General features: G+C 40.5%; 4 protein-coding genes across 10 annotated transcripts; 2 read left to right on the forward strand and 2 right to left on the reverse strand.

Annotated features, from left to right (window-relative positions):
• Positions 1 to 3,907: 3,907 nt before the first annotated feature.
• Positions 3,908 to 55,924, forward strand: PXK (PX domain containing serine/threonine kinase like). 4 transcript variants are annotated; one of them, XM_075183294.1, is made up of 19 exons: positions 3,908 to 4,062; positions 20,566 to 20,616; positions 21,219 to 21,266; positions 26,336 to 26,522; positions 29,230 to 29,307; positions 29,403 to 29,476; positions 29,943 to 30,017; positions 30,941 to 31,045; positions 31,962 to 32,063; positions 35,969 to 36,130; positions 36,809 to 36,926; positions 39,183 to 39,261; positions 40,007 to 40,055; positions 40,841 to 40,918; positions 41,130 to 41,216; positions 41,364 to 41,433; positions 42,475 to 42,534; positions 48,937 to 48,971; positions 53,812 to 53,908. In XM_075183294.1, the coding sequence occupies exons 1-18, from the start codon at positions 3,961 to 3,963 to the stop codon at positions 48,951 to 48,953; spliced, it is 1,542 nt and encodes a 513-aa protein (XP_075039395.1). In that variant the 5' UTR covers positions 3,908 to 3,960; the 3' UTR covers positions 48,954 to 48,971; positions 53,812 to 53,908. The 4 variants fall into 4 exon arrangements, with proteins under 4 accessions (XP_075039395.1, XP_075039396.1, XP_075039393.1 ...); XM_075183295.1 differs by having other exon boundaries at positions 48,937 to 48,966; positions 53,812 to 53,901; XM_075183292.1 differs by lacking the exon at positions 48,937 to 48,971 and having other exon boundaries at positions 3,910 to 4,062; positions 53,812 to 55,924.
• A 7,862-nt stretch (positions 55,925 to 63,786) lies between these two features.
• PDHB (pyruvate dehydrogenase E1 subunit beta) lies at positions 63,787 to 72,943 on the reverse strand. Its single transcript, XM_075183297.1, has 10 exons — positions 72,833 to 72,943; positions 72,698 to 72,757; positions 70,019 to 70,126; positions 68,409 to 68,471; positions 67,790 to 67,825; positions 67,406 to 67,691; positions 67,208 to 67,318; positions 66,165 to 66,256; positions 65,682 to 65,823; positions 63,787 to 64,313 (listed from the first exon to the last, which is right to left on the reverse strand). Exons 1-10 carry the CDS (start codon positions 72,866 to 72,868, stop codon positions 64,165 to 64,167), a joined length of 1,083 nt encoding a protein of 360 aa, XP_075039398.1. The 5' UTR covers positions 72,869 to 72,943; the 3' UTR covers positions 63,787 to 64,164.
• Positions 72,944 to 73,022: 79 nt separating this feature from the next.
• KCTD6 (potassium channel tetramerization domain containing 6) lies at positions 73,023 to 88,386 on the forward strand. Of its 4 annotated transcripts, XM_075183299.1 has the most exons (5): positions 73,023 to 73,252; positions 78,442 to 78,683; positions 83,038 to 83,154; positions 84,310 to 84,416; positions 85,851 to 88,386. In XM_075183299.1, exons 4-5 carry the CDS (start codon positions 84,333 to 84,335, stop codon positions 86,535 to 86,537), a joined length of 771 nt encoding a protein of 256 aa, XP_075039400.1. In that variant the 5' UTR covers positions 73,023 to 73,252; positions 78,442 to 78,683; positions 83,038 to 83,154; positions 84,310 to 84,332; the 3' UTR covers positions 86,538 to 88,386. The 4 variants fall into 4 exon arrangements, with proteins under 4 accessions (XP_075039400.1, XP_075039399.1, XP_075039402.1 ...); XM_075183298.1 differs by lacking the exon at positions 78,442 to 78,683; XM_075183300.1 differs by lacking the exons at positions 73,023 to 73,252; positions 78,442 to 78,683 and adding an exon at positions 74,130 to 74,386.
• A 627-nt stretch (positions 88,387 to 89,013) lies between these two features.
• On the reverse strand, positions 89,014 to 115,807 carry ACOX2 (acyl-CoA oxidase 2). Its single transcript, XM_075183296.1, has 14 exons — positions 115,575 to 115,807; positions 111,656 to 111,818; positions 107,800 to 107,951; positions 104,998 to 105,105; positions 103,403 to 103,522; positions 101,039 to 101,154; positions 97,772 to 97,944; positions 95,942 to 96,104; positions 95,124 to 95,314; positions 94,835 to 94,996; positions 94,369 to 94,474; positions 92,004 to 92,221; positions 91,726 to 91,858; positions 89,014 to 89,782 (listed from the first exon to the last, which is right to left on the reverse strand). Exons 1-14 carry the CDS (start codon positions 115,717 to 115,719, stop codon positions 89,720 to 89,722), a joined length of 2,013 nt encoding a protein of 670 aa, XP_075039397.1. The 5' UTR covers positions 115,720 to 115,807; the 3' UTR covers positions 89,014 to 89,719.
• Between the last annotated feature and the right edge of the window lie 2,003 nt (positions 115,808 to 117,810).

Below are 117,810 nucleotides of genomic sequence, written 5' to 3' on the forward strand. Positions count from 1 at the left end.
TTGCATTATGATGTCCAATGAATGTTACGGTTTACATCCCTTGATCTTTTCTCTTAATTTGCCATGTTTTTTTTTTATAATGGGTGACAAAAATTGCATCTAATTGTATACATTATTCATATACTGCAGTAGTGTTTGCAGAGATAGACAAGATAAGTGCAGGATTTAAACAGATTTGTAGACAGAAAAAGTGAGGGGTAAATACACTACATGGCCAAAAGTATGCAGACACCCCTTTCTAATTAGTGTGTTTGGCCATTTCAGCCCACCCATTGCTAACAGGTGCATAGAATCAGGCATACATTGATTCAGTCTCCATAATCAAATACCAGTAGAATGGGTCGCACTGAAGAACCTGGTGACTTTCAATGTGGCACTATCATAGGATGCCACCTTTCCAACAAGTCGGTTCATTAAATTTCTGCCCTGCTAGACCTGCCCCAGTCAACTGAAAGTGCTGTTATTGTGAAGTGGAAACATGTAGAAGCAACAACTGCTGAGCCTCGAAGTGGTGAGCCACACTAGGACACGGAACGGGATTGCTGTGTGCTACCTTAATATTGTCTGTCTTCTGTTGCAACACTCACTACTGAGTCCCAAGCTGCCTCTAGGAGCAACGTCAGCACAAGAACTATTGGGAGCCAGGGCCGTCTTTCCTACTGGGCACGATGGGCAGGTGTCCGGGGGCCCAGCAGGCAAGGGGGCCTGAGGCAGGACTCCTGTAACGAAACAAAAAAAAAAGCTTACCTTTTGAACGGTCAGGTGGCGATCCGGCTCCCTCCCTGGTCCCCTCTTCCGTGCTGCGCTCACAGTGAATGTCGGGCGTGATGACGTCATCACGCCCGACATTCACTGCGAGCACAGCATGGAGGAGCGCAGAACAGTGACTGCGACGAAGAAGAGAAGAGGATCGGACTCAAGGCGATTGAAAGGTAAGTTAAGGGGGATTTGATTCTCTAGCTGAAGGGACGCTGAGTGAGCACATGTAAAAAAAAAAGTGATTATATATATATATATATATATATATATATATATATAAAATCACTTGTTTTATTTTTACCTATATAGGGGCCCCGGTGCACTGCTTTGCCCGGGGGCCATATTAATGTTGTTAATATGGCCCTGTTGGGAGCTTCATGAATTAGGTTTCCATGGCTGAGCAGGTGCACACATGTCGTAGAGGGACATATCATACTTTACCATCTGGCAGTCTGATGGACAATCTGGGTTTGGTGGATGCATGGAGAACACTTCCTAACCGAAGGCATACTGCCAACTATAAAGATTGATAGGGGAGGAACGATGTTCAGGGGTTGTTTTTTATGCTTTGTCCTGGGCCCCTGAGTTCCAGTGAAGGGAAATCTTAGTACTACGCATACAATAAAATTCTACAGAATTCTATGCTTCCAACTTTGTGGCACCAGTTTGGGAAGGCCCATCCCTGTTTCAGCATGATAGTGTCCCCGTGCACAAAGCAAGGTTCTTCAAAAATGGTTTCTAGGGTTTGGTGTGGAAGAACTTGACTGGCCTACACAGAGCTCTGGCTTTAACCCCATAGGGAACACCTTTGGGATGATTATTATTAATTTGGATTTATAGGGCGCCACAAGATGTCCGTAGTGCCGTACAGGGACAAACAGTATCACAGTACAAGGTGAGACAGTACGGTACAATTAACAATAAGCACAGTAATCCAGGAAGCTCAAAGCACAGCTAGAGAGAGAGAGAGAGAGGCAGGGAGGGTGGGGGAGAGGGATAATCGGCATACGCTGGTAGCCTGAGCCCAAGAGGGAGGGCGCGGATGACAGGTTATGAGCCACAGAGTGGTGCAGAGAAAAGCGAGAGGTCGAAGTGCAGAAGGTCCACAAGGAGGAGGGCTGAGTAACTGGAGAGCAGAGTCAGAAGTGGTGGAAACAGGAGGAGAGATGGCCCTGCTCAAAGGAGCATCCAATCTAAGGGATGAGTTGGAACGCTGATGGCAGGCAAGACTTATTTCCAAACAACAGTGCCTGACTTCGCTATTGCTCTTGTGCAAAGCCTTCCCAGAAGAGTGTTAGCTGTTATAGCAGCTAAGAGGGGAAAAACTCCATATTAATGACCATGAATTTGGTGTGAGATGTTCAACAAGCACTTATAAATGTGGTGTTTGGGTGTCCACCACATTGCTGCCAACAGCTAGACTAGAATATTGTCACTTTTACCGGGCCTACTCCAGATACTTCGATCTGATACAACCGGTTTGGTAGTAACCAACTGTCTCTTACTGTGCAGCTTTCCACAAATAAGAAAATTAAACCCCATCCTTGGCTACTTAAGATTCCCCTGAGCTCCCCTGGACATGGTATTTTATCTTCCAAAATATACCCACGCTCCTGGGGTAAGTCAACTCGGCTGTAGACTGTGGCTGTTGGCCTGCCATTGTTTTTTACACTTGGGGGTAAATGTATCAATCTGAGAGTTTTCCAGCGGGTTTGAAAAGTGGAGATGTTGCCTATAGCAACCAATTAGATTCTAGCTATCATTTTGTAGAATGTACTAAATAAATGATAGCGATTTGATTGGTTTTTCAAACCCGTCGGAAAACTCTCCGCTTGATACATTTACCCCTTGGAGATGGGCTGTACCAAACAGAAGTATGGTAAAGGGACTCCCACTGAGATGTTCAAATGTGGCTGGGATGGAGGACAATAAACCAGCTAATGCTTTCTCAGGTGTGTTTAACCCATTGGTGGGATTGGTGCTTTAGTCCCACTGACCTGTTGAAAGCCTATGGAGGGGAATAAAAACTGTGATGGGGATGTATAGGCAAACCGAGGGGGGGGGGTCCCTAGTGCCCGGACACCCCACTCCAAGCCTGGAGCACTGTATAATTGAGGTGCCTGGACCCTGCACCTGCTTCACACGGCTCTGCTTGAAAAGGGACAGCTGCGTGCACCTAACAGTAGTCCACGCAGCATTGCCCGTGTATATTATAGGGATAGGAAGAGGTGGAGAGCAGCCAAGCACTGTAATATTATAGCTATGCCCACATGCATGCTGGTCATGCCCACTGGTGGCGTGGTGTGGAAACCCCCCTCTACAAATCCTGCGTTTGCCCCCTGGGATGGGTGAACGGTGCACTGTAAAACTGGGAGGAACAAACTTTAAATGAGTCGGAGTAAAAACATCATGGGGAACCAATGTCTGCCTTTAAGTAAAAATTGGAAGGGCTTGACATGTAACCACATGGCTGGGACACCTCGTTCGTAACACATTATTAGTGTATATACACAGAGCCGTAACTTAGAATTCTGGCGCCTGGGGCGAGAAAGACAAATGCCGCCCCCCCTAGCCCTCAAATTTAACCCAATGAACCTAAAACATTCCTAAATTGCTCCCCCCCTTCAGCATTGCGCCCTGGGCGGTCACCGCTATCACACAGCCCTAGTTACGGCCCTGTATATACATACATACATACATACATATATATATATATATATATATATATATATATATATATATATATATATATATACACTTGTATGACTTTTTTCTTTTTGACTCATGTTTTTTATTGCTTCAACAAAGTTAAAAACAATAGAATGTCTGGTTTAGTAACTCTTTTAACACCAATATAAGAATTTGCTTTGCTGTCTTTGTTAAATGCTAATAAACAATTGTGTTCCTATAATATATCCACAGAAGTAGGTGTAGGCTACAGAGGATACCTGCTATGTACACCAGGTGTACTCTACAAGACATCCTATACTGCACTGATCAGGACTTGTTACAGCCGGGGATCCCGTGCCCTCAGCCCTCCCTCCTGGCTACGCCCCCTCGCTGGCAGCCACACCCCTTCCCGCAAGCCGACTGAGTCCTACGCCCACCCTTCATGTCACGCTAGCTCCTCCCACAAAGACATGGCCCCGCCTCCAAAGCTGCCGGGCCTGCGCTCAGTAGCGTCTGCTCGGGGCTGCCGGGATGGCGTTCATGGAGAAGCCGGCGTCCAACAAGCTGTTCCTGGATGACACGGTCCCGCTGACGGCTGTCATAGAGGCCAGCCAGAGCCTGCAATCCCACACGGTGGGTGTATGATCCTGTGCTGGATGTGGTCAGGACATATATCATGTATATGTGTAGTTCTAGACTAGCCCCTGATTGTGTGTGTAATATATATATATATATATATATATATATATATATATATATATATATATGGATCTGTATGCAATATGCCATTCTTGTGCATGCAATGTATGATTTAACAACAACTCGTGTTTGTATGTATGTATAGGCGTGATGTAACATGTAGATGATGCACAGATCATATGACGTGCTATATCCACTGCATGTGTACACTGTATGGAAGACCTGCTGTATATGGAACAAGTCATCTGTCAGCTTCTGTATGGAAGATGTAAATGAAATATTGTAATCTATGTCATTGGGGTGTTGACAGATGAATAATGCTAAAGACATAGATTCTCATTATGTTTTGTTTGGCTATGTTGCAGCCCAGTGTTTGTATTTTGGACTAACTGGATGTTTTATGTTCTAGAGATGTGCACATGTATTAATATACAGTGTGTAATTCAGGAATACCCTCTGCTTGCATATGCAATATCAATAAAAACAGCCTGTGGATGTTGCGCATATATATATAATATATATATACACACACAGAGCCGTAACTTAGGGACGAGAAAGACAAATGCCGCCCCCCTAGCCCTCAATTTTAACCAAATTAACCTAAAATATTCCTAAATTGCGTCCACCCTTCAGCGTTGCGCCTGGGGCGGTCGCTCCTGTCGCACAGCCCTAGTTACGGATATATATATATATATATATATATATATATATATATATATATATATATATATATTCTTAAGCTAGTTATACCAACACAGGGGTCTGGTTGTCCAGATCCAATTTGGTTTATGTAATTGGTTTGTGTATGGGTAACAAAAGAAGAACAGCAATCTAATTTGATCCTTAAAATCTCTTGTGAAACCACTTACATGGAACTCCAAATTTCTGTCAGTCATGGTCGTTCTGTGTATGGGGTCAAAGATGGATTTAGCCGATATTGCTTGGAATTCTTTTATATACCACTTGTTTGTTTAATGCAAACCGTTCCATGCTTGTCATTGAAGCTGGAGATTACCACCAGGTGTAGTGATAGTATTTATTTAAGGCATACTATATCTGCCTCATAGTGTTCAAATTATGTCCTTCCTGTGATAAAATCCTCAAACATGCAAGTTTAACTGAGATGCCACTATTGGGGGGGGGGGGGGGGAATTCAATTGACCGTGCATTTTTTTTAACACATGCGGATTTCACTGATTTTAGAGCTGGTAAACTTTACCTGATATTCAATTACATTTTTATAGTACCTTTTTTATAATTCATAAAAATACACACTAATCACTAATATATTTATGTATGTTATATGTACTGATATGTATGTACTAATGTGTTTTGTCATGGTATAGATGATTGTATAGTAAAAAAAAGTATTGTATGTAGATATTATAAAATACAATTGTTGTGTAATGCAATACAAATGTATGCCAGTGCATTTTTTTTTTTTTTTTTTATTATAGATGACAGTGTTAAACCCTCCCCTTCACTCCCCCAAAAATTTGCAAGCTCCAATGATTAACCCGCAGGGGCTGGCTTATCTGTTTTAGAATTGAATTGCACGATTTTTTGTGCGGCGGTAGCTAAATACGGTCGCACCAGCGGGTCAAACCCCGCATGGGTATTTTTTTTATTTTTTTTTTCTTAACCTGGCGGGGGGAAAAAAAACCCCTCAATTGATTCCCCCCCCCCCTCTAAATGTTTTCCTCAGTGGTGCCTTTCAGTATAATGATACTTAGCACTTCTCTGTCCTGTATCAATTTGTGGAACTTTTATTGTTTTGTAATTTCTACTACCCATTGTTTCCGCTGTACAATAATAAGATCTGCTATATGCTGTCTTGTGCTGCTATTATGTGGTGCCTCTGCAGGCAATATCCTAGTTACACCTTAGCACGAAGTAGGTTTCATGAGAGCTCTTTGTGAACTGAATTGTTTTATGTTTATGTAACTTTTTCTGCAGGGGGCTGTTCAGCAGTTAGACAGGACAGGCCACTTTCTGGCCTACATTCTTTTCATATGTTTCACTAGCTCGCACGTGTGTGTATATATATATATATATGTATATATATGTGTGTGTACACAAGTAAACAGTGAGGAAATTGTATGTATTTTATTTGTGTTCAGTATATAAAAGTGACATGATGAAATATTTAAGTGGTGTGTCTTTAAATCTAATTTGTATTTGTAATGTCTTCACAGTAATAAGTATCTCTGCAAGCTGCTCACACTTTGGTTCTAATTTACCTTTTGAACTGGATCTGGAATTATGTTTAGACTGTTGTCAGTAATTGGTCATCACATCAGGTTATTTTGCTGTTGTACCTAATTAAATTGAGGAAAATGTTTTTTTTTTTTAATGTGACAGTATTTTACGATCACCTTTCATCCAACATTTTGTCCTTAAGCTTTAACATTGGATCAACACTAATTTTCTATTTACAGAGTTTACATTGTACACTTTACTGAGTGTCCCAATTAATGACATAGGGGAGAAAGCATCACTGTCCTAGGCGCACACTAGTGAATGCCATCCAGAGGTCCGTGGAGTCTCGCTGTAGACTAACGCTGGGGGGTCTTCCCCCTGACTTCCTGTGTGTTATTGTCTTACGTTGGGCCTCAAGTGCTGGACATTGCAGCTGGTTCAGTGTAAGCATAATTCCTTCGCTCACTGCATAAATGTACATATATTACAAACTTTATTGACAAAGGAAAGCAAAACGTGTTCATTCATTACTCCTACTTATTGCAGTGAGAGAGTAAGGTTTAGTAAACGGCAGCAATAGAAATAAAACTTAACGGCAGCACAAATACAGAGGGCAGAGGAGGACAAAATACACAGCATTGAGGAGCCAATGACTAAAATCTAGCAGCCAGCAGAGGATCTCTTATGTAATTATGGAAGTTGTGCATTCATCATAATCATCAATTTATATAGCGCCACTGATTCCGCAGCGATGTACAGAGAACTCATTCACATCAGTCCCTGCCCCATTGGAGCTTACAGTCTAAATTCCCTAACACACACACACACACACACACACACACACACACTAGGGTTAATATTGATAGCAGCCAATTAACCTACCAGTATGTTTTTGGAGTGTGGGAGGAAACCGAAGCACCCGGAGAAAACCCACGCAAACACGGGGAGAACATACATACTCCACACAGATAAGGCCATGGTCGGGAATTGAACTCATGACCCCAGTGCTGTGAGGCAGAAGTGCTAACCACTTAGCCACCGTAATGCCCATCCATTGACATCAATAGAAATGACTCGCCCACAAGTTAAGTGCCTCCAATCCTTTAGGTGCATTTTGTACCTGGCTCCTGTGGATTGTCCAGCGCTGATGGTGATAATAGTTAGGTATGTCGCTGTAAACAAAAATTGTGACACTTTCAGATTACTTTAAATTAGAAAATGGTAACCTGTGGGTTTTCAGCTGTTGTGGAACTACAAGTCCCATTGTGCCTAGTCTCTGAATATCCACAGCAGCAGCGGATTACAAACTTCTGTTATCATTTTAGGACTTATTCCAAACTACCTGCTTTGTTGAGCTTTTCAAACATGTTCATAAATGCATGCAAATTGTGTTACAAATAGCTGAGATTAGAGTGAATGGTGCCATTCCTATCAATACATTCTAAAATTTTAACGGGGCATTTAATATTTTAGAATGCGCCACAACCTGTCATTTTGTAAAGGTGCTGAAACCAGTACAATAGATTTTAGTGACAAAGGTGCTTTCCATGACAACTAAAAACTGTAAAAAAAAATGCTCCCTTAAAACTTGCGTTAATTTTCATGCGTTTTTCTCCATTTTCTCGTTGTGTATTTGTGAATAAGCTTTTACCTGTATGTTGAAGTAAATCACTCTTGGTTTTAGAGATTACAATGTTTGCTGGGATTTAAAGGTTACCTAAGTACACTTTATAAGAGTGAGTGGGAGTGTAGGTCCGCCATTGTGGATAGGATAATAGGACTGGGTAGCGTTGGGATGTTCCAGCTGATTGGCACAAAATCTCAGTGTATGATATAGTGCAGGTCTCTTCAGTCAGATCAGTTGACAACAGGATTGTTTTGCGGCTGGCAGATAACTAATATGCACATATGTATATTTTCTGTTAATGATGTTCTAGGCTTAGTTCATAGTTATTCCCATGAGACAGATTTGAGGATGTGATTGACAGAAATCCTCACACAATACTTCAGAAATACAGTATGGCATGTCATTTGTAAATTCAGATTTTGCAAGTGATCTTGGGCTATTTTTTCAAATGCGTGATATGTAAATAGAGGAGGATAAAGTTTGCTGTAGCATACCTTACTGCTAACTTGGAAGTTTGAGTTTTCAGCCAAGTTAGTAACTGGATGAGAGAGAGACTGTTATGGAAAAAATGGCAGCATGTGGTGAGCAATTTCTGAATCCAAAAAAAGAAGGAAATGGCAAAATATTTGTTTTGGATTTAGTTTCACTTCTGGGAACCACATAAAAACTAAAGTTCAAGTTTTATTGGTTTGGGAAAAAAAAGGGAAGATTGCAATGTCATAATATAAACTGCATTTCTTTTTCACTCTCATAAACCTGAAGAAAACATACAATCCATACAGTTATTGCCCATTGTGATTTTAATTATTAGGAGGTGCTGTTTCAAAACGTCTATTGTTAGCCATTAATACTGATGTGAGAAGAGTCCGAGCAATTCATCTCTCTAGGTGCTGCGTTCATTTTTTTGCACACTGTAAAGAGTTAACGAAGCCCATGTAGGTAGACGGTAATACGGCATGTGAATTGAGCGGAGACGTTTGGACAGATATGGTACAGCACAAACAGTTATGAATCTGTGCAATAATCGCGTTGAAACATGTGACTGTAACAGACCTTAATAGCTGGATTAACTTTTGTGACACTTCTCGGTTGCAACACATCCGCTCAATAGCCTGAAAATATCATTTAAGGATGCCTATTTTTTTGTTTTGTTCAGACTGTTATTCCAGTTAACTCCAGTATTTTTCGAGAGGTCAGTTCTTCATATTTGCGCATAAGTCATTTTAGCCTTTAAGGATTTTGTTATACACAAGTTTTTTTGGTTTTTTTTGCTTTTATAGATTTTTAAAGCAGAAGTAGGCGATTGGTTGCTCTCCAGTTGTTGTAGAACTACAGGTCCCAGCAAGGAGACCCCCCCCCCCCCCTCTCCAGATTGCCCAGTGTGCTGCAGAAAAGTTTTCTTTGAGTCTTTTATACAGTCTTTTGAAAGTTTAAAGCAGGCCTGTCCAACCTGCGGCCCTCCAGATGTTGTGAGACTACAAGTCCCAGCATGCCCTTCCAGCTATCAACTGGTTGTCTACCAGCAAAGCATGCTGGAGCTTGTAGTTTCACAACACCTGGAGGGGCGCAGGTTGGACAGGCCTGGTTTAAAGGTTTTTAGCCTACAGGGGACTTGCATTTACTGGCTCTGCTAAAAACTTGCCATTCCTTTGAAGCGCCCTTCTTTGCTTTTCATCCCCGTATTTATAACATCGGGCTGATCTGTTTGTTTTTGCCTCCCAGGGATACAATACAACTGTGATCTCTATATTGACACAACCACACTGTTCATAATGTAACCATTGTGTCCGTGTTCACATTCTTTGGCAGTGAACTCTGACACAATTACAAGCTGCTCCCCAGGTAGCGTACAAGCTGCTCTAGGGGTGTTTATTTACAAGCACTGTTGCACTTTCCCCCAGGGTTCACGTAACACTTGTATAGCATATAGTACCTTGGTTTTTAAAAATGTTACTGTAAATTTGTTCCGCTGTCACAGAACACATACGATGTCATCGGCTACGACTATTGGTCTCATAAATGTTGCTCAAAGTGTTTTTTTACCTTCGTGGTTTATCAAAACTTCAATTTTAAGGTTAAGTGGATCTTTAAAGTCATCTGAAGATTGCATATAACCCCAAACTGAAAATGTCTTGTACCCCGTTATCCATATAGATTGCAAGCTCATGTGAACACTGACATCAACTTTTTTGTGTGTGTGCTTATTAATTGTGCAACACTGCAGAACGTATTAGTATTGTATACATTTCTTTGTAGCCTTGGGTGCTGGTAATGCATCTAGTGTTGCATGTGAAGCGTTGCAAGATGGGAAATGAAATGAACAGTGGAAGGTCAGCTCTGTTGTCTAGATATGTGCTATGGATGCCTATCACAGCCTTGTTTGAGGTTATGATGGTAATCTTGCTGCAATGTTGTTTGTTTTTCTGTAGCCCCGATGAGTTGACCTCCTGTAAACTCCTGTGGACGGCTATAATGCTGATTGCGATGATGAACACATGTTCCAGCACGTTCTGTCTCAGACTAGATTTGCGCTCATGTCACCTTCCAGTGACAGCAGCTCTTTGTTTACACTTCCACGTTGGTGTTTCTGTGATCTGGCTATTCAGCTATGCACACAGCTCTCTTTTCCCTGTCCTATTGTTTTTCCGTTAACACAGAACTTAACGGAGCGTGGAATGGTGTTATTCAGGCTTCGTGGGGGTAGGTAGCACAGGTGCTGTTATTAGTGTCCACAGTCAAATACTAACTTTGCAAAACAAGATCAAATTAACATAAGCACAAAAATGTGCAATGTGAAACGTATGCTGTATAATCAACTACTTGTTAAAATATTGAATAGCGTGTAAGCAATTGTCTAAAGCAATTATCAGTTGTTTATATAGCGCCACTAATTCCACAGCGCTGTAAAGAGAACTCGCCCACATCAGTCCCTGCCCCATTGGAGCTTGCAGTCTAAATTCCCTAACATACACACACACATTGTACCTTGTGTCCATTGCTGTATTGAATATAGGAAGAACAAGACTTCTGCACATATCCTCACAAATAGTATACTTATAAGATAATGAATGTACCACTCAGCATCTCTGCTATGTTATGGTTTGTCCTCACTACAACATTGTGTGGTTGGAGTTCTCCAGAATACTCCTCCACATTCGCAATGAACCCACACTAGGAAGAAATCGGGTTGGAATTCCAAAAGAGAAAATCATAACGAACCTTGTATACTATAGTCTACATCTCAGATTGTCATCAATTTATTCTTTGGCATTATATATTATACTCCTTGGGAGTTCATCCTGGTTTCTTCATATGTTTAGAATGATGGCATTCCTTTTTACTGGATTTGTGTATGGACTTAATAACAGCTGGCATAGAGGCAAGAATTCTTTTTCCACCCTTGTATGTAGATTCCCGTTCTCCCTGGTGCACTCTATAAATACTGATGCAGGAGGAAGAGCATTGTGATTGGTCAGTAAATGACTTGCCTCTTCCTGCTTCAGTCTGTGCAACATCGGTATACAGGCAGTGGGTGAAGGGCAAAGATGGGTTGGTTGAAGACCTAGATATCAAAATACAATAAATGTTGTATTTCAATAGAAACTAATTCTGGCGCCGGTAGAGTGGAGACAGCAATGAAATGGGTGTGTTGGAACAGACAAACAAGTTTTGGTAGATGTTCATAAGTCCATATGTATTGTAGGAAATAAAGATTCTCCGATGCGATTGCTGTGGTTCCAAAGCACAAAGGTTTTATTCGCAAAATTACAGGGAAAAGTGTTGCATGCATATGCCTGAGCGGTTGGCAAGGGAAACAAGCTTCTATCAGAACGCTCTGTTTTCCAAATACAGAGGTGACCAATTTATACACTGTACAGTCCTAAAGAGCAATTACATCACAGAAATAGTTACAGTATTAAGGTCCACATTCATAGGTCGATTGGTTATGACCTCCCAAGAATTCGTTGCCCCATTGGTTGATTCCTCTGGTCACTGTTCCTTGAGGTGACCTGGGGCTCCTGCCTCTAGACCTGTATAAGCTGATTCTTTTATGACATCTCTTAAGTTGTATGGAAAGTGATATTGGTTATAACTAGCAATGTTCATAACTGCTGACGGAAACGTTCTCATGCGGATACAGACCGAATGATACCAAACTCCATGTAATTAAGATGTTGGACACATTAATTCGCTTCTTTACCACATTATAGTTTATATTAACTAAAAAAAAATCCATGAAACTTATTTACACGTTGCTAAGATTATGATTCGGTTGTGTATTAATCGCAACCGATTGTAGTTTACAGAAATGATTGCCATCTTTGTCCAATTATTAAACTTCAACAACGTTTGTAGGTTGATAAGCTGTCTAAATGCAGCTCTGGCCACATCTTACTATTTAAATTGATTTTTGTAATTCTCATTATGTACATCTCTTTAAGTTCCATTAAAATGTTAAAGATTGCTTCTAGATATGGTTTAACGGTGACAGAATTCTACATACCGTCATTTTGTGTCGCTCTGATTGCCATTGAGATTGTTGAGGAAGCACCTTTTTTATTTCACTAGTTTCTACCAAACCACACTTTGCCTTCCTTTGCATCATCGTAACTCTGATGCTTGTGATGCAGGAAGTTGCTATGACATGTCTTGCTAATTGAATTTTGTGGTAGGACAGGCAGTTTAACAGAGGTACCCAATTCTGCCGATACAATCTTCAAGTTCCGTTTCTGCTTTGTCCTTCCAGGAAAAGCCTTTTTAACACTGTATTTGTAAATTTTCATGTATAGTTAATAGAGCTGGGGTGACAACGGTCAATATATTCTGCTCTGATTGGGAACTGGGAACACCAGGTAGAACCAAAATCATAAGGGCAAATTCCGCATGGAATAAATAAGGCCAAATTCCGCCAGAGAAACGTGCAAAATTGGACTGGGACGGAACAGTTTTGAAAACTGCGCTCATCACTACCTGGGATTGAGACATAGTGGCATGGTTTTATTTCCCCTAGACAAGACATTTTTATTAATCTTGTAGTCTAAATTCAATACCAGGACCACTAGTGTTCCTAGATGAGGGATTTCATTCATTCAGAGAATAGCAGGAGTTGTGGAAAGTTGAAGTCTTTGTGAACAGCTGTATCTCTGATCTGGAACCTTATATTCTGGGCTGTGCTGGACTCCGCTCCATGTGACCTGTGTTTCTAGGAAGCCAGCACGCGTTCTGAGCATCGTCTGTATACTAGGAATTCCTTTAATGTTGTTAAAAAACAGGACTATTGGGAACATCTGTTGTATGAATGCTGAGAGATCAATGCGGTGTCTTTTTCCCAGCTGTACACATACAAGGCATACCTGCGGTGCATGAACAATACACACACACTGCTGGGAAAATTATTGGGTCCACATTGGAATGACCATTATGTCACATACTTTTTTTTTTTTTCTTTTTTGACTATTTGTAATCTCTGTATATGGCGTTGAGTAAAATTGCCAATGTTGAAATTGAATTGTCAGAACTCAGCGATTTGCACCATGATACTTGTGCATGGGAGGTGAGTAGCAGGGAGTGACTAGTTTAGATGCTCCTAAGATCTGTATTTGATTGATGGCTACACCGTGTGCTCCGTAAGCAGCTCCTGTTCAGGGAGGTGATATCCCCACCTCCGAACAACTGTTTTATGTAGAGTGGTTTGTTGTGGGCAATGTTAAGGAGCCATGGAAAATTATTAGGTCAGATTGGATAGTTATGCAGAATAGTGTGTCCGGCTTTATGTATGGTGTGTGCACGCGCATGTTTAGTCTTTTCAAGGGATGAAACGTTTATGGAAGAGCATAATCTGGTGCATCATACTTAACTGACTGTGTTTTTCTGCACATCAAATAGTATTAATCACCAGACAGAAATTTTACAGACCCCCACCAACCCCCCTCACTGTTGGTCATCTAGGGACATAACGCTCATTGCTGCTACTTATTGCAGAGAAATACAATTATTACCAGCTGTAAATTGCACAGATAACCCTCCCTATAACTTACAGCCATCTATTACACAGGTACCCTAAAGCCATTGTACCTCACATCCAGCTGTTGCATGGATGTCTCTCCAATCCATGCCGTTACCTCCACAGGACCCAGACTGCACCCAGTAGCATTTGACTATATGAGCGTGCCAAGAATTTTCATCATTTTTCCTTTATTAGTACATAATGTCTTCGTCATGATAAAAAAGTAATCAGCAGTAAGTCTAAAGATCAGTCCTTTACTTGAGATAAGTTATCTCTGTCAGTGGGATGTTGGACACACACAATTGCTGAGACTAGCCCTGGTCATATGATGATGACTTGTGATTTTGAAGACATATGTTTCTGAAAGTCATTTTATTTGCTAGTTAAATATAAAATACATCCTATTTACTTATGATATGATCATTTGTTACAGAGCAAAGATTACTTTGCTATGTATTTATGTTCACTAGCATAGTGCTCTGCAGTGCGCATTGGTCCTGCCCACAAAATGGCTACCTCTTCTATGTGGACAGCTTAACACGCCATCGGCACGATGGACAAATTAATGTTGGAAAATGGGATTTTGTTTTGCTTTTCAAAACAATACCTCATGAACATGACCGTGTCCTTGCTCTTCTTAAGAACATTCATACACAGTGAGCTTAGCAACCAATCAGAAGTTTGCTATCGTTTGTGGGTTGCAGAACATTTATTTTTATTATTTTTTTGCTGTTACCTGTGCACCAATGTTGATAAATCCCCCTTTGCTCCCTGAGAGGGGTGTAAAATATCTTTTGTATGAAATACGTGATCTATGTTAAGCTGGTAAACAACATTTCCCAGTTTGATGGTACCTTTTATATGTTATATATTGTGTCATCTGCACAGTGCAAACACCTGAACTGTAACCCAATAGGATATTCTTGGCAAACAGGTTAACACAGTCAGGACACTCGTAGTCACCTGTAGTTATGATATAAGAAGTATCACATTTCAGTGGGATCATTTAATTAAGTGTACTTTGACCTTATAACCCTATTTGTTTGAAAGGTTCAACTGCATAATTGATAACAAGAGACTTGGAGCATTTGTTTAAGCTTATCTTGGATTAAATACATTTATTTTTTGTGTGCATTTGCCATAGAGTGTGATGGATCAGCTTGCTGAGGGCTAACGAATAATAAACACCACTGTTCTTGTTCCCTAGCACAGGTTAACAGCGAAATCCTATTAATCGCTAACATATCAAGTTGATTTCATTGATTGTGGCTGTAGGAGGCCTCTCGATATATATAAACTACTAATGATGTAAACTTGCCCTTTCTGACTGACTTTTATTTCACATTCTACCTTTTTGTATTTAGTTTATGGGTAATTCTAGTGTTCTTATGTGTGTAAACTAATTACTGAGTACATATGTATTTATATGTTGGATTTCTAACTAGCAAGGGAAAAATCAAAGTTATTTCCTCAGAATCTCTCCAGCCGTGTCTGCATTGGGACTCAGCCAGCATTTGGTTCTAGGTAATTCTTAGGCTGTAACCTTTTACCTGAGTAGCTGCTTGATGACACGATTATCTACAATTACATGTGAACAGTGTGTTAGGGGTTGGTCCAGCTGGCTGAAAATCGAGGACAGCGGTTGGAGTATAAACAATTTAAAACACTTAATATTATTTAATAAATCCAAATTGATGCAAAATAAATAAATATACTCTGCTCAGCATCCTGTTCGGAACGTTTTAAAGGAAAATAAATGCATGTAGCCCAGTGATCCAACCCAATGTAGCCCACTACAGTAGCGGCCTGGGGGGAATATGTCCCCCCAGCCCAGTCAGCCCCTGAATTTAACAATAATTGTATTTCTTTGTAAAATGATTGTAATTATTTCATACTTTGTCATCTTGCTACAAAATTGTCAATTTACTTTTCCAAAATTTAAAATACATTGCACAATATCATGTTTGTTTCCTTTCACGTTTTTCTCATGAACTGTTTGAGTTTCCTTTTGTCCTCACAGTGAATGTTTCCCAGTATCCAAGATGATGAAACTGCAGTATTTTCCCTGTTTGTATGGCCTGTTCTACTGTTTTTCTCCCCCGTACATGTCTGAATCAGCAGATATGACATCTTTGACTCATAAATCTAACGTTTCCTGCTTACTTCCGAAACCAAGGTTTACAATCCTACAGTACGTGTAAGCCCACAAGTTCTAGATAGAGGGAGTATGTTAACCTGCTAAATTTAGCTCACTATAAGCTTACAATATTTTTGCAAACTGTGTGTGTGTGTATATGTATCTATATGTGTGTGTATATCAGTTATTTATATAGCGCCACTAATTACGCAGCGCTGTACAGAGAACTCAGTGTATATGTGTGTGTATATGTATGTATGTGCGTATGTATGTGTATGTATATAATTACACAACATTAAGACCACCTGCCTAATATTGTGTAGGTCCCCTTGTTGTTGCCAAAACAGCTCTGACCCGTCAAGGCAAGGACTTAAAGGTGTCCTGTGGTATCTGGCACCAAGACGTTGGCAGCAGATCCTTTTGAGTCCTGTAAGATGTAATTTGGGGCCTCCAAGGCTCTGACTTGTTTTTCCAGCACATCTCACAGTTGCTCGAATTGATGGAGATCTGGGGAATTTGGATTCCAAGTCAACACCTTAAACTCTTTTTGTCGTGTTCCTCAAACCATTCTTGAACAATTTTTGCAGTGTGGCAGGGCACATTATCCTACTGAAAGAGGCCACTACCATCAGGGAATACCGTTTCCATCAAGGGCTGTACTTGGTCTATAGCAACGTTAGGTAGGTGTTAAGTGTCAAAATAACATCCAAATGCATGGCAGGACCCAAGGTCTCTAAGCAGAATGTTGCCCAGAGCATCACACTGCCTCCGCTGCTTTCCTTCTTCCCAAAGTGTATCTTGGTGCCACCTCTTCCCCAGGTAAACGAGGCACACGCACCCAGCTGTCCACGTGATGTAAGCGAAAACGTGATTCATCTGAGCAGGCCACCTTCCTCCATTGCTTCATGGTCCAGTTCTGGAGCTCACATGTCCATTGTAGGTGCTTTGAGTGGTGGACAGGGCTCAGCTTGGGCACTCTGTCTGCAGAAAGCTGACACCTCTCTATCAGAAGTGAGGGAACTGCTGCACATTTGTATTAGTATACACAGTTGATTAGATCATCTCTTGTATTTAGTAATCAAGGTTGTTCCAATTTTTTGGGGAAACTATCAGGAGGTGCTACCAACTAACACGCCATAAATTCACAAAAGGAGGAAGAGAGAGAAAAGTGTTTGGTGGTGCACTAATCTAATTAGTTAAAAAGATATATTTTTATTTTATTCTACATGTCATATGCACAAAAAAAACCCCAAATATCAAATTGTAATTCATTAATGAAAATCAATGGACAAGTGAAAATATTTAAGTGTTTAGTGTGTTGGGAATGTCTCTTAACCTTGTATAAATTTGTTTGCTAATATGTCCCCAGACTCTAAGCTAATCTTCCTCCCCAAAAGTGTAGTTTTTTGGTTAGATGCTCTATTATATTGAGATAGATACATGGAGATTGCATAATTAAGATATCACTAGTGAATGAAAGTATGTTATCTCCATGTCATTGTCTTTAAGTTGTAAAAATATATATTATCACAAAGATGGCTTAATATTGTTATTTATAATTTAATGTTCAAAGGATTATAAATATTTAGTCTGTGTGGTTTAGTTGTTTTACCAAGTGCTCTTTGTTTTGTATAACTATCCTGATACAGTGAGAATAGTTAAAAAAACAAAAACAAAAAACAAAACAAAAACTTTGTTACAACTTTCTCTCTCTCAGCAGCCTGTTAGGAAATTGATTCTTCACTGACTGTAAATGATAACAGCAAATCAAACCATTAGTACATTCGAACTTATGCTTTTCAAAACAGCCAGTTCCGTTTTTAAATATCAGAGCAGCTATCAATAGTTTCTTATAGAGCAGTTAATTAATAGTTTGTCTTTTCACTAAATGCTTTTAAATAGTTTCGCTGGTCCATTGATTTTAATTGATGAATTAAAATTTTGATAAAAAAAATTGTTTCTGTTTTTTTTGTTGTGTGTGTGTGATATGCACAGTAATACAATAAAATATATCTTTTGAACTAATTAGATTAGTGCACTGCCAAGCACTTTTTTCCTCTTGCATAAGAGGAACACCCCCTAAGACCTGTCATTTTGGAGATTCTCTGACCCAGTCGTCTAGCCATCACACTTTGGTCCTTGTCAAGCTGGCTCAGATCCTTACACTTTGCCCATTTTCCTGCTTCCAACACATCAACTTCAAGAACTGTCAGTTCACTTGCTGCCTAACATATCCCACCCCTTGACAAGTGTCATTTTACCAAGATCATCAATGTTATTCACTTTGCTTGTCAGTGGTTGCAATGTTGTGGCTGATCTGTGTATATATTTATTTATTTGACTTTTTTAGTTGGACATTCAGAATCAGAAAAAACACAATTTTGGGCATTTCGGTTAGATTGTCTTTGCTGTGTCAGAAGGCATAAGCAAATTAGTGGCATTTTCTGAAAATTCAAATGTGCGTATTGCATAAGCAAATGACGGATATTGTTGTTGGAATGTGACCAACCCAGAATTGGGCAAAATAGTCTCCGCACAGGGGTGAGAAAAGCCTCCGTGGTGAAGTTATATTGGGTTAGCCCACAAAATGACTGCCTTCATTATGTGCAGGTGATGATGATTTTATACCTTATAGTAGATTAGCCATTTTGAAGTGCATCCTTTTTTTTGCCACCTTTTAAAAAACTTAGAATGACCTCTTAGATGTGCTCTTTGGACACTGCTAATTTGTTAAAAACTGCAAAATACACTTTATTAAAATATGCAGCAAATATAAGGGAAAAAAGTATAAATCAAAACCTACATTACTGCTATATAGGTATATTTGGTCCTTATTTGACTAACACCGGTTTTTAAGCCTGGAAAAAGATGCATATTGAGCGAAAAGAACATTGTTTGTCTCAGAGCTATTCACTACAGTGCTAAATGCTATACATAGCTAAATATGTTTCCTGTAATCCTATCACAATAATACATGAACTCTGCAACACTTCTCGTATTCTTTGAATGAATAGTTCATTCTCTTGTTTGTTTTTTTGTTTTTTTCAAGTAGTAAAATTTCTATTGAGCTCGGATGTCCTTGGTGTGTTGTTAAAACCTCTGTGACTGTTCCCTGCATACTTGATTTGTATCGTTATTTCGGCTTAAGAACATTGTGTATTGTAAGCATTTGAGATTTCAAGTTGCAATTCTGTATTGAGCCGTTTTTACCCTCTGTGGCTCTGAGACCAGCCACAAAATAATCATCTGATCATTAGATGACCAGATCTCTGGCGATTTAGACAGATGGTTTTATGATCATAACGCATGGATCCTCTGATGTCCAAACTACCCACAGATAGGACGCTGATCGGAATCTAATCTATGACGCCAACACTGTAAGGCAGCACTGCTAACTCTTATGGTTTGTTGCAAATGGTCATTTAAAAGCAAATAATAATAAGTTGTGCATTAGGTATGATTTGAGTGTCCCAGCAGAGACCGTGATTCTCTTGGGGCAGATTCAATGGCAATTGATGAACGAGGTTCTTTTGCGGTATGTCAGGGGTTATAATGTGAGCTTATCTTTACTCTCACCTCTGCCGTGAGATTCCCATGGGACATCGCTTGTAATTGAAACTGTCCCTTGGTAAAAAACCTTCTCCACGTGTATTTGTCAGAGGTTTGCAGAGCAACATTATCACACGGTGATTGCAACTTCACCAGCGGGCGAGAGCCGCTTATAGTCCAAAGTCGTATGATCACGTTAGTGTGTGGAGGTCGCCAATTTATGAGAGTGCAGCTAATTAGTTTATGGAGTTAATCTACTAGTGACCTTGCTGAGGTGTGAACAACTTTTGATGTTCTTAGTTTTGCGCCGCGGTGGCTGGCAATAGGTGTTGGGATCTCTGTGCGCCAGCCACCGCGGTGCACAGGTGTGGGATCTCTGACCGTCACAGTGGCTGGCAATAGGTGTGGGATCTCTGGGCGCCGCGGTGGCTGGCATTAGGTGTTGGGATCTCTGTGCGCCAGCCACCGCGGTGCACAGGTATGGGATCTCTGACCGTCACAGTGGCTGGCAATAGGTGTGGGATCTCTGGGCGCCAGACACCGCGGTGCACAGGTGTGGGATCTCTGACCGTCACAGTGGCTGGCAATAGGTGTGGGATCTCTGGGCGCCAGACACCACGGCGCACAGAGATCCCAACACCTACTGCCAGCCACTGCAACGCATAGAGATCCCACACCTATTGCCACCCACTGTGATGGTCAGAGATCCCACACTTGTGCGCCACGGTGGCTGGCAGGCTGTACAACAAGTGGAACCCATGTCATTAAAGCCTGGGCACTGCTATGTTTAATACATTTATATTATATTATATTTCCTTTTACAATGTTAACCATGAATAGTTTGATACCGATGAAGGCGATGGTGGTTCCTGTATATAATGACAGTCCCTGACTCAATGCTGTGCTTTCCTTCTACAGGAATACATCATCCGGATCCAGCGAGGAGTATCCATGGAGAACAGCTGGCAGGTAATTCACGTGTTCATTTATTCTTCTCAACTGCATATTCCACATTACCAGCACACGCTGTGTCACAGGTTTATTGTACCCAGAGAATACATAAGCCACCAATGGCACCATTCATTATAATGTGAATCCAGGAGGTGGCAAAAAAATAAGTCTTCCTTTCTTAAGGTATACAATATCTGCCTATAACTATTTTCCACATGTTTACTTCTGTTACTGCAAAGAACTCTTCCTGCTGCTGAAGACTGTACTTTCTGTTCTCTAATCTAAGGTTTGATTTTCCGTGCAGTTAATGGAGCATTCATCAGTGTTTGTTTGCAGATGTACATGTTTATGTATCTGGTCTGACCATTTTCTGACCCTACACTACTTAGTCCACACTTATTTACACACTGCAGATGTCTCCAGGGTTAGAGGGCCCTGCACAGTAGTGATTGGCTCTTCAGGCCCATGTGATCCGGTATTTCAGTAAACAGGCAGTAAATCTCGCACACTATATGAGACAGAGCTAGGTGCATTGTGCTGGCAGTCACTATTACATTTCATATTTATGACAGGGCATTAAAGTTTATAGTTTTACATATGATGTATATTATGTCTTTCAGATTGTGAGAAGATATAGCGACTTTGACTTGCTCAATAATAGCCTGCAGGTAAGATATATATGGTTCAGTTTGTTGGAAGGTTTTATGATTTTGTAGGTGTGTATATCAGCGCATGAGAGCTATAAAATGTACTTCCTGCCTACGCACAGTGAAGGCAGCCATTTTGTGTACTGAACCAACCTTCACGAGAAAGCAGTTTACTAGTTCAGGTGACATCACTAATGTATGAGGCACATTGTCAGCAGGCTTCCTATATATTTACCTCTACTTACACCGTTCAGTATGTGGGAATGGACTGCATTGATGGCCAGAAGTTCAACAGACATAGCCAAGATACAGAAAAGAAAAATGGCTGCCAAAATGGCTTTCCACTAAAATACAGCACAATACCTATATTGTTTAAATTAATAGACTGTCCATCAACTATTCAACTGCTTATACACATGAATGACTTCCTCACTTGACTTGTGAAGCTTACCAAACTGCAAACCAATTTTGCAGTATTTTGTATTACAGTTAATCTGTACAAAATGGTGTATAACTAGTTAATGCAAATGAGGCCTATGTGGATGTAAGTTGGACTTTCTCTTCATATTTCTTATAGATATACTTCTTTATATAAAAAAAAGCCTATATTTCCATGTGTTTTAAATATGGACATAGCTTATTCTGTGCAATTAATGCTATATGTCTGTGCTAATGTTTTGACTGGGTAAGAAATTTTAAATTCCAGCTTAAATATGAAACCTGACTGAATGTTTGGTTTGCATTTACAAGCAGAGGTAGTACCATGTTAGCTGTAAAAATGGATCACAGATTGATAGAAGAAAAAAAAGTAATTTAAAGGTTATTTATAACCTTTTGGGCCTATGAATTTACTACTTTAAGAGTCATCAGGTCTTTGAATGCTTACAATGATTTAAAAATATACCCTTGTCCTCCATATACATCTGAATTTTTTTTATTTTTTTTTAATTTGCAAGCAGTGGTGGAAGTGGGGGTGTATATGGCGGTATAAACATACCGCCGCTTTTCCTACTATAACTTCATTGTAATACTATCACATTCCTTTCAGTTACAACATCATCATCATCACCATTTATTTATATAGCGCCACTGATTCTGTAGTGCTGTACAGAGAACTCACTCACACCAGTCCCTGCCCCATTGGAGCTTACAGTCTAAATTCCCTAACATACACACACACAGACAGAGAGACGAGGGTCAATTTTGATAGCAGCCAATTAACCTATTAGTATGTTTTTGGAGTGTGGGAGGAAACCGGAGGACCTGGAGGAAACCAACGCAAACATACAAACACCACACAGATAAGGGCATGGTCGGGAATTGAACTCATGACCCCAGCGCTGTGCGGCAGAAGTGCTAACCACTAGGCCACCGTGCATACTGGCACTTCATGTGGAATAAAACTTCACACAGTGGCTGAAGAACCATGTTTAATTATATATGATTATGTAACTGCACACAGTTGTGTATAGTAAGATGGCTATATTTGGTGTTAGACATAAATATATAGTATGTGTGATGGGCGTTACTTGTAAGTGTCTTTTATATTGAAATGAGGCAATTGTTTGACTTTCTCGAAGCGGCAACAATGCAGATTCTACGAGCATGTTCTGTGTTATAGAAACACATGAAAAGCATGTTGGATAGATGAACTACGTTTAATGTCAAAATTGACCTCTATATTAGTCTTCCTGCATCCGTTTGACAGGAGCCTTGCACCACTAATCTGCTTTAGGAGGACCCTCTTCCTTCCACTATGATAATTTGTGGCTTTCCCCAAACCCCCATTCCCCTCCTCCCATCATTTACCATCCTGCGGTCACTAATCACACAAGTGGACAAGTCTCTGCCTCCCACACATCACATGACACTCTATAGCCAATCTGAACGCTCTGCTGATCTGATTGGCTACAGGTTGGGGGTCACATGGTGAAGCCATAGATGATGATTAATAAAAATTATACTCTGACCCTAGTAAAACACAATATAAAAAACATAAATCTTCCTTTCTTCCATGGCTATTATTTAATATAACGGGCAACTTTCATAAATTCATTATCTTCATATAATGAAGATGATGGACAAAGGAACATAGAACAAGGCGATGCTAGGCATAGTTTGCTTGAGGTAGGTTTGCTTGTGCTAATGTACATGTAGACTTGTGTACTTGGTAGATTACACAAATGCCGTTTTCCAAAGAAATCTTCAGTATTATGTCGCTTAAGACTGAGGAGTGTTCTATGCAGCAAGCTGCGGAATAACCTGGATTTGTACTGCGCCTCCCTTGCATCGGAGACATTGCCGAGCCGTGTGGGGGTGAAACGGCTGAGAGCGCTCCTGTGTGTTCTGCTCTTCAGTTGGCCATTTCATTTATCAGTGTTTTCGCTCCCTAATGTGCCTCATTTCAGGTGTAATTGGATTTTCAGTCACTTGTCAGAACTGATCATCTCCCATCGCTCACATCTAACACAAAAATTGGCAGTAATTCTTCTTTTCACACCGCTCACGCTTCATATCCTATTCATTAAGCGTCCGTACACCCCTCTGCAACCTGGCTCTCTCCAAGGCTTATTGTGCACAAATTGGATTTCAGGACAGATGGTTAGCAGGAAGAGGACAAATACTTATAAAACAGCACCTTTTATAATGATAGGAGTTCAGGTTACAAAATTGATTTTGCAAAGTGCGTGATTCTTTTAGGTCAGATGGGAAAGTTTATTTTTTATTTTTTTTCCCTACAATATTCTTTTCAGCTAGCAGACACGAGTCTGTCTTAAGTTGTTTGGGAAGTGGAATTGCTTTCAGCTAATTATAAAAGTGTAAGAGTGCTTTTATATGAAGTGTCCAGTGCTTCCAAATGATTTGTGAAAATTAGGTCAGAAAATTGCCTCTAGACATCAGTCATAGACTTAATGCCTCGCCTGTATTTCAGGATGGAATTGGTCATAATTATGTGTGTCAAATAAATTTGCTATCTACAGTGTCGTTTTACTCCCTTATCAAAGACTCTTTCTTATTGATATTTTAGTGTGTCTGATTGATTTTTGTTTATTAAATCAGTTAGGTGTAAACATTTAGGGTTTGTTCATGCACCATATTTCAGAGCCTTCCTTGCTGGTTGAACAGGGTACTGCTATATCTTGGAGAACCTTGCTTTACAAGCTAACGCTAAAGCAAATTAACCATTTATAATGAAAAGTATCCACATGACCCTGCAATGAAATTGTTTTACCTCACACAATCTAAACACGAGGGATTTAATCCACAATTAAGGTAGTGTCAGTGGGAACATTAATATCCCTCCTATGGTCAACTGTGCATCCAGAAGATATATTGGGATATTTACAGACCGATATGTAGAGCCGTTTGCTTATATTCCATACAGCTGTTTCAATCTTGCTAGAAGGTATTCACATGCCCCTACTATAAAATAGCATTGCCTCCCAATACCTAAAACCTTTCTAGTTGTAGTTTGAACATTAGGGGTGCAGTTTCATTGGAGTTTATGTACTTTAATTCTGCATTGCGGTAGCTTTTGTGAAAAGAGAAGACAATGTCTTTGTTTCTAAATATCTGTGGGAAGTATATTGGTCTTCAAGCAATTGCTCAATTCATGGTGGGACCCAACGTGGACCCTGAATATTAGGGCTCTAACTCTTGTTGGGCCCAAATTCCACAGGTTAAGACGGCAGTTCCCAAAGTGTGCGCCGCGGCTCCCTGGGGTGCCGTGGCGCTGTCACAGGGGTGCCGCGATCGCCCTCCAAACAAAAGAAGAAAAAAACCCCCAAAAAAAACTTGCCCATCCAGCACCGGATCCTCCTCCTCCTCAATGTTCTCACTGACTGGACAGCGTCAGTGAGGAGCGGCAGCAGAGAGGACAGAAGACGGCGGAACACGAAGAAAGAAGGTAAGTAAAGGAAGGCAGAGTGAAGGTGGACAGAGATGCTGAAGGGGGGGGCGGACAGACACTGAAGGGGGGGGCGGACGGAGACAGACGCTGAAGGCGGGGGGCACAGGGTGTGAGATGGCGAAGGGGATACAGAGATATGATGAAGGGGCACAATGTGATGGTGAAGGGGTCTAAATACATCTTACGTAATTTTGACCCAGCTACTTAAAAAACGAGACTACCCGGTAATTATATTTGCTTTGGGGTACCTTGGAAAAATGATGGTGACCCGAAGTGTGCCTCGAACTGAGAAAGTTTGGGAACCACTGGGTTAAGGGGGAGATAATATACAAAAACCAAAGGATAGTGAATATCTGCGCTAGTTTAAAATTACAAAACATGCAAAGTATATACAAAAAAAATGCAAAGAATATACAAAAACAGAATAAAAGAGTCCAAAAGTATAGTCCTAAATTAGAATGTGAAGATGATTCTTCTTTGTGACTCCGTTGTTAACATATGACAAAAAGAAGAATCAAAAACAACATAGTGTAACCTGTATATCACTAAATGTATTATCTTCCACAATGTTATTTGATTTAAATGTGAATAAAACACTGTATGCTAATTGGCCTAGCCAAAAAACAGAGCTTCATACATACCCAATCGTAACTATAAGCATGTACCTAAGAGGCTATTATGGTAGGAGAGAAAATAGGATATATGTGGATATCCTACTAGTAATAAATACATTAGAAAAGAAAACCAAGTGAATGTTTTCTAGATCTCTCGGGATTCAAACTCAGTCCTTCACACATGCTAACCTCAGACCAACAATGTACGTGAAATGTAATCGGTAAGTTATGTAGCAAACTAGAAGACAGGAGAAGAGAGGACCCTGCTCATCAGAGCTTACAGTCTAATTGAAAGGTCATATCTGTAAAATAAAAATTTTACTTATTTCTCAATGAACGTTTGCTCAGTAATACATTGTATTTCTCCATTTAAAATAGTCTGAATGTGTTAAGACCACTGGACCAGGTTTGGCAAGCCACACTGTGGATCAACCATTCATTGCTTTCCAATTTGGAGTGAGCAAGCTATTTGACTTTACATGTTTGTTTTCGTAGGTTAGGATTTTGATTTGTACGTTACATACCAGCAATGTTTTGTTTACTCTGAATTTTACCTGTCTTTCTAGATCTCAGGTCTAAGTCTCCCTCTGCCTCCTAAGAAACTAATAGGGAACATGGATCGTGAATTTATTGCAGAGAGACAGAAAGGGCTCCAAAACTATCTAAACGTCATCACCTCTAACCATATCCTAAGCTGTTATGAACCGGTGAAAAAATTCCTTGATCCCAACAGCTATTCTGCAAATTACACTGGTAGGTGATCAATCTGACTTGTGTTATTTATGCAGCAAATTAAGACTAGTGATATTATTATTAAACCTTTATTTATATAAAGGCAGGCTATTACACCACGCTGTACTGTCACAAAATATTTGTTCATATCTGTCTCTCTTCTGTTCCCCACGGTGGCTCAATAAATGCATAGGCAAACAGAAAGGGGGGGGGTTCCTAGTGCCTGGAAACCCCCCATCCAAGCCTGGGGCACTGTATAATTGTGGTGGCTGGACCCTGCTCCCGCTTCACACAACTCTGCTTGAAAAGGGAGAGTTGCGTACACCTAACAGTAGTGCCCATGCATATTATGGAGAAAGGAAGAGTTGGAGAGCAGCCAAGCACTGTCTAATATTATAGCCACACCCCCATGCATGCTGGTCACACCCACTGGCGTCGTGGTGTGGAAACCCCCCTCTACAAATCCTGCCTTTGCCCATGAAATGGTCTATATTTCTCGCCTGTTTTGTCACCCTGCCTCTGTATCTATTAAACAGACCCTGCCCAGGTGGGTGACATTACTAAAAATAATGTTTTATGTTTCTAAAATAGGGGGCAGACCTGAAATATAGGTTGCTTCCCTACAGAAAAGTTTCTTGTAATTTTATTTTTAGCTAATTACATGTAGAAGTTTCCACATGTGACCAAATTGTGATTCATATTCTTGGTTTACTGAAACGTGTTGTGCCCTTAGCAGACATTTTCTGTTCCGAAAGGCTCCCTGGTGTTTGCAGACAGGAAGTCTGTTTTGCATATTGTAAATGTTGCCACGCATTGGAAATCCTGAAACTTTTACATATGTCATTTTCATTTAAACCATTTTTCACCCAAAGATATTTGCATTTAATGGTCTTATGAAGAACACAGTTCATTTCCTATAATTATGTGATAATGTTTGAGGACACCTGAGCTTCAGCTGCTCAATATATATAGGACGTGTCTGTACCGTCACTTACTGCTCGGTGCCTGGGGAATGCCCCAGGAACAATAACATGATGCAGCTGCCTCTGATCTGCAAATAGTCTCTGACAGGAGCTGAAATAGCTTGTTTTCATTATCAACGTTAGTTTCCATTTAGCCAGACCGTTCCGTAGAGCTGTACAATGGAAACAGGCGGTGCAGCCAGAACTAGATTGACACCCCATGGGGCCCTAGGGGAAATATTGGTTTGTTTCCCGCACCCCTGCCTCTCTCACGGCATCAACCTGCCTCTTCATCAGACCACTCTATTTACTTACCCTTGTTGATCTTGTGTTCTTATTGGAGTCTAGATGGCGCCAGCAGTCACCACGAGCATGCCGTTTTCCTTTGCCGCTTGGCCCTTCCTTGGAAGGTTTCTCTGCTGTGATTGGTAGTTTAGGAGCAGCAAGTTGCTTAACTACCAGATACAACACAGATGGCTGTGTGGTATAGGTTGGTCATGGCCCAACAATTTCGAGAGCCTAGGTTGTCTAGTGGGTGATCCAACTATGGGCACAGCTCTACGTTTTACCAAATACGGATGCCAAACCAGATGGAGAGGGGGAAACTTAAAGGCCAATTCCATACAGAACTGAAAATTCAGTTTTGAGTGGAATAACCTGTGTTAAGCTGATCCCAGAAGATTACTGACATAGGATCCGGTGTTCATGTGATCCAGTGGGTCCTGTGTTGGAAAGACTGGACAACAGAGAATCCTCTGATGTCTGCTGCCCCCTCCCTGCTCGGGCTGACACGTTCTCCAGTGGGATAATAATCTGTAGCCCTGTTTTCAAGAAAATCCTGTGTGATGTTCACTGGGTGCTGCATAGTCCTGGCAATGCCCATCTGACGTCCAGGTAAATTAGTCTGCCATGTTGGTAGCAGTCCATGCCAACGTACTGTAGCCCTGCTCAGGCTGGCATTTTATATAGGGAACATTTAATGTAGCTACTGTCTATCTACTATGCGCTTTGTTCCCCAGGGCTTGCACAGTGACTAAGCTAATGTTAGGCGTGATGTCCAGCAACCACTATGTAAAGCTCATTAATATTTTGATTGGCAGAAGCTCAGGATGCCCTCAACAGGCCCACACTCTGCAATAGGAGGAGGTGGGCGAGTTTCTCATGTACGGTAATTGCTGGAATGCATTTTAGACTAAGCATCTGAGGGGAACCTGCGTTCCCTTCCCTGTTTAAAGATGTTTCTTTCTGTACATTATAATGATGTTTGTCTTTATATGTTTTTCTTGTAACTTAATACCAAGTAGATGGAATATGCTTATGAAAAATGAAAGTTTCATTAATGGTTTTAATCTTAATAACTGTTAATCGTCCTAGCAAAATTAGTGTTAGTGGTTGTACTTGGTAGAATCAAAGGAAATGAGGGTAACAACCCCCCCCCCCCGCCACCCCCCTCCCAAAAAATAAAATAAAATATTTTTTTCTAAGTTGTGTGCAGACATTTGGGTACACATATAAAGTATCTTGCAGAGGTCGGACAGCTTTTCCATTATTTTTCCTCTTTAAAGGATAACAGACCATTGTTATCCAAGATTTTGCTAGAAGTGCCTGTATTGTATATCTGTCCTGTTAATAGAGAAACGGCTAATTGAAGCGAAAAAAACTACTAAAGGCCCCCATCTGCCATGTTGAAAAATCAACTGTTTCTGGATGGACAGCCCCCAATTATATAATGATCCTAATAGTCCACCTGTCCTATATTCCTGCAGAAATTGCCTTGCAACAAGTGTCTATGTTCTTCCGATCAGACCCAAAGTTTGAGGTGGTCGAGCCCCTGAAAGAAATAGGTAAGAGATTGCTGTTTATGGACTTATTGTTGCTGGAAGTACTTGTTTCATAAATCTCATATTGTACCTTTTTTTTTTCATTTTTTTATTTTTAGGTTGGAGGTTGCGGAAAAGATATTTTCTAATGAAATGTAAAAACCAACCAAAAGAGCCCCTGGTCTTAAGCTGGGTAAATTGAATATTCATTTATTTTATGTGATTTCTTTGTGTTGTATAAGTTAAAACACATGTTGGTTTACTGCATATGGAACAGCTACTAGTTATGTCCACGTGTTTAAGGAATGTATATGATAAGCTTTTTCCCCTATGCACACTAGACATTAAACTATAATAAGCTGCATTGTTATACTGGATTAACGTGTGTAAAAAATTAAATAAAAATATACATAATATGTGTTTTGTTTTGTTTTTTGCTTTTTTTTGTTTTTGTTTTCTTTGTTTGTTTTTCCTTTCTTAGGTATTAAGTTGCTATTAACACTGGTGGAGGGTTTATCACATATTATATAGTAAAATAAATGCAAAATGCTGCAAATTGTTCCAGTGCAAGTTTTTTCCAATACATGCTATGAAGCCATGCTATTGTCCCTTATCCTAAATGACAGATCTTGATGATTTGATTCCATTCTGTGTTCCAGGCTGATCTGGGTCCGGATAAATATTTGCAAGATAAAGATTTCCAATGTGCGATCAAACTCCTGCAGTCGTGGTCTGTAAGTATATATTGAGTCCCAATATTTCCACCATTCCCATGATCCTCCGGGCTACAGTAAATACAAGTCCACGTTTATCTTGCCAAGAGTAAGGTCTGGTGCAGTGTGCACCAATGTGACGTCACCCGTGGCACAGATTTGATTAGAACTGTCCTTGAATTTGAAAAATGAGAGCACACTTCCGTTTTTTTTCCTTCTGATAGGAGGATTTGTTTTCCCTGCCAATGGTTCTTAACTCATGTAGCCATCCAAAAATGGACCCCAGTATCTAAAATATCTTTTAATCCATAATCCTGTTGAATAAACTGAATTTATCTTCTAAACAGTGTAGCAGCATGTGGTATTATGATGATCTTTCTCTTGTACGGTTACCTGGAATGAATTGCAATATTGGTTCAAAGCTCAAACATCTGTCTCAAAACTGACAATCTGACCCAGTTAAACAAGGTTAAGAACATCAGCTTTGCACAAAGCTCAGGATGATTCTAGTTCACCTGTATTCTGGAACCTCTTTAGAGTATATCTAATTGACCTTTCTCTCTGGCTTGAATAAATGTTTGAAACATACCTAGCAGATATTTGAGTAAAAAAAATATTACATGGGATATGAACTTACCTTTCACCTAATGTACTGGTTTATTTACTGGGCATAAAAGCGGTTTGGAGCACGATATTGTCCATTTTTCTTTCCAATAGGTTTTATCGGCCAAGGCAATGCAATGTGATCGAACTGTATACTGTAAAATGGTACAATGCAGTAATAGTATTGGTTTGCTAAGCTTCTCGGACATTAGAGTGCTCTCAGCTTGTTTCGATTTAATGTCTCTTTTAAGTTAGACAGGATTGTTTCTGGGGTGTGTAGACTGCAATTACCATAGAATTCTTGGCTTTGGTTTCTAAATTTTGTTCCATTCTCTCCTCAGCATCCGTACATCAACCGCGTCACGTTTGCCACAGCTAGCGAGTTGTCTGCTCTTGTTATTAGGCCGTTCAATGAAAAGGGAACTCTGAAGGATCTGATCTACAAGGTAATAACTGTATAGGACTGTATTATCTTTACCTATTCTTACTCCACTAAGTGACATATCCACATAAAAAAAAGCATTTACATATTTACAACTGATCTTCATGATACTAAATATATGAAACATAAATTTTCTTGGTTGTATGTTAATTATGAGTTTAACTATTCCCCTTCCCCTGATTTTTCATGAGGAAAACTAAAAACACTTACTACATTCATTCCCACATTTTGAACCTTCCGTAGCCCAGGCTGAAACGCTTGCTGTTTTTGGAATTCAGTTGATCCCAAATGTGTATTTCAGAGTGCACTTTGCTGCAGCACAGACAAACACTGGTGCTAGGAATGCTGGGAAGCATTGGCATTTAAATGGACAGTGGTGTTACCATTTTACTGTGTACTGCCTATTAATTTTTTTTGGTGATTAAGAAAAAAAAAAAGTATGGAATCTAAAAGCACAATGATAACTTGAGTACTGATGTTTGCTTACATTGTATATCCTGTTTGCTTTTGGCGTGCAGAGAAAATACAGTTAAGAATTGTCCTTGTGCATGAACCATTGTAGAATTCAAGTCTTAAAATTAATGAAATTCACTGTAAAAACTCATAGCTCTTTGTTCATGCACAGCAAATGCAGTACAAACCTCAGTCTAAAGAGTTTCACTACTTCCTTTAGGAGAAAGCCATATACTGGTTGTTGAATGCTGTGCTGCCTATTCATTGTTCCTTCCAATTTATTTGTTTTTCTTCTTAAGGTTAGTGGAAAGATTGTAACCTGTACAGGAGGATTGTGACAGTAACATTCACTCTTCTCTCTCTGCCGTGCAAAGCTCACCCTGTTTTGCTTTGTTTTTTATTTTCATTTCCTGGTTTATTTTTAGTTTCTGTTTCTTCTTAACCAGGTGACTTTCCTTTTCTTCTAGGCCAAACCTAAAGATCCATTTCTAAAGAAATACTGTAACCCCCGAAAAATCCAAGGTCTGGAACTCCAGCAAATCAAAACGTTTGGGAGGCAGATTTTAGAGGTATTGTTATGTATTGCAGCTATCTTACTTAACTCAAGAACGGGGTTAAATAACCTGGATGGAAAACTACTGAACTGAACAGTTCTAATCCGAAAGTCTCTTAATCCGACGTGATTCTAGAAAGCTGTGAAATGCTTGTGCTTTGACCAAGGATTACTGGGGTTCAGACCGTGGTGAAGAATATATTAGATCCCAAATAACAAGCAAAGGATATACTCTACCTCTTTGTCAACCACTATAATGACCACTGTTTAGTAGGTCATTTCCTAGTACTTTCTATTCATTGAGATGAGACTGATATATATATAGATATATATATATATAGATATATATATATATATATATATATATATATATATATATATATATATATATATATATATATATATATATATAGTTACAAACTCAACAGCTAAAATGTAGTGTTGATTAAGGTGGATAGTATTTCACGTCTTGGAGCTTATCCATTAAAATCAATTATTCAAACCCAAAATGTAGCATCATTTGGAAGGAAAAAGGTCGGGGGGTTTGGTACAAATGAGACTGTAGCTTGGAAGGACAACTTGCTTATATCCTCACTCACATCTCTCAATATACACCCTGTAGATTATAAGGATATTTGAAATCTCTAAGGAGTTCTGTGACCATATAAAATTTGTTTTAATATATATTTTTTTTTAATGTTTTTTGGGCTTTTATCATCCTTATAATCTAATTAGGATAGGATATGTATCCCTTACGAATACTATCATTGTATTGTAAAATGTTCTCTAAAAATAAAATGATTGAACAATACAGTAAACTGATTTGAGCTGAAGGAGGAAATTTTATGTATTGATTCAGTAATAGGTGCATTTTGCAAATGAATAAAAACAAACATGTTTTTTTTTTGTTTGTTTTTTAAATGTAGTTGTAGTGCTGTGTCTGATAAGAAGGCGCTGTGTGGTGCATATAAATGGAGATTATTAATTAAATGGTCAGAGGTTTTGGTAAAACACTGGAAGTAGATTCCTGGATGGGACCTATCAGATGTGGTTGGTCCTCTTATATCCGCAGCGGGACTAGAATAGCTGCAGTCCCGATGTATAAATCCCTAAATCCGGCTAAGGCTTTAGTCCAGCATTCCCGAGGGTTCCTTGGGGTCCAATATGCAGAAGGGAAACTGGGTGGAGTGAAGGGATGATTGGTTAAAAAAAACAGTGGGAGGAGGAGTTGGGTTGGGGTGTAATACTTTAATGACCCAAACCTTTCATCCTTCAAATAATCCCTCAAATCTCCCTTCATGCTTGCCTATCCTACCCCCTAAACCCTCACGTCTAATCCCTCTGCCCCATCTGATCGTCACATTCACTCTTACCCCTTTGCACCTACTTGCCCCATTTGCACTGTGTCTCATTAAGCCCCCCGCATATAGAGTGTAAGCTCACACAGACAAGGTCCTCTCCTCCTTATGGCTCACGTCTGCCTCCCTCTCATACAACCTTGTTGTTAGGCCTTAAGGTGAATCCTCTGTAATCTCATTATTGCAGCTTCGTGACCATCCACGGAGGCGTTATACTTATTTATATTCATGTCACTAATAGCTCTGTCTGTCATCAAATTTACTGTACTCATATTTGTCATATGTAAGATGACTGTCCACGCTGTGGCGTCTTGTAAATAAACAGTGCTGCTGATGATAATGAGCACATGTGTTGTAGGATACAAATGGCCAGGAGTCTTGTTAGACCACTGGAAGCCTAGTGCAGTACAGCCCGGACTGACTGATTCTGGGCAGCCTCTATGTAGGAATATGATCTCTTGTAGCAATGCATGCTATTAGCAAGGGTGATCCAGTGAGTTAGGGAAGGGGACGTTGAATAAGCCATCATATAAGTAACCTTTGTAGTAATGAAGTGGTGTGATAGACGTTATTATCTTTGACAGCCTAAAAGGCATACTAGGGAGTCTATGGAAACCAAGGAGCCCATGAGCTCAGATAATAAGTTGACTTGTCAGTAGCTAGGATAGGGGGAAGATTGAACCAGGATGTTGAACAAAGAATTCAGTGACTGGAGAAACATCTTGGCACCCTGGAGGTGTGGGGCACGCACGGTGTGTGATGCATAACTGAGCGAGTCTTTTGTTAATATTGGGCAATACTTTGGCAAGATCCTCTAGACACCCCAACTAAAGTTTGTTAAAGTGCTTGTATGGAATCGCCTATTATGAAGTTTGGGCCAGTTAATTGCATTGTACCAGGGCCAGTTAGTTGCATTGTACCATGCCTTTTCAAAACCTTAGAATTGTGGGTGTATATTATGAATATCTATGTTTTTATTCTCCTTTTCAGGAATACTTACTGCCTCTTTCATACTCTGCTGGTCTGTGACCTCATTACTTGCTGTCAGTCATGCCCTTGTCACACACTACCTCGTGTGTGAGGATGTACATCAGGAGTCTCTCCACCAGTCACATGCATACTGTCCTTCCTGGTCCTCGTGTCGTTGGCTTAGGAAGGTGATTGGTGGAGGGAGTAGTACTGTCTAAGTGGTGCACGGTGTTTGCTCTGTGAACAGACAGTAATGAATCATAGTACAAACGGCGCCTGTGACATAGACCTAGCGCAATACCCGGTTCTAGAACGTGTTAGTGAGGTCGCTGACAGGCAGGGTCTGAAAGAGGAAGTGTGCAGTGATTCCTGAAGATACATTCTATACACACAACTGTTTCATGGTGCTAAAAATAAATGTGCATTTAAAATGCGCTCATTTAACCTACAAATTAAAATAGCTGATGATCATAGTTTCCTGATTCTCCCCATGTAAGCGGACCAGAGTCATACAGGCATGAGGTGAGTGTCATAGTATTGCCCTATTATTGAAGGGTATGGCTGGACATTTTGCATACAAGATGCCAGAGAGCCACTTGTTTCCATGCTGTGGCGTCACTAAAGCCGGGCAGCTCAGGGTGGGCAGAGTTATCCCATAGGGTGCAGAAACAAGCATGCTCTGTCCCATATCATCAGCGCTGGCTTTAGATAGGAAGGATTGGTAGGAAGAGTTTCACGATTGCATCAAAGTCCAGCAATCGCGTTTTATGGCCGTCCTTTAATTCAAACCAGTATGATGATTAACGTGGCAGAAATACGCATCGGTAGTAATTCAAGTTTGGGAGATTTAGACAGCCAAGTGGACAGGGGTTTTGCAAGACCAGGATGTAGAACTGTCTTCCAAGATAAGGAGGCCACATAAGGATGAAGGTTCCGAAAATATGTTTGTAGAATATAAACTGGGGATTGATGAACAGAATAAGTCACTTTAGTGACTGTTGTCATTTTGCCCAATTTGACCTTTTATAGGCGAGGTCACTTAGGGTTTTCAACCACAAACTCTTTATCTTACACAATCTGGAGCAGAGGGATGAGGTTGGAGGGGCGTCAAGATACTAGGTTTGTGGAATATATCTAGCCCTAGGTGGGTGATGGGGGTTACACGTTGCGCGTGGAGAATTGCTGGTGGGTGTTAAGGTGGATGGAGAAAATATTTTAATAAGACCAATTTTATATAAAAACTAGAAAGAGGTGTTTGGGCTGCACAGGGGTTAGGTTATAGCCGTTCATCTCAATGCAAAATATCTACTCCGAGAAAGGACTATTTAACAGTCATAGTCTTTGGTGACATCAGGAGATAACGAGACTCTCAGCACTTTTATCATGTATTCAGTGATTGTTCTCAAAGCAAATTTTTGCTGATATAAATTTCTATACAATTTACGAATTCTGGTGTTAAAAGGCAATGAAATGGGGAAAACAGGTTTATTAAAGCAAAATAATGATTTGAATTTGGTTACATTGGTCATTCCTGAATTGTGGTGCTCTATAAATGTTAGTGTCCTTCTTATCTCTCTCTCCTCATATCCTCCAGGTACTTAAGTTCTTACAGGACCGAGGCTTCCCGTACGGTCATCTCCATGCCTCCAATGTCATGCTGGAAGGAGAGACGTGTCGGCTGATGGACCTGGAGAACTCTCTGCTCGGACTACCGTCCTTCTACAGATCGTACTTCTCTCAGTTCAGAAAGATTAATGTGAGTCCACAGCTGGTCTGGCCTGGGCTCTGGGGTAACAAGGGAGTACGGCCTGGGGCGTCTGCACTGCTAGTGCTCAGCTGTTACTCTAAGTCTCTGTGCAAAGATAATTCCCCTCTTTAATCAACACAAAAAGCCCTGAGTTGTAAATCAGGATTTTGGCCACATACTTTGCACTAATTAAATTCAGTAAATTGACGACGGGTACTATTCATATAGACATAAAACTGGTGTAAACGAAACATACGTCCAATTTCTCAGCCCTACATAACCCCATGGTGCATCACAACACACAGTGGGATCTTGATACTGTCTAACACTAGAGCTGCATGTTCAATACATTTAAGCCTCAATCCCGACACGACCTCTGTAACCTCCCGTTGTTGCTCCCCTACTTGTAATCCCTGGCAAGAGGAAAATGCAAAGAATATAATTCACAAATGTGTCAATCTGCGCTATTTTGTTCTTTATTTATCTGCTGGATTCTGCTGTTTCTATTCTCCACGTCACACGTGTGCGAGTAGACGTGTGTTTGTGCTTGATAACCTGGCCCGTGTGCGTTGCTTCTTTACCAGCGTCGCTTGCGGTTTTTGGCACTGTTACCGCTCTGCGATTTAGGGAATTGACGGCAAATGAGAAAGTTACAGTCTTAGTAATGGATTACGCCTTATTTTTCAGACATTGGAAAGTATTGATGTGCACTGCTTTGGCCACTTGTTGTATGAGATGACTTACGGCCGACCTCCCGATTCCATACCTGTGGACAAATTCCCACCCGCTCCGTCCTTATCAGTGGGTGAGTTTTATCTTGGTGGAGTTTTTATTATTTGCAGGTCCGCCTCAATTATGTCTATGAGCCAGGGGCAGAAAATATGGGGAATACTCTTTAAAGCTGAAATGTGGTTTCTTTCACAAGTTTCCCATCATGTCAGGAAGTCTCTGCTAAAACTCTAAGGGGCATATTCAATTATGTCTGGTGCTCGCGATTACACATGTAAAGTGACAATACGGTAGCGCAAAATCGCGGATTTCCCTTCGCCGCCCTATGGGGTGCGCACAGAAATCCGCGGTGATGCGGTAACGGGACTTGTGCAGCCGCCCGTAATCGCGAGCGCCGGGCCTAATTAAATGTGCCCCTAAGTTATCTTCCTAGCTATGATTTTCTCGGCCCCTTATTCCATGAGGAACCCGCTCGGTATAATAGGATTATACCACAAACGTTTTATACAGAGCAGCTCTGAGGTAGCTTTTTCTCTGCTAATAAAATACACTATCAAGAAGGAAAAGTAAACAAAACAGAACTCCATAAAATAGAAGTAATTACTAAAATGTTTTCCGTCAAAAGTACTACACAAGTATTGCAAGGGCTAATGTGGTGACGTCTATCAAAAGGCAAATGGAGTTGGTGTCTCAGAACAGGTGTTAAGAAGATCTGTGCCCTGAGGAAATGCCATCCATTATATTAGTAGTAGTAGTAGTAGTAGTAGTAGTGTTAGTATTTGTATTATTCTTTGGGTGGACTGAAGTTTAACATCCTGTAATATACAGAAACCTGTTTCTCCTGTACTAGTTATTTGCCAGTTAATTACTAATATCTGTAAATTCCTTAGGAGCCATGATTATTGGTTCAGCTCACAAAATGGCTGCCTCAAGTATGCCCCTGTGACCAGCCTGGACGGCCAATATCCAGGTGCTGCCTAAAGCTGGGTACACACTACAGGGTTTTTGTCTAATAATCGGCTCAATCAGCCGACATACAACCGCTCGTTCAAAAGTCGGGTCATTGTGTGTAGTGACACGATGGTAGAAAATCTGCCCAAATGGATGATTGTCGCCTCATTTGGTTGGTTGTACCGTTAAATATTTTCGTTCCAATCTCGTTTCCGTTGTGTAGTGTGTATAAACTTCTGACCGATCATTGCAAAATTACAATCATTGCTCACGACAACATGGCTGTAAAAAGTCGCTAAAGGGACGTCCGCTCTTCCCTTTATCGTCTAAAACAAGGCTAGTGTGTATGTAGTCCATGGACCGAGCGGTCGGACCATCGATCGCATGTAAAATCGTTTGGCATAAAAAGTTGGTGGAAAATTCTGTAGTGTGTACCCAGCTTAAGCCAAACTTCTTTATGGGCATCTCTCCCCCACCCCTGCTCCTACCAGCAGTTATTTAGATGTATGAGAACATCTATTTTGGCCAGATCATGTCCTGTCTGTTACCAGCCACCCTCCTGCTCATTATCAGACCTTTCCCTGTTACCTATTACAGGTGAGCTCCTTGAGATACAGGAAGTGGCCAGTGACAGAATATATAGGGCCGTAACTAGGGCTGTGCTACAGGGGCGACCGCCCAGGGCGCAACGCTGTAGGGGGCGTAATTTTGGAATATTTTAGGTTCATTTGGTTAAAATTGAGGGCTAGGGGGGCGGCATTTGTCTTTCTCGCCCCAGGCGCTAGAATTCTAAGTTACGGCTCTGAGAATATATAATAAAAATCTAAGTTATTGCCCCAGTGCTGCCCCCTACAGGCTCAGACAAGGCATTCACTTCACTGCAAACACGCCAGTAAAATACTGTGGAAAGGAGACACTTACTGGAAGCATTATCTGGCTATACATATTTTTCTGCTTGTCCCGGCGATCCGGCATCTTGGGGTCTAGGAAGGAAATGGCAGTGAGAGATATATCGCTGTTACAATAAATGATTGTGAAACTTCCTGCTCTGTGAACCAGCCATGCATTATGTTATTGCTACAGGTTATTTCCTAGTAAATGTCTGCTGTATAATACATGTGTAGAAAGACAGATATTTTTTTGTTGATCTTGTAGGTTTTTAAGTTGAATGGTTTATTAACCGCTAATGCACTGTAACCAACGCCCACAGGGGTTAGGAAATGCATAGTCCTTTTGAAGTGTGAACTCCACCGGCTAAAGGTGTTTTCACAAAAATGCCCTCATAATTACTTTCATTTTTTTAATAAGTGGTGACGTACTGTCACTCGCTGCTATTGTGCGTTCTGCAGCAAGAGAATAACATGTCTGTCTTGTGTTCCAGTGTCCGTTTTGGAGTCCATTCTGTCATGCGAGGCATGTAAATCTGGAATGCCTTCCGTGTCTCAGCTCCTGCAGATGCCGTGAGTCACTTCATCATTACGTCCTCACTATATGTGTCTTGTGTGCGTGGTGAGAGGTTTGAAAGCTCCGTGTCATAGGTTTCAGTTGGATAAATTTGTCATGTGATACGGTCTAACTCTAGGTAGAGCAAATTTCCCTGGTGGTACAAGTGTCTGTGCTTGACCCATAGTACCACAGATTCTACCTGTTGTGAGTAACTGGCTTTTACAGAAAGGAATACGGAAGCAACTATCCTTAACAGTCTCTCCTTCTGCACCATAATCATAGCTACTATTGTTTCCTCTCAAAGTCTTGTAATGAAATCTACTGTGTAATGGTTCAATTGCCCAATAATATCCAGCAAATGGCCTCATAGGTGCAGTGGCTGTGCAGCCCTACCGAGGCGGCTGTGCAGCCCTACCGAGGCGGCTGTGCAGCCCTACCGAGGCGGCTGTGCAGCCCTACCGAGGCGGCTGTGCAGCCCTACCGAGGCGGCTGTGCAGCCCTACCGAGGCGGCTGTGCAGCCCTACCGAGGCGGCTGTGCAGCCCTACCGAGGCGGCTGTGCAGCCCCACCAGAAGCTCAGTCAATCTCTGCGTGTAGAAAACAATAAACTGAAGTAGTTTGAAAGTGAAATACAGTTGAAAATCTGTCCTGCTGAGTGGGTTTCTTTTCTCGTCCATGTTGGATTTGGAAATGTCTGGTCCTAATATTTTTTTATTTTACATAATCCAAGTGTGATTCTAAAAATCTGTTACCATTTAGGTTATTCAGTGACGTGACTCTGACGAATACTGAAAAACCTCAGTTTAAGGTAATACATGGAGACCGTTATTTGAATTTCTCTGACCACAGACCTGTCATTGTTTATGTAGTGTTGTGTAACCTTGCAGTGTCTGGATACTTGTGGCTGTTCTTTTGTGGGATGTTTAGATAAACACACACTGGAACATTATATAATGTCTGTGCTGTGTTTTGACATAAAATAAGAACTGGATCTTCCAGTTCAGCCTGTGGAAATATGTGGATTGACCTATTGATGTGAAATTAAGAAAGGTTTATAAACTGCCAGGTAGTGTAAAGCGTGCAGAATACTTGTGACGTTGTACATTCTGCATTGGGAAAACTGTGCCACAACCATCAAATGTATCCATAGAGTTTTCTAACAGCGCCACCACCAGGAAATGGTGTGTTCTATCGCAGCATTGGGCAACTACTTAAAACTTCCTTTAAGTGTTAACCTTTAAGTAACCCCTGTATTAAAGTATAGTACACCTACAACTATCTTCTCGTGATCTAAAATGGAGATGTTTATATACGTGGATGTTAATAGAAAACAAAATTCTCTCTCACACTCTGCACCACTACTGGTTCATGGTTCAGTTCTATTGGACTAATCACACCTATTTAGATCCAACCTGCAACATTACAACAATCAAATGTCTCTTTTTTTTAGTTCCACAATGAATAGGTATTAACCAGAGCAAAGTAGTAAAATTAGACGCCACCTGCAGGCAGAATAATGGAAGTGCAGCTTAGCAATCATGATCAATAGTATGAAAATCTTCCATTGTATTTACTGGTCTTCTTACATCTTAGATTCCTTCCAAGTTAAAAGAGGCCCTGAAAGCCGCCAAAGAATGTATGGAGAAGAGACTTGCAGAGGAGCAGAAATTGGTAATGTCCTATTCCCGAATACAGGTGTTATTGTAGAGGTGTATGTACAGTTCTGATCCAAGCTAATCCGCTTTTGATTAACACCAAAACGGCCAAATGTGGGTGGCTGAAGGAGACTGTGGCCTGGCCACGATACAACAAACCGATATAGTCATGAGGCAGACATAGCCCACACATACTAACTTGTCCGTATATTTGTATCATGACGTAGATCTACCAGCACAGAAGACTAACACGAGCACAGTCACATCACGGGTCAGAGGAAGAAAAGAAAAAGAGGAAAATTTTAGCACGAAAAGTAAGTAAAAACCCAATGTTCTAGATTGTTACCTTTAGAAATGAATAATACTTCTCTGAAAACAACTGTAAGCTGGAGCGGAATATAAGAATAGTTCTCATTTCTGATGAATAATTGTATAACTTCTTTTACTCTCCCTCTCTCTAGAAGTCAAAGCGCACAAACTGCGATTCTGGAGAGGAACAGTCAATAAAATGCAACAACTCGAATAATTCAGGTATTTAACACACTTCTATTGTTTAAGGTGTTCGGTATTGTTGTATTTTGTCAGTAATGTTTAATATTGGTCTTTTGTTAATTACACGTTATAGTCTCCTAGGGACAATACGTTTGGGGACAGTTATGAAAACTGGTGCACAGGAAAAGTGTATTGTAACCATAGCAACCATCCAATTGCTTTTATTTTGTTAAATACTTTTTTAAAGACAGATTCTGATTGGTCACTGTGGGATACAGCACTTATTGTCCCTAAATTGTGGGGAACAGTCCGTCAAAGCATAGTCTATTGACCTTCTGAATAACTCAGATTTTACTCTCCAAAATACACCACAACACTGTAGTGAATTCCTCGGGTACATTTGTATAAAAAATAAAAATAAAATCTTAAAGAAGTATTGTTATAAAAGTGTCAAACCTTATTGGTTCAAATTTTATATAATAAATTACATCTCCATATATTCACCAATAAATGTATATAAAAGTTCCCACATAACAAGTGGATTCTTATTTGCAGTCTGTTAGTAGCTATTATAGGCTCCATGTACCTGGGCATGGTATGTGGTACATAGGCAAAATGGTAATCATCCATTCTGAGTGTTGTACTTGGTAGACAAGAGGCTACGCTAGACAGCCGCCATAAACATTAAGTTTAGCTTTGCATGAATATATAAATCATATGATTTTCAGATTTGTCATTAAAGTGTACCTGTTGCCGATTCAGTTAGAGGATTAAACAGATATTTATCTTATTGGCAACATCACTGAGATTATAGGCACAAAGGATGCAGTCTCCATTATTGGTAGCCAACAAAATGGCCTCCTCCACTGGGTGTAGACACTTTAATTGCTTAAAACCCGTCTGAAAGACCCGTTTGCAGAAAAGTAAAGTTGCGTTTCATGCCACCTTTGGTAATGTCATACCTGCTTGTAAAGTGGAATTACTTTTGTCTGCCTTCTGTTCAATAATGAGTCTTGTCTTACCAATTTTTTTTTCAATCTGACTCCATATTAATAAGTCTCCACCTTTTCTGGTTGGCAGGCTCTGGAACTAGTTCTCCTCTGACATCGCCCTCGTCTCCGACGCCACCTTCTACGACAGGTCAGTATTATTCACTCCTTGTATCCACGTGGATCAAAGATTCTGCTTGTTATTTAAAGCCAAATTTTCACTTTTCAGTGTATTTTTAGATGGACGCAGTTTATTAGTAACCAAAATAGGGGGAGACCTGTTTCAATCTTTGAGGGAGATTCAGTTCAGCACAATGTGTCTCAGGAATAAGCCACGGAGACACATATCGCTGATGTTGGGGTTGAAATCTCCGCTCACTTTTCACCACACCCCATAGAAGTGAGAGGAAAAATGACCAGAAATTCCTTACCGTAATGACCGGATATTGCTACCAGTTAAGTCTCTGCCTCTGACCGTCTCCTCTGGTTAAAAAATATAAAAAAAAGGGAACAACAATGGTTAAAGGGAAACCGAACTAATCAAAATCATATCCCAGTTTCTACTCCCTAAAAGACGTACTTTGTATTCCTACATATGGTAGAACTTGCCGAATACATTTAGAAGTAATTTTTTGAGATTTTCTCATTATGTAGATGTAACTTTACGGAAAAATGAAGGTAAAAATGTGTGTATATATATATGTATATGTATGTGTGTATATATAATATATATATATATATATATATATATATATATATATATATATATATATATATATATATATATATATATATATATATATATATATATATATTTATATATATATAATTAATATATATATATATATATATATATATATATATATATATATATATATAATTATTTTTTTTTTCCTATTTAAGTAAATAGGAAATTAGTAAAAAAAAAAAAAAAAATCACTCTTAATGTTATATCTCCAAGGCAACCCCCCCCCCCCCCCCCAACAATTTACCCAAGCTAATGTTAATTTGCTAATTTAACTTTGGCTGCATCCAACCATAGAGGTGTAAACCGCTGAAGGTCTTAAAGGGGGTTAAACTAGTTGTTCATCTCCCTCTTTATACCTGGCACATGTTGTAGAGCTATTCCCACTGAATAAAATAAACAAACAAGTTACCCTTGCTGTAGTTATCTGAAGAATTGTAAACCTATTATCTTATAATCTACACATGTCACGGTGTTGATCGCGGTATAGAGCGGTGGAGCTGTTGGCGATTACAACAGTGACATCTGTAGTCTGGGACTAGGTACTGCAATGAGAAGTGAAACACAATTGTCATCAATTGTTTACATTTTACAATCTTTAAAGCAATCCTGTTTACGCGTAGTGGAGGTAGCCATTTTGTGAGCTGAATACATGACGATTGCAGCCTATAGAACCACAAGGAACAAGCGATCTTTCTGATGCAGGGATACAGTTTCTCAATTCACTAAGGTCTATTAACATAGGTTCCTCGTGTATTGATAAGCTGCATCCCCGTTGAGTATTTGTTCAGGGAACAAGATGGCCGCTTTCACTGCGTGTTGAATACAGGGCACTTAAATAGAAAAAAATGGGTTGATTTCGCTTTAATCCTATTATACATTTAATGGATATAACCTAACCCATGCATTTGCTTTCCAAGAACTCCTGTGAGGTAAGTGTGGTCGGCTCAGAGTATTGTTAGTTCCATCTGCTTCTCTCCAAACTAACTGCTCTATTCCATGCACAGCTCAACAACCACTGCCATCATGCACGCTCTGTGTTCTCACATTGCAATTCCCCATCACTCGCATCAGTCAACACTCCATGGCTTACCTAAAATATCCTGTGCATTGATATTTTGTGGATATCCATACCGTAACCCTTTCACCGCCAGCGGACTGCAGTAATCTTTTTATTTCAGGAATAAAAGGGATTTTGTGTTTGTGGCTCAAGCTTTTCTTAACGTTGATAAAGTATAATTATTCTGGACGTTTATTTGCAATTAAGAGTCTTATTAAAGAAGTATTGAGCGCAAGACTTTTAGTTTGGATTTGGGTGGAGTCACTACTAACCTATAATAAAAGCCATAGTTCTACTTACCTTTGTCGTGGCTCCATTGAACAGTATCTCTCTCCTACTGCTTGTTTGATTCAGCCGAGAGAAGTGTTGTCAATCTCTTCCATGCAGATGTGAAGTTCATGGGGGAGGTGCATTACTACATCTGTGCGATTTTGAATTGGATCCACCTTGGTAAGAGGGAGGGGGGGAGCAGTTCTGGGCTTTTGGGCTTTTTGACATGACCGTCCACACTAAAGAGAAGTAGAACTGTTTTTATCATATCTTGGTGAATTCAATCCAAAATTGTCTTCACTGTGTTCAGTGTTCACTGTATTTTAGGGATCTGTTCGGTGGAGCAATGTAATGTTCTGCAGATCTCAGAGGTAACATGTGAAAATGATTACTGCCAAATAAATGAAGCAGAAGATGGTACCACAGTCATATTCTACTAAGACGTCTGGACTTAGGCTGCCATTACAAACACTCTGCAATACTGCTTTGCATATGTTCTGTACTCTATTAGTCGTATCCGTTCCCTTATTATTTATGTCTTGTGATATCACCCCTGGCTGTGGGGTTTTTCTAGGTATTTAATTTTTCCCATGCCCCATTCAAGAATTTTCTCTGCAGATATTTGTCTCCATGTGCAAAGAATACAGGGTGATTCAAAAGTCTTGGGCCGATTTCAAGATGGCGCCCATGTTTGGTACATACCGTAAAAGATAGACCACGTCACCCATACCTTAATGGAGTATTCAGGTTTCCCAATTTGCTGTAGAGTTTTTGAAATAAAAGGGTGTACTGCGACTTTTGAATCACCCTGTAGAATAAGATCTGTTTGTAATGATTGATGTTAGTAGCTCTGAACATCTGTTGATTGGCTGATGTAAGTCATGTGGCATGAGTCAGGCTGAGTAGTTCTGGTATAGATTATTGAATAGATAAAAATGATTTACTGTTGGGGACCAGCTCTCGCCTCAAACTCTGAATACCTTGTAAAGGTTATTTAATGTATTTAAAGATTCTTGACTCATCCTCATACCCTTTAATGATTATGCAGGCAGTGATGCAGGATAGAAACTCTGTGCTGGTACTTCCTGCTACCAGCAGAGGGCACTGTTGTGCTCCCCCCCCCCCCCCCAGCACCTTATGGCTAGTCAGCAGGGGGGGTTTGTATTAAACATCCTTTAGAAGTAGACATCCCATTTAAGCCATTTAATAGTTGTCACCTTTCTCTGTGAAATAAAAAATAAGAGAATGAGCCACCGCGACTGGTTTGGGCAGGAGCGGGCTCCTGCTGATTCCTGAAGCTGCAGCTAAAACAGCGTCTTTTATTTAATCTAATAGTGTAACATCTGTGTTTCTAAATATAAGTATCAACAATGTACAAACCATTATTTTTCTTCTTTTACAGCAGGAACATTTAAATTATATATTTTAAATTGACTACATTTTGTTGCCACCCAGAATGTGCTACCCCATACCGCTACCTCAGATTTCCCTGTGGTAGCGCCCCACTAGGTTTTGATGAACTGAAGAGCAGATGATGAAAAATATACTGTAATCTGTTCTTGAAACAATCTGAAGCCAGTGAACACTATTGGCTCATATATGTCAGCTATGAGTAGTTAAGATGTTTGGAATAATTACAAATGCTGCCAAGTGGTAGACTGTATCTATCCACTGCATGTACCATTTGATGTACACTGGAAATCCAGGATTTAGATTTGATGATTGTTCCAATGGGGACAGAGCTGATTACAAGCTGCCCTCCACCTGTACTCATTGGGCTGAAGGGTCACTAACTATTCACCCGTATAAAAGCACATGGTCACATTTGTGCCAGCGTTGATAGTGCCCTATGGGAACAGTACAATAAAGACTCCATTATGGAGACACCCAGAGAAATGATGATCACATTCTCAGCTGATAAACAATGCAGAGATAGCTAAAGGTGAATGTAATCGTTCCACCCATTCGTGTTTGTAATCCTGTCAGAGACAGATGGTGCAGGTCGGGTTGAGGAGATGCTGGCGTGTTTCTTGGGGCTGTGGTAAACTGTGAGAGGAAACAATCATTGAGCTTCTGTTCTTTACAATATGAAACAGTCTTGACATAGGGTCGTCCTATCAAAACTGCCCTCACTTTGGATATAGTCTCAGAAATTGGCTGTAAATGTGCTCTATAGTCCACAAAAAATGTTCCACTTTTTTGTGGTAAACTGGAATTTTTTTAGAATTTTTTTTCCCCCCACTTTTGGGGAAAATATCCCCCTCACAGAAGTACAGGTAAGTTAGTCACTGGTTCTGCCAATTTTGAGGCCTCCGCCTGTGCTCCTGTGAGGAGAGGTTTGAAAGGCACTGAGCCGTTGATGCAGTGAGACACATGACTGTCATGGATTCCTGCTATATGTGGCTGCTAACAAGACGCTCTTGGTGCATCCCTATCGCTTCTCTCTTTTCACCTTCTATAAGGCATTGTCTTTGTTCCCTGCCTTCATCAATGTCCCTATAAGGCCAACATAGAGGATCTTATCGTGCCTGCATGTGCCAAATGTCATGTCGCCTAAACATACTCATTTTTCTATTGACATCATTTATTTCTAAAATGTTGTACAATATTCAAAATTAGGTCTGGTTTAAACATTTTTGCACATTTCCTCACCTTGTGTTACAGACGAACACATTTGCAAAGCAAGCAGAGCTGCAACAATTTTGCAGCCTTAGGTCACATAGGTAGTGACTGCAAGAAAACACTGCAAACACAATGTGTGTTACATTTTTTCAGTGTCTGTTTTCTATTCATTGCTTGTGTAAACACCATATATATTTTGGCTTGGGGATTGATGATCCATAAGCCTTCAACATTTCAGCAGCACCTTCGTTTTGTCTGCTCCATGCCAATGGTGGAAGCAGTTTGCGTTTGTACCTACAAAAAATTATTTTCAAGCTGTGGACAAGTGCCCATTAAATTTTACTTTTGTGCAGTTTACATATGTAACTGTGTACACGCACATATTGCTTAATTGCAACAAACTGCCTTTTATATTGGCACTTCGGTCTAACTTAAAATGGACCCGTGTCACGCAGTGGAGGCAGCCCTTCTGTACTGACTGATATCCGGGCTAGCTATCACTGAGGCAGCCATGTCAGTGATGCCTCTATGAATAGACTGCAGCCCACAAAATGGCTGCCACTCCTGTGTGCAGGTCGCAGGTAGCATTGGGACAATTGTGTAGTAGAGAATGACACATTATAAAAGGGAGATTTGTACGAGCATACTTAGTTAACACACTGCAAACAAAGGGCAATTCTTAAAGTAATCAGCCTGTTGAAATACCAAGGAAAGAATCCTGTCTGGTAGTATAAAGCACTTGTGGGGTAGAATTTCACAGAATCTTGCAGGTTACAAATTATCTACCCACTAAGGAACAGTTTTGGCAAAGGGTCCTCCACCTTAAAGTAACCCTTCCCCCTAATACTTTGGTAGCTAACCCAGTTCTGCAGGGTCCCAGTACGTAGAATTACTGTGTACCTATATTTGTAATCGTCTGTAACTCTATCTAAATGCCAGGAGAAAGAGGGATCCAATACAGGGCTAAAAATGGCAGCCATCTTGTGATTGGAAGGTCACAGAGCACTTCCAATCCGGGTGCTCGCTATTTCTAGTCCTGGAATATTTTAAGGTCACTGCTTTACTGTTTAAGGCGATGTTGTATCCCAAAAGCTTGCAATACCCATCTACTCGCCCATTAAATGTATATACATATTTTGTCGTTTCCCTGTATCTTTAAAGTCTGAGTGTTTTGCTGAATTCAGTTCACTGCTAGAACCTCACATATTGGGCCTTGCATGATAACGCAGGGTCCTATTTTCTGTGTACTCCTTGCTAGCCAGTCTCGTCATGTGTTTTCGGATAATAGGGTCGGGTCACTCATCCGCTTATGATTTAAAAAATACAAATAACTTTTTGAACATCTTCAAAAACTTTCCCATAAATCATATTTTGTCCCAAACATTAGTCAACGTAATAATGACTGTTGTAGCGAGGGGTAAACCTATGTATTTGAATTCATTGGCAACAAAAGACTGTTTATACAAACTAACAAAATGGGCGATGTGCTTTTGTAAGCGCAAATGCTGCTGCATAAAGTGGACCTGACTACACACAGTGGAGGCAGCCATTTTGTTTTCTGTATATGTGTAGTGCTTACATTGGCTAAGAACATGGACATTACTGAGGCAATTCCTCTCTCAGGTCACAAAATGTCTCTCTCTGTGTGCGCAATATAGAATATAATACAAACCACAGATTGTTGCTGCCCATCAAACTTTGTTGCTTCAAACAGCTGCCTCAGTTGGCTTCATGATAGGTCCACCCCTGGCTATCGTTTAACAATAACATTGATTCTACATGTTATGAGTTTGTCTGTAATATGTAAATAATGATTGGTGTCCTTTTTTCTCCCCCCTCTGCTGTCTTCAATGTAGAGCATGCATCATTTTGAACGTGAATTATCGGTAAAGTAAGCAATCGCTTCATTATGTCACTTCACAAAGTGCTGTTTGCGACCACATGGGGGCAGTGCAGAGTATCACCACAGCGCACAGTCTAACATCTTATTAAAATTAATCCTCTTGTTAAGGTGTTTATAATATCCGTAACACAAAAGAAAACTTACTGATAAGGGCTCATTCACACATGCATAACTAAATGTGGATTTAGCTTAAATCTGTGTTTAAGAAGTCTACATTGAGTATATGTAAATGGGTTGGTGTGAATACTTAAAGATTTTTTTTTTCTTCAAATCCTGAGAAAACCTTTGTTTTAAATTACATTGTGTTCACAGATGCACATTAAACCTAACTTTGGTATATTTACCTGTCATAACAAATACTAATGTTTTTTAATACCCACATTTATAAAATCTGCATTTCATCCATACATGAAAGTGCTATAATTTTTGCAGTTATTTAGAAAGAATTTGACAAGAGGCATAAACTTTTTTTTTTTTTTTTCATTTGCGAAATTCGTTTTAGGATGTGATCTATTATCCTTGTTCTTGGGCAACCATACAAGAGATACTGTAAATGCTGAGAGATGCAATACGGGAAAAAAACAGGAATATTAACCCCATTATGTTGTAATTAATATATCAATGTAGTAGGACCACTTCTTGCTGGAACACTTGATTTGCGGTTGGCATTGCCCTGAAACAGCCTCTAGAATTATTTGAGATTACCCAATTGTCTTTTGTAGCTCGTCACCAGTATTCATACTACATTGTGTGATGGATTAAAATAAGGTATAGAGTAAGATCTGTCCTGTTTGCAGTGTTACAGTATTATCATTTATTAACCATCATTACACCTGACATATAACTGGAATTACAGATTCTGGTGTAAAGCAGAATTACTAGTATCAAGCGCTGGATAAGTGTACCCAAACATTCAATTTGATCTAGCAGTTTGATGTACTGTTTCAGACTTGCTGTAAGAATTATATTGATATTCCAATTAAACTACGGTTGCAAAATGGACTTAACATAGAGATTTAATCAGATTCTTTTTTTGTAAGATCAGATTTAGAGATTCTTCATCCTGTCTACTTTTGCTGGATGTGTATTACTCAGCCATCTTCTGATTCAGAATTAAGTTGGCTTTGTGATCATGACACCATGATTAAAAGTCTGTAGACTTCAAGGAGTTTAAAGGACAAGTGCTGCCATTTTCAATATGTGGCAGTTAGATCATCATAAGACCTGAAGCAGAGCTAAACAAATGACCAATAAAACGACTTTGTACTTCATTTGCTAGACTGGATGGAGACACAAAAGGGGTTTATTTATCAGGTGGGGCCGATTCTCGTGGTTTGCTGTCTTTTTTTTTTTAAACGACAATTTTATTAAAGACCAAACCCGATGGGCTTTGTCTTTAATAAAATTGCTGTTTAAAAAAAAATAAAAAAAAATACCCCAAAGCTGTTTAACTTTCAATGAAGTGTCCTGCATCTTACGTGTGTGTAGGGGGTGACAAGGATCAAAATGTAATTTTCCTTTTTTAAAATTTTTATTTTGTTAATAAACTGCAGGTTGTGCTTATTATAACAATATTTATTGGATGCCTAGTCATGTTTTGAGCCAACCTGAAACAAACGTGGAGCTTTTGCGTAGACCCTGAAGCAAAATTTTTTTTTTTCCATCTCCGAGATAGATTTATCAAACCTTCCAGAAAGGAAAGGTGGAGGAGTTGCCCATAGCAACCAATCAGATTCTAGCTATCCTTTATCTAGTGCATTCTAGAAAATGTGCTGGAATCTAGTTGCTATAAGCAACACCACCAGTACTTCTTTTTGGAATGTTTGATAAATCTATCCCTCACTGTTGTTTTTATAGTTAGAAGTATGTAGCATTATTGCACTAAATCTATGATCTCCACCAACTGACATCTAGAATATCTTCCTTTTACACTATGCTCATTCAATGTTTAGGTAGCATATAGAGAACATTAAGTATTTTGTGTATTGTTCATATATGCAAATTGTTCCATGCCATCTACTTTAAAAATGCCATTTCACATCCGGTGGGTTGAGTTTGTGTCAATGAGAAAGGTCCTTTGTCTAGTTTAGGGCTTATGAAGGGTATTTTGCAAAGCTGCAAAAAAAAATGCAGGTCACCAGTGTACATGTTTGTGAAAGCACACGTATATGACCTGTGTGCATATATACCTAGATCAGTGGCGGATCCAGGGGGGGGGGGCGATCGGGGCATTCGCCCCCCCCCCTAGCAGCAAAAAGCTAGGTCCCAGCTGCCGATTAAAACGGGAGGGGCGGGGCTAAGCACAGGCGGGGCTAAATGTGGGCCAGCCAATCAGAGTGGTCCCAGCCGGCGACCACAACGGGAGGGGTGCGGGGCCAATCGCGGGCGGAAGGTGGGGTTAACGCAGGCCAGCCAATCAGAGCAAAGGAGGGGCGTGATTATGCAAAATCGCCCCCCCTAAACATAAAGTCTAGATCCGCCCCTGACCTAGATACACCCTTATATTCCAATTTTGGGAAGAGCCCCCGTGCAGACATTTTCTGTTTATAATTTGTGGGATAATGATGAGAATACACATTCTTGAAAGTGTTTTAAAATTCAACTTTTTTCAATTTTTCTCAACTTTTAGCTTGGGGCAGTATCATTACATGTCTTCAATATATCTTGACCGCAACAGACTTTTAGGAATGTTTTCGTTTCGTATGTCACATTTATACTATTTAATGTTTGTATTATTTTTAGTTTTTTTTGTTTATGCGCCTAAACACCCTTTTCTGTAGAAATCACTTCAGTATGCTGTAAACGTTGTCCTCCTCTTTTAAAAGGCTGAAGCACAATCTCCACTATATCTGAGCAGGTCTAAAAATCAAATTGTTTTGCAGAAGGGGAAAGTCTGTCTCTTGCAATAGTACAAAAATAAGCACACACAGGCCTTTATTTTTTATCTTGATTAACATCATTTATTTGTATGGTGCCAGAGATCCTGTGGTGCCTGACATGAGACGTACATGAAAACAGGAAGCATAATCGGATACAAATCACATGACGTACAGAAAACATTCAGCTTATGACCTGACCAGGGACATGTGAGGCAGAGGGATAGAGGACGTGGGTGAATAGACAGTTGGATTAAGTGTAGTTTGGGGTATGGACCAGTTTACAGAACAATGAAGAGACGTGGAAAGCAATCAACAATGTATGGAGACTAGAGGTGTGGATAGGAGATGAGATGGCAGCTGATTTGCAGGGTAAGGTCTGTAAGAAAGGCATCAGGTGAGGGGGTCTATGGCAGTGTGTGGTGCCCAAGGCATCATGGCACAAAAAGAGGAGCCTCCAGTAAAGGGAGGTGGCAGAGCAGGGTGTCTTGGGTGTATTTCGGAGGTGGTAGGAGTTGCAGTGGGACTGACTGTGCAGGAGGGTGTCCTGTACAGTGTTGGGGGTACCGGTCCTGGGAGACAGGTGGTGACCCCCTCTCTGACTTGATGGATGTGATCTTCTGGGCATAACCTGCCCACTACTCTGATTAACCCTCTGATTTGCGGCCATACATGCGTCAGAGCGATGTCTGTTGGTGATTACACTTTCTGCTGTTTATGGGTTACCGATGACCAAGCCACTATCTGGGCTCTATACATCAAGGTTATTTGACACTTAAAGATGCGTAAACAGTAGTTTCCGCGTCTTTTAAGTATGTTTGTTATGCACTAACTATCTAACCAAGGAGATTTGACAGAAATCTCCTCCGTTTAGGCAAATACCGTTCAGCATCACAGTCCCCATAGATTACTATTGGGACTGCGATGTTCAGCGCTGCATGAAGCTTTGATAAGCTTTGCATTGTGCAGACTGGTAACGCCATCTCATGATAGTGTTACCTGTCATTTCCAATGGGATCCTGCTGAAAACCCTCTGGCTTGGCAGAATCTGGTACAGTGGAAGTGCTGTGCGCATGCGCTAGGCTGCCGGTAAATGGGGAAAAAAGTTTGCAGTACAGGGGTCACTTTGCCGGGGCTCTCAGAGTAGCCCCCGCACGGTGCATCTTAGCGGCGCATAAATGTGCATCACTGAGATGTATATTTAGTTGCACTGCATCTTATTAACGCATAGACCCCTTAGACACATGCTTGGTTACAGATGGAGGGTGATGGCCGTACAAGTTCACAATACGGAGGACCCTGTGTTTATAGTACACACATAAGCCTATTTACTCTGCCTGTAATTAGGCCTTCAGTTTTGCAGGTTAATAGATCACCCTTATTCTGTGTGTTGTGTTTTTACGGTTTCTAAAGGACAAAACCAAGGTGAACACATTTAACCATAAGCTTCAATCTCAACCTTCAGTGACTCCACTCAATCTGTGGACTTCTGCTATCACACTATACATCAAGTATATTTCATATGTCATCATACTGACTTATATGGTTTATTTACTAAATGTATAATACACAGTCATTTAGCCACACATGACCTGTGCCATGCAGAGAAGTAAAGAGGTTTGGCTCCCCACGCTGTGAATTATATTTACAGAACAGCCTGATATTCTGTGTAGTTGTCATGTTAGAAGCTGTATTTTGCCCTTTTATGGTGAAGTAGTGTTTTATATGAAACAAATTTCAGCGCTAAAGTGGTTTGCAGGAAATAATAGATTGAAAAGTGGTCTTTTATCAGAAATGAGTATACACACACACAAATAAAATAAAATCTACTATGGGAACTCAGGGGAGAACATAAACCATACACATCCCTTCATAATAAAAAATACTCATTATTCAAATCCGTTGTATCATCAAGGCATTCTGGCTAATATATTGTATCTTGTTTTCTACAGGAACTTCAACATTTCAAATACCAGCACCTCCACCACCACCACCTCCTCCACCACCAGCTGCGCCTCTCCTTCCTCCAAGAAAGGATGTGCCAACAGACACGACCCCTATCTCCGTCAACGGTACAGACCGCGGAGCCTTACTCAGTTCCATTAAGAACTTCAGGAAGGGAGCACTAAAGAAAGCGGAGACCAGTGACCACAGTGCCCCGCGGACCAGCTGAACGCACTTAGTCCCGGGAGCAGGCGGTGAACGAGGATAGAAACAGCTTGGCCTGCTCGCTAGTCAGATGTTTTATTGTTTTATAACAGGATTTCAATTCTGTAAAGGAAAACATGTCATTAAAAAAAGAACGCCTTACGTTTTAAGGAAGGTTGAAAGTAGGAAAACAGAGGCCCAGTCTCGTCTATTAAACGGTTCTGTCTTATGAGATCTTCTTATTCATTGTGTGAAAAACAATTTCTCTTTAGACTGCATCTTCCCCTCTTGAATGCTGTAATTCAATATTGAGAAGACTCCAGCAATCCCCTTGCCTAAACTCTCTGCATTTTTAAAATCGCATATCAAATATAGAGCCCAATGCTGTTTGTATAGTGGCCATTTATTCTTGGGCACCTTATTTGTGTGTTTGAGGGGTGGTACCACTGAATCCATAAAAAAAAAAGACCTGATTGGCAGATCTGAGTACGGCTGTGTGTACTGTTGGGGTCTGTCCCCAACCGCATCATCCGTAAGCTTCTTTCCTCAATGTAGTTAGATTTTAAATTCTACTGACAATACCTCTCTGGAACCAGTTACTTTGGTAAAATGAAGAGGTGACATTACGTGGCTGCTTTCAACAGCTGTCGTGGCTGCTCCCCATCTCTGCTTATCGGGTCGTCCTTGGTGTGTGCCCGGGAAGTCCAGGGCAATCCTATTTAGCAGAGGAGAGGGGCACTGAATTTATAAAATGACTTGTCTAAAAGTGGACTTAAACATATAACAGCACCATAGAGAATACAGCCCACATCTTGCCGCTGCTGGCTTCAAGATAATTACGTGGTCAGAAGCTTGGGAAATGGAGGTAGATTTAAGGTGGCTGTACACACATTGACTTTGGCTGTCACTTAGATTATTTTAAAAGTGGGCACAATTTGTGGCTTCAGCATAACCAACTTTACACCATGGGTGCAGTCCTTGTCTGGCTGCACTTCTACATAGAGATATAAACACTTCTACAAATAGTCACTGTTCTCAACTATAGTTACACGGCTTAATATGCAAAATGAAATAGAAGTTTGTTTAGTTATTTGGGAAATTTACTTTACACTTGTTCACTCTTTAGCCTTCACTACTTAGCCCTTTGATTGGGTTTTTCCACTAGGACACCACTTCCTGCCTCTTGATCCAGCAGAAAGAGGAGAAAGATGCGATGGAAAGATCCCATCGTAGCTATTCAAGTAGCTGACGGGTCACTTGTGTATGGGGCACCTGATTGGCTAGCTATGGCCCAGTCAGGTGCTGCATATGCCACACACCTCTGTGTATGTGATCTCCAGTAATCTTGTCTCACTGCTGTCCGCGTGGGTGGTTCTGCATTATAGATATAGAGGGTCTCAATGAGGTACTGCCCCAGAACGTTTATGTGGAGAGGGGATCCAAAAGTGCACAACCATTTTAAAGCACTTAAAATAGATAAAACTGTTTCTGTCCCAGTTAGCAGCTAAAATGTGCATTATATTTAGAAGTGTTTCCTTTACATAACTCGCACAACATTTGATCAGTTGGTATCTGCAAGCTGGGGCCTCAGGACAGAGCATTTCATAGAACTAGATTCCAAAAACATTGTCATTGCTCAAATTTCTCTTTTCACATTCCTTTTATTTCCTTCAGGGCAGTATGATGTGTTTTATATTGTTACATCCGTTACCAAAATTGAATATACTAGTTGCACAAATGAAAGATTGTATTAAAATAGATGGTACACTTGGTGAATCTGATCCAAATTTGACTTATTATTTTGCACTTTAAATCTGTTTTACAGGATGCAGAGGACTTGTGTGTATGATTACGGGGCTCTGTACTACAATGTATATTCAGTCATATTTTTATTAAAATAATAATCTGCCCCATGAATTATTGTGTATTTAATGTAAATAGATTGATCAGTTACCATGCATATAAACCATTGCAGGTTGTCCAGCCTTTATTTTCTGTATGTTGAAGGTACCACAAATGATGCTACATTTTGAATGTGGGGAAGAAATCCACGTAAGAATTAAAGATTATGGTGATTACATAAAAATACCATAGTTAGGAGAAAGCCGAAATGCGGCATAATGCAGCATTCTTGCGCTCCCAAGAATGGTGATACTGCTAATAGGAATCAAAAATTTGTTCACTGGCTCGGTTTACGTTTGTGTTTACCTTGTCCTGTAAACACAGTTTAATCGTATCCTGCCCATCTTCCCAGCATTCTAGATTGTGGGAATGTCCTCCCTCCTCAAATAGGAGTTGCTGTTCATATATATATATATATATATATATATATATATATATATATATATATATATATATATATATATATATATATATATATATATATATATATATATATACATACATACATACATACATACATACATACATACCTTACTTCCTACACCCACTTGACCCTTAACACAAGTTATATGTACCGCTATAGTGTGTTTTTTCTATTGATAGCTCTGCTGGAGGTGAGGATGTGCTGACGACAAGGTTATACTTCTTGGGTTGTTTCCAGCTCAACTACTTTAAATAATTGCAGCTATTGCGATGGTAACTGTTGCAACAGATATTATTTTGCTATCTTGGGACATATCCAAGATAATGACTGTCAGCCCTCCACTTCATGTTTTTGGGAGGAAGGGGGTGGTGGGTACCCTTCGTTTCATCATTTGTCAAGTTTCCTACTTCCAAAAAGAGACCTAGATCATCTTCCCTGCTGTTGTCCGTTCAGGCTCTTTGATGCGCCTTCAGTAGAACCATTGGTAGCGACGTAGCAGACGTGATCAGTGACAGGCATACACTGCTTTACAAGTCAAAGTTTGTAAAATTGCTGCCTGTGTAGCTTAACTAATGGAACTGTTGACTACTTTGCCAGATAAGGCATACTTGCCAACTCTCACGGACTCCCGGGAGAGCTGGCAAATCTCCCGCATCCCGCTACTGGCATCCCAAAATGACGCAATTCGCGGTGAATCAGCCTGATTCATGTTGTATGCAAGTTGCGTTTTTAAAAAGAGCTCAGAACTTTATAGTTCTGCCCATACTCAAGTTGAAGCAGATCTCAAGATGTTCCAATTGTAAAGTGCTACGGAATATGTTGGCGCTATATAAATAAATGATGATGATGTTTCAGTTTGAATCTGGGTGCAGGTACGCTGTGTCTAACTGGTACTCTCTGTACATAGACAGAACAATATGCAATATAAGGTCACATCACAACTTGTACAAAAAAATATATTCTAAAATAAACCTATTAATGGTATTCTCATTAATGTAAATATGGATTTGCAAATATTTTTTTACATTTTAATATATAAATCAGGATGTTTTTAAGGCATACTGTATATATGTGTTTTTATAGTCTTGCATACACATGTTCTGTGCTAGCTAGTGGCATACATGTGTAGTTTTTAAAACAAAAGCTATACCATGCCAGTCATCACTATCAGTTGGCGCTTACACTGCCCTCTAGTGGGGGCATTCAATATTCGGCACACAAATAGACTTACGTCTGAACATTTATTAGGCTCAGAGTGAACAAATGAACTCGATGCTCGTCTGAATGTTACCTAAAAGTGCAAATAATTGTGGCTGTCCCCATAAAAAAAAAATACACACACACTGCAAAAAATATTTTAACCATCTAAAAGTCAGACTTCTGGGCCACGATCTAAGTATCTTTAAATCACACACAGATGAATAATAAACTTGGAAAGCAATTATGCCGCATGTTCTCAAAATATGACCAGACGGGGAACCTTGAGAAACGCTTCTGTAGATTATATTGAGTGTGTAATAAAATTAGCACTACCCTTCATTGTGGAATAGGAACATTAGAAGTCAGAGGTGCTTTGTGCTAATAAAAGAGCATACGGCAGCTGGGTGAGTGCTTCTGAACCGATCCTGGAAATCAAAGGTAAGGCGTACACCATTTTTTATAATACACAAGTAATAAGTTTTAATTTTAAACTGAAAGAGCCACTTGTATAAAGCTGTCCTCATATCCATGTGTGTGTTTCTTGCATTGATTTTCTATTCTAGAACACTTTGAAAAGGGTTGAAGGGAGATGTACACTCAAAATATAATATGTTTTACAGAAAGCAAATTGACAAATATTCTTGTCACTGGTTTGTTCTTCTGGTAAGGTGAAGGACCATGTAAGTATTCTAGGAATAGATTGACTAGGTTGTGCTATGATAAAACATGATGCACTCTAATACAGGAAATATTAGTTTTGAACCAGTTTGCTTTCAACATATTTTTAAACTGCAGCTGTAGCTCACCTAATTGTACTAGAGAGTTGGGTAAGGTCTCATTTTAAACCTCTTTTTATGGTCTTTCATATGATATGACACAGCAGGCTGTTTCAATAAAAAATTTAAATGTTAACCATTTTGATTTTCTTTAAAAGCTATTTTTTTAAAAACATCTGACAAATTGTTCATACAGTTATTAATAAATACCCAAAGTTTTATTTTGGAATCCAGATGGGATCATCTGCTACAAGAGCTTTCATTTTGGACTGTTCGTTCCCATTTTCATTATTTTAACAATCTAGGTCCGTTCATTACTTTTATCTCCTTAAACAAACCCTTTGATGTATATTATGTACAATGACACACTATGTTAATTCTGAAATATTTAAAACATTTGTGATAATTTTATGTCTTTCACATATTATAAGAAAGCTCACTACAGTCCATTACCAGTTGGTGCTGCTGCTCTGGATGGATGGTGCTACTTGATTGGTTGGACCTGGCTGAAGGCTGCATTTGGTTTTAGTATTTCCATATCAGAAGGGGTGTACATTCCACCTGTTGGATTTAATGTATTCACTTTACACAGAACATCTACCATAGTAATCCATAAAACATCCGGCTTCCCTGGGTATGATAAAGATGATGATGGACCAGCTGGATGGAGGAAAATGTCACTTTCACTTTATAGATGTTTTCATCTTTCTTCAGAATAAATGTGAGCCACCATTTGTTGTCAGACAGCAGTTATGTACCCAAGAGAAAGGAAGGGGGAGGTAATCCGCACAGAGTCAGGATAAACCTCATCTAAATATCTTTATCATAATCATGATGAGGGGGTGTTCTTTCCATTTACATAACATTGAGTAACAAAAAGAAGAGAAAGAAAAATGGATTACTAGAGCACTCCTTATCCAATTGGAGTGATGCACTATAAATGTCACATTACAGGATAACACCTGGGATTGAACGAAATGAAGTATGTATCACATTATAGGTTCATACCTAAGCCAATAGCTGCATAATAGAATACAGACAAAGGAACCAAACATAAAATTCTTGTTCATATAGGGCTAATGCCTTTATTAGTGGAATATCTTAAAAACATATCTCTATTGAGGTGGGAATATCCTCATAATAAAAAAGTGAAATATAAGAGAAAAAGGTGAAAAAAAGGGAAAAAATAAATGATTGTGAAGGTAAGCCATCTAGCAATGGTTTGCTTGGAAGCTGGCCAGCCTCTTCTTTGGGAATCGATCAGGACAAAAAGAGAATCCATACGCCTGATACCCGACGTTCTTTGGACGTAAATACGTAATGCCCTGGCCACATCCGGATGCGTCTTGGAACACTGGAACCACTATTTCCTGATTAACAAGAAACCCGGAAACTACTTTCAGTTGAAAGGAAGGGACAGTCTGAAGCACCAATCTGTCGTCATGGAAGATCAGGAAAGGTTCCCTGCAGGAACGAACCCCAAGCTCTGACACTCGTCTAGCTGATGCTATGGCCAGCAGCAATGCCACCTTCCATGTCAGGAATCTAAGGTCCGCTGACTGTAAGGGTTCAAAGGGAGGTTCCTGGAGCATAGATAGTACCAAATTCAGATCCCAGGGTGCCGTGGGAAGAGCAAAAGGAGGATGAATATGCAGGACCCCCTGCAAAAAGGGACGGACGTCCGGAAGGTCCGCCAGATGCCTCTGGAAGAAGATAGAAAAGGGCCGATGACTTGGACCTTTAAGGATCCCAGGCGTCAAGACCCCTTTGAAGAAAAGTCAGTAGCCAGGGCAAATTAAATTTATTTGTATGTTGTGCCCGTCCCTCACACCATTTAATGTATGTGCTCCAGATTCTATGGTATATTCGGGCTGAGCACGTCTTCCTAGCCCGTAACGGAATCCACCACCCTGGAGGAAAATCCTTTAGACCTCCAGAGGCTGGTTTCAACCGCCATACCGTTAGTCAGCCGAGGCAGGTCCTGGTGCTGAAAAGGACCCTGCAGGAGGAGGTCATCACAAAGAGGCAGACGAAGTCCTTGTCCTACCGCCATGAAAAGGATGTCTGCATACCATACCCTGCGTGGCCAATCGGAAGCTACCAGTATGATTGGGAGCCCCCTTTGTTTGACCTGCCGAAGGACTCTGGGAAGCATTGGAATGGAAGGAAAGAGATACCCCTACCAAAAATTCCAGTGCATTGTCATTATGGCCACCTCCACCACCATTGGGTCCCTTGCTCTTGAGCAGAACCTAGGAACCTACCAGTTGTGTCTGGACACCATAAGATCCACAATGCCCCACTTCCGGACTGGCATACGAAATACCTTCGGATGGAGTGACCATACCCCTGATATTGGTGTGTGACGACTTAAGAAGTCAGCTTCCCAATTTTGAATGGCTGGAATAAATACTGCTGACAGAGATGGGACAAACTATTCTGTCCAAGAAAATATCTGGGCTTTGTCCCACCCTGTTTATTGACGTATGCCACGGCCGTGGCATTGTCCGACTGTAGACGTATCGGGGATCCCTGAATAAGGGACTGAGCCCCTTTTAGGAGCCATCACCATGGCCTTCAACCCCAGGATATTTATTGGGAGGGAACTTTCCGGTGCCGACCAAAGACCCTGAAGGTGCTAATGTAGAGCTACTGTGCCCCAGCCCTTTAGACTGGCATCCGTCGTTATTATGATCCAGGTGCACAGGGCAAAGGATCTGCCCATGCTTAGGTATTCTTGGATCCTCCACCACCTGAGAGATAATTGAGCCTCTGGCGACAACAGTATCCTCTGGTGCTCAAAGTGAAGAGTTGAACCTGACCACTTCTTTAGGATATCCCCTTTGAAGCGTTTTGAGTGAAACATTCCATAGGGGATTGTCTCGAAGGTGGAGACCATCTTGCAAAGTAACTTCATGCAACAGAGCATGGAAGGCCTGTGGCTGTCTAGGACCTTACTTACTAGGTCCTGTACTGAGCAAACCTTGTCCTGTGGAAGGAATATTTTCTGCCTTTGGATGTCCATGGTGACACCTAAGAAAATCATCCTTCGGCTTGGTATTAACTGAGATTTCTGCAGTTATAATCCAACCGTGAAGCTGCAGGGTCTCTATGGTGAGGTGTAAAGGATGATGCAGAAGCTGATCTGAGGGGGCTTTGATTAGCAAGTCATCGAGGTAGGGCACTATGCTCACCCCCATAGAGTCGAGCAGCCTATACTGACATGATTTTTATAAATACACTAGGCACTGTGGCAAGGCCAAAGGGAAGCACCCTGAACCGATAGTGGGCAGTTTCTACCGTGAAGCGGAGCAATAGCTGATGCCTCTCCCAGATAGGTATATGAAGATATGCATCTCGAATATCTATAGACGCCAGAAATTCTCCCCCCTCCAATCTACTGATCACTGAACGAAGAGACTCCACCTGAAACTTGTCTACTTTCAGGTGTAAATTTAGAGTCTTTAAGTTCAATATGGGACGTAAGGAGCCATCTGGCTTGGATACCAGAATTTTTTTTTAATAGAATCCCAGAGCATAGTGTGGCGCACCAGTCGTGCCACCGATGTGTCCACCCTAGGAACCTGTTCTCAGCATGTGAGGTCATCTGGCTGTAATGGGTACAGGTACATTAATCTCAGTGGAACCACTATTTTGCAATCGGGCTGTGTCCAGGCCGATTCTGCAATTTCATTTAATTCTGAAGAAGGGGGAAAACAAACCGCAGGTCTTAACCTTTTTCAATAACCCTAGCTTTACTGGTCTGGGCTCGTCTATGTCCAGAAGGTCTAAGGCGCGTTGTACTGCCAAAACCAGATCCTCAATGCCCTAGTTTCTGTTTGAGTCATCCAGGTCTAAGACCTGTGTCTGGAAATCTGATTCATCCAGAAGTCCTCTTCTGATGATCTCTCGGAGTCAGAAACTGAGAGGAGAGGATGGTTCACATATTGTGTCTCTTGTTTCTAGACCCTAGTAGTCCTGGGTAGTCTAAAAACCGGTTTAATCTGTCTATTTCGCTAAAGCACTGGACCAGGCCGGTTCCCCCTGGGGAAGGCCTGAGGGAGCTAACTAACGAGGATGGGAGGCCACTAGGGCCTAAACCTGCACTCTCGTCTAGTTGGGATAGTGTTGCCATCTGGGTTACCCCTTACTAACAAGGTAGAGGGGTGTTCTCCCACCGAGGTCTCTCTCTGTGGCTCAAAAGCTGCACCAGTGAATCCACTGACTGTTGCAAAGACACTACCGACACTGGTTCCTCCTCCACTAAGGAGCAATTACCTGGGACTGTGCCTCACAGCCCGTACAGAACACAGAGTCCTGTTGTGCCGTTGGTAATTTTATCTTAATTTAGAGCAATTCTAAAATTTGGCTCTAGGAGTTTTCCCTTTATCAGACATAATTTACTAAATGGGTTACAGTACAGTATACAATCACCAAGGCAGAGGGTGAAACCTAAGAATAGAACTGATCTCTGACAGTCACAGTCAGCATTTTTTTTTATATTTAAGAAAAAAGAAACAAAAAAAATTAGTGCATAGACTTCAATGTATTATACATTTATTAACTTCACTATATTCTCTATAGTACACAATATACTTCCCTTTGCATATAATGCAGCAAGTACAATGTGAGATAGAAAGGCAAAGGAAAAGATACTTGGCTTCCTGCTAACACTAGCAGGAGGGAGTCAGACAGCAGCCAACGTGTGTTTGGTTTGACTGCAACTATTCCTCCATGCTCAGCGATGCTTTGGAGCCTCCGGAAGAAACCAACATGCTGATAGAGGCAGAGGGAACTCTATATTAGCTCCTCCCTATTTGTAGCCTTGTTTTCCTGAATTCCTAAATAGCTGTTCTGCGGTGCTTCCAGATTTAAGTACGCAGACAGTATTATACATTCTCTCCCCTTTTGTTAACATGCTCCGCGACTTATTTCTGACCCCTCCCCCCCTTTGGAATATCCCAAGATGGCGCCTTTACACCCCTGGCAGCATTTATTATACCAAATTTAATTGAAATTGGAGAATGTAAGGTAGAATTTTTTCTAAAATTGTGTTGATTTGATGCGAAATGACCATTTAGCAATCGAGCAGCGTCTCCAGAATATAACAAGTATTGGGTACAGCTACGAGGCTGGGTTAACAAGTGAGGAAATGTAAATCCTTTTAAATAAGAAACAAAGTCCAATGTGTAACAATTTTTTTTTTTTTTTTTTTTTTTATTGCGTCCAACAGTGCAAATACCAGTAACCTCACCTCTAACCTGCCTGCTTTTGCAATGTATAGCTCAAGCATCCAAATCAATGTCAGTATTATTTTTTTTTAATCCATTTATACTATTCAGAAAGAAATTTACATTAATCACATCCATCTGAGTTCCATCTGCAAACAGTTCTCAATGTAAACATACAATTCTAAAATTGCTTACTGGTAAAACCTCATCTCAAAAGTTATTACACAAAAACAACAAAAAAAGAAGTCCCAAAAGAAATCCTGACTTTTATTGTGGTACAAAGCAACAAAGTATTTCACCATCAATACAGGTATTAGGCCAACCGAGCCATTTATACAGAAGTATTTAGTTATTTCCAATAAATATAGTCCACCTTGTAACACATTTCTCCAATACGAGACCGATACACTGGATGGAGTGTTTTATATTGACCGTGCAGCCACTAGCACCAGAGACCTTCTATAAATTAACTGGTTTGTGTGAACAAGTCAGTTTCCCAGCAATAAATGAAATGGTTTGTTTGTATATAACAGTAATCCGGAGAAAAGAAAGGTGGGATGCTGATATTAAGAGGCAGTCTAAAGTGACATGTAAATGACCATTTAAACAAGCGATTATATACATTTAGACAACATTTAGTGTCTTTTTAACTGCAAATATGATATCCTTCACTTGTGGTATGCAGTTGTCTTCCAATATCTTAGCATAAGGCATGGGAACATCAGCCCCAGTGACACGGTACACAGGGGCATCCAGATAATTGAAGGCAGGTCCTGGTAAAGAGTGACAATGTTAGACAAGAGCCACAATAATTTGCTCAAACCATCTGAATACAGTGTAGAATCTGCAGATACATTTGATTCTTAATATTACTAACATTCGATTTGGCTGTGAAATGTTAACATTCTGCCTTACAGTTCTCTTGTAAGACCTATCACAGACCATTACTCTGCAGATACCCAACTACAAACATTTGTGGTATTTTACAGTCAGAGTTATAACTTTGGGGCATGGAAGCACCACAGAGCTTTCTGCTTTTAACCATTTCTCTACCAGGGGTCCCTGGCAAATTTGCAATTCAGGAGACTCCCGCCATTTTTCACATTTATATTTTTAGGGACAATAAGGCTTTGTTTTGGTACGTTAGTTGAGTAAATATATTTTAGTTTATGAGCAGAGAAAGGGGGATGTTAATATAAAATGAACACTTTCCCTTAAAGTGATTCAGCACATGAAATATACCCCTTAGTTTAACAACTTCTAACATTTGCAGGGACACCAAATACTTGCATATTGGTCTGTTATTGGCTGCAATATTGAGCTGCCAGCAAATGAGAGTTCAAAGAAATGTAAAAAAACAAACAAAAACTAAATAAAAGGAGATATGCTCCTACCACCACCTTAAATCACCCCCTTTATACCTTCTTGCAAAACTTTCAGCTAAATTCCATAAGAGTGCTATCACCTCATGGTATAAATGGTTACTCTCTTCCATTGCTGGACATATATTATCCCTCTCAGATTCAGACTGGAAGACAATTTTTCAAAACTGGTAAAATGTCCAAACTGTATTAACCACACTGAGATGTTGGTTGAACTTCTCCATAGACTGTACATGACCCCAGTGAAGCTACATAAAAATTGCTACTTGTTGGAGGAATTGCGGCGGGTGACTTGATCCGCATATTCGGAACATGTCCACTGCTACAAAATCTGTGGTCTGAGGTCTTTGACCTAATCAATCAGGTGACAAAGAGTAACTCGCCTCTCTCCCCGGAGACTGCTTTACTACAGCAGTACCCTCCACACCTACTGGCACATGACAAATACATAATATTCTTCTAGCACCTGAGTGGCTATTGCTCAACACTGGAAAGACCCCTCTCCACCCTCTGTCTAAAATCATTTCCAAAGTTCAAAAAAAAGTTATGAAATGGAGACAATTGGTTTTAAATATTCTACGGCTGCCTCCTCCCCTCTAAATAGCATCATTGGCTTGTTCACTCTGCTGATCATCTCACATAATAATATATACACCTGTGTTTGTGTGGGTTTCCTCTGGGTGCTCCTGTTTCCTCCCACTCCTAGTTAGCAGTGATCTGTCTGAGAATCTAATATTTAGGCCTTTATTATAACCTTACCTTCCATGATCTTGGCACAGATTTCAGCTCCTACACCAAATTGTGGCCACCCTCCTTCCACAGTGACCAGATGGTTGGTCTTCACAACGCTAGCTTCAATCGTTTCAGTGTCCATTGGCCGAATTGTGCGCAAGTTGATAACCTTTAAATAGACTCTAAACCGTTAGCAATTTCATAGAAGTGCAAGCTGGTCAACAGGTTATTTCAGATATATATATATATACACACACACACACACACACACGATACTCAGGTAACCCTACCCAAATGGTGGCTTGTAGTATGTCATTCAGTAACGGGAGATTTACTACCAAACACATATGCGTCTACTAGTTTTTCCAGCATTAACCATCCCACAAAAAGACCCCATCTCTAACATGAGTGGGTACATGGCCTATCAGATACATGAAGTGGAGTTGGATCATTTAGTTGCCGCAGACTTCTCAGTAGTAGTGGCCTTATTATAATGTTTATGATACTTGCCTCACAATCAATTCCTTCTTTAGTCAGCACATTGGCAGCTTCTAAACAATGTCCCACAGAACGTGAGTGACTGACCAGAGTGATCTGACTTCCTGTGGATGAAGAAGAGGTGAATGTTATACACTATACATTTACACTCATCACCATTACCTATAAGAGGCCATTAAACCTAACGTACAAAAGAATACAATATGAAATGCCTGCCAAATATATGTCACATTTTACATAACTTGAAGTTTTGGTATTGTAATTTCAGTTACTAAATAGTTAACCATCATCATCATTTATTTATATAGCGCCACTAATTCCGCAGCGGTGTACAGAGAACTCACTCACATCAGTCCCTGCCCCATTGGGGAGAGAGAGAGAGGGGGGGAGAGAGAGAGAGGGGGGGAGGGAGAGAGAGGGGGGGGGAGGGAGAGGGAGACTAGGGTCAATTTTCATAGCAGCCAATTAACCTACCAGTATGTTTTTGGACTATTGTTTTGAGCTTTTGTTCTACTTTAGCCAACAATTTCATGTGGCCTCTTGTCACACACAATGCAGAACTGACATGCGGGTTGGCCAATATCCTTTTCAGTTCATTGCCCCACCTGGAACTGGTCCAGGGGCATTTCTGACCAATAATACCCTAATATGACTGCACAACAAAGGTTGATCACTCAGTTGCTGTAGAATTTTGTTTAATTACAGTTATTAAAATTGTATTATATCCGATAAGTGTATAAGAACATACAGGTGTAATATCTGAATTCTTGAACTGTCCCCACAAGAGTCATATTTTAGTCAATCATTAATGAAGATATTCTTTTTCAATCCAGTATAAAAGCTAAAAGCTTTTTATAATATATATATATTTTATATACAAGATGTCCTATAGCAAGGCAAGACATGAGATCTGTATACTCTAGGTGTCCCCCGTTACTGAGAAAAGCGCTAGGTCCTAATACTCCAAGTGTCACCTTCAGTATCTTAGAATAGGCGGACAGACAGGACAAATCTTTAAGCTATGCTGGCAATTACTATAAAAAAAAAATTCATACCTTGTCGTTCAATCTTTGCTTTGCCAATGGGAACAACAAAATCTTTTGATTGAACTTCCTCTGAGACTTCAAAGGGAACACCGTACATCAACTCGTTCTCCAGCATTACCACTGTAAAGGAAACAGGTCAGAGTGACTGCACTAGATCTGAGCACGTAGTCAAGGGAGATGTTTGGCATCAATGGTCAGTCCGTTTACCTGGGTTATTATCCCGGATTGCTGCTTTCAAGAGACCTCTGGCATCTTCAGCATTCCAAGGGCTCACCACCTTTAATCCAGGGCAGTGCGCATACCAGGCAGCAAAGCACTGGGAGTGTTGGGCGGCCACGCCGGCCGAAGCACCATTTGGTCCCCGGAAAACAATTGGGACAGGCACGCGGCCCGCTGACATGTAATAGGTCTTTGCTGCAGAGTTAATGACTTGATCGATTGCTTGCATGGAGAAGTTGAACGTCATGAACTCGCAGACCGGCCTCAATCCAGCCTGTGTATAATAAATAAAGAGAGCCACCAACACTTCAATATCCATACAAAACAAGACAGCAAAACGTTCTGAACATAAAGCCAAAAACAGTCACGTACCATAGCAGCACCAACAGCAATGCCTGCAAATCCCATCTAAAAATAAATACCAATATATATTAGAAATGTATTACTCAAAATATAAAAACTTTACCGTTGATCCTCCTTAAAGAGAAATACATTGTTAGATGTTCAGCACCACAAAGTATTTTCTAGAACACCACAACACAAATCCAGTCTATATTTACTGACAAATAAAAGTCTCTTGCAAACAAAGAGAAAGTATGTCTGCATGTCTACTGGTGACAACGCAAACAACATTTAGAAAATACTCTAAAAGGTGTAGGACTAGCTGGTCTACATACACTCTTGTAGAGCCAAAGTTCTGTTAACATAATTCAAGTTGTCTACATGTCCTTATTACTTCACATTTTATCTATCACTGAGCTGTATATAATCTTAGATGAGGGATGGACAAATCCCAAGAGCCAGGTAGCCAATGTGCCCACAAACTTACTGCTGGCATCTAACTTTTGGGATTAATTTTTATAGATGGACAATAAATGTCATTATAAAAATCCTGCTGGCTCCTAGATTTGGCTGCCAGATCCCTCAATTCTACATTTTATCCACCCCCTGAGTTGGATATATTCTAATTACACTAAGGAATATCACATACCTCAGATATTGGAGTATCCATAACCCTTTTGTCACCGTACTTCTTCCAAAGTCCTCTACTGATCTGAAAAACAGGTTTAAGGAGAATTGCATAAATATATTGTGTTATTTTGTATTCAGAGAGTACATAACTGAAAACAAAGTCATCAAACTGTGGCCCCTCGTGACTCAATGAACACTTGTTGCTTTCTGTGAACGCTTCTCTGGGTAAGGAAGGGGATGTGGCGCAGTACTCTCCATCTAGGACACTGGAGTGTACTGTAGTTTCCTGCATGGGCTGATATGATCAGCACCCTGGTTTGTTTGCATGCTAGGTCACTTATTGCACCCAATGCACACTCTTAACACCTGACTGGGACCACGATTTGGCAGCACCCTTCCACTGTTTGCCATGACAATCTGTAGTTCCAGCTGGAGCTTAGCACGTTTTCTTATGGTCTCTTGATCTGGCCAGATCCTGGCCTCCTAGTGTCTGTCCCTTGGTGCTCAGAATAAGCTCTAGTTTCCCACAATGTGGGACTTTGCTGGGGTTGTACCAGTCCACTAAACACTGGTCATATTTAACTTGCCTTTTATTGTAAGGTTAAATTCATTCTAATTATACGAGAGAAAGCTAATCGATGGGAATCCGCTTCTCCCCAAGTATAATCATGGTCTGTATGCTGCCAATGGGAAAGCAGAGGGGGGGTTGGTCCCAAGCCCCAGTGTCAATGTATGCAACAGAAGATCCCAAGCGCAATATGGAGGTAGAATGATAATCACAGATGTTTGGACCAGATCACTTATTCTGATTGGTGCTATTTATGCACAGTTATGGACTGAGATCTTTATATGTTTATTTTTCATGGTTTTTTATTTTATACCTTTTTTCTGTTTCTTTATGTGTGTCCAGTGCACTGGGTTTCTGTATATTGCTTTTTATTTAATTATTTTTTTATCATGAATAAACCATTGCCCAAATGATATCCACACCACTGATACTATAAGACCATTACATATTAGAAATCACATATCTGTGATTATCATTCTACCTCCATATTGCGCCTGGGATCTTAAGTTACATACATTCATTCTCATTATACATTTAGACTTACATGCCTGCATTGTCACAAATACACTGCAGCCATTGTATGTGGTTTAAATTTTAATCAAGTGCTATACCATTTATGTACATCTCCCAGACATTTGTTTGCATGTAATCCAGTTTTGCCTGATCATGATTGGCCACATGTACCGCCACTTCCTCCACCCAACATTTCCTATTTGCAACTTTTAACTTTCTGTACATCTTCCCATCTACATATCACTATGGTGGATGGAACCTTTGGTTGCTTCATCATCACCATTTATTTATATAGCGCCACTAATTCCGCAGCGCTGTACAGAGAACTCACTCACATCAGTCCCTGCCCCATTGGGGCTTACAGTCTAAATTCCCTAACACACAGACTAGGGACAATTTTGTTAGCAGCCAATTAACCTACCAGTATGTTTTTCTTTTGGAGTGTGCGTGGAAACCGGAGCACCCAGAGGAAACCCACGCAAACACGGAGAACATACACAAACTCCTTACAATGTTCGGGAATAGATAGAAAGATAGACAGATCATACCTTATATGCGCCGTCATACTGAGCAACCTCTTCCCCTAAGATGAACACCTTTTCATCTCTTTCCAGTTCTTCATCCAAGGCCTGGTTTAAAGCATCTCGAACAGTGACCTGAAGCAAATAAAGTTAGTTGGTATGTGAAATTCCATGTATAAAACACAAAATAACACCGTATTAAAAGGTAAATTAAAGGCGAACATGTTTATGAAAATGTCAATAATCATAAATATATATTGAGAAGCTCCATGCACTTTTCAACATATTTTATGGTCTATATTCCTTTTCATGTTAAACTTCAGGCTTCTCAGAAGAAAAATGTGTATTAAATAAAATAAAAAATAATATAAAACACACAGCATTATAGAAGCCTAATTTTCTTTAAGGACAGTGTCATATGGGCAATCCAAATAATGCAATTTTTCAAACAATTTTTCTAAAGCAAGACAGCACAATGTTATATATAGTGGGGAACACTGTTACCATTTTATACCATAGTCATGTCAAAATGGCAGCAAAATAGTTATGGTTTGACAGGGAAAACAGTGTTCTCTACCCACTTTAGTGTTACATTGGCTGAGAATACAGTCACTCTAAAATGGCACAATTTCCTTGTTAGAAAATCACAACAATCTAAAACATCAGTTTGTTTTTGTCATTCTGCTACAGTTTGTTTGATTTGGTTTATATGCATAATAAAACCATGTTTATGTAAAATAATTTCAAACCAATGTTAACATATTGTAATAAACTTAGTAATGAACAAGTAGAAGTTATTAAAACTGTGGCAAACATTACTGTATTATTTTTAAATTAAATATTGTGCTGTTGCACAACTACAAATTATTACCCTTGTTACAACTAAATGTTTGGAATGCTGGATACACACTATAGAAAACTACTTCAATTACGATTTCTGTAATGATTTTACCAATGACTGAAAATCCAGATGAGCAATGCCGATTCATGTGTACACACCTACACAATTTAGCTTCAGATCTGTGCTCTTCATCAGTCATAAACATCTGCTGAAAAGATTGTGACTTCGTACACTCTATAGATATCTGTCTACACTGCTGACATCGTTCCATTGTTGATCATGATTTATAGGAACCAAATCAACAGATGCGATGTGTTTTGGCATGATAACATGATCGTGGGAACGTACACACTGATGTAATAATCTGACCAAACCGTCATTTATCATATGATCTGCGCAACAATTGCATCAGTGTGTACCCAGCTTAAGACATGAATTTATCCTAACATGCTGGTTGGTAATAAATGCAGTACTAGGCACTCAGTAGTGAAAGCTGATTGGTTACACTATAACATCATCATCACCATTTATTTATATAGCGCCACTGATTCCGCAGCGCTGTACAGAGAACGCATTCAAATCAGTCCCTGCACCATTGGGGATTACAGTCTAAATTCCCTAACACACACACAGACACAGAGAGAGAGAGAGAGACAAGGGTCAATTTTGATAGCAGCCAATTAACCTACTAGTATGTTTTTGGAGTGTGGGAGGAAACCCAGCAAACACAGGGAGAACATACAAACTCCACACAGATAAGGCCATGGTCGGGAATTGAACTCATGACACCAGCGCTGTGAGGCAGAAGTGCTAACCACTTAGCCACCGTTCTAACATGGCAGTTTATAAGAGTCCTGTGTACCAGGAATAACAGTGCATGCCTCAAGTTGCCATTCACTATATGTACAGCATAGTGTATATATATATATATATATATATATATATATATATTATATATATATATATATATATATATAGCTGTCAGCAGCTTAGAGGACGTGAGTATAGGACATGGACTGTATAAGAAGATAGTTACTTAAGTGTACGTGGTCACTGAGAAGGTAAGACGATGTCAGTCTTAGAGGGGAAAGAGGGTATAGGAAGTTGAGGTGGAAGTGGTTATATTGACAGAAAAGATGAAGTGGGATCAGTCTCATGGGGTCACTACATTTGGCAGGGGGTGACAGTCTCATGGGGTCACTACATTTGGCAGGGGGTGTCAGTCTCATGGGGTCACTACATTTGGCAGGGGGTGTCAGTCTCATGGGGTCACTACATTTGGCAGGGGGTGTCAGTCTCATGGGGTCACTACATTTGGCAGGGGGTGACAGTCTCATGGGGTCACTACATTTGGCAGGGGGTGACAGTCTCATGGGGTCACTACATTTGGCAGGGGGTGTCAGTCTCATGGGGTCACTACATTTGGCAGGGGGTGTCAGTCTCATGGGGTCACTACATTTGGCAGGGGGTGACAGTCTCATGGGGTCACTACATTTGGCAGGGGGTGACAGTCTCATGGGGTCACTACATTTGGCAGGGGGTGACAGTCTCATGGGGTCACTACATTTGGTAGGGGGTGACAGTCTCATGGGGTCACTACATTTGGTAGGGGGTGTCAGTCTCATGGGGTCACTACATTTGGTAGGGGGTGACAGTCTCATGGGGTCACTACATTTGGCAGGGGGTGTCAGTCTCATGGGGTCACTACATTTGGCAGGGGGTGTCAGTCTTAGAGAAGACACAGAGGGTATGGGAGGGCAGCAGTGAACAAAGTGCAGAGTGTCAGAGAACAGTAGATGTAGTGATCAGTACCTCAGGGTAACAAGGACACAGCCATAGGTAATACAGAGTTAGGGTCACTGTACCTGCATGGCGACTGACGACGTCCTGTGGAATTCCCTCCGCAGTAACACGGACACACAGCTCTGTGGAGACACGGAGATACTGAGAACCGCTCTCATGTCATACTCAGTCACACTGTACCCTGCTCCCCTCCTTACCTGCCCCCCACAAACCAGTCTCCTCAGCGCTGCCATCTTCCCTCTGTCCTCTGACAAGACGTCGCCCTTCGCGAAGACTTCCACCAATCACAGCGCAGCACAGGCCGGACAAGCCTCCGTCCATCAGCTGACTAGTTTACACCAATTAGAAGTGAGGTGTGGCGCACGCCTCGACCACGCCCCTTCACGAGCGTCCCACAGCGGACTACGAGGAGGAGAGAGCGTTACTGTGCGACCACCAATCAGCGCACCGGCCTGGGAGACGTGTACGGAAAGCCAAGAGGACCATCTGTATTCATTCCGCGGGTTTGTGGGCGGAATCCTGGAGCAGGCCCTGGGCTAGTTCTAGCACAGGCTGGGGTGATCGTTGGCGGAGTCTCGCCCCTTTAATCTCCTCATATCCGGGCGAGCAGCCATCAGGTGAGGGCGGGGATCTCTTCCTATCACAGATGGGGCAGGTAGATGGGCTGTGATGGGCTCTATGTTATTTTATTGTCCCCTCTATATATTTATCTCGTACTATCATGTAACAGAGTGTCCCGCATTGCTGAAATATGTTTTTCAGCAGTGCTGTGTTATTATACATGTAAGCTGGGGCATGTAATATTATTATCATTATCATCATCAGTGCTGTGTTATTATACATGTAAGCTAGGGCATATAATAATATTATTATCATCAGTGCTGTGTTATTATACTTGTAAGCTAGGGCATATAATATTATTATTATCATCAGTGCTGTGTTATTATACATGTAAGCTAGGGCATATAATATTATTATTATCATCAGTGCTGTGTTATTATACATGTAAGCTAGGGCATATAATAATATTATTATCATCAGTGCTGTGTTATTATACATGTAAGCTAGGGCATGTAATATTATTATCATCAGTGCTGTGTTATTATACATGCAAGCTAGGGCATATAATAATATTATCATCAGTGCTGTGTTATTATACATGTAAGCTAGGGCATATAATATTATTATTATCATCAGTGCTGTGTTATTATACATGTAAGCTAGGGCATATAATGGTTCATAATATTATTTTCACCATCATTGCTGTGTGTGCTTGGGTTATTATATTTGGAACTTAGACCATTTACTCTGTATATTCTCTATGATTAACACACAGTACTATGGTTTATTTTCTTTACAACTGATTGCATGTGAACACTATCATATTTAGGAGTGTTACTGTACTATGTTTTCCACATTATAGTTACTATTACTATATTGTGTTTATTGTAATGTAATATATTGTTACATTTTTCATACTAATTTGATTTCTGTAACATTTTGTATATGGGATAGTGTATCCTCTACTGTAAATTATAAGGATCATCAACATTTATTTATATAGCGCCAGCAAATTCTGTAGCGCTTTACAATTGGGAACAAACATTAATAAGACAATACTGGGTAATACATACAGACAGAGAGGTAAGAGAACCCTGCTTGCAAGCTTACAATCTGTAGGACAATGGGAGTTAGAAACACAAGGACACGTGCTACATCATATTGCACAATGGACCAGCTAGAATGCCAAGGTAAAAGTATTGAGTGTGCTGTGTGTGTACCAATGTTGGTCAGATGGTTGCTGTCTTGTGTTAGCTGTGTAGAGGATGGTAATAGGGTAATCTAGGGAGATTAAGATGGTGGTTGAGGAATATCATAAACTTGTCTGAAGAGGTGGGTTTTCAGAGAATGCTTGAAGGTTTGAAGACTGGAGGAAAGTCTTACTGTGCGAGGGAAGGAATTATGTTGTAAGTTATGGAGGAGTTCTCCAACAATATGGCCTGAGGGCTTTTATACAGACCAGGAATCTCTGAGGTGTCAGTATCCGTAATAACTTGTGGTAGGGGGTGTATTTCATTATAATTACATATTTTCCTAATGAACACTGAAGTCTTGATTGCAGGGCCCATTGTTTATATAGATATTCTTTGCAAGAGCTTACACATATATTAACATCACTTGTGTATTATATGATTATTACTACATCACTATTAATAGCTTGAATGTACCTTTAACATGATATCAGCAAACCCTTATTTTGGTGTTTCTGCAGATCTGGTTAATTGGACAAATATTTATTTGATATTATATTTTTGTGAAACTCTGCTTCATATCCCTAGACCCTAACTTTAATAAATAAATTGCTGTTAACACTGACTTATGCTATAGTATATTTTTCCTACTTATTTTCACATATCACTTTTTAATGGCAGATTATCTGTTTTTATCACAAATTGCTTCCACTATTATACAATTTACTTTGCTCTTGGCATAAATAGCACAGTACTACCCAATCAGAGAGATGTCATTGTGGTCAGAAACCACTGAGAATGTGAAACTGATTTAAGTCTGTATAAGACACCTATTTTACACTTTCATATGTTTGACTATATGGCTCCAGGGTTAGTATTCAGAAATGTAGGGTTATGAGAGTTCAGACTTATATATTCTTATCATTACAGTGAATTAAACATGTGAAAACAGCGATTAAGCCACCTTACTCTCCTCATCAATAATTAATGATCTGATTGGATTTTCTGGTTTATAGCTGAGATCATCTTCTAGAAACAATCTCCTATACTTATCAGCTGTCCCCTTCTTTTTATCTTATGTTGTGAGATCTATGGTGCTAATAAATATAAATTATTTATAAAATGTGTGTGTGTATATATAGATATAATTTATACTTTTAATTGTTTAAGCTTATGAGACTGTTGATGAACTAAAACACTCATTGTCTCACTGTAACTTTTTAGCTTTTTAGTTGAGAGGATTGAGCAGTTTTGTGGCACATGTAAATTTTCCCACAATTACACTTTCAATAGAAAGAATACCTACCATTCATTACATTTACCAGTTAATTTACATCTAATAGTTATGTCCATTTCGTGTGACACTCCTGATGAAATTTGACAGTCTTTTTGATGCCTCTGTGATCTTGTTGGGCACTAAGAAATGGCCTCGTCCCAGCATCCTGGTAGTGGATAAATGATTGCTGATCTTGCAGAAAGTACATGTATTTTGCTTCACTTTCTGTTATTTCAATGTCATTCCTAATCAGGGTGTGACCCAACAGTTAATGACATTCAGAACATTGCTGCTATTCACCTTTAGTCCAGTCTGTGTGTATGTCTAGGTTTTTTTACATGGCACAAAAAATGTACACAGCACATATTTGGAGAAGCTGCAATGTCAAACATTAGAATCCAGTTCGAGGCCTCTGCCCCAAAGCGCTTATAATGATTTGGGCTTTGCATCAGTAGAAACATTGTGCAACATAAGATATCAGTTTAGATTTGAAGCCGGCATTTGTTGCAGGTCAAAAGGGATGGGGTTTCAGCGGAGTGGAGCACTCTGATGGAAAGGGTAGTGGGTGAATTGGGCATAGAGGATGCAATTTTGAGAAGAGCAAAGAAAATATCTTACGGACATGTTCAGGTGGTGCAGTTGAGTGTATTACTTTGAATATACAGAGAAAGACTTTGTGGGTAATTAAATGAATGATGAGAAGTTGAAACAATGAAAAGCATAACAATCTACCCTGATTCAAGAGAGTAGACTTTACCATTGATAGCCGACTATGACTGCTTATCTTGCCAGCCCCATCTTCACACTATGGTTCCCTGGAGCAGCCTCTCACTTCAAGGCTTCTATAAAATAATTGGAATAAGACCATCCTGTAAACAGGAGATTGTATATAAAATGGTATCAAATTAGTGAGAAGTAAATTGTCAGGAGACCGTACATTGCATACTCTTGGAAAAGTAACAGGGATGTATTGCAAGTAAGACATGCATACAAAATCTTTGTAGAAATTATTAGCCTCGTTCTGCTTTTGGTCACAGAATTTTGCATGGGATGAAGGGTTACCCCCCAGAAGGTGTTTCCACTTAGGCAAGGCCAGTTTGATGGCTACTGGCTCTCAAACTCCAATATTGTTCTGCTGAGGTGTACTTGTAGGAAATTTATCTGTTCGTAGCCATGGAGCACTTTCCGTTGTAGGAATGTAAGGACAGGGTAGCAGCTGAAGCATCTACTTCAACAAAATATAGAAGATTGGGATCAAAATACTCTACAATAGGTGCAATAGTGAAGGTGCGCTTGAGGTGTTGGAAAGCATCAAGAGCTACCAGAAGCCAATGAGCTGGATGACCACCCTTGCGGGTAGTAGCTTGTGATGGAGCAGTGAGTTCATAAAATTTCTTTGGTTAACTGGTTGTAAAAGATGGCAAATTCAATGGAGCATTAAATAGCCTTCAAAGTGGCTGGGATACAGCCAGTCTACTACCATTGGAGCCTTCACTGGGTCAATTTGCAGCTGTTAAGTGGAGAGAATATATCCCAGAAAGGAACACTTCTCTAATTCAACATAACATTTATGATTTGGAAGGCTTTTTGAAAGGCAAAAATAAGGGCAGATAGGTCCTGCGCAGAGGCAGTAGAGTTCCAGGAAATATTTCTGTGGCACAATCACAAGATCCTTGAGATAATAACTTAACAGCAGGTTGCATGTTGAAGACATCGCAGAAATCCTGATGAGTAAAAGGCAGATCAGTCATGGAGCTAGTTAACAGGGGAGGTGTGTGAAAACAATGACTTGTACAGGAGTGGCTCCAGAATACAACTTCTGTAGAGTGCCACTTGATTACTCTTCTGCTACAGGAGATATGTTAAGTCTGTGGTCATGGTATGTGAAGGAGACAAGATTTGGTGGAAGACTAATGAGTTATACTACTGGGTTGAGCGGTTTGTAACTTGGTTGCTATCCAGTGGCAGTTGGCCACTATTGGACTGAAACTAGTATTTAATAGTAAGAAATCTGAATGGCCACTTAGAAACAGTCTTAGCAAAAGTTATGCAACACTCAAGAATAACAACAGCAGGAAGCTGTTACCTATGTTTGGGCCATGATTTAATATATAACATCAAGGTTACCGTTCCATCGTGCCATATATATATATATATATATATATATATATATATATATATATATATATATATATATATATATATTATATTAGACTAATTTGTATATGTAGTTAAGATGATAGGGATTATTGCAATTCTTAGTAGAGGACACAAACAAGGGTCTGGTACGCTGAAGGATCAGGATAATATTGAAAGCCCTGGTATACAGGAACAGGAGAGGTAGGTGTTTAGGCACAGCAGGAGTTAATCTTCAAGTGTCTGTACAGGTGAACACAAGGGGAGTGCAAAGTTTGTGCTCAAAATATAGCCAAGGGTCTGGTGCACAAGAAATTGATAAGCACATAACAAGAGCGAGATACTGGTACAACGGATTCACACTCCATACTCTGGACGCCCAGTGATTGGGTTGCCGGTTAAATATAGTGTCTAAAGCAAACGAGGCACCAGTCATTATGTAGTAGTCAAGTCCGCAGGAAACCTCTTGCTCCGCTCCGCCACCTCCTCCTACATCTCAGTGTAGACACCAGTCTGACAAAGGTATGGGATCCAGTGCTTTATAGAACCTAGCCCTAGCAGTATGTGTCATCTGATGCTGGGACAGAGCAGGAGATGTTACTGCAGGGGCGGTTTGTGACAAAGACAGAACTTTTCTCTGTAGGAAACCAACAGAAGTGAGGCTTGGTATTGAGGAATCGAGAAGGAGTAGCAGAAAGGAGGAGTCTGTCTATGCCCAGGAGTCCGGCATACAAATTGGAGAGGCATGATGTCTGGGAAAGTCTTCATCCATGAAGTTCCTGCTCACCCCTGAGTGCAGAAATGCTGGAGTGAAAATGTTGTTGGAGGATGAGTGGATGGTGACCAGGAGCAGAATTCACAGAAGAGAGGGTTGGAGAATGGCAGGTACTCTTCTATGTGAGTCTCCCTAGGGAAACCTAGGCGACTGCATTGACCGGATGCTTTTTGTATTGCAACTCCTTCTCCTTTCTGCAGCACATGCATATTCACTGGGTCTCTCTACAGACTCTACTCCGGCATGAATCCTACAGTTTTGGCTCAGATGGTTAGGTGGTAGGATTCATAAGTACTGAAGAGCAGTTGTGTTTTTTGTCTTTCCTTACCTTCTTTCTCTCTCTCTCTCTTTGACGCATCTGTCAATCAAGAGAGGGAGATGTATGGCATCCTGCAAAGTCTCACGAGCTGTATAATTGACTAAGGTGTCCTTGACTGCCTCTGAAAGTCCTGTTTTGTGTTGATGGCAAAGGGTCTTGTCGTTCCATCAAGGTAGAATTGTCCACCTGCAGAATCCAGAAGAATAATCTACACAAAGCAAATCCTCCAAGCTCATGTGCCCCCCCCCCCCCCCCCAAAAAAAAATGTGGAGGTACTGCCTAAACCAGAAAAGCCTTCAGGCATGGGCAGCTAGGGTTTTGGCAGCAAGCTTAGCAATCCGGGAGCAGCAATGGGTTGTGGTTGAGGCACATGGTATAGTGTATTGGATTTGTGCCAGTGCTTTGATGTAGAGAGTTCATTTTTGAACCGTTTGAGTGGGGAATAAACCATGATTATGTTATAAACCACTCATGGATACATCTCTAGAAAAGACCCTGGTACTGCTGAGTGGTTCTGGGTAGCCATGGGCTAGACAGAGTCAGGATATGCAGCAAGAAAATGTTGTTAGCAAGGAATGCCAGGTCACTAATTGTAGTCATCACTGTAGACTATCGCATCCATGAACCATGGAAGGGGACCTATAAATGGGCAGTTAAGAGGCTAGACTTCCAGGTTTATAAATGCCCAAACAAGATGAAGGCTTTGGGGAGAATGTGTGTCAGACATCTTAGTTGAGGGTAGACACTCTTGTTGTGCTATCCTCTATCGCATGTACTTCCTCTCTCTCTCTGTCCTCTAGTGTTATAAGCAGGAGCCAACCGTACGAAGCCCTGCTCATAACCCCTCATGGGTATCATTTTAAGCCACTCTCTTATGACTGGAGATAAGAGGGCAATGGTTCATGCTTTATCCCCAGCATGGTGGACTAATAATCTGCCTACGCTGCTGGTTGTGCGTGCATACACATTTCAGAATTTGCCTGACATCGTTCCATCATTTATAGAGGTATTTAGTCCACTTATAAAATCAAATCAAACAATACGATGTGCTTTGGAACGATAATTGTTCATCGTTGGAGCGTACACACTAATGCGATATCGGGCCGAACGATCGTTTAACGTCTGATTGGTCCAATAATCGACTGAAAAATCTATAGTGTGTACCCAGCCTTATACTAATTGCTGATAGCAAATGTGTCCAGTTACATTGTCATCACACACCGCAACATTTACAAAAAGTTGTATGTTGAGTATGTATCGGTTATAGATAGAGCACTGCTTGCGGTTTCTGATAAAACTAAAATTGTGGATGCTGTGAATAGGATACATGTGGAAATGGTGATTATAGGCTGTGTGTGTGTGTGTGTGTGTGTGTGTGTGTGTGTGTGTGTGTACACACACATACACAACTGAAATCCCAATCTAAAGTCACGGTATGCACCATGCATGGAGAACACCAATCTCTGGAGGAGGGATAGAGCACCATTCTTTCACAAGAAAGTCACTCAACTGAGACCTGGTTGATGTTGGTGGACACACGGTCTCAGCTGCTTCAGAATATCCCATAAATTCTTGCGGAGGCTGAGAGGGCCACGACCTATGGATAATGTCTGTATCCTGTTCATCAAACCACTGGGTGATCTCACATGCTCTGTGGATGGGGGCATTGTCCACTTGAATGACAGCCGTCCATTCCAATCATGATAGGAAAGCTGCAACATGGTGTGAAGATGATCAATTGGCATTAACCACTGCCTTCTAAGGTAATGACTGCACCCAAGTATGCCAGGAAAATGAACCTCAAAGCATTGTGGAACCACCAGTACCGTTTACTGTACTCAGGGCTGTAGGTTGGTGTCATACATGCACTCACACTGAACTCGTATACATGCTTTGCCACATGTGATAAGTGGTTTATGCACTATTATCTGACTATGATATCCAGTTCTGTGGAGTTTTCGTTGGACTGTTTTGGATGAAACTGGTTGCTCTCGCCACAGATTAAAATTTGAGTCAATTGCAGTTGACTTTTGCTTTGCACTTTGAATTATTGCACAGACCTCATGATCCTGAAATATGCACTTTTCCACTGTTGCTTCTGGGTGATGACGGTTTTTCCTCAGAGTTCTCTTCTGACATCACCTTAGACACTGCTGTTTTTGAAACATTAGCAGGTGGAGCTGACATTAATTTCATATATTCTATCCCCACTGTAATTTTCCCCTCGTAGGCTTCATCATTGTATTAATAGCATTGTGAGGTAAACCCTCCCTTTTTTATTTTTGCAAGGTCACAAGCGAAATAGTTTACATTTGACATTGAGTACACAAATTGAAAATAACAAGATAAGCAAACAGGGTCTATGACCGGCGTAGAGATAGAACTCAACATATCAACCATACATTTATAGATGAGATTTGCTTACAGAGGGAAGAGAAGAAGAAAAGGGGAGAGTGGGATGTAGAGAGAGGGAAAAAAAAAGGGTATCTGTAAAGGGAAGTGAAGAGGTGGCTAGATCCAGTGTGTGGGACATGAAGAGTTAGGGAGGCGGGAGAGATAGTAATATTTAGTTATGTGATAGACGAGCGAGCCTGGAGAATGGAAATCCACGGGTCCCAAACTCTGGTGAAGGTGCTCGTGGAGTTGTGGATGATACTGGTCATATACTCCATTCGCTGGGTTTGCCTGACTCTATTAACTATGGTCTGCAGGGAGGGGGGAGACTGCTGCCGCCAGTCCGACACTTTTTGGCAGATAGCCGCCGAGACAATGTGCTAATTAGTTTATTCTGATGGTGGGTGACTGAGGGGACCAGAGGAAGAAGAAAAAATTTGGGCTCCAGGGGAATATCCACCTGAAGAACTGATTGGAGCAGTTGTTTGAGTTTAGTTCAAAAGCTTGTCAGTTTTGGGCATGCCCACCAAATATGAAGGAATGTGGGAGCACCCCCGCCATCACCAATCAGAAGAGTGCGGGAGGATTCTACAAAGTCGTAAAGGCACATAGTACCATCGGTACAGCACCTTTTATAGATGTTCTCCTTAATTATAACACAGATAGAACAGGAGGCAGCACTCTAGTGGATCTCAGACCATTCTTCATCTAGGAACACCTCAGCAAGTTCCCGTTCCCAGGCTAGTTTGTGGGGGTCCCGAAGGCCCAAAGTAGAGGGAGCCAGCTCATAGTACAGTGTAGAGATAAGACCTTTTGTTGAAGATTGACGAAGGTAGAGAGGGCCGGAGGTGAGGCAGTCTTTGACTGCATTAATGAAATGGCGTAGTTGTAGAAATTAGTAGAAGTGTTTTGAGGGAATATGAAAGCGAGATTGGATGTCAGAAATTTGAGGAAAATCGTGGAAGAAGTTAGGTGATTAAGATATCTAACTCACTGCGAGTGCCGTGGCTGAAATGAAACACTGCCTCTCTTTTAACTCATATATGCATTCCTTTATGTCTTATAATTATCTTACGGTCACTGAATTATTGTTTTAGGACAGGTATATATCACTTAGGTTCCTAACCTACTTGTTGTAAAACAGCAGGGAAATGTTATTGTGTCTAAGCTGCTGAAGGCCTATAGGCCTATTGAAAAGCCAGAAAAGGGTCCTAGGGTTATTGATGGAGAGTTAGGGTGGGCTCCATCCATGGGGCCCATAAACCGGGTCTTCCAAGTTACTAGTGAAACTGCTGCTAATCAGGAGTTGCACCTGAGGTGTGCTGGTAAAAGGCTGAAAGACAGCTCAGCTCAGTCAGTCTCTCACTGCTTGGGGACAGGGGCTGCAGAGTCTCTATGAGAGAAAGAATTTTGTCTTAGTATGTTAATCAGGTGTGACCAGTGTTTAGTTAGAGCCAGACGGCCAGGTGCTTACTTTGGAGTTTTCTTTTGTTTTCTTACTGAATAAAACCTGTTGTACGAAACCTGTGGAATGGTGTGAATTCTCTCGGCTGCTATAAACACCATCTACCCCAGGAGATGATACCGGGCCTCCTACCTGGTTACACTTGCATAATGTCCAGCGATTCAGTTCCCCTTTCAGGTGTGCAAAAGCCTTTTGCTTTTATAGATCTATGCCAACATAGTGTGCTCCAGAAGACCAGGCTTAGCTATCCTCTGCTCCTTCTTACTTGAGCTTCTTCTTTCCCCAGGTGTGTTGTGCCAGTGTGACTGAAGAGGGGGCTGTTGGTAGTTTTCAAGAAAAAAATTACATTGTCACTGTGTGCTGGAAATCAAGGATCCTGCGGGTGGATATAGACAGCTTCAAGGTTTGTTACATTTCAGACTTCATGATTGTTCACTAATGCAGGTAACTGATACCCATTAGAAGCGCAACAGTATTCTGTGTGGAGACTCCATGCTGGTCCTTCGTCCAAGGCTGGATAGATTATCTTCCTCTGCAGTGTCCTTTCTCTCCTCTTCTTTGAGACTGATCTTTTTGATGCATGGTGAGAGTTACACCAAGTTACTTGTGACTACACGTTTATCTCCAGCTCTCACAATAACTTCTGTAGGATTGACCAAGTCTTTGTCCCCCACCCTCCTTCCATCTGTTTTTCTTCCTCTTTCCTCACCACCCCTTGGTTTTATCACAGCCCTCTTTCTGTTACATGCTACCCCCTGATCATCTTGTTTTGCTTGGAGATTAAATGGCTTTGCTACCCCTATTCTCTTTATCTTGGTATTAGATCCTCTCTCCCTGCTTATTAGATCTAGTCCTGTCACGTCAGGATTGGATCTAATGAGCATGGAAAGAGGATCTAATGCCATGGTAAAGAGTGCTGTTCTCTCCCTCCGAGTTCCATTACCAGGCCTGGCCAACCTGTGGCTCTCCAGGTGTTGTGAAACTACAAGTCACGGCATGCCCTGCCAGCATTCAGCTTGCTATCTACTAGCAAAGCATACTGGGGCTTGTAACTCAACAACATCTGCAGAGCCACAATTTGGCCAGGCCTGTGTTAGACACTATTCCTTGTGAGACAGTAGGATGTTGAGCTGTTTTGGTCATTGAAACTCCTGCCAAATGCACCCCAACAATCACCCCTCTTTAGAAGTCTCTGAGATGAACTCTAGGAGCCAGGATCGCCATAAATATAGACACCCAGGCCTCTCCAACATTTATATACATGACACTGACCATGCTGCGATTTTATTTGCTTTATTAAAGCATGTGCCACACCCGAGTGAAGCCCTGCCTTTCAATATGCTTTGTGCCCCTCATTTACCTAAGTGTTTCTATTTTTTGTCCACTACCTGTACACGGAAGGTAAAGCACCTTGGGTCAGTTTATTCTGTAATAAAAATAGATGTAGTGCTGTATATGTACTTGACGCCATATCTGGTAGAGAAATCTTGCTTCGTTTTTGGACTGTGTATGTTATGTGAATCCTTTGAGAACACTTCCATTACATTCTCTTTTACAGAAGCTGGAGTAAGTGATCGGTGTATGCATCCCTCAGTATTCAAACGTCGGGTCCATTCCAAGCATCAACCATTTGATCAAATGGATAATGGAGACTGGGGATACGTGGTATGTGGAGTGTTCTCTTTGAAACATAAAGAGGGTAATTTCATAACCTGGTGCAAATAGCAGAGATGCTGTAACTCGTAGCAACCAGTTGTGATCAATCATGTGCAAATTAAAATGATGTAAGATCATTCCTGATTGGATGTTATGGATTACAACATGTATGCTCTATATTATTCATTAGACTGGAAGCATCTAACCTGCAAAACCCTTATTTATTTGTTAAATATAGACTCTAATAATAAGTGCTCTAGTGATATGTTCTAAGCCAGGATTTCACTGAAGCCTATTGTGTAGAGCTGTGTTTCCCAAACCCAGTCCTCAGGGCCCCCTACAGTGCAGGGTTTCCAGGTCACAAGTGAAATAATTATACCACCTATAGATCTTTCAAAATGTGTCAGTCAGTAATGAATACACCTGTGCTCCAGCAGAGAGATGGAAAACCTGCACTGTTGGGGGTCCCTGAGCACTGGGTTTGGGAAACACTGGTGTAGAGCATCAGATATAAAAGATAACGTTCATGTACCACTTTGGGACAACCCCTCTCTTTAGTAAGTGGTTTCCGTGTGTTGCACATTTGGGGTTACTTCCCGGGAAACCAATATTACCTTGTCATCACCACTTGTCTCCACCGCTGATTCCCTCTGCTATGGACAGGTGTTAGTGTGTGAAAGTAGCTTGTGATTGGATGGCCCTGGCTCTTGTTCAATCAGATGCCACATTCATTAGGTCCTGGCCATTGCGTTTTGGATTTTCCTTCCCGCAATGAAACATGTCTTGCCATCACGCACTGAAGTGCCAGGGACTGGTGGTACATACAAGGTTTGTGCTTTTGTATTACCATGTTTGAGTTTTGTATGAATATGTATCGCTGCTATTTTTCAGTACAGTACATTGTTTTAGTTCTAAAGTTCCAAAATACTGTACACACCGTATAGAGGACTGGATGTGTTCTACTCCTCAGATTAGGATAATTAATAATTTTTCCCCCACAAGTTAACATTACATGTTACAGTATATGTTTACAGTTTTCTTTTCACGTTCCTTATTGTGCTTGAAGTTTAGGGTGTTTTTCTTTATTTTACACTTACTCCTACTCCTTTCACCAATTTTTCCTGGTCCCTTGAAAAACGTGTAGTGGGGAGTTGAGTGTATTCACAAAACATATGTTAAACATGACGGTAATTTGACTTAAGTCCATTTCTAAACCATTTATAAAAACATTTTACTGTTTGGCATAAATTTTTAAACAAATAATTCACAAAGAGCTTTGTGAATCCCATTCATTTTAAAATAAATGTTACATATGTTCACAAATTTATATTGTAAATCCTGCAATTTTATTAAACCGGTTTTACAATCCCCATTCTGTTTTATTAACACAATAATCCTTACATTGTGCGCACTGCTAGAATAATCTTTAAACTTTCCTTTTAGACGGCAGATCCGGTCACGCTCAATGTCGGGGGTCACGTGTACACCACATCGCTTTCCACGCTGACTCGTTATCCAGACTCCATGTTGGGTGCCATGTTTAGGGGTGATTTCCCCACCGCCAGAGACTCCCAGGGCAATTACTTCATTGACCGTGATGGATCCCTATTCCGGTACGTGTTAAACTTTCTACGGACATCGGAGCTGACGGTGCCCGTAGATTTCAAGGAGTTCGATCTGCTTCGGAAAGAGGCCGATTTCTATCAGATCGAACCTTTAATACAATGTCTTAATGACCCCAAACCTTTGTACCCTACGGACACCTTCGAAGAAGTCGTGGAACTGTCTAGTACAAGGAAACTATCCAAATATTCCAACCCTGTGGCTGTAATTATCACTCAGCTCACCATCACCACCAAGGTCCATGCCTTACTAGAGGGAATCGCCAACCACTTCACCAAGTGGAATAAGCACATGATGGACACTCGAGATTGCCAAGTTTCCTTCACTTTCGGGCCCTGCGATTACCACCAGGAGGTCTCTCTCAGAGTCCACCTCATGGAATACATCACAAAGCAAGGCTTTACAATTCGGAACACCCGGGTCCATCACATGAGCGAGAGAGCCAATGAGAACACAGTGGAACATAACTGGACCTTTTGCCGATTAGCAAGAAAGACGGACGACTGACGTAGCACGTCCCAGATGCTTCTGGTGTAGGAGCCAATCAAAATCCGTGTCCTCTAGAAAACATTATGTGCTGTTTTACACATCTTTATTTATTAACAGCCACGATGATTGGCTAGCCCTGCTAACGTGACTCCTCCCTTGTTATTATCCAGCATGCATGCATGAGTCTGCACATGAAATTTTGGTGTCCAATAACATTTCCCATGCTTTGATGTAGGCTTCCAAACCCTTAATGCACATTTTACTCTCCTCAATATTGCTATCTTAGCGCTCATGCACAAGAGGTTTGTGAGTGTGTAATGCAGGGTAAAGCTTATTGCTATTACTTAACAAGTTACTTGAAGATGGGCATCAGTTCTTCTTAATCATGATCAACTTTTTGTTATGTTTTCAATATGCTACAGTGATCAAATCTAGGGTCAATACTGCCAGGCAAAGGTCCTTGAGTGTAATGACATAAGGTAGGCTGTGTGCTAACAGGGTGCGAAGGTGCCATTGCCTATAGCAATCTACTCCTATTTATGAGTATGCTGCCCAAACAAGCTCCAGTAGGATTGACACGCAGGAAAATAATCTGCTCAATATGGATCAGATAATGGAACATATCTGTATATCAGGACGACAGATGACCGTATGCCTATGTAGGCAGCCTGCTGATCACATTAAGGCCCCTATGCAATGGGGTTACTCTACCGGAGGACCAAACAGACAGAGCTCTGCAATTTAGCCACCCATGTTTATGGCTAAACTGGTAATGGATCATGTTGTACAGGCCAAGTGACAGAGTAGGACTATGTCTGGCCCCTGCAGGGTTCCGATTGGTTGCGATAGAATACTGCACATTGTTGAGTATAACACACCACAATTTTACAAGTATATTCAGATGTGATAGGAACTGCCTGCGATACAATTATACATTTGTATAGTAATGAAATCGGCTTTCCCTCCTTGCTAATATTTCAAAGATTTCAGTACCGTCTCGTTTAGCCATCTCACCCTTCAGAACATTTCCTTTTGTATTGGCTGCGTCTAATCATAGACACACATTGTTTTCTCTCTTTAGCAAATTGATTAGGAATATCAACATTGTGGGAGTATTTCCACAGAACGTGACATCACTTTAACAAATTTTTGCTAGGGTGTTTACCGTTAATAAATGCTCCTTAGTCATTTATTTTTAATAAAAATTGGAGCAAACAAGGATGATATGTAAAAACTGGTGTGTGGGTATCTGTACAAAAGAGGTGTTGTAACCCATGGCAACTATGCAGATTCTGTCAACCGCAGATCCGATGCTTTGGTTATAGCATCTTTTACCTGGACCAGTTTTCATTAAATGTCCCCTCTGCCTGCCATTGATGCGGAGACCCACAGCATTGATATAGTGATGTCAATGGAGATATGGCCAAATTGGCCCCAGGTCAGAAAATAATCTGATTGAAACTGATGGGATCATTTTCCCATAAAGATACTAGATGTGAGTGCAGTCATCTGCTGATGGCTCTCACCGTTCTGTTTTCATACAATGAAAATGGTTTAATAACTAATTATGCTCAAGGTGAACACATTTTATATTGTAGTGTTATTGGTTTAATTGCACATAAATCAGTATTAATTTTGTTTTTTAAAAAAGCTTCTATTGAGCTGTGTTCAGGTTCGATAGCTGTAACTATGCAGATAAATCAAGCGACCAAATCCTACTTTTATTTTAACTTTCTTTATTTTATTTTTTTTAGATAGAATTTAAATATAAAAAATAATGGATATATTATATTATGTCTGAAGTCTGGTTAATTATTAATAATGTATTGCCTGCTTAAAATATTCTAATAAAATGCATAGGACTGTTCAGTTCATAACTTCCACCACCTGGTTAGTGGAAGCTGGTTTAGAGTGTTTCATTATGTTTGTCGATTATGTAGCATAAGGAACCTCTGGACTGTGAGAACGCTCTACTGATTCTCCAAAGGAACAGCGCCCCCAGTGGCTGCATTAGTGGTAAATTGTGGAATCCTTGTTTGGTTTATTGAGCAATATATTTAAAACAAAACAGCATTTCTTCTTCTTCTGTTTAAAAGGAATAACTATATTGAGGGTTGTTTAATCTCCAGGTCCAGTGATGTTCTGTAACCCATAGCAATCAATCCAATATTAACTTCTAACACACAAGTGTATTATGTAACTGATGTCTCTGGGTTAGAACACGTGCTCTACAGTCACAATTTTATTATATAACCAATTTTGTTTACAGAATAAGTAGTTTCACTATATTATTATGCTGTAATAATTGAACTACAAGTTGCCCTTAGCAGTGTGAATAAAGGAAGATGAAACAGAAAATCCTGGCGCAAAGTAGGATAATGTCCAATTATAATGAATATAGTATTGAGTGCTTGTATATATTAAGGTAAATGCCCTAATACAGAGTACAAATAAAAGGATAAAATTAAACTTGATAATACATACAAAAGCAGTATTTGAATAAAGGAAGACATTAATCTTTATTGTTGCACATAATTAACATTGCAGCACAATCAAAATTGGTCATTAGATGCATATATCCCCCACCGCCCCCCCCCCCTGAGTCCCGATTTTCATGATTTCCAAAGGGCTATTAAGTAGATGGGTGTGGTATTATAGGACAGGGGTGCAGTATAAGCAGCATACAGTATATTATAATTTGTCCCAATTGGGCAATCATGAATGGTGGGAGCTATCGTGTGTTGAACGGAATATAAGGGGGAGATTCAATTGTCGGCGATGTGGTGAGTGGACATCACACGGCAAACATTGCCGTTAATTACGGTAGAAATTTAAAATAATTTTCCCTTGCACCTCTATGGGGTGTGAGGAAATATGAGCGGAGATTTCTGTCAGGTCTCCACCGCAAAGTGTCTTGTGGACGTTCTGGAGACACTTCGCGGCTAATTGAGTCTCCCCCTAAGTGTGTGAACAATATTGCTTCTTCTCTACATATCTGAGGTCGCTCATGTGGATTCCCTATTGTACAAGGCCTGAGTCATATTCCAGAGAGGTGACTTGTTTGCTACATGACACCAGCTGGCAGCGCCACCACCGAGGACTGCGGCAGCCAGAAATCGAGAGGTATATACAGATAAGACATGTGAAATATTTAAAATCACGTTAATTTCTAGTCTCTGGATCTTCAGTATGCGTTCTCCTCATAACTTAGATTGATTGCTCTGCAAATATGGCTTCAGGTATCTCTCAAACACAGGATTCACCTAAGAGACAAATAAACAATGTATTTCATATCTACACAGTAAATATTGTTTAATGGAACTAGAGTGCTTGTTACATACTAAGGCAAGGCCTTTAAAGTGGAGCTATTACCTACACATCATAGAGGCAGCCATTTTATAGGCTGAAACAAATGGAAAAAGTGAGGTGTAATCCGGTCGGTTCCTAACAAAATGGCTGCCGCAGCTATTTTCCGCACAAAAGACCTCAGTGATGTTACTGGTTCCTAGTGAACGGACAGGCAGAATTCTTATGACTAACAAATGAGAATGCATGTAGACCAAAATTGCTCTTTAAGGATTTCCATAGTTTCTCTTTTTTTTCTTTTTGCAACAGACCCATCCTATTCATACGGAGCTAAAGAACTGGTTTAATAATAATTCTGATAACGCGATTCACTCTTGTACAAGCTGCTCTTTGCTGTATACCTCAGTGTTCTCCCCAGCACCTATTTCCTGGGTGCTCCTCCCGGCTGTTTTTACTTGCCACCCGGCTCTTGGAGCCCAACAAAGTCCTATTATAATATAATAAACCATTGTGTCTCCTATTATAACAGGCACTATGTGAGCACTGCAGCCAGCAGTGTGTGTTAGACCACTGGTCACCGGTCTGACCAGTTCTGGCAGGTGTGGGCAATAACCGCCAGCATTTTTCATTATTATTGCAAAGTATTACACTGCCCCCACCCAACTGCTTCTTAATGCCACCCGGCTGGCAAAATCTGGAGAGAACACTGTACTTAGTATACATGTCCAGTACGTGCCCACAGGAGAGCAGCACAGGACGAAGGGGAGGTACCAGTAGAAATTTCCATGTAGGCTGGTTCATCCTTAGACAACTAAATGGCAGCACGCTACCTCAGGGCTACCGTATCTATACTGAGCTCTGTATAGACACTGTGTCCATCGGTACAATGCATGCCCAACTGGTTGGGTTTATATGTCTCACATTTTCAGATATTTAAGATGTAAAGTATTTGTACTACCAAATGGCATTTCAGTGTCTTGTCTGTAATGACTGTGACAAATCCCTCCAACCTTTTTCTCCAGATATAAACCTGGTGTTTCCTATCACTATTGCTACACACAGCAACACCATGAGTGATGACAGTAACATCTTTAGTGGGGTATCCATTTAATGTCTAGGTTTTTAGTGATTACTTTGTTATGTTGGAGATACCCTCCGTTGCATTTTGCACAGGTCTTCGGCGAGAATGACACCAAACATCTGCCTGTGTACATTGTGGGCAGCATCGTGGCCTAGTGGTTAGCACTTCTGCCTCACATCACTGGGGTTATGAGTTCAATTCTCAACCATGGCCTTGTCTATGTGGCGTTTGTATTACCCCGTGTTTGCGTGGGTTTCCTCCGGGTGCTCCGGTTTCCTCCCACACTTCAAAAACATACTTGACCTTAGTCTGTGTGTCTGTATGTTAAGGAATTTAGACTGTAAGCTCCAATGGGGCAGGACAGGCAGAATGAATGGTGCTATATAAATGTAAGTGGTTAGCACTTCTGCCTCACAGCACTGAGGTCATGAGTTCAATATCCGACCATGGCCGTATCTGTGAGAAGTTTCTATACTCTCCCCGTGTTTGCATGGGTTTCCTCCGGGTGCTCCGGTTTCCTCCCACACTCCAAAAAAACCCATATTGGTAGGTGAATTGGCTGCTAACAACTTGACGTACGTGTGTGTGTTAGGGAATTTAGACTGTAAGCAGGCACTGATGTGAGTGAGTTCTCTATACAGCGCTGCGGAATTAGTGGCGCTATATAAATGGTGATGACAATGATTGTGGCACAGACATAAACTGTCCAGGGGAAGTGGCCTGTAGGCAGTTATCAGTAGCATTGCACAGAAGAAGGCACAGTAGAAATGTAGTCACTCATGGCACTGAAACATCAGAACAATCACAGCTGGACCTTACCTGCTTGTTCTCTGGATTTTTCTGAGCCCACTCAAGCAGATTATGGTACACGTTGCCGTCATAGGTCCCAAGGGCAGATAATAACTCTTGATCCGTGTAGTCAAAAGCATCGACCAGTAGAACAGCATCTTTCCTGCAAACAGGAGTAAACGTTTTGTGATGGTCCAGACACAACCCAGAATCCTGGTCCTAATTTACTTAACCAAATTGTTAGAACAGTTCTCTTTAGCGCGTTTCTTATGGCAATCGGCAGAATACTAAACCGTACGGTTACTCACCGGACCTCGGCTAAGAGGCCCAGGTAGGCAGCAGTCACCATGTCCAGCTGTTTCCCTGACAAGTGTCCGTGTTGCAAGAAGTCGCCGGCACTGGTAAATATTCCGTGCAGCGCGTACAAGTCACACAGTCGCTTCATTACCGTCTGGATTTCAGGCTGATCTGAGAGCGAACTTATCGTGGAGATGAAAATCTTCACCGTTATGTAGTGCACATGAGCCTAGACAACAAATGAGCGCATTAGCTGGATTATACTTACCATAATTGCTTGCATAGATGTTTTAAGCTTTTAAAATATTTGCAGCTTCAATTTCACTTTAAATACTACATGCTTTATGTATCACAAGGGAGGTTATTCTTTCAATTACAAATGGAAGAAAATGGAGTAAAAGTGGCTTCAACATTTATTCGGCTATAAGTTATATTTGACATTAAGTATTTTTTTTTAAAATGCTCTTCGTTAAAATGTATGCTAATAAGGCAAAATGGGTGTGGCTAAGATACCCAAAAAAGTAGCATTCACAGCAGAAAGTTGTTAACAATTTCTTTTCTGGGAGCCAAAGAACTGGTCTACTGATAACTCAATTTCCTGTGTTAAAATTAGAGATGGGTAGGCTCGGTTCCCAGAGATCCGAACTCACCCGAACTTTGCCTATCCGAGTACCAAGCCGAGCAGGCTCGATACTCTCCCGGCCGTTCGGTATCGAAATCCAGGCAAAACGTCATTGTGACGTATTCGTATTTCTGAGCTCGGTTCTCGCGAGATTTGAAAAGCATAAATACACGCCTCCACAGCAATCCATCGCCATTTGATAGAGGGAGAGAGCAGGGTTAGGTCACAGGCTATATTAGAGCAGGGACAGAGCAATAATTATACACCTTATTCTTTGTATTATTATTTCATTTCTAATCTATTCAATTCTATTATTAATTCCAATTCTATTAGCAATTGCTAGAGCAGGAAGAGAGGAGGCTTTTTTTTTTTTTTTTTAATTTTTTGCACTACACGTGCTTTGGGGTCTCCCATATTCCCCAGGGTGGAACACTAATTTTACTGGCTGTCATAAGTCATATTTGTCAGCAGTATCTAATACAATATTTTGCACTACAAGTGCTTTGGGCTCATTAAAATGAATTCAAAGCAGTCCACATATGAGCAGAATCAGCAAGCAGGTGCTGGCACCAGTCCTAATGGTAGTGTTCCCAGTACGTCATCTGGTAAAGCCGATGTAAAAGTATATAATCTTTTTGAATCAAGGAAAAAAACACACCCCAAAAATATTAACCGTGTTGAAGGGAAAAAGAAGTGTAACTGAGAAAAAGTTAACTGCCGATTAAAAAAAAAAAATAAATAATTGCCAACATGCCATTCTATACACGCAGTGGCCTTTCTCTATTAGTGCCAGATCAAAAAATGTTACTGAGCCTTCTTTTCGTACGGTCACTCGTGACCAAGCAAGACCAAGTCATTTGGAGTCTAAAAGTGGTGCACAACTTGCCGAGCTGCAAGAAAACAGTAAGGCATTACAGGATAATGTATGCTCTGAATCAGAAATGACACCAATCCCTGTGGAGAGTCCACCCAACAGTGGTATGTGTAATCGTGAGCATTCTGTTTGTGTTCCCATAAAGCAGGGCCCTTTCAGCAGTTCTGCTGATGTGTGCCTGAACAGCCCGAGTGTAGCCGGTGATGCACCAATTGAAGATGCCACTTTGGAATTAGAAGAGGATGAGGGGGAGATTTGTGTAGGCGACGAGGGCGCTAATGATGATGTTGATGATTATGATGCAGACAGATACCAAATTGCCTTTCTCAATTTCTATTTATATTCTAGATTATATAACGACTGAATAGTTTTCTATTTTACTCCTAGTGGAGAGGGGATCTGATGCAGACAGAAACCAAACTGCCTTTGTCCATTTCAATTTATATTGTACAGTCTATAACGGCTGAATTTTTTTAGTATTTTCTACAAGTGGAGGGGGCCTAGAGAGACAGAAACCAAACTGCCTTTGTCCATTTCTTTAGATATTTAACTATAAGTGTAGGGTGTAATATACACCCAAAGACGATGGCTGCATTGCCAATATGCATAGATGGAGAGGAAGACAAAACTAAAACACGCAAGGGTGGTTTGGCAAAACCAAAACACGGGGGTCAGTGAGCATCTCTAGTTAAAATCTTGTTTTGGGGAGGGTGAAAACACTGCTTTAAAAAACCCAAAGAAATAAAGCCCCCTTTTTTTTTTAATTGAACGCAACACTACCACCTAGCACTTATTACCAGGGGGTGAATTGGAGGATCAGTCATAGCATGCATCGTGATATCTAAGTGAACTGTATTGTATAGGGACATTGGACACTGACGATTGAGGCCTTTACAAGTTCCACCGCGTTGCTGTTCCATGCCACGTACTGCTCAATTCCCGACTCTACCAAGTTCCGAATTTTGTTTGCTGCAGAAGACACAAGTCTGGGGGAAAAAATATTACATAGAACAAAATAAGAACATTATGTAACTCTATACCACAGAATGCATCTAATTTACATTATAATAATCTTTTTTAAAAAAAACTGGCCTACAAAATGATCTAATTGCAGTCAAACTCGCAATGTAAATAATTTAACATTAATTTAATATGGTCCATTAAAATGGTGTTAAAAAAAAAAATCACCAAACATTAACACGTTAACAATTACTTTTAAACATATGAAAAAAAAATCATGATTGTTATTGCAAACATTAAGCAACGTCTACTTTTTTTTAAGCTTAATATTCGGAAAATATTCATGAAGTACAGACTGTGCAATGTTACTCGTCCCTCTTACTGACCTGTAGGCCCTCTGTTCGTAGGCCTTTAAATACACCTCTGGATTCAGGAAGTCCAAAGGCGTTGCTGCTTGGCACACACTGGAGAGGGGAGAGGACAGATAGGCCGTGGTGGGTGGTAATGAGATCCCGGACTGACCCCCAGCGAAACATTTAAGCAAAAACCTATGAAAAAAATACAATGAAAAATAACTTAACAACTAGAGGAAGGACAGAAGTGAGATAAGTGAGATAAATCTACAGTATAAGCCACGTTCTGGCTCTCGTATGGAATACTAGACATCCGTATTACCTTGCAGCCTGTAGATGTAGGACAGTGTTCTCCCCTTCGTAGGTACATGCAGCAACTACCTTAGTGTACAGCGTGGGTATACCGCTGAAGAGTGAGTAACCATGGCCACCACAGGCTTTGCGGCACACCTCCACTCCGCTTGAGCAGATCTCCGTGGCAAAAGCTTTCATTCCAGCGGCAAGAGCATGGAGCTGAATGGAACATGCACATGGTAAACAAATGCAATATACAATGCCATATACAGTGTGGGTCCACCCTCTACCTACCTATATAATGATTTATTTTATTGTATGAGGAGAGTAAGCTAAAAAATAAAATCTTGATTTGTTGTAGGGGCCTTACAACCTGGGTGTTAGAACAGTTCTGTTGCTACAAACTACTTTACTTTTTTTTTTTTGTGTATACCATATCCCAAGTCACAGAATAAACAGCATTATTCAAATCCTTTTTTTTTACCTGTATATGCATTTTGTGTAATAAAAAATAAATTCAACAACTAAAGTTGCCCATTTCAGTTATTACATAGGTTTCTTCTTCAATATCTAGAATACAACTGCCATGGAAGTCCTCCGGTTCAGTCTTACTATGCTACTTTATTCTAACGATGAAACACAATACATCTAAGTTCATTAATGTGCCAGTTTAACCTACACACCACAAATATTGGTGGCTGCTTCCATGAAGACACAACCTATTAATACATGAGGGACCGTGACATCACTCAGACATTTTATCTAAGATGGCTGCCACCGCTGTGTAAAAGCAGTAGTTGCACTATAAAAATGTGAGCTGTAAGATTCAGAGAAATACTATGGTACCTGAGGTAGAGAGTTAAAATTTTCCACCCTAATATCGTTGTACACGTCGTTGTAAACTTTATCCACGTATTTAGCTGTAAAAACCATGGCAAAACATGTAGCCAGGAGGGGCAACAGCTTTTGTTGCTGAGTTTGGTAATCAAGGATTTTCGGTTCTTTGTCCCTAAAATACAATTTAAAAGAAGGTCATTCAAACATTTTTGTAATATTGGATGAATTAATTCAAACATTTAGAGTATTTTTCTCTCATGAAAGCAGCAAAGCTGGTTTTAAAGTGTACCTATCCTAAACACACGACAGCACATTAAAAAGATATCTGAACAAATACCACATAAGTAAACCGAACGGTAGTAAAAGAGGCATTAACATCCCCGATTCCCAAACCTAAGATATTGGGAGGGTATATCACAGAGACAAAGGGGAACAGTTTCAGAGATAATTTTCCCAACAATGATATGTGTATTAATACACTTTTTTATTTTGGTTTTTAAACAAAAATATTTTATTGTTTTTTTCAAACTTAATAACAAACAAAACAAAAAGAAACACATAAATTAACACCCCCATCACCACCACTATCACAAGGTACAGTATTATGTTGTCAAATGCAATAATGGCCCATTAATAGTAAATCTTACACAGTGCAGGCAAATAGAATTATCAACATATTACACATAACATTTGGAAAGTTGAATGTAAAATTAATTAAAATTCACATGAAAAATTCAACATATACAATATCTTAGCTAGGTGAATACTACATGAGAAAGAATGCACGGCTGATAAAGCTTGTACGGATAACAATAAAGAAGGAATAATGAGACCGGGGATCTTCAGCCAAATCTTCACCCCGAGTCGATAATGCGCACAGTGACTTACCACAGTGAAGTACCATATCTTATAATATTTAGACATGGAAGCATGGAGATGTATTGATAACATTACAATGAGGCTTGTACACTAAGCTGTACAATTAATGATTTTTCAAAACTGCATTACAGGTATGCAAATAAACTGTCTGTGGTAAGTATGAGGTATATAGTTTACGACTGATAGAGGATGAGCACAGGGGCAATATAGGTAGATAAATGCTGCTGGTGAGGAGGAGTTAACCGCACTCCTGATAGATATATGTAAGGGTGGTTCACTTGGCGCTCTAATGCATTTATTGACAATGTGTGTGATAGTATAAAATGTGGTAGATTATGAGAGTATGCAAGCTGATGAGCAGTGTAGCGGTATGATGGGAGGGGGGGGGGAGGGGTGTAGACTATCGGGGATGATGCTAAGAGAGCACGATGGGATAGTGTGGTAAGATGTGTATGTTCAAAGCTGTTGGTAAGGGACCAAGTTTGGAAGTCCACACAATGGTAACTGAAAGTGATGCCTGTAGTGCTGGTGTGCACTGCTATTCTGGCGTCCCATAGAATGGTGGGTGATGGTCCCGAATGGTGCGTGGGTAGTTGTGTAATTACCTTAAAGACAAAGGGTAAGTGCCCGATGAATTATGGTGTTGAGTAGGACGATGTCGCTGCCGAGGATTCCACTGGTGACTGGAGGTTCAGTGATGTGTATGCTGTATGGTAGTCGGCGCTGGTACGCTCAGGTGTACTCCGCTTGAATGGACGCGGGTCTGCTTTGGAATGCAGCGCATGCGCGGCTCGGAAACTTGGAAGAGAAAAATTTGTCTACAATACTTCACCATGTAGACGACTACCATCTGGCATACACAACTACCCATGCACCATTTGGGACCATCACCCAAATGCATTAGAGCGCCGAGTGAACCATCCTTACATAGTTTACGACTGTGGCATTGTGAAAACGTACCCCGGTTTTAATTCTGACTGGCGCCTCACGGCAGAGTATCTGATAGAAATGGTGCAGGCCTTCAGCAGGGCTTCCAGTACTTCACCGCGTAGGATGGAAACCCGTACATAAACCATAGTGAAATAATTCATCTTATCGGATCCACGTTTAACGTAAGAGCCGTCAGGCAGAACCTGCCGTGGGAAAATTGAAAACCGTCAACACATTTGTATCTCAAATCCAAGCTCTGTCCAGGACATTCTCTCTAAGGCGGTATTCAATTGACCGCGTTGTTCCTGAGAATAACATGGCCCGCGCACTATTACCGTTACTACAGTAATAGTGCACATTATTACCGTTAGTACAGTCATTTCAACGCTGATGTTTGCTTGCAGCTCTCTGAGGCGCGAGCAAAAATCTGCATCAAATTTACCATATTAGCGGTAATAGTGTTCGGCCGCGTTATTCTAAAGAACAACGCAGTTAATTGAATTCCCCCCCCCTAAGAGAGTCTGTACTCATGTGACTATGTGGAGTGTAACAGACTTGCTTATATCACATAATGACAACAAAATAACTATTCTAATAATAATATTTTAAATAGATTGACTACTTTTGGATAACCCTCTCCCCCAAAACCCAAATGTAGAAAATAAGGGAAGACCCAGGCCCCTTGGGAGCTGGTACCCGGTTGACACTTAGAGACGAGGGAACCCCCATACTTGCTACATGGGTGAATAAGGACATGTAGAGGAGAGAGTGTCTATAAAGTGATCCTTTGTAAGAACTATGCCCCCCTTCTTTATGTAAGACTGTAGTCTACATCAGTCGTGGGCAAGAAGAGACCCGGGGGATGCCTGTGGTCCCCAACAGGTTCTAGCTGGAGTAATTGCCCCTCTTGTCTTCTGCTTAGCAATTTGATGCTGCAAGATGAGCTCAGTACTAATATCGTCCATGTCAGGGGCAAACGCAGGATTTGTAGAGGGGTGTTTCCACGCCATGTCGCCAGTGGGCGTGACCAGCATGCATGGGGGCGTGGCTATATTAGACAGTGCTTGGCTGCTCTCCAACTCTTCCTATCCCCATAATATACATAGGCAATGCTGCAGGGACTACTGTTAGGTGCACGCAGGTTTCCCTTTTCAAGCAGAGCGGAGTGAAGCGAGGGCAGGGACCAGCCACCTCAATTATACAGTGCCCCAGGCATGGAGGGGGGTTTCCAGGCACTAGGAAACCTCCCCTAGGTTTGCCTATACATGTAGAAATGTATTCAGCCATATGTTCTCCTACTCTTCGGACTGTGTAAACTTTCAATCAAACTTAATGTAATCTAATATTGTTTGAGGGTCCATTAAATACATAATTTTTGCCCACCACTGGTCTACATGGTGGATTAGCTCAGGCAGATGTCACTGAAGTCAGGGGCTTACCTAGGCATTCTGGAAGGAAAGGCATCTTCAGATCACGCCGTATACACTAACTACAAATAAACATTTGTACATTTCTGGTGTACAATAACAGCAAATATTAATATTAATCATTATTTGATCTACCAGTAAAATAGAAATTAAAAGTTTTTAACTGAATTCCTACCAGTCTGGTGCCTCAGTATAAACATGTACCTGACAACAATACAAATAATACAACAATAAACAGAAACTATTCTACTCTTATCACTAAAACATGAAAGCTGCAGATAAATGTATGAGAAAATATCAAAGCTACGTCCTTTGCCTCGGCAACAAAGCCAGCAAGTTCACTTCAGCCTCACTGACTTTTGACAAAGACAGACATTGGCAGATCCAGCCTACTACCTGCAGAGACTCTGTGAGGGGATAATTTCTACCAACCCTTGTCCTATAGCTCCCTGCTATATTTTACAAGGGACCAAGACTCGGAAACACCTCATTTATTTGGGACCTTATTACTGCTCCTATAGAGGCATACCTTCCAATATTCCACCTATTGGGAAGTCTGTCTATTTGAAAACAGACTTCATTGTTCCATACTCGAAACCAACATCCTGTGTAAAATACTGCATTTATAACCTTTGCATGTTGTTCGAATATTTGTTCATCCTACTTTGTATGAAATGAGATTTACCTTAAGGTTCCAACCTAAGTTTGTAATACTATTCATTTGCATTACATGTTTTTATGTCATTTGCATAACCCAATCAGTAATAAAATACCAGGGTTTCATATTGCTATTCTCTACACTATATTTGTGCGCCAAGGGAACCCCCTGTTCATTATTATGATTATTACATCTCCTTTTAATGCCATTTTAGTGATGTCCTGTAATAAGTTCCTGTCCCGTTCCTCTTCCTGACCTGGTGATCTATAGATCACCCCAGTACGAACAATAACCGTCTCCCCCGTTTCTATGGTCACCCTTTTTTCTTCAATACTTTGTAATAAAGTAATATTTATGCTTTTTCCACATATATTGCTAACATCCTCCGCTTCTCCCCACTCTGTCTTTCCTAAATAAAGTATATCCTGGTATAGCTATGTCCCAGTCATGCTTTTCATGGCACAATGAATCTGTAATAGCCACAATCTCCAGATCATCCCTTGTCATTATCGCACTTAGTTATGGGATTTTATTTTATTTTATTATTTTCTTGTTTGTGCATCTCCTATTCCGAAGTATGTTCACCTCTCTGCCTATGTTTATTTGGTTTTGATCTGCATTGTCTTCTGTTGCTGTGGATATGTTTCCTGCTTCATTAGGATGCAGAAACAATACCTCTTGGTTAAGGAAGCAGATTGCATTATTCCTATTTAGTTCACTGCCCCCCCCCCCCCTCTGCTAGATTAAATACTTCCTGATGAAGCATCCAAACTGCTCACTTAGTATGCTGGTTCCCCTTGAAGATGGGTGCAGGCCATCATTTTTTTATAAGCCCCTATCTTGCGAACATTTTCCCCCGGGTTCTGCCTATAGTAAGGGGTTATGGTGGGTTAGTGGTTAGCACTTCTGCCTCACAGCACTGGGGTCATGAGTTCAATTCCCGACCATGGCCTTATCTGTGAGGAGTATGTTCTCCCCATGTTTGCGTGGGTTTCTTCCGGGTGCTCCGGTTTCCTCCCACACTCCAAAAACATACTGGTAGGTTAATTTTTCTCATCTGAATCAAGACAGAAAATAAGTGTTTTGAATAGTGGACTTGCACCTCCCGGTTTTCTTGTGCCTACCCCTTGTCCCAGCCGTGTATGAGACACCTAATCTTGTCTATGATCTGTGAACCGATAGGTCTTACAACAAACAAGTATGTAGAAGTACCTCGGAGTATCTGCTTAGCATGTTTTCCTTTGGGATACGAATGTTTCTCATCATGAGGAATCCATTGTCAACGTTCTCAAAGGACATCTTGGGTCCAATGTCCCCGACAGTTATTCCTGAAAACAGGGGAGATAAGCTTTTGTATAGTTTGCATCGGGTTGAAGCTGGTACTTCTGGATTCTGTGCCATGCAAATAGCCTTAATGTTAATACTAGCTCAAAGGTGTTGGATAAATTGTGTGATGCACATATAGTAAATGCCATTTCCTGTCAAGTTTGTGAATCGAGCATTTTTATAAATATTCAACGTAACACATGTACACAAGTCATTCTGTAAAAAACATCCTCATTCATATTGGTATTTATTAACATCAATGGAGGCCAGACTGATTCATCAGCTGAAATTGAATAATGAATCAGTTGCACACTACAGAGAAACAGCACTACCCCAACCCTGCTAAGTATCTTACTGCTTTAGACCTCCAAGTATCAGGACCAGATCTAATGGGGGCAGCACTATGGCTTAGTGTTTAGCACTTCTGCCTCACAGAAGTGGAGTCATGAGTTCAATTCCCGACCATGGTCTTATCTGTGAGGAGTTTGTATGTTCTCCCCGGGTTTGCGTGGGTTTTCTCCGGGTGCTTCGGTTTCCTCCCACACCCCAAAAACATACTGGTAGGTTAATTGGCTGCTAACAAATTGACCTTAGTCTGTCTGTGTCTGTGTATGTGTGTGTGTGTGTTATGGAATTTAGACTGTAATCTGTACAGCGCTGAGGAATTAGTGGCGCTATATAAATAAACAAGTTAACCCGTGTATGATACTCATGCATTCTAGTCAAATCAAGCTACTTAAGGTGTTAAAAAGGTTCTTGTCATCTTCATCGCCACACACACACGCCGCTAGGCTTTTATATATTAGATTAGAAGATAATGCTAAGAATTTAGTAGGTCAGTGTAGTATATAACTCCGCCCAGCAGGTGGCGCTGCAGCTTGAGCACTCTGTCACCCGGTAGTTTTTTCCACACACACACACACACACACACAAACACACAAACACACGCCACTTGGCTTTTATATATTAGACAAGTTAACCCGTGCATGATACTCATGCATTCTAGTCAAATCAAGCTACTTAAGGTGTTAAAAAGGTTCTTGTCATGCATTTGGGCCTAGCCCAGGCCTCCTCAGGGGAAGAGCGTTACTTCCCGACGTAAGCGCCCTTTTTTAACGTGGTTTTGTCCACATGTCACCACCTCATCATTCTTCTCCATCACCTCATCCTTCATCTTCATCGCCACATCCTTAATCTCCATCGTCTTACTGTTCTAAAACCTCTCGATACACAACGTTTCTGCTAAACACCTTATCGCTGTGCTCAATCAGTCTTCCTTGAAGGGCAGTATTCATAACTTGCACTTTCACATCACTGCTTCTCCGTACTCGTGAAAATGCGACATACAATTGTCCATGACCAAACACAGGCTCTGGTAAATAAATACCCACACGGTCAAGAGTTTGAGCCCTCAACTCGTAAATTTAGCCTTTATTACCCCTCCCACAGGGGGAAGGGGGGACGATGGAAGTTAACTGAATTCACTATTATAATTTTTTTGTCAAATAATGTCAGTATACCAAATTTCAGGTCAATTGGATGAGCCCTTTCTGAGAAAATAGTTTTTTCCACACACACACACACACCAACACATGCCGCTAGGCTTTTATATATTAGACAAGTTAACCCGTGCATGATACTCATGCATTCTAGTCAAATCAAGCTACTCAAGGGGAAGAGCGTTACTTTCGGACGCAAGCGCCCTTTTTAATGTGTGTTCATGAGGTAAAATTACCTCACGAAAATGAGTTTGACACCTCAACTCGTAAATTTAGCCTTTACTACCCCTCCCACGGGGGGATGATGGAAGTTAACTGACTTCACTATTCTAATTTTTTGGTCAAATAATGTCCGTATACCAAATTTCAGGTCAATTGGATGAGCCCTTTCTGAGAAAATAGTTTTTTCCACACACACACACACACACACACTAACACACGCCGCTAGGCTTTTACTTTTATATATTAGATAATGTTAAGAATTTAGTAGGTCAGTGTATAACTCCGCCCAGCAGGTGGCGCTGCAGCTTGTTTGTTTTTTTCCCACACACAGACTAACACACGCCGCTAGGCTTTTATATTATAGATAATGCTAAGAATTTAGTAGGTCAGTGTAGTATATAACTCCGCCCAGCAGGTGGCGCTGCAGCTTGAGCACTCTCACCCGGTAGTTTTTTCCACACACACACTAACACACGCCGCTAAGCTTTTATATATTAGATGGTGATGATGATGATGATCATAATGTTACCTGGGAGAGCTGAGTGGTCCTCAAGACTTCGGACCTGGACTATGAACGGATGCATGCCATACTTCTTTCCTTTGCTATGTAATTGGGCCAGAACCACAGCGTGAGTGCTGGTCTTTCCCACTGTACAAGACAGAACATAGAAGCAAATAACACAGGTTATAATGTGGGCAGTAATAATCGGGTATCATTGGGTTTCAAGGGGAAAACAAACAGTAGCTCATTGGGTCTGGATAAAAAACAAAGGATATTTTAAGGAGCCTATTTAAGATCCATCTGTCATTTAACAGGTCCTCATACAACAATATTCTTTAGCAGAGTTCTCCACTTAAAATATCTATCAGTGATCTGGCAGACTGAAGTCATCAGACAAGGCATGAAGACATACATCATATTTATAGAAGCACAGGCCAATATACATCTTAAAACACCTTCTCTTTAGGGCCGGCTCTGTCAGCAAAGCGATTGAGCCACTTGAGATGCCCTGATGACTGATACATGTTTTTCGCTCACTACAGTTTATCACTAATACTAATCTATTTTTTTAATACATTTTTTTTGTTTAGTCCATTTTATTTTATTTTTCATATTACTCTTGATTTTTTTTTTTTAATATTCATGAGCCTGAGCATTTCAAATTAAGAAAATACTTGGACAATGTCCTTAGTGTGCGTTTCTTTGCTGTTTTTACCAAAACAAACTGGGTTTTAACTTAAATAAATGCAATAATTAGTGGTGAGACCACACAATTAGTAACTTTTTTTTTTTTAATCCAGTATTTTTATTGGAATTTTTCAAGGTACAAACATACCAAACAACAAAAAGGAAAAACAAAACCAAACAAACAATACAATCGCATACATGTCAGTATCCAAGGACCACAATTAGTAACTTTAACAATTCAGAAATAGAACCCACGGTAAGTGTCATACACCACGGGGGGAATTCAATTGTAAAAAAAAAATCCGTGCGAGGTGCCTCCGTTCACACAGAGGTGTGAGCAAAAATGAGCGTTATTTTTTTACCGTAGTAACGGTAAAAATTCACAGCCGCAAAGTTCCGATCCAATCTGCCCCCCATGAGGTAAGTTAATAAACTATGGATGGATCCAACCTAAAATACATACACCGATAAAATATTAACCTACCTATAAGTTTCACTAACAGTTCTAATAATCACAATTTTACAAGTATAGGTTAAAGTATATAGGTCTAATTCTGAAACAATACTTCATTAATGCACCTTATACATGCAGCCACTAAAGTTATTTCCTCCGTCTTACCTTTAAATTAACTTAGTTAATTCATATCAGCAACCTATTTTATAAGACTATATAATTACAGCTCAGTGTTGGACCGGATCTTTCTATTTGTTTGTGAAAAAAAAAAACCCAACATGTATTCTACTTTATAAAATAACATAAGTTAGACATTATTATTTTATTACAACATGAACCGAAAAGATAAAATCTTCACAATTAATACACTCAATTTTTCTATCAACTGCGTCAGGTTCAAATATATTACTACATTAATATAGTATTTATTGCAACAATCAGAACTATGTAAATGTAAAAAAATTAAAAAAAGTCAACTTACAGTCTCCGGGCCACCACTTTGTTGCCGTTATCTGTGGGGTGTCTATTATAAATTCCTGGGTGGCAGGGTCAAAGGTGGCTGTGGTTTCCAAACCACGGAGATACGTTCCTGCAAACAAACAACAAGGTGTGAATTTTGTTTGAAAAGTTCAAAAGCCCTAAACTGGCTACAGACTGGTCAATCCCTGTGAATATTTTAATACTCGTGTTACTGTGCAGTAAGTCACAGGCTGTATTAAAATGATATAATATTTTACTGATACAATTTTACGATATTGTTGACAAGATCTTAGGGTGAGGACACTATATGGGGAATTGGCCGCACCTGTACACTATTACTGATATTACGGTGTGCGTAATCACCGTTAATAAGGTAATTTCAATGCCGTCTGTTTGCCTAAAAGCCGGGTTAAATTTACTGTGTTTACGGTAATACACTTACCGCAGCGATATTCTGGGGGAATTGAATCCCCCCCCTATATGTGTGCTGAAACTATGTTTAATAAATGTGTTTTTTATTTTCTTATCCATGTATATTGTTTAATATAGTTGACGTCCCCGATTTTTCAATATTAATTATAGTTTTATATACAAGTTGTAATATCATATATTGTTTTGGTGAAGACTAATAAAGCATTCCTAGGAGGGAATTCAATTAGCCACGTTACTTGCAAAAGTAACGCGTCGTTAAAACTATTACCTTTATTACGGTAATTCTCAGGCAGCTGTGAGCAGAAAGCCGGCGTTAAAAGTACCATAATAATGGTAATTACGCGCACTATTACCGTAATAACGGTAATAGTGTGCAAGCCGTGTTACTTTTTCAAGTAACGCGGCTAACTGAATTCCCCCCTAAACTTGATTGAATTTCTTTCACAAGCCAGCAATTGCTATATGTAAGCCCCTATACCTGGGAGGTGAGTAGATCTGATTGTAACTGCATTTTAATGGTCAGTGTAAGACCTGCATATAATGAGGTGCCCTTGACGTTGGCTTAAATGTTTTGATCAAAATATGAACTAATACCTCATGTTTTCATTTTGCAGGATACACACATATATGCATTGCTAAGGATAGATAAGTGCTGACAAAAACGGGCTTTGTTTTTTTTTTTTAAGTGTGTTTAGATTTTGAGATATATGATTGGCTATAGGCGATTTAAATATTTTAGGTTTGATTAGATCCAGCTATACACCCTCTGATGAAACTAGCTTGCCGCTAGAGAAACACGGCAGGTGGAGGATCTTACTAAAGGATTGCCAATACTGTTGCTGTTTTAGATACACTAACTCTATTGCTAATACAGAGCATTGAAGTAACAGAGTTTTTGCATTTGAAACACCTAAGCACACCGGATCAGTGGGGGGTGGGCGGTGTGTCGCGATCTGACGTGCGGAGTCTCAGGTGGTAAGCTGTAGCCCACCAGGAACTAACTCGACAAAGAGTGTACATAGACTTTCTTTCTTGTGCAGATTATCCTGATCATTCTGTTTACATCTATACCCATACCAGCTACAAACTACATAGTTTTAGGGGGGGAATTCAATTGCCTGCGCACTATTATCGTTATTACGGTAATAGTGCGCTTAAATACCGTTATTATGGTAGTTTCAATGCCGGCTTTTTGCTCGCAGCTCAGGCCGGGTTAATATTACATCTCTTATGTTATATATGTCATAAATTAGAAATGTTTCCAAATACAATTGCTTTGGAATGTGACTTATATGTTTTTTACAAATAGGTACCCAAGTATATTTTGCACTTCATAGTCTTTTTTTTTTTTTTTACAAGTAAGGCTCTATTAAATACCCACAGCAGATGTTGTTGGCTCACACACAAGGAATGTGTACCTCTATCCATACTAGCTGTAATTGTTAGCTATGACTATCCATGTTTGTGTTTATGAAGCTTAATTGTATTTACGTACCTTTTATTATGTTTATTGTATTCATAGATGTCTGTGCGATGATTGTCCGGCCCTGTGGAAGCTGTGGTGTTCTAATATATATATATATATATATATATATATATATATATATATATATATACTGCTAATGTCTATTAGCATTGCACCCTTGATCCTGTTCCTGCCTGATCTGCTGTTACTGACCCAGACTCTGCCTCTGGTCTGAGATGCACAGAAAAATGAGCAGAACTTCTTTGCCGTAATGGGCGGGGATGTGCGCATCTGAACATTGAGGCTCCTAATTGAATCTCCCCCATTGATTACAAATTTGATCTGACGGATCAGAACTATAGGGCCTGATTCATTAAGGAAAGTAAAGCAAAAAAAAATGAGTAACTTTGCACCTTGGAAAAACCATGTGTCCCCCCCAGGTAAAATGTGGGGACAGATTTATAGCTAGGGTAGGGCATGTCCTAGATCAACTTTAAATGTCAGTGTAAAATAAAGCTATCAAGTATTTGTGTGCTACATGAAAAAACAGCCAGTATTTAACTTACGTGCAAAATAATAAACTAAATTGTAACCCTTGTATTGTAACATGGTTTTATCCAGGAGAAAACGTACTAATTTTTTTGCCTTACTTTCCTTAATGAATCAGGCCCATAGTGTAGGTGCATATTAATCCAAGAAAAGCACTTTTTACTTTATGTTGGTAAAATATTTTAAACCCACTGTAGTTATTTATCCATCACAGGAAAACGTAAGATAATTGTGCACACTTCTCAGTGAATGCACTGATGTTTGATACTGATGATTTTTGCTAGTAAACAATTTGTTATGTTCAGTGACAAAAGTTGAGAAGCCAAAGCATTGTTTTAGGAATCTGCAGTAACATACCATGTCCAAGTTCGGTTTGGGCATAGGTTCCTAAGATTTTATAATTATTCGCAAGGGGGAGCCACTTGGCAATTTGGTCATCTGTCCCCAGGTCTCTGATGCATTTTGTAAAGACATTGTGGATGTTAAGGCCAATTTCTCCTCCTAGCGCCCTGAAATCAGAAGATCAGAATGGCAAATACGGTCATGAGAATTATTGTAACACGCACGTGATGGACATAATACAACACAGCAAACATGGACAGAATTTATTTGTATTAGTATAGATCTGAATGACAACAATTTACCACATACATACTACACAGACAGCGATACTGGGCCTGATTCATCAAAGGACGAAAAAAAACGGAATTTGCGTATTTATAAATTGGACAGAAATTGCACTCAGCTACGTCCATATTCAAGTACAGGTGGACCTGAAGAAACGTTTCCAGTTGAATACGGGTATGTCTCTCATATGTATAATTAAAGTCCCACCAGAAGGCACAGATAAGACAACAATTATATTTATTTACATGAAATACATATATCAGGTTGGTCTTAATGCCTTCTGTACATAAAATGCATTTTTACAGTTGCTCTTAATCGCAAACACATGTTCTGGCATACATACATACATACATACATACATGTCTGTTATCCCTTTCAATGGACACTTGCACCAGTTACAGGGCAGGTGTAAGTCATACTTGCCAACTTTTCCTCGTTGGCTTCAGGGAGATCCCAGGGGAGGTGGGTGTGCGGGGTGGGGCTTGACGAATCGTATCATTTTGGCCCTGCCCCTAAACGATTGTCACAATTATGGGCAATTACAGCAGGGAGCAGGGCTAAGTTGACACAATATTTGCATCATTAAGCCCCGCCCCCTACTTATCTATTGCGGGGGCGAGAACCGGGAGGTTGCCATGCTCTCCTGGGAGGCCGGGAGGTCTCCCAGAAATGTGGGAGTCTCCCGGACATTCCGAGAGAGTAGGCAACTATGCGTTAAAGAAAAACAGCTAATGAATCTCTAGAGACTGAAGTGAGTTTTAAATTTCTGTCTCCATTACTGAAGTCATGTTGTCTTACCTGTCAGTCTTTGATTAAATCTTGGTCTCCATGAAAATGGCCACCTCCATAGGCATCAATACATGCACATAGGACATAATTTCTGAACTGTGTTATCATGCCACAGATGGCGAAGCCAACCACGTCTTGTACTAGGTCAGCATCAGGGAGAATGCCAGACTCTTCTGGGAGTCAGGGAGATCACCCCTATTTCAGGGAGTCTCCCTGACATTCAGGGAGAGGTGGCAAGTATGGTGTAAGTGATACGGCTAAAAATCACAGAAGAGATGCCCATAGCTTGAATCGGACGAATGTGCATGCGCCTCACCTTGGCCCGCCCTTACTGTACATTACCTTGTGTATACGCCCCTCCCTCCCCTATGTTGCCCTTCAATCTTAGGCAGTCGGAGGTGTCCTTTGCGTTCCAAGATGAATTACATGCACTTGTGTTCACTGGCGTATAGTCCGTTTCTAAACACGCTCAGAACAATTTTACGCAAAGTACGCAGCGTATCGGGATTTACTTTCCTTAATGAATCAGGCCCTGCTTGTGCTTAATTGTGGCCAGCACAGGGGATTGTATGTACTAATAGTTTTATGCTTTCCCTCTATGTAGACTATGAACAAGCTTAGGCCTGTCTTCCCTGGATATAGGGTACATTTCCCATGTATTTTTATTCATAGAGAAGCATGGAAGTTATAATTAAAAGGAATAAAATAAATCAGCCACTTGTTGGAATGACAACTGAATAAAAAGGTAGCCAGAAAAACTTTGAAAGCTTCTTAAATCATCCTCAAATGGGGCGTACACCTCCGCCAAGATACGCTCTAAATATGTGTATCCAATCAAAGGTAAAGAGACAGCGGGATCAGACATTATTAAACAAAAAAAATAATTATATACAGCGATGAAGCAATAGCTGTTTCCTGGTAATTTGATCACTGGCAAATTCTCATTATAAAGGGATAAACAAACACTCCTAATAATTATGGGGAAAGAATTCTGATCACAGCCATTTTAATCAATGTAGAATTAAATATAATTGTCATATAGTAATGCGGTAATTAATGCCTGTAAGGTTCTTACTTTAAAGTAATACGATTACTTTATATTTCAACTTATACGATTGAAATTCATTTATATGACAGCCTGTGAACTGGATTGCTAAATGATATCTGTGAAATAACCAATTTGTTTATATGCAACTAAATATGTCCAACTTGCTGTCTGTTTCGTCCTTTAGAGAAAGTTGCCGTTGCCTAGGAAGACGGTGCTTCTCTATCTTGCAAGCAGAGCAAAGCCAGAGCTTGTGGGATTGGCCAGCAAGTCTCCAAGGTAACAGAATGTCTTGTACAGGCTGCAAATTGGTGGATTCATGTAAAGGCCAAGGACAATAATGTCACAGAAAGCAAACTGACATGCTTTCTTTGCAATTTAAGCTTTTTGTCCAGTATCACATCTAATCAGAACCGTGTCATAATAATGTGTGATATTATTTTTACTGCTTGTAATGGAGGGAAAGGAAATGCTCAATGCCAAGTGTATCTTAACAGAGTTACATTTGGAAAGTCAGGATAAGATTGAACTGTGCTTTATCCTTTACACATAGGAAAGTTTCAATGTTGAGGTTTAGTTAATTTGCTTTATATTCACTTATTAGGGCAGTGGTTCCCAAACTTTCTCAGTTCGAGGCACACTTAGGGTCACCATCATTTTTCCAAGGCACCCCTAAGCCAAAATAATTATCGGGTAGTCCCGTTTTTTAAGTAGTTGGGTCAAAATGACGTAAGATGTATTTAGACCCCTTCACCATCACATTGTGTCCCTACATCATATTACTTTGCCCCTTCACCATATCATTCTGTATCCCCTTCGCCATCTCACACACTGTGTCCCCCTCTTTGCCAGCTCATTCTGTGTCCCCCCTCCCCTCCTTCAGCGTCTCTCTCTCTGTGTCCCTCTCCCCTCCTTCATCGTCTCTCTCTCTGTGCCCCCTTCCCGCCTTCAGCGACTCTCTCTCTGCACCCCCTTTCTTTGTCTAAAAATTATGCGTAGAGCACGCTACGGCCTGGAGAAGCGTATCCAGCCACAACACGTGGCAATAACAAGTTTTACACATTTACACGCATTCACACGAACATACACATTTGTAATTAGTACACATTAATTGTAGTTGCAACACATAGTTATTTATGTCGAAATGTAGCAATATTTACGGTTACTATACATGTTCATGAAATCAAAGGTTCAAGTGACAGGAAATATGTCATGTTTAGTATCGTTTTAATCCCCTATTCATCCGCAGTTGTCCGGTTCATTCACCGAAGGGATCGCACATTGCATACTCTAGTTAGCGATGTTAAGGAATAAATGTTTTTAAAATGATACTGCCTGTATAATGTAAATAGACTAGCTTAAACTGGATTCTTGGCTGGAAAATCGGAGTGCATCCCCTGGAGAGTTGACCCCCACCTTTGGATATTTTCGTTTGAACTGGCCTATGACCTGCATTACACTGGACCCTCCTGAAGCCTGGACCAATAGAAGCAAGCCACATCATCTGCATTGTTTTACTGTATTCACTGACTGTATATAAGCAGGGGCTCTGGGCTTAGTAGACTGTCTTCTTGACCACAGCCTTCAGACCTGAATGACTGTACACTGGATCCAGAGCGCCTGTGATAAGTAACGGCTGTACTTGTTTTATTCTGATTTGTTATTCTGCTACTATTGGCTATTAAATCACATTGTGCTTTGGAACCACATATTGGCAATCGTTATTGGATAGCAATTAGACGTGCATAACACCTGTAAATGTATTCCACCTCCCGGCCATCTTCATCCCATCCCATTTCTTTGATTTTCCTCTTGACGTGGAAGATATTTCGGATTGCTCCTTCGTATCTCTCTGAGCGAGTCTTGAAATATAGGTATTCCCGGCTGAAGACGGGGTCATTGTTAATGACACTCACTGGGGGAGAAACAAAACGACTAACTATCCATGTATTTTTAGACATATCGATGTAAAGCAATATATTTATTTATCAAAATAAAGAGAATGCTTAATTAAAGTTTGATTCGGTTTTTTTCTTCTTCTTAAATTAGCCTTTGGTACAATGTAATCAGTCGGATTCTGCTGTCAAATATTTACCATTCCATAGAAAAAACAGCCAGTTCCAGTAGATGTCTGTTGTAATTGTCCTCTGACCCTGGCAACTGGTGGTACCATAGAGAGTTGCAAATAACCTTCCTGTATTGTACATGACTGATAATTCCAGCTTTTATTGGTTGCCAGGGACAGACAGACAAGCGTTGTACAGAAAGAACAGAGAGTGGCTGTTATATCTACAGAGCTGTCAGTCGTTCACAATTAAATCCTATTTTAAAGTGGATGAGTTTGATCAGGGAAAGGATAATCATTTTTAATTAAATATAATTAACCAACCTAAGGGGCGTATTCAATTCTCCGAAAGTCCCGAGGCGTTAAAACTATTACCGTTAAAGCTGGATTTCTGCTCGCAGCTCCCTGAGCTGTAAACCAGCGAGAAAATTACCATATTAACTGTTTTTCCACGCACTATTACCGTAATAACGGTAACAGTGAGCGGACCGCGGGATTTTCGCCGTTTCCGCCGAGAAATGAATATGCCCCTTAGTGTTCACAATTATGGTTACCATTGTTTACAAAAAATTGAGCTGAAAATAAAAATATTTATGTAGGCCCCAGACGGTGTCATCTTAATGGCTGATTTGGATATTTTTTTTTTACCAAATTAGCAATGGTGTAATCATAATAAAAAATGAGGCAGCAGGAGACACCAGTCATGAAGGAGAGCATAGTAACTAGTGCAAAGCATGTTAAGGGAAAAGAAGAACGACTGGTCATGCAATAAAGCAGGTCATGTAATAATAATCAGTGTGGCTTGTGACTATAATAAACATGTAGAAAACATTGTTTATTTGAAATTCTCTTTATTGGTTTTAAAGAAGAGAAAACAACAACAATAAGGACATTGAACATATAAACAATTCCAGAAATGAAAGCATCACAATATAAATGATAGCATCAGCTTAACTTATCAGGAAAACAATTGGTTAGATATATTAGTCAAAACAGGCATCTTAAGTGCATAACGATAAACAATAACGATATTTTGGAATCATGAGCATCTATAAACCAGAAAAAAAAAATCCAATGGGGTAATAGGGGATAAGGGGATAATAATAGGGGATTGTGAAGGAATGGTAGTTGTTTACACCAGGGTAGCATCAGGTTATGTCAATGAGGGTGAGACCCCCTGTTAAAGGACGAATACATATACAGGGGGGGGGGGGGGGGAAGGCCTCCACAACAGGGAAAACAAACATGTTTACCAAAGATCAGAAATCAACAGTGGTCAACAATAGGAAAATGTGCATTGTTTAAACAGGAATTGCAAGTATAGTGTGTTTCAACAGGAATCTGCAAGTATAGTGTGTTCACAGACAAAACTATAGAAGTTGTACTATGCAGTTGCCAATAGAAGAAGAGGAAGACATAGGCCAGCTCAACAAAATGTCGTTATTTATTCATTTTTACTTTACCGAGTTCCCCTGGATGCAGTCTGGCAGCCAAAAATCCTTGTCCTGATTGCCCCCATAGCCCCAAATACACACGATACAAGTTATCTAAATGTTGTTTGTAGCCTTTCTAATGATTGTCCTGAACAATTCAAATTGAATCCAATTAGATTGGATTTGATTGGGCAATATGGAAAGTTTGGTCATCCTGTCACCCGTCGGTGAGTGTTGTGAGGTCTGTGTGCAGTTTGGTCACTACAACCAAATCTGTGAAATTTGAGCCTGCACACGTGTAGTCAGATTGCTCACACATCCAGTTGTTTGGGAATTAGACCAAAGAAATCCATTTTTTTTTCTATGGGCAATTTTACAGTTCTTCAAGGGGACTCAAGTCAGAAAAAAACCCTTAATCTTACTGTGCTATTAATTCATGTGAAAGAATTGGCTAATTTAAAATATTGTACTCTGTACTGTAAAAGATATGGATATTAAAAGTCACAGAGGAGGTATATACAAAAAAAAATATCTATAGAAACCGGCCTGTATGCAGTATCAAAACCAGCGCTAGATTAACTGTAATCCGTTCTGGGACTTTTCCTAGTAGGCCAGCGGCTTGCATAATACTACTGTTCATACACATAAATAATTAACATTAAGGGACAACCAGTTTGGGGCTGGTTGTCATTATGGCATGGCGGACCCCGCGCTGTAGATTCCCCTGCTATAGAGCCACCACAGCCTAGTGATGGTTCTAGTAATATTGGTGGGTCTCAACGCTTATTGTCCCCCCGAATTTGCTAGTACCAGCGTGGCCCGGCAGCACTAGGGTTAATCTGTTTGGGGGGCAGTGCAGTGTTTATTTATTTACTGTATTGAGCTAGCGAATCCGGGCAGGACTAGGGTTAATATGATTTGGGGGGGGGGGAATTGGGTTGTGTTTGTTTTTGGTTTGTTTTTTTACTGTAATGCCGGCGCGTCAGACAGCGGCTGCTTTGAATGTCGACATTGTGACAATGTCAACATTTTAAACACGTTGACCGAATTAATCTGTCTAAAGTCTGACTGTTGACATTTTGGTGCCGACAGATTCCCCGTTGCTGATTTGACTACATCCCCTCTAATGCTGCCAAATACCCATCATTCATTATCACATCAGAGTGTAAGGCTTACTGTCTTGTAACACCTACAGAAGGACTAAGTGAACCAAATGTGTGATTATTATTGTAAACAAAAATATATGCTTTCATTTTAAAATTAACATAGGTAATAATTTAGTTTACTGTTGTCAGAGATTGCTATTTGCCTTGTTGAATGTAAATCTCAGTCTCTTCTCTTATGCTGTGTTTAAGACAACCGTATAGTGCCACTTCTCTTCTTCTATATGGTAGGTGTAATTCTTACACTTTATTCTGCAGCCCCACCAATCATAGGTGCTGAGTTAATAAGCAGTGAGGTTAAGTAGGAATCTGCAGAAGGATCTGTATTTTGCACCCTGGAAAAACTCATGGGCGAAAAAGGTAAATAGTGAAGGCAAATATTAATTTGGAGTTTTTAGATTAATTTAGGGATTAAACTGGTAGGTTTGATAGAGGAAGTTTAGTTACAGCCTCAGGCCAATGGTAATCTTAATCTGCCAAAGAGTAATCTATGCCAGCCTTATTGCCACATGATCTAAAGCATGCTAAGTTCATCTATGGCTATTCAGATGTTGCTGTTATGCAAGCCAGAGACTACAATGTCATGCTGGGACTTGTAGTTCTGTAACGGCTGAATATGTTTTTCAACACTTCACTATGGCACACTAATGTCCTGGGACACTGCTGCTGAACTTGTGCAAGTTACACAATAGTTGACAGACCAAAGTGTACTACAATCCCCATCTTGTCATGTTAATTAGATTTGATTATATTGCATTTTCATTTTACATGCTCCTTTTCAATAAGTATTAACCTTAATAAACAGAGTAGAAGAATAATCATCATCTAATAGTATTTAAAACCTGTGACAGTTCTTGGAGATAGAGACTGTGAGGCAATTACATTTTTGTACTTAAAACAGGGACATTTTTTTTTCACCAAACTGACAGCATCTTTTTAATATGGGGTTCACACAGGGAGGGTAAAATATTACACCTTATGCTGACATTGTATGTAACAGACGTACTTACCCACTGATCTCCTAATACGGGTTTCTTCCACACCCCCGTCCAGTATGTTGGTGAGGGTCTCCGTGTGAAAGGAGGGGGCTGCTCTCTCACTGGCAAGGTCAGGGTTAACATCTCGCCCCGCAGAGCTCACTTTCCACCAGGCCATTGTTACTGATCGAACTTTCAACTAGTGATCTAAGTCTACAGCTAAGAACACTGCACGAGCAGACGGGGCTGGGCTGCCTCTGGCCACACAAGGGGGCTGCTACTTTGTGGGTAGAAAGCACACACTGATTGTGTGAAACCCTTGTCACTTAGTTCAGTTACCTCCTCCCCTATTCACAGCCTGTAGGACTCTGAGCAGGTAATCTCTGCTGATATATATATATATATATATATATATATATATATATATCAGTGGAAGATGTAGATTGTGCTGAATAGGGTTAATTTAGCTTTGTGTGTCAGGGGCCAAATGGTGATAGAACCAATCTTTTAGGTATCATCATCATCATTTATTTATATAGCGCCACTGATTCCGCAGTGCTGTACTCATTCACATCAGTCCCTATCCCCATTGGAGCTTACAGTCTAAACTCCCTAACACACACACACACACACACACACACAGGCAGACAGACAGAGAGAGAGACTAAGGTCGATTTTGATAGAAGCCAATTAACCTACCAGTATGTTTTTGGAGTGTGGGAGGAAACCAGAGCACCCGGAGGAAAACCACACAAACACGGGAGAACATACAAACTACACACAGATAAGGCCATGGTTGGGAATTGAACTCATGACCCCAGCACTGTGAGGCAGAAGCGCTAACCACTTAGCCACTGTGCTGCCCACTCCTCCATGTGTCAGCTTTGGGAGGATGGCTTGTTGTCGCCTCTGTTAACTCCCGACAGACCGGGCTGTGCTGATGTATAACAAGGCTGTGTACTAGGCAGGTACAGAGTTCCTCTAAGGAATTATCTGCAAAACAAAACTTGCATATGTTCATGTAATAAAAGGCTAAAATAAATCTAGTTCTTGAGCTGTTCCAGACTTCCAAATATTAGAATATATCAATATGTAGGTGATGTATTTTACAGGGAAATCTCTGCAAATCTCCAGAGAGGTTACAAAATAGTCTGCATGCTGCACTCTAAGGCAGAGTTTCCCAAACCCAGTCCTCAGGGCTCCCTAACAGTGCACGTTTCCTGGATCACATGTGACATAATTAGGACCACCTGTGGATCTGTTACAATGTGTCAGTCAGTAATGAATACACCTGTGCTCCAGCAAGGAGATATGGAAAACCTGCACTGTTAGGGAGCCCTGAGGACTGGGTTTGGGAAACCCTGCTCTAAGGGGTATATTTACTAAACTGCGGGTTTGCAAAAGTGAAGATGTTGCCTAAAGCAACAAGATTCTAGCTGTCATTTATTTAGTACATTCTACAAAATGACATCTAGAATCTGATTGGTTGCTAATGCTATAGGCAACATCTCCACTTTTTCAAACCCGCAGTTTAGTAAATATACCCCTGAGTCTTCACCTGCAGCCCCCAGCTCTTTCCTAGGATTAGGTAAAAGCCAGAACACCGGAATGTGTCAGCTGCCTGCAGTGCCCTCTGCTGCTCTCTGGTGTGTTGACTGCAGATTGCTGTGTTTTCTCTCCCTGTATTGTGCATTCTGTTCTGACACACAGATATGTGTTCTATACTGTGTGTAGTGTTTATTAGATATATACACCGATCAGCCATAACATTAAAACCATTGGCAAGTGGAGTGAATAATATTATCTCGTTACAATGACACCTGTCAAGAGTTGGGATATGTTAGGCAGCAAATGAACAGTCAGTTCTTGAAGTTGATGTGTTAGAAGCAGGGAAAATGGGCAAGCCTAAGGATCTGAGTGACTTTGACAAGGGCCAAATTATGATGGCTAGACGACTGGGTCAGAGCATCTCCAAAACGACAGGTCTTGTGAGGTCTTCCTGGTATGCAGTGGTTAGTACCTGCCAAAAGTGGTCCAAGGAAGGACAACCGGTGAACTGGCAACAGGGTCATGGGCATCCAAGACTCATTGATGCGCATGGGAAGTATTGACTAGCCAGTCTGGTCTAATCCCACAGAAGAGCTACTGTAGCACAAATTTCTGAAATTTCTGAAAAAGTTAATGCTGTCTATGATAGAAAGATGTCAGAACACAAGTGCATAGCAGCTTGCTGCGGATGGAGCTGTATAGCCGCAGACCGGTCAAATTG

The sequence above is a fragment of the Mixophyes fleayi genome, chromosome 8 (assembly GCF_038048845.1).
Source record: "Mixophyes fleayi isolate aMixFle1 chromosome 8, aMixFle1.hap1, whole genome shotgun sequence".
In the NCBI taxonomy this organism is placed as follows: Eukaryota; Metazoa; Chordata; class Amphibia; order Anura; family Limnodynastidae; genus Mixophyes; species Mixophyes fleayi.

Bases quoted from the DNA above. Each gene is read 5' to 3' on its own strand.
- ACOX2 (XM_075183296.1), bottom strand. From the start codon at position 115,719: ATGGCCTGGTGGAAAGTGAGCTCTGCGGGGCGAGATGTTAACCCTGAC. The intron at 105,106-107,799 runs GTATGTTACTGC...GTTTGTTTGCAG, and splicing joins CCAAACCGAACTTGGACATG to GAACGTATCTCCGTGGTTTG. The intron at 101,155-103,402 runs GTAACATTATGA...CCCTGTTTTCAG, and splicing joins GGACCACTCAGCTCTCCCAG to GAATAACTGTCGGGGACATT.
- PXK (XM_075183292.1), top strand. From the start codon at position 3,961: ATGGCGTTCATGGAGAAGCCGGCGTCCAACAAGCTGTTCCTGGATGAC. The intron at 4,063-20,565 runs GTGGGTGTATGA...TTCCTTCTACAG, and splicing joins AGAGCCTGCAATCCCACACG to GAATACATCATCCGGATCCA. The intron at 41,217-41,363 runs GTAAGTAAAAAC...CCCTCTCTCTAG, and splicing joins GGAAAATTTTAGCACGAAAA to AAGTCAAAGCGCACAAACTG.
- PDHB (XM_075183297.1), bottom strand. From the start codon at position 72,868: ATGGCAGCGCTGAGGAGACTGGTTTGTGGGGGGCAG. The intron at 66,257-67,207 runs GTATGAATTTTT...CTTCATCCACAG, and splicing joins AGCAAAGATTGAACGACAAG to GAAGTCAGATCACTCTGGTC. The intron at 64,314-65,681 runs GTAAGGTTATAA...ACTCTTTACCAG, and splicing joins CTGTGCCAAGATCATGGAAG to GACCTGCCTTCAATTATCTG.
- KCTD6 (XM_075183299.1), top strand. From the start codon at position 84,333: ATGCATCCCTCAGTATTCAAACGTCGGGTCCATTCCAAGCATCAACCA. The intron at 84,417-85,850 runs GTATGTGGAGTG...CTTTCCTTTTAG, and splicing joins ATGGAGACTGGGGATACGTG to ACGGCAGATCCGGTCACGCT.